The 121,896-nt window shown below is 43.3% G+C and overlaps 2 protein-coding genes and 1 long non-coding RNA gene across 3 annotated transcripts; 1 reads left to right on the top strand and 2 right to left on the bottom strand.

The window, feature by feature from the left end:
* Nucleotides 1-788: 788 nt before the first annotated feature.
* NAT10 (N-acetyltransferase 10) lies at nucleotides 789-41,626 on the bottom strand. The gene is made up of 29 exons (XM_066251254.1): nucleotides 41,460-41,626; nucleotides 39,392-39,514; nucleotides 38,583-38,674; nucleotides 36,124-36,295; nucleotides 34,503-34,625; nucleotides 32,777-32,838; nucleotides 31,275-31,389; nucleotides 31,078-31,185; nucleotides 24,719-24,852; nucleotides 23,488-23,581; nucleotides 23,248-23,346; nucleotides 20,327-20,463; nucleotides 16,433-16,557; nucleotides 15,851-16,001; nucleotides 14,705-14,801; nucleotides 13,755-13,871; nucleotides 12,435-12,536; nucleotides 12,264-12,338; nucleotides 11,348-11,464; nucleotides 10,409-10,542; nucleotides 9,050-9,098; nucleotides 7,013-7,109; nucleotides 6,826-6,936; nucleotides 5,803-5,975; nucleotides 5,214-5,333; nucleotides 4,784-4,882; nucleotides 4,294-4,367; nucleotides 3,218-3,301; nucleotides 789-929 (listed from the first exon to the last, which is right to left on the bottom strand). Exons 2-29 carry the CDS (start codon nucleotides 39,497-39,499, stop codon nucleotides 818-820), a joined length of 3,081 nt encoding a protein of 1,026 aa, XP_066107351.1. The 5' UTR covers nucleotides 39,500-39,514; nucleotides 41,460-41,626; the 3' UTR covers nucleotides 789-817.
* A 1,912-nt stretch (nucleotides 41,627-43,538) lies between these two features.
* Nucleotides 43,539-90,156, bottom strand: CAPRIN1 (cell cycle associated protein 1). Its single transcript, XM_066251253.1, has 19 exons — nucleotides 89,974-90,156; nucleotides 89,190-89,405; nucleotides 72,121-72,183; nucleotides 71,950-72,036; nucleotides 68,977-69,215; nucleotides 68,815-68,897; nucleotides 65,131-65,268; nucleotides 64,706-64,758; nucleotides 64,542-64,628; nucleotides 63,147-63,302; nucleotides 62,954-63,062; nucleotides 59,577-59,638; nucleotides 58,509-58,619; nucleotides 57,811-57,960; nucleotides 56,757-56,907; nucleotides 50,820-51,014; nucleotides 49,977-50,077; nucleotides 49,514-49,577; nucleotides 43,539-47,992 (listed from the first exon to the last, which is right to left on the bottom strand). Exons 2-19 carry the CDS (start codon nucleotides 89,403-89,405, stop codon nucleotides 47,928-47,930), a joined length of 2,130 nt encoding a protein of 709 aa, XP_066107350.1. The 5' UTR covers nucleotides 89,974-90,156; the 3' UTR covers nucleotides 43,539-47,927.
* Nucleotides 90,157-95,746: 5,590 nt separating this feature from the next.
* On the top strand, nucleotides 95,747-102,052 carry LOC136320733 (uncharacterized). Its single transcript, XR_010728368.1, has 3 exons — nucleotides 95,747-96,095; nucleotides 98,110-98,330; nucleotides 101,892-102,052. It is a non-coding gene; the product is annotated as an uncharacterized lncRNA (long non-coding RNA).
* The last annotated feature ends 19,844 nt before the right edge of the window (nucleotides 102,053-121,896 follow it).

The following is a 121,896-nucleotide window of genomic DNA, read 5'->3' as shown; positions in this document are numbered from 1 at the left end:
CCACAGGCCCTGGGTGGGTAAGCCCTGCCCGCCCGCCCAGCCTCAGCCCCAGCCCCAGCCTCCACTCCAGCACCCTCCAGTCACCCTGGCGCCCAAGCTCCACCAGAAAACAGGGCAAGCTGCACCCTCCACCAGTGTGGAGTCAGTGAGTGCCCACAGACAGTTGTCTTTCTAGGATGTTATTTATTAAAAATAGATCCTCTATCCCTCTCTCACCCTTGCTAGCAAAGGGGTCTTTCCCAACATTTTTCCCAAGTGGTTAAGTTTTGAGGACTCAAGTGCCATATCCTTCCTGAAGGAGGAGAGGTCAGGCTTCCTGGGACATAGGGCAGCAGGCCTGCTGAGCCAGGAGCCAAGGGTCACAGCGCACGATCCCAGGGCACTACCACTGCAGGCCCCGGCTGTTTGGACAAGTCCATGATGAGTCCATGCTCTCCCAGAAGCCCTCTGGGCATCGCCAGACAGCGGTGCACTTAGCACCTGAGAAGGGACAAGAGTCAGCGTGGCTTCCACATGGGAAGGAATAAAAAAAGCTGGACCCAACACAAAACACGAACATGTGGGGAAGGAAGGCCAGGACTGGGCGGAGGGCGGCAGACCTTCGGCAGGACCCGAGTTGAGCTCCCAGCAGACCTATTCAGAAGTGACTTTGCTTTAAGCCAAGCGTGGTCCATACACGGAGTTCCAGTCCAGCTTCCGGGGCTGATGGGGGCGCTTGGTGCTTTTAACAGTGCAGGCTGCCACCCCGGCCGGCCGGATAGGCGGAAAGGCAGGGTGTTTCCTTCCGGGTCACTGCCGAGACCGGAGCTCCTCTTCACTACTTCTTCCGCTTCAGCTTCGCATCTTTTTTGTGCTTCATATCTCTGTTTTTCTTCAACTTTTTGTTCTGTTTGGATTCTTGTTTGGCTTCCAATTTCCTTTTCTTGTCACTGGAGGAAAAAGAAAACTATCAGTAGAGAGAGAAAGAATGAAGTATGCACACACCTAACATCTTTCAGACTGCTTTGCTTTGTCTGAAAAAGGGTTTCCATCACCAGAAACGATGTAACACCCGGTCAGACACAAACGTCCTCTGCAAGCCTCCCAGCGTACCAGGCATTGTGTGGAGGCCGGTGCCCCACAGCACCCGGCTTCCGCCTGCCCGAGCTCTTAGTTTGCGCAGGAACAAAGCCACCTCTCAACATCTGCCGTCAGAGGTCTCTTCAGGGTCCGGTACGGGCCCCTCCTCCAAGACCTCAAGGAAGATCCCCTCCCTCCCTCACCACCCAGGGTTGTTCTGGGAACCAGACATACTACCACAGTGACCCTAACCCACAGCATGAGTCCCAGGCAGGCCCTATAGTCCTTCCTGATGTGCTGTTCCTGTTTTATTTTTCCTGAACACGAATACAGCCCTGGAAGTACTGACTCAGGGGACACATCTCAGCTGGCCACTGGACTCCTCTCTGACAGATCAGCATGGGAGTCACTCAGCTACGGCCACCGTCCTGCCCCGCACAGGCTCAAGATTCTCTCCAGGGGCACTTGCCCTGGGTACAAATACCTCCCACTGAGGAGAGACTGAAGAGCTTGATCCAGGGCCATTAACATCACCTGAATGAAGTGACCTCTCTCTCTCACTCTCTCTCTCTGTCTCTCTCTCACTCACACACACACACACACACACACACGAAGAAAAGCAAGGCATCTAAGAACACACTGATAGATACCAGGATTTTTACCTCCACAAGCACGTATCTCACATGTACCCAGAGGCCTCAAGCACACGAGCGACCACACGGCGCGGGTTCCTCACCAGCAGTGACAGCTGATAAGGGCAGGAGGCCTTCTCCACGCCAAGCCGGTTCCCTGGCACTCTGTGCCAGTCAGACCCACCCCTCGGTCAGTCATCATGGGCCACACTGTCCAAACCAGAAGTTAGGACACGCTGACCAGAGCCTTCTGTGGCCCATCAGAGAGCATGTGGCAGATGAGGCCAGCACCAGGGCCAGAACCCTCGAGGTCCCAGCAACGTCTGGAGACTACAGAAGAGAGTCTATGACTTCAGGGATCTGTGGTTCCCAGAGTCACAGGATTTCCTCTTTCCAAATGTTTCCAAAGTAACTCTCCAAGGGACTCGGGGTGACTATGACAATTCCAAGAACAACCCTCCCCACTCGCCCCTACATGGGCTGTGCAGGCCGCAGCACTAGAGGCCCAGGGCCAGAACTCACTCTCTCCCCACAGGGAACTGCCACCAAGGCCCAGCCCAGAAAGTGTGGTTCTCTGCAGGTGCACCCTCTGCAGAGACACCGCCTGGAGCAAAGGTCTTCGGAGTGGGCCAGGGACGCCTGAGGTGCCCAAGACCCTTCTGGGTAATCCCTAAGGTCAGAACTATTTTCATAATAATACTTGTATACATTTTTTGCCTTTTCTATTTTTTCATAACTGTTCAGTTTTCCAGAGACTATAAGACATATTGCACAAAAGACTGAATGCAAGATAGCCAAATAGCAGAGATTTGCAAAAATGCGAATGTAAAACCATGTCACTTTTCTTACTGAAATTTTTACAGAAAAAAAAGAATATTTTTAAAAACAACCAAAAAAAACCCCATGAGTCCCATGTTGCACCTTTAATTCTGAAAAACTTTTGAAAATGTCTTGGCAATTAACTTCTACGAGTGGAAACATGAACAGACAACCCACAAGCCCTTCGGGATCCATCCCTCAATAATTTTTATGAGATAAGGAACTCTAAGACCCCAGAGTTTGAGAAGCGCTGGCTTAGAGGAGACTGCAGCTTACAATGAGTTCGCAACGGACAAATCTGGCCACAAGTCTGGCTCTGCCTCTTACTAGCTGTATGCTCCTTGAGAAGTTACTTCGAGCGTGGTTACTCCATCTTTAAAGCAGTGATGGTAATACAACAGCTGCCTCGTGTTGCTCTGAGGGGGAACGGGACACTGCATTCAGGCCCACAGGACGGGCTCAGTTCCTGCAGCTCTGGGACAGTCCCCTCAGGCCTGTCTCCCTGTCGGGGGATTACGAGGAGTGCTGAGACCTCGGCCTGAGAGATGCCCCAGCCCGAGCTGCAGGAGGTATGCTACCAAAGGAGCAACACTCAAAGGAAAGAACCAGGACTTCTCTCCGAGTTTCTGTTCCAACCTCCCCTTTCCTAGTGAGTTACCAGAGGAGCACAGAGGCCAGACCTCTCCTGTCAGACGCCGGGCCCTCACCTCTTCAGGCTGACGATCGAAGCATTCTGGCCGGCTTTGTTTAGAGCCTCGTTCCACTCTTCATCATCTCCGCGGATTATGTATCTAAATAACAGAGAAATATCAGAGCCTGCTCAAAAGAAGGAGGTGCTTAAAAGAAAAGAAGACCGTGACAACATTCCTATCAGACACGCCCTGCCACAAAGGCCTGGCCGGGCTGGTCAGCGTCTGAGTGGCAGGGAGAACAGGCACGCAGTAGGGCCAGGAGCCTTGGAGCCAGCTCCACGGGACAGGACTTCAGTGGAACGAGGGTCACCCCTGCCAGCAGGAGTCCACGACAGGACGGGCCAGCACAGGGCGCAGCTGCGACTTCTCCCACCTGCCTCTGATGAACCGCCCACCAAAGCAGGCTCCTGTCACCCCACCACCTTCCTGCTCACTCCTCCCTCCGGTTCTACAAGCCCTGGAACTGTGCCTCTCCCCACCCCGGAATCTAGCAAACCTGCCAATCAAAGTTTTAATACCTCAAAGCTAACAGCAGAGCTGGAACCCTGCCCAGGGCCCTGCGGGCCACCTCCCCATCTCCCATGTCCAATAACTACCGTCAGTAATGACCCAGCAGCTAGAAGAATAAAGGTCAGAGAGGCAGAAAGGCCACTAATTCTGGAGTTGTTATTCACATCACTCCACAGGGCAGGGAGTACCCAGCTGCAGCACCAAGGGGACTAGGATTCTTAGTATACAGAGGGTTCCAGGGCAAGGGTTTTGTTGGCAGAATCCTTTCTTCAAACAAATTCCCATGCAGAATTTGAAGACAAAAAACACAGAAGAGTGGCCATTCAAAGTGGACACTCACTGGCCAGCAGCCCCTCCCGAGGGGCCTGAGGGGGGACGGGAAACCCTGGGGCTTTCGGGAGCACGATGTGCAAGTCAGCACGGCAGAGCTGACCTGGGAGCCAAGTCCTCCAGAAGCCTGCACACGGGGAATCAGGCATTAGGAAAGTGGCCCCACGGAGCAGCGCCCAGGGCACCAGGCACCGGGACAGGGAGCCCAGGCAGAGCCCTCGCTGCCCAGGAGCAGCAGTGGGGGAGCTTACTGGGAGAGGTCCATGCTCTTCAGCTTCCCCACGTCTTTCTTGTGCTTCTCCTGGAACTCCTTCGCTGCTTCATCCTGCGGCCAAGGCCCCCCAGACAGAGCAGGTCAGAGGCAAGCGGGGACAAGTGGCAGAAAAAGGTGAGGGGCAGAGGGGCAGAAGATCACTAAACTGAGCAGACATCTGCTCTCAGTTTACCCTCCACTGTGAGCAGTGGCTCCTACTCCAGTGTATATGAATACAGAACAAGCATTTTAAAAAGTATACGAGGACAAACAAGTTCACAACAGCAGCTAGACTGCTTGCACACGCACACACATTCAGTGGGGGCAGAAGGGGACGTGCTCAGGCACATCAGGGCAGGGACACGCAGGGAGTGATGGTCGTCCACACCCACAGAGCATCACCACCACAGAGCTCGATCAGCACAGAGGACGCCGACTAAAGGGGACGGGCCCACGTTCAGTGCTCACAGGCCTTCACAGCAGCATACCAGGTCATCGCTCAGGGTCTTCATCGCGGGCTCCATGACCACATCCTTCACTGCCACCATCTGCTCCTCAATGGCCTTTTCCTGCACTTCGTTAAACAGCTACAAAACAATGGCCAGGAAGCAGATCAGCAGCAGCAGGGACCCAGCCAGTCAGCGCTGAGTGTGCCCCGTTCAGGAGGGTGTGTGATCACGAGAGGAGGGTAAGGACACAGGCTGCAGAGATCAGATTCCCCGCACGGAGCCTCCGGGACAGAACACTAGTCAGCCGACGCCCCCACTCCTTCAGCGGGGTGCGCACGGGGCGGGGGGGGGGGGGGGGGTGGCGAGCTGCAGCATATATGGCTAATTGTTAAAATCTGTTCATTTGGGGGCAGAGTGGGTTGTGACATTAATTGAAACGGACCAACACCCTGAGCTCAGCCATGGTTACCTTCACGACTTTGCGGATGATCCGATTGAAAAGTCCCATCAGCTGGCCCGAGGGCAGCTCAATCTCCTTCTCCAGCTGGTCCACGGACTTGTGCTGCAGGCCAACACCCAGGAGAAGGGCCTGGGGGATGGGAAATCTAAGTGGCCCTTGCCCATTAAAATGACACTGAGAACAGAGTTAGTACTTTCTTTTGACCAAAACTATGGTACAAAATATCAAATGCTACTGTATTTTGGAATCTTCTCTTTTATCCTGTTACTGAAACTACCGAGGAATGCTTCCTCTCCCTACCATCCCCAAACTAACCTATCCTGACAAAGAGCTGCTTCACAGCTACACTAAAAAGTTCAGGGCGCTGCTAGCCCTCTGCTCAGGCAGAGTAGGAATGAAGGCAAGCTGCAGCTCTTCACTGCTAACTGGGTGGCTGAGCGCATGGCTCAATTCAGAGCTCACGTGTCCTCACCCCTTATCAGAACCACAAGGAATTAAATACAGAAAATGACATCAAAACATCCAACCAAACATCCAGCACGTGAATCGCTCCACAACCCCATCTTCCTTCGCAGCCCACGAGCAGCAGGCCACCTACCGACTGGGCAGCAGACAGGGCCAGGTCGCCCAGCTGGTTCAGGAAATACATCCGGGAGATGGCTGGGATCAGGTCCATGATGAGGTGATAGTCAACCATGTTCCGTGAATACATCTCCAGCCTCTTCAGGTCATAGGGGAGAAAAAGTGCTTCCAGCTCCTCCCGGCGTAGGGCTGTACGTGCGACAGAGCCAGACGGGTCAGGGCAGTCCCCGGGGGCACCCAGCAGCTGCTCCTCCACTGGGCCTTCAGCCGGAGCAGAAGCCACTGCAGAGTGCTTGCCCACCATGTAACATACCACCCCACGCTGCCGGACCCTTCTCCTGCAGAGGGGGGCAGCTCTGGTCCACGCAGGGCCAGGGACAACTGGCACGGGACCCTTACTCAGAGTTCCACGCCAACACATCAGATCACGGGAAGGCTCCCAGGCCCCAGGGCTAGAGGACCACACCAACCCCCCTTCCCCACGCTGTCCTTCCCCTCAGGACCCGCTTCGCAGACAGGACACGCGCTCTGTCCAGCTTGAGGGACAGGTTTTTCTAAATACAATCAGCAAAACAAAGTACACGCACACATTCAGCGACAGAAAAAACAAGGGCCTACAGCTGTTAATACAGTGACCCCTACACGTTTTTACATTGTAAATACTCACCCAGAGTTTGTAACACTTTTATGTGTTGGCCACAGAAGGTTGGCAGCGTATTCTTATTACCATTTCACAAATGAGGAAACTGAGCCTCAGAATTGCGCTAGCTACTCTGGGTCACAGGATTTAAATGGCGTTCCTTAATCCACTAGCTGAACAAGCTACCTGACATCCACAAAGTCTTATGCAGATGAGAGCTACGGTGTGTGCCAGCACCTGCGGCAGAGCAGGGCCTGCTAGCGGGAGACGGCAGGGGGCGATGCAGGCCTGGACCCGGCCCCTCCGGTCCTAGCCCTCCCTCTTCCCGGACCACCACATCCACCTCCTACTTCCGCACCCCGGCCGCTGCAGCCCTCCACGCCATCCCGCCCAGCTCACCTGGCCGGGCTGGCTTCCCGATGTTCCTGTTCTGAATGATGTTCAGAGCCAGGGCAGGGGAGAAGGTGCTGAACTGGTAGGACAGCAGAGCCAGGAACCGCCTTCGGAAGTCTGGGGTACAACCACACAGAGTCAGAGGTCTGGGAGCCCCCCCCAAACCCCGCTGTCCCCCTCCACTCAGAGTCACCTTTCCAGAAGGCCGCGAGCCAGGCTCCCTCGTCAGCCTCGTTCTCATCAGCCAGCGTCTTCAGCATGATGCACGAGTGTTCCCCAGTCAGGTCATTCTGGAAAACACACACTCCTGACTGGCACCAAGAACCCCGTTTTATGAACAGTCTGTCGTTGTTTGTAGGAATGCAGGCCATGAGGAGCTGTAGGAACGTGGCGGGAAAGGCCTGCTGCTCCCACGCCCTTCCTGTCCCCCGCTGGGACAGGCATCACTCCTACACCAGGGCTTCACGTTGTCCCACCACTTAGCAGGTGCCGTGGCGAAGGAGCAGACTGCTCAGATCTTCAGAGCACGGACGCTCCTGCTCTGGACCCACGGAAGTGAGCCCTTGCTTGTGTCAGGTAGATTATGAACCCAAACACTTATCACAGCTTCAACTCTGTATGATCCGATCAGCATGTTTTGGTGCCTTACAGCAAAATCTATGTCAAAACCCTTGCTGGTAACCAGTTTGAAAGTGCAGGCTTATGTAGGTGCTAAAACAATGACCACAGGTCTTTAAATTTTTACTACATAACAACAAAGCCCCAAACCATAAAAATATCAGAATGGAGCAGAATGGAACAGATCAGACAGAAGACATTTTCAAAAATACCTACTGGATTTGAACATTCATGTAATAAAACGCCAGCACCAAGTCACAAACGAGCAGCTCGCGGCACCAGACCATCCCGAGGTTACAGTGACCTCAGTGGTCTGCATTCTCCTTAGTCAACGGCCGAACTTGTATCCAGCCTGGACCTCTCAAACGGGCACTATCCTGGGACACTGGCGCTGTGCTCCCCAAGACCAAGCCTCCAGTCCCAACCTCCTCCTTGAACTCCAGACTCCTAGTCAGCTGCCTACTCTGTATTTCCATTTGGATGTCTAATAGGCATCTCACATTACTATGCAAAAAAAAATCCCACTTTTCCCTCCAGTGGGTCTTATCTCAGCAAAATGCACCACCCACACCCAGTTTCTCAAGCCAGACACCTAGGAATTACCCTTCATCTCGTGCTCACTCACCTTCCACCCCAAACCCTCAGTTCTGGTCAGCTTACCCTGCAAAACACACCTTGCCTCTGGCCACTTCTCCCGTCTTCACTAGACCCCAAACCACCCCACCCACCTCTCATCCACTCCTCTTCCTGCCTCTGCTCTGGGGTCCCCACCAGCCAGTCCACAGAGCAGCCAAGGACCCTCCCTCTACTGCCTTCCTCCACCCCAACAGGAGGAAACGCAGTCCTCCCTAGACCCGCCCGCCCCCACGAGCCACCCCCGCTCTTTCACGGACTCCCCACCACACTGGCCTTCCTGTTTCCTTCAAATCACCAGGCTCATGCCCGCCTCGGGCTCTGACGCTCACTGTGCCCTCAGCTTAGAAACGCCTTTCCCATGGCTGCTCCATTTCAATCTTCAGGTTTCAGTCTGAAAGGTCACCTCTCAGAAGCCTGATTGCTCATTATAATCCCAGCATTTGGTTTTCTTCACAGTGCACTTCAATACTGAAAATTTATGCACTTTCTTGTTGCCTGTTTCCACCCCTTAAAAAATAAGTGTCATGGTGTGGCATGTCCACCGCCTGACTCACTGTAGGCTGCTAAACAGTTTTTTTCTTGAGGAACTTAGTCATGAACTCTCCCCTTCCATAATTAATAACTCTCTATGGCTCTGCCATGCACTCCTCTCCTCATACCGCTTTTCTTTAAATTAAAATAACTCACGGAAGCCCCAGGTTACAGGCTTCCTGAACGTGATGAGCAAGTCCACCGGCACCTCAGCTATTCTATAATCAAGCAAAGCCCGGAATGCACTGGAGTAAGCTACACAGCGGGGGATGTGATCACATGGCCTTTCAGGGGACGGCTGTGGGGTGTCCATCGGAACAAACCTCTGGGAGGCACAGGAACACCTGCTCAGAGCATCGCCGGGGCACAAGGCTCTGTGCACCTAGACCTGCCACCAGCGATAACCACAAACCCACAGCCCCCCGCTGCTGGACGCCCCACTCACCGGGGTCTGTCTCAGATAAACAGGAACAAACCCAGCTCGTTTCCAGAACCTGCAAAGGCAGAGAGAGCATTCTGGGAGCAGCCGACAGCTACCGCTGGGAAGGGCTGGGGGGGAGCAGAGAGCAGGTCACTGTGTGTGCATTCTGGGAGCAGGGACAGCTACCGCTGGGAAGGGCTGGGGGGGGAGCAGAGAGCAGGTCACTGTGTGTGCATTCTGGGAGCTGACAGGTACCGCTGGGAAGGGCTGGGGGGGGGAGCAGAGAGCAGGTCACTGTGTGTGCATTCTGGGAGCAGGGACAGCTACCGCTGGGAAGGGCTGGGGGGGGAGCAGAGAGCAGGTCACTGTGTGTGCATTCTGGGAGCTGACAGGTACTGCTGGGAAGGGCTGGGGGGGAGCAGAGAGCAGGTCACTGTGTGTGCATTCTGGGAGCAGGGACAGGTACCGCTGGGAAGGGCTGGGGGGGAGCAGAGAGCAGGTCACTGTGTGTGCATTCTGGGAGCAGGGACAGCTACCGCTGGGAAGGGCTGGGGGGGAGCAGAGAGCAGGTCACTGTGTGTGCATTCTGGGAGCCGACAGGTACCGCTGGGAAGGGCTGGGGGGGAGCAGAGAGCAGGTCACTGTGTGTGCATTCTGGGAGCAGGGACAGGTACCGCTGGGAAGGGCTGGGGGGGGAGCAGAGAGCAGGTCACTGTGTGTGCATTCTGGGAGCTGACAGGTACCGCTGGGAAGGGCTGGGGGGGGAGCAGAGAGCAGGTCACTGTGTGTGCATTCTGGGAGCAGGGACAGCTACCGCTGGGAAGGGCTGGGGGGGGGAGCAGAGAGCAGGTCACTGTGTGTGCATTCTGGGAGCAGGGACAGGTACTGCTGGGAAGGGCTGGGGGGGAGCAGAGAGCAGGTCACTGTGTGTGCATTCTGGGAGCAGGGACAGGTACTGCTGGGAAGGGCTGGGGGGGGAGCAGAGAGCAGGTCACTGTGTGTGCATTCTGGGAGCAGGGACAGGTACTGCTGGGAAGGGCTGGGGGGGGAGCAGAGAGCAGGTCACTGTGTGTGCATTCTGGGAGCAGGGACAGGTACTGCTGGGAAGGGCTGGGGGGGGGGAGCAGAGAGCAGGTCACTGTGTGTGCATTCTGGGAGCAGGGACAGGTACCGCTGGGAAGGGCTGGGGGGGAGCAGAGAGCAGGTCACTGTGTGTGCATTCTGGGAGCCGACAGGTACCGCTGGGAAGGGCTGGGGGAGCAGTGAGTCCGTGACCTCTGACAGACACCCACTGGAAAGGCAGACACACAGCCCACAGAACTCTCATTTTCAGAAACCAAAGACAAGGGGGCGGTTCGCAGAGAAGGACAAGCAAACCCTTACTTGAGGAGCCTGGGGGTCAAGCCATAGGACACACCCAGGTAATCCAGGCGCTCGGCAGGCCTCTCATTCAGTTTGAGGAGCAAGGGAGGCAGTTCCTTCCGGGGAGTGACGACTTCTTCCAACAAGCTGACAGCCTAGGACACCGGGGAGAAAACACAGGCCACACAGCCGAGGGAGAAGGTCAGTGACATTCCCAAGCACTCCGGCCGCGCCGGCTTCTAGACTGAACGCAACAAACACCAGGATACGTTTTTAGGTTTGTTCTCATGGCTTTTAAAATACAGGAACACCAGTAAGTCCAGTGCTCATTTCTGAGTGTACTAAACCCCTAGAAAAGTATGGAATCTATTGCTCAGCACCCAGAATGCAGAAGAGCCACATGGTTTAGAAAGGCCAAACAGATTTACGAAGAGACAAGACAGGGTTCCAAAGATGAGGGCTGAAGACCCAGGTTTGTCACTGGGTGGCTCTGGGACTTGGGAAGTGACAAACCTGAGTCTGACCATAAACATAACTCCCTTCTCCACCCCCCTAGCAGGCACACCGAAACTCCAATGACTGTGTGCAAAGCCCTCCCAGTTCCTGGTGCTAATCGTGCCGACCAGAAAGACGGAACTTCCCGAGTCCGGGCTGGGGACTAAGAGGAGGAGGCTGCAACGTGCACAGCAACACCTGGGAGCCGGTTAGGACGCACGTTACTGGGCCGCACCCAAGCTTCTCATTCAGAGGTCTGGGGCAGGGCTCAAGAATTTGCATTTTTAACAAGTTTCCAGGTGATGCTGACCTAAAGATCTCAAATGCTAGGCTCAAGAAAACAGTGGCTTCTCCAAAACGGAAGAAGTCTGCTGCTACTCAGAGAGCCCGCCCCAGTGTTCGGTGGTGCTCCCGAGTCCCTGGGGGGCCCTCCCAGGAGCCAGGAGTGCAGCGGAAGCGGCTTACCTCACTGCTGACGCTGTGAATTTCTTGCGATGTCGCACCAACCTTCTCCTCGAGACAAGGAAATCTGCCTTCATAGTACATCTGCAGCAGCTGCAGAGCTCGGCTGCCATAGCCCATCTGAGAGCAAGCACGCAGGGAAACAGGCAAAGGAAGAGATCTTCTTGTCTGGCTAACCCACTTCTATGCCTCTCTATTGCTCCCAGAAACCCTTCTCTTTGGGCCAAGCTGCACTTGACAAAGAACCAATAAAATCTCTCAATGAGGCCAGGGCAGAGAGCCTGAGAACTAGCACAGGATGACCCTCACTCCCGCATGGTCTAGCCCAGTGGTCGGCAAACTCAGTCAACAGAGCCAAATATCAACAGTACAACCATTGAAATTTCTTTTGAGAGCCAAATTTTTTAAACTTAAACTATATAGGTAGGCACATTCCTTATCGAGGTAGCGCTCACACATGGTATTTTGTGGAAGAGCCACATTCAAGGGGCCAAAGAGCCGCATGTGGCTTGCAAGCCGCGGTTTACTAACCACTGGTCTAGCCCATCACAAACAGCCCATTTGCAACCTGAGCATGAGGATGGCTGGCTGTGATTTCTGGTCCACAGATCAGCAAGCCCAAACCTGACGTCTCTACAACTAACTCCTGAGAGGGATTTCTAAGAGACAGGAGGTAATTACAAAAAGATCTGGTTCACAAGTCCCCTGTCCTCACAAAGAAAGAACAAGCACACACAACTACCCTGTCCACCCACTACCCCCCAGCCCGGGGCAAACTCCACAGCAGAGGAGTGCCCAGCACCGCCGGCTCCCTGACCAGCTCCCATCACACAGCCACATGCACCTGCCCTCACAAGCCAGCAGCACAGCTGCAGCTGGGAACGGCACACCAGATTTGAGAGGCACGAGGACACGTTACCGCTTGATAATCCGGGTGAACAGCAATGCGTACGACCCTGCCACCTGAGAGGCCCCCGAAGTCTGGATCTTGGAACTGTGTGGGAGACACGAGCCAGCAACTTAGCACCAGCATACATCCGCCGACCCCGCCAGCTTCACCCACACTGACATGCCAGGGAAGGCGCTTCACCTGTTCTGACACTGTCCACGGAATCAGGTCTCCTGAAGCCTTCTTGCCTCGAGACAGGCTGTTCAAGATGGACTGGCGAGAAATCTCCCCCTCAAGGCACACCTGTGGCGGAAGCAGGACCATGCAGACGAGATGGCCGGCCCCAAGAACAGAGCCCGCTCACACAACATCATCAACTCTTTGCTGGTTCTCTGACTACCGGTCAGGCTTACCCCAGTAACTGACCCAGCCATTTACAAAGAAAATTGCATGACTATAGCCCAGGGCTATCCCGACACTGTCACTAACAAGATGGAGCACTGACAGCTTCCTGGCCCAAAGAGCAGACCCACATGGAAGAGGGTCTCCACACAGGGTGCACGTGTGCACCCCACAATCGGGACAGGGTGCTCACGCAGCTCGAACAGAACAGTACAAATCCACGACCCAAGTATCTGATAGCAGAAGGTTAGACACAATACCATACACGTGCATAGAAAGAGATAAAAATTATGCAGATTTAAAAATGCAGCCTTCGGCCTAGCGTGCGGAGGACCCGGGGTTCGATTCCCGGCCAGGGCACATAGGAGAAGCGCCCATTTGCTTCTCCACCCCTCTGCCGCGCCTTCCTCTCTGTCTCTCTCTTCCCCTCCCGCAGCCAAGGCTCCATTGGAGCAAAGATGGCCCGGGCGCTGGGGATGGCTCTGTGGCCTCTGCCCCAGGCGCTAGAGTGGCTCTGGTCGCAACATGGCGACACCCAGGAGGGTCGCAACATGGCGACGCCCAGGATGGGCAGAGCATCGCCCCCTGGTGGGCGTGCCGGGTGGATCCCGGTCGGGCGCATGCGGGAGTCTGTCTGACTGTCTCTCCCTGTTTCCAGCTTCAGAAAAATGCAAAAAAAAAAAAAAAAAAAAAAAAAATGCAGCCTTTAAAAATTATGCAGATTATAAATATTTGACACACTAGGAAAAAAAGGCAGATTATCAAGTACTATGATCCCTTGTTTGTAAAAAGAAAAATGACATAGGAATGCATAAATACATGACAGGCGCTAAAAACATTATTTTTTCCAATCTGTGTCTTCTACTTTTATAAGTACCACATACTGTTTTGTAATAAAGGAGGGTTGAGTGGCCAGTTTCAACATTCACCCACCGCGGGTCCTGTCGGCGGGGCTTCCTCCACGCTGCCCCACGACGTGCCTGGCACACCCGCCTCTCACTACTGCTGCAGAGCAGGAACCAGCACTTCCCCTCCCACACTGCAGTTCCTGAGCCATTAACCCTGGACACCTGGATGGTTCCCAAAATCAATGCCACAGGGCCGCCTCTGCTTCTGTACCTGGACGACAGCAAGCACTTCGGGCAAGGTGTTCTGGGTGGGGGGTACGGGCGGCAGGAGGCAGAAGAGGTGGTGAGCAGGGGCATCGGAGAGCATCTGGAGGTCGTTGGGAGAGTTCTGTGGGCACAGACACGGGGCAGTGAGAACCCCCCTCTTCTTGTCCTTTACTCAAGACGCTACTTGGAACCAAAGGATGACTGGAGTACCGCCCTCCCAAAGCCAAGTGATGAGCCAAAACCCACCGAAGTGCCTTTCTAGTATTGTGGGCAGCCAGCCAAGACTCTCCAAAAAGGCTTATACGGACTTAGCCTCAAATGCTTGCTGTCATCTCGCCACTGGTGCCGGGGCTGCAGGTGGGGGCGGAGACCTGCTTAGTTAGCGCTGCCCACGTCACAGCCGGAAGTGAATGAACTCTGTCCTGACGAGAAAGCCTGTCACCACTCCTGACACCAACTCCAGTCTTCCATGAAAGAGTGTTCATAAAAATGCTACCTAGACACTCCATAAATGTCTTTTACAACATGCCCTAGTTTTCAAGACAAATATTCTAAATTCTCACTCGTTACTTCTTAAAAATAGTCCAGAAGTACAAAGCTGTCTCAGGTCAAATAGCACCTGCAGGTTACAACTGTTGTACCGCGGAAGCCTACCAGCTTTGCAGACAGGCAAGGAACAGAAGTGCCCTGTTTAGAGAGGGCAGCTCTCCACCTCTCCAGTGAGCGGGCACGGGGCTCCCCACAGGCACTGCACAATGCAGGCGAGCTGGAAGCCCCAGACCACCACAGCCACAGTGGGGAACGCAAGCTCCAGCAAGGTCACTGGCCCTTGCCAACATCAGGACATTGAAGTCCCAAAGAATGGTCACCTGAGCCACTGGTAACAGAAGATGTGAGAAGCTAAGTGAAAGGGGACTGCATAGCTGAAGTTCACTCAAGGGCTCGGGCAGTTACCTTGTAGTGAGAAGCCACGTAGAGGGCCATAAGCCGCTGGAGAAAAACTTCGGAGGCCTTGTGGTAGCAGAAGAGGGTGTCTCTGTTAACATAGTAGCTGGGTCTGGTTAAGCAACCAAAACAAACCAAAGAAAGCCCAAACAGAACATGCTACTTCCGAGGGTCCCCTGGCTGAGTGGCCTTCCCTCAGCTTGGAAAGAGGAACCCCGTGTCCCAGCAGAAACACGTTAGGGCAGGAAGGAAGGGAAAGAGAGACGGCCTGGCCCTTCCCTCTCCCTAGAGCAGCAGCCCAGGAAACAGGGCCAGGCCCTCCGTGCACTTCTCCCGTCACCCCCCGGGAGGATACAGTTCACAAAGGGCCAGACCCTCCGTGCACGTCTCCCATCACCCCCCGGGAGGATACAGTTCACAAAGGGCCAGACCCTCCGTGCACGTCTCCCGTCACCCCCCGGGAGGATACAGTTCACAAAGGGCCAGACCCTCCGTGCACTTCTCCCGTCACCCCCCGGGAGGATACAGTTCACAAAGGGCCAGACCCTCCGTGCACTTCTCCCGTCACCCCCCGGGAGGATACAGTTCACAAAGGGCCAGACCCTCCGTGCACTTCTCCCGTCACCCCCCGGGAGGATACAGTTCACAAAGGGCCAGACCCTCCGTGCACTTCTCCCGTCACCCCCCGGGAGGATACAGTTCACAAAGGGCCAGACCCTCCGTGCACTTCTCCCGTCACCCCCCGGGAGGATACAGTTCACAAAGGGCCAGACCCTCCGTGCACTTCTCCCGTCACCCCCCGGGAGGATACAGTTCACAAAGGGCCAGACCCTCCGTGCACTTCTCCCGTCACCCCCCGGGAGGATACAGTTCACAAAGGGCCAGACCCTCCGTGCACTTCTCCCGTCACCCCCCGGGAGGATACAGTTCACAAAGGGCCAGACCCTCCGTGCACTTCTCCCGTCACCCCCCGGGAGGATACAGTTCACAAAGGGCCAGACCCTCCGTGCACTTCTCCCGTCACCCCCTGGGAGGATACAGCTCACAAAGGGCCAGACCCTCCGTGCACGTCTCCCGTCACCCCCCTGGGAGGATACAGCTCACAAAGGGCCAGACCCTCCGTGCACGTCTCCCATCACCCCCCTGGGAGGATACAGCTCGCAGGCTCCAGGCAGGGGGCAGCCTGACACTATCCGGGTAATGTTGAGGCAGTCCAGGCACAGCAAGTCGTTCAGCCACTTCTCCACCGCGTCCCCAGGGGCATATCGGATCGACTCCTGCAGGGAGACCTCGTGCAGCGTCCGCGCTGGTCCCCACAAAACACACATGATGAGAAATAAGGATCAAATACGTTTTGTCTAAATGCGCAAGGCAAAGGTTCTACTTTCTCTTCGTCACAGCATACCCTGTGTCAGTATGGCTCGAGAGGTTCAACTGTTCCTGAGGATGGTCGGCTTGCCCTGACACCAGTCCTAACAGGCTCTGTGAGCTCATGCACCCACGCCCCGACATGGGACCAACGAGGGTCCAGCCCCCAAAAGGCCCAGCCAACCTGCCATCCGGTCACGTGCTAGCTACTCTGGAGAAAAGCAACTTCAGCTCATGGGACTGAACCTTCCTGCCTGACTGTAAGAAGGTTTGGTACCACCCATATGTCACGAGGGGAAGGGCCCAGTGAGAGAGTCTAAAGAGACTTGCTGTGTGCTGCGGGGTCCATTCTGAGCTCCACGATAGTACCTGAGGCCAGTCTGGCTGTGGTCGTGGTCTTGTTCTCAGCGGTGGTGCTGATCTGGCTCTGGGCACTCTGTTGACGGAGCTGCTGAATTAGCTTGAGGGACAGTGACCGCCCAGTGCCCTCGTAGCTATAAGCAAAAGCAAAGGCAATCAGACACAAGGTCTCAAATCCATTCTCCAAGAGGGGAAAGAGAACTTCCTCATCCTGCTGAAACACCAGACTTGCTCCCCAGGGACGGCCCTGCTCATCTCAGAACATTCTGCAGAACGGGGCACGCCCAGAGGAGACGGGGCAGCAGGGGGCCCGCGTGGAGCCAGCCAGGGGCAGTCCTGGCACAATGACTTAGTACCTCTGGGAAGGAACCCCACCTCTTTCAGCCTCACCCTCTCCAGGGGATTACTCTATACACCACAAAGGACTGTGCTATGAATTAAATAAAGGACTGAAAACATTACAAGTAAAGTCTTTAGTATAATAAAACTGAAACACAGTTCAATGGTCAATTAATGAGAAATGCTGTTAGAAGTAACATGTTTGAAGAAATCAACAGAGAACGTTTCCAGATGGGAAAAATCAAGATTAAACAGATCCACCACCCAAGTAATTCTTTTAATTACTACTTTCATTTAAAAGGTAAAATAAAACAACTTGCAAAAGTTTTTTGGGGGAAAAAAATGATCTATAAACTGATCACCGAACCAGTACTTTTCAATTATATTTCTTCCTGGTCTTCTGTTACAAGAAGATGTGACTATAGGGTGCAGACTGCTCGGTGGGCTTTCTTCTTTATTATTACTTCATTTTGTAGTACTCGTCATTATAATATTTAAGACTGTATAAATACTTTTTCTAACTCAAATATTACTTTTACAAAATAATCAAAAAATTGGAATTTTGAAGTATTTTTTCCCCCCTCTAAGCCAAACAGCAAAGTTTTCTTTAAAAAATTCCATTTACTTATTTTAAACTAAAAACAAGAATAAACACAAGCAACCCAATTAAAAACTTTTGTGCTTCAAGGACATTATCAAGAAAGTGAGGAAAAAAAAAACCGTATGAGAGAAAAGTTTTGTAAATTGTATCTATCTGATAAGGGACTTGTATCTAGAATGTATAAGGAACCCTTACGACTCAATTAGCAAAGACAGCCCAATTAGAAAATGAGCAGAGAATATGAATAGCTCATTTTTGGAAGAAGGCATACAAATGGCCAATAAATGCACGAGAGGCCCCACACCATCAGCCATCAGCAAAATGTGAATGAAGACCACACGCAACACCACTGTACACTCATTGGGATGGCTATACTCAAAGATAACTGCTGTGACAAATGCTGGCAAGAATACGGGCAAACTGGAACCTTTGTACACTGCCAGTGAGAATGTAAAATTGTGCAGCCGCTTTAGAAAACAGTTCTTGAAATGGTTCAACAGAATGCTACCATTTTACTCAGTAATTCTACCCCTAGATATATACACCCAAGACTTGAAAACATGTCCACACAAAAACCTGTCCACGAATGTTCACAGCAGCATTATTCCTAATAGCCCAAAGACAGAAACAACCCAAATGTCGGTCAACAGATGAATGAAAAAACAAAATGTTTCCAAACACACAATGGAATATGACGTGGCCATAAAAAGGAAGGGAGTGCTGATACAAACTACATGGATGAACCTTAGACACTATGCTAAGTGAAAGAAGTCAGTCACAAAGATCACACATTGTATGATTCCATTTATAAGCAATGTCCAGAATAGGCAAATAAATCCAGAAAGTAGATTCAGTATTCCCTAGGGTTGGTGGAGGGGGAGGATTGGAGGGTGATAGCCATAGGGAACAAAGTTTCTTTCTGGGCTGATGAAAATGTTCTAATACTGACTGGTGATGATGGCACAACTCAGTGTATACCGGTATACTAAAAACAGTAGAATTACACAGTTTAAGTGAGTAAATTATGGGGTATGTAAATTATATCTCAACAAAGCTGTTAACAAGAAAAAAGTAAAATCCACTTTACTTAAATATTTTCATTGCAAATAAAAGTCACAAAAATAAATCTGTAATAGAATTATCTTTTCAAGATGTGACTTCCATATCAAAATCTTTCCAATATAATAAAGATAACTATTTATTGACCTGGAAATATTTTACAGTATAGTGTTATAGAAAAAATAAAATTAAAGCAATATATAAACTATGTTTATGTTTTTGTTCAAAATGAAAAAGTAAAATAGATGCACAGTAAATGTACACCAAAATTCTAACAGAAGTGATCTCTCTAGATGACTGGATTACCAGTGATTTTTCTTTTTGCTTATTTGATTTTTCTAAATTTTCTATAGCAAACATGAACTATTTCAAAAATTTTAAAAAAGCTCCTGGGCCATTATTAAGCCCACTTTCTTATGCTAATTAGTTACTTTAATACTATATCTTCACATAATTCAAAGACATAAGACATTGATATTGCCATCCATGTATTTTTTTTAACATAGATTTATTGTTCTACTTTATTTATGTATTCATTGGTTGGCTCTTGCATATGTCCTGACTGGGGATCAAACCTGCAACCTTGGCGTATCAGAACGATGCTCTAACCAACTGAGCTATCAGGACAATGCTCTAACCAACTGAGCTATCAGAACGATGCTCTAACCAACTGAGCTATCAGGACGATGCTCTAACCAACTGAGCTATCAGGACGATGCTCTAACCAACTGAGCTATCAGGACAATGCTCTAACCAACTGAGCTATCAGGACAATGCTCTAACCAACTGAGCTATCAGGACGATGCTCTAACCAACTGAGCTATCAGGACAATGCTCTAACCAACTGAGCTATCAGGACAATGCTCTAACCAACTGAGCTATCAGGACGATGCTCTAACCAACTGAGCTATCAGGACGATGCTCTAACCAACTGAGCTATCAGGACGATGCTCTAACCAACTGAGCTATCAGGACAATGCTCTAACCAACTGAGCTATGAGGACGATGCTCTAACCAACTGAGCTATCAGAACGATGCTCTAACCAACTGAGCTATCAGGACGATGCTCTAACCAACTGAGCTATCAGAACGATGCTCTAACCAACTGAGCTATCAGGACGATGCTCTAACCAACTGAGCTATCAGGACGATGCTCTAACCAACTGAGCTATCAGGACGATGCTCTAACCAACTGAGCTATCAGGACGATGCTCTAACCAACTGAGCTATCAGGACGATGCTCTAACCAACTGAGCTATCAGGACGATGCTCTAACCAACTGAGCTATCAGGACAATGCTCTAACCAACTGAGCTATGAGGACGATGCTCTAACCAACTGAGCTATCAGAACGATGCTCTAACCAACTGAGCTATCAGGACGATGCTCTAACCAACTGAGCTATCAGGACGATGCTCTAACCAACTGAGCTATCAGGACGATGCTCTAACCAACTGAGCTATCAGAACGATGCTCTAACCAACTGAGCTATCAGAACGATGCTCTAACCAACTGAGCTATCAGGACAATGCTCTAACCAACTGAGCAATGCTAAAGACAACACGTGATCCCATTCCACACATACACACAACTGATGCTCTAAGGAACCGAGGTAACCACCTGAGCTGTCCATGTACTTCTAAAAACTTGATCAGGCCTTACAGACAAGAGACACTCATCACCTGAGTTATAAAATTCTTCAGTCTTGGGCAGCCCGTTTAATGTTAGACCAGAGGTGAGCTACAGTTGATTATTACATTTGCAAGAGCCCCAGGGAGGCTGAAGCAGCCCCAAAGATTTAGACTTCAGGAATCAGAGCTACCTACCCATGATATATTTGTAACATGCCACCAAATCTGCAAGAACCCACAATGAGAGCAATGACTACACCCCAAGGTGCCTTACCCGTTGATGGTGGATGCCATGAAAACAAGGTAGGGGCCCAGGAGGCTTTTCACCAGGGGGAGGGGGATGGCAGCGGCTTCATCAATCACAACGAGTTCAGCCTGGCCCAGTTTCACAGCATCTGCGGGATGTATATACTATGGAAAAGAAATGTTGGTATTATTAGCTTGGCCACCTAACGTCACAGCGGTGATGCCTCACCAGTGCTGCTACTCTCTGTCCTCTGTCCCCCTTCCCATTTCTTCTTCCTTTTGTTGCTCCTTTCCACTCTTCCTTGGCAGGGCAAAAATGTAACGGGCTTAGAATCAGACACCTGGGTCCAAACAGTGCAGCCACCAATTGTGTGATGCTAGACATGTCACTTAATCACAGAGAGCCTCAGAGTCCTCCCTTTAAAATGGAGGAGATGCCTCTCTGATGGCTGCTTGAGAGAAGAGTCAGATAAAACCATAAAATTCCTTGTCTGGGCCCTAGAGGGTGATGCCTCCCCCAGTCTCTCTTCTGTCTTCTCTTGCTTCCTGCCAGCCCCAATCTGGCCAGCGAGCCAAAGACAAAGCTTGGCCCTAGCAATGTCTACCTGGAGGATGTCAGATTTCTCAAGCACCTACTATGTGCTGGGTACCACGCACCAGGCTTTGATATCATTGTTATTGTTATAAAGGCCAATTCTCCTGCACTAGCGGGGTACTTCTGAGACTTATTCCCTCCTGAATATACCCATATTCGCTCATTTATATTATTAGTGTGGCCACCTAAAGCCACCAATTTTCCATTAGCTTGACATCCTTATGCATACAAACAAACCCTTCTGTCTCTTCAGGGCTTCCTGGTATTTTTAGTTTGCAAAAGCATGCAGAGGTATTTTAGAGGGGAGAAATCTGTGTAACTAATTAACAAAGTTACTCAACCAGACTAGTAATCAGTTCAATGCTAAAGACAACAGGTGATCCCATACCACACACACACAGGTAAAATTTAAATAGCGGTAAAACACCCTGTGTTTGTGAGGGTGTGGGTAAGCAAAAACTCAAAAATAAATAAATAAATAAATAAAATGCTGGCATGAAGGTAAATCTTAAAGAAGAATTTGGCAATATCCAAGAAGGCTGGATGGCTACAGATCCCTTAAAACCCAACAATTCCATTTCTAGAAACATATAAATAAACTGTAGTCTATACATATAGTGCTTAACATCAACCAGATCCATGGGCTTCAATCTGGACAAATCTTAAAAACAAAGTTTAAGTAAAAAAGGCAAGCTGAAAAAGGTCAAGTATAGTATGTTACCATTTATGGGTACATAATTAGGTAGTAAAATATAAACACACACAAGTTGAAAGGAAACACACCAATCTCAGAATAGAGTCCCTAAGGGGAGTGACAGAAGGGAATGGGAGGAGGAGGGGCACAAAAGGGACTTCAACTGTGTCTGTGATGTTTGAGATCTTTAAAACAAAAATATAAAATGACTTTTAAAATATGAAACAAACACAGCAAAGTGTCAACATTCCTTAAGCCCGAGTGCTGGGCATCTTAAGTTATATTGGTCTCTGTGTTTTCCTATATGTTTGAAGTATTCTGTTGTACGTAAGATTTTGTAACTGCTTTGCTAGACGTTGATGGGTCAGGGAAGCAGTGACCCCCCTCAATTCTAATAGCAAGGTACATACCCTCAACAGGGCCCCATGTCCCAGATTCTTATAGGGAAACATGAAACAAGCACCTCGTAAAAGCAGAAAGCAGTCCCGAGGAGGCATGGCAGACTTTAATCTAGTATTTCTCTCTCTTTCTTTCCCAATTTCCAACACAGAGGAGGCCTCAAAGGGACATAAATGGAGCCTCATAAAGTCAGGTCACTGCTTCTGTGTTTAAACTCCAGTCTGGAGACAAAGGGCTCTGGTAATGCAAGAGGGTCTTTGATCAAAAATCCACGGAGCTGCAAAGGCCGAGCGAGGGCATTTCAGGGAAAGGTTTTCCTTCTTTGGTTTGTGTATTTTTCTTCAGTTTTAATGGGTCTTTGCATTCTCATTGCCTGGCCTGCCCCCGACCCCAACATCAGTCTTTCCTCCTTTCAGCCGAGAGAATCAGGCAAAATAGGAAAAAATGTAAGCAATGAGAGAGTCAAGAGACCTAATAAAAAAAAATTAAGATCCTTAGGTAAAAGGTATAAACACCGAACATCATTCATAATCTGAACCCTTTGATAAAAAAGTATACCTCCTTCACAGGCATGGCTTCTTGACAGGCATGAAGGTCAAGGCATAAACTCCAAGTTTACCTGGCCCACTTCCCACCCCACACCAACTCCAAAAATACCAGTGAATGCCCTCTACTAAGGAGCGTGGGTCTCCATCCCTTCTGCAAGCCCGTCACACTAATGCTTCTCTATGATTTAACAAAATTGCCGCCTTTGGACAAGTGCAGGCCGTTCAGGCTTACAGAGCACTGGAGATTTATAGGGCATTCAGGGAAACGCTATTTAAAAAGAAAACTAGGCCACTCACTAAACCACAAAGACCCAGAGTCCATTTCTGCAAAGTTCTTTTTTTTCTCTCTTTTAAATGGTGAGGTTATTGTTATAGTTACTGATGCACCATTTCAAAACCTGCCGTAACTAAGCAAAATTTGAACTGATGTCAGAACAATGATTATATTTCTTCTAGCAGATTAACATACTCTCAATCCCATTTACTCAGTTACTACAATTTTCCAATCTGGTTACATCCATTTGTTAGTTTGCTAGAATGTTTCTCTTCAGAAGAGGCTGAAAATCTGAAACAAGTTTATCCTAAAACAACAACTGTCTAAAAGACATGTAATGTCATAGGACATAAAAAGACTATAAAAGAAGACACTTTAGAGCCATTTAATGACTGCAGGACTCTGGCCCCACACAGCAGGGTTTTAGGACAAGCCTCACCTGAATGGTCTGCCTGTGTTCTCGGAATACATTCACTCTGATCACCGCTTTGTTAAATTCAGGATTTAATGACTGAATAATCTCATAATCCAGATGCTCCTGGGGAGGAAAAGAGTCAAATCAATGGCAAACACTAGAAACGAGCTTTAGAAACTAGTAAGAGAGCAAGCATACATTCTAAAGACTTCCCCCGAATTTAAACTGAGCACGGAATCAAAATAAATTATCCCAATTTCCTACCTGATACTGTAGAGCATCAAATCCTTTAAATACAAATTCAAACAGAGTGTGGAGGTTATCAGGGCTTGGGGAGGTAACAAAGATATTGGAGTACCTATTGAACAAAAAGAAGTAGGTTGGTTTTTTTTTTAAGTAATTAGGAAATTTAATTATTGTGTAGGTAACAAGTAAAAAGAAACCATTTTTGTTTGCCCCAGTCACACAGGTGATAGCCAGAGACAATGGCAGGAAAAATATCAGGACAACTTTTGGGAAGGAAAAGTAAAGCAACTGCAGACCTGAGGATCTCTCTCCTCCCACACTGAGGAAAACACTAACAGCGGGAGGTAGCATGTCCTGACGATTAGCTACCGATGTGTAAAATGCACGCTAAGCGGTGTTGTAGGGACAAGTCCCTCAGTGTCAGGACCAGCATGCTGCCCCCCAATCCTGTGCCCTGGGACGAGAGGGGTAGTTCCACACTGATCACCAGCTGTGCTGAGAAGCTTTTGAACTGTGAAGCCAGAGAGCCACACTGGTACTCAGGCCAAGGCCACAGCAAACCCAGGGCTCTTGTGGGTGTGCAGGATGCCAAGGCCTAAGGGCCGAGTGGGACCGCTGCAGCAGCAGAGGAACGAAGAACGAGGAGCCAGGAGCTAAGTTAGACGCAGCACTACTGGCACTGACTTGCTCAGGAACCTTAGCCAAGTCGCTACACTCCTCAGTCCTAGGTCTGTCCATCTATAAAACGCTCACAGTGACTAGGAGCACCAAGGACGACAAGCATACAGGGGAACATGGCCTCCTAGGCCCATTCCAGGTCCACTGTTTATGTCTGTGAAGTCAGAAGCATGTATTCCACTGGCAGATGCATAAGTCTGCCACTCAGGGCGAAAGACGGAAAGTACATCACCCTCGAGGCAGCTCCTCAGAAGCAAACGAGATCTTCTACTGACCAGTCAGCAAAGCTGCTCATGCATATTCTCATATCCTGAGAATTTTAAAACTTCTTACCAGCATATCTTTGCTTTTGAGTTTGTTCCACTTTAGTGATCACAAAGGCCCTGTTGTGCGTGTCTGTGTTTGACTGCACATGTGTATTTGCACCTCCGGGAGTCGGGAAAACGCATTACTGGAAATCACCCAGGAGCCTGCTCAGACCCAGAACGGCCGCCCAGTCCCAAGTCCGAATCCCACACGCGGCTCCCTCAGAGCCCAGAGTTCCTAAGGACAGGGAATCAGAGCCTCTTACCCAAAAGCCACTGCCCCAGCAATAGCCAGTCCCAGGGCTGCAGACTTCCCCCTGCCTCGGGCAGCGGTGAGCGCAACGGTACTCCTCAGGGTCTTCTCAGAGATGCCCTCAATGAACTTCAGGACAGCTTTCGCCTGTGGAAGAGACACATGGTAGGTGAGCTCTGAGAAAGGCCAAGTTTCAGCCCTCTACCACCATCACTGTGGAGGAGTCAGCTTGATGCCAAGGCCAAATAAAGGGGGACAGTTCTTACAGCCTAGAAAGCAAAGCTCAGCACTTGGACTTCCAGCCTGTAATCACCACCTCTGAGCCTGGAGGCTTTAAATATCACTTAAGATATTGACTACTCCAAATTCACATCTCCAGTGCAACTGCCCCGTATATGTCCACCTGCACATCTAACAGACATGTTGGACTTAAAACCGAACACTCAATGTGCGCCTCAAACCTCCTCCATCTAGAATCTTCTCCATCTCAGTTAAGTGTCCAATTGTTTAGGCTAAAAACCTTCTCCATTTTTTCCCCATACCTGATTTATCAGTGAATCCCATCAATACTATCTTCAAGCCTGACCAGGTGGTGGCGCAGTGGATAGAGCGTCGGACTGGGATGCGGAAGGACCCAGGTTCGAGACCCCGAGGTCGCCAGCTTGAGCGCGGGCTCATCTGGCTTGAGCAAAAGAGCTCACCAGCTTGGACCCTAGGCTCCAGCAAGGGGTTACTCGGTCTGCTGAAGGCCCGCGGTCAAGGCACATGTGAGAAAGCAATCAATGAACAACTAAGAAGTCGCAACGCGCAACGAGAAACTGATGATTGATGCTTCTCATCTCTCTCCGTTCCTGTCTGTCTATCCCTGTCTATCTCTGCCTCTGTAAAAAAAAAAAAAAATACTATCTTCAAAACATACACAAGGCCCTGGCTGGGTAATCAGTGGACAAAGCATTGACCCAGTGCGCCCAAGATCACAGGGTTGACCCCCGGTCAGGGCACATACAAGAAGTCATCAATGAGTACAAAACTAAATGGAACTAAGTGAAACAACGAATTAATGCTTCCCTCTCTCTCTCTTCCCCCCTCTCACTCCCTCCACTCCCCTCAAATCAATGGGAAAAAATACATAAAATCCTACAATTCCTCACCATTATCCTCCCCTACTGCTCTGGTAGAAGACACCATCTTGTCTCACCTCATTACAGTAGCCTCCGAACTAGCCCCTCTGCCCCCACCTTTGTTCCCCTGCAGTCTAGATGCAACACAGCAGCCAGAGGGATCCTTTTAAGACCGAGCCCAGGAACCCCTCTGCTCTGGCAGCTGTGCTGAGAAGAGACCCAAGCCTAGGACCTACCACTGGCCCCCACTTCTCGCGGAGCTAAGTGCCAGAGCCCTTCCAGCGGCCTGCATGGATGTTTGCTGCCCGATCTCCATCAATGCCAACTCCCATCCACTCGCTCTGCTCCAGCCCAGCCAGCCGCCTTGCGAGTCCCCAAGCACACCAGGCAGACTCCTACCCCAGGCCTATGTGCCTGGAGATCCCTCTGCTGGAAGCACTCTCCCCCCAGAGCGCCCCATGACTCATTTTCTCAGCTCCTTCCAGTCTGTCAAATACCACCTTCTACACGAGGCCTTCCCTGACCATCGCATCCAGCACCGCAGCCTCCCACCCTCCTCCTCCTGGCTCTGCCTATCCCTCCTTCCTGCTCGTTACGTTTCTCCAAAGTACACAGCACCTTCTACTACCTATGGGATTTGCTTGTTTCCCTGATTCACTGCCTGTCTCATCCCACCAGAACGCAGACTCCATGAAGCAGGTGTGTCCCTCTTGTTTACTGCTCCCAGGGCCTGGAGGAGTGCCTGGCATCTAGCAGGGTAAGGTGCCAGGTGCACTGAGGAGGGACTACCACACAACACAGGGGCCACGCTGCTGTCCAACTGGCATCTGCCCTGGGAATAGGCCACTGAGACTGGGAAGAAGGCCAAATGCTGCTGCTTCACCTGTCAGGTCCTAAAGAAGTTAGCTTACGTGCCCGGGAAGTGACACAAACACACTGAAGAGATACCGGCCCAGGTAGATGGAAGAGAAGGAAGGAGAGGGGCCACAGGAAGCCAAAGTCTCTCCAGATTGAAACACTCAGGGGGGATCCAGGTCCTAGTCATCCTAACTTGGCTTTTGCTGACCAGGGCATTTTACCCTTTTGTTTTTTACTTTAGAATAGGGAAGTTATAAACACTGATAAAATATAACAGAAAAAATTCATCACTAACATAGTAATATGAGGATACAAAATCGGCACTACAAATGCATTCTAAGACAATTCTCTAGAAAGAAAAACTAATACGAAAAAGTAATCTGTTTTACCAAACAAAAAAACAAAAATAAATGATCGGTAATTATATGAAAAAGTACCTGCTCCTCTCCTAACTTAAATAATACAAATTAAAAGAATGATCCTATGTTCCCATGGGTGTGAAGACCAACAAGTTTAATAGTACCCAGTGTTGACAAGGCTGCAGGGAAAAAGGCATCTTTAACTACTGTTGGCAGTTCCGTAAACTGGTACAACACCCATTCTAATGCACACTTACTATGATCCAGAAAGTCTTCTGAAAATTTATACTAGAGATTTATCTGTAAGAATATCCTAATAGCACTTTGTAACAGCAAAAAAGTGGGAATCACACTCTGTACCCTGCAACTTCTTCGCACATTATAAATATCTGTTTATATGCACAGAAAAAGATCCAAGTAATACACAATTGTTAATAGCAGTTACCTCTGCAGAGTTGAACTGCCAACTGGAAACACTACTTCCTATTTTCTTTCCAGTTTTATTAAGAAATAGCCGACATATATCACTGTGCATGTGCAAGGCATACAACATGATGGTATGGTTTACATAGAGTTAACCTTGAACAATGTGTGGTTAGGGGGACCCACCACCTGCACAGTCAAAAACCCACATATAACTTAAATTGGCCCTCTGCATACACAGACTGCCAATTACCAGGGGACCCTTGAACTGCATGGGTCAAGTAAAAAAAGTCCATATATAAGTGAATCCAGACAGTTTAAATGTGCATTGTTCAAGGGTTACTATGACATAATGAGCACAATATATCCAGCTAATATCCATCTTCTCATACAGCTACAATAAAAAAAAGACAATAACTTTTGTCTTTGTAATGAGAACTGTTAGCATTTATTCTCTTAACTTTCCCACATATCATCACGCTGTATGTTACATCCCTAATACTTACCTTATAACTGAAGTTTGTACCTTTGACCACCTTCCTCCAATTACCCCGACCCCTGCCTCTGATAACCGCAAGTTTGATCTCTTTTTCTGAGTTTTTGGTTTTTTTAAAAGATTTCACATACTAATATCATACGGTATTTGTTATTTCTGTCCGACTTAGTTCACTTAGCATAAAGCCTTCAAGTTCCATCCATGTTGTCACAAATGGTAGGATTCATTCTGTTATGGCTGAATAATATTCCATTGCATATATAAATGACAATTAATTTATTCATCCATCAATAGACACTTAGGTGTTTCCATGTCTTGACTATTGTAAATAATGCTGCAGTGAACATGAGGGTGCAGATATCTTTTCAAATTAGTGTTTTTATTACCTTTGGATATATTCCCAGAAGTAGAAATGGCTGGATCATACAGTAGTTCTATTTTCAATTTTTTTCCGGATCCTCCATACTGTTTTCCAGAATGGCTGCACCAGTTTACATTCCCACCAACGCACACGAGTTCCCTTTTCTCCACATCCATGTTAGCATTGCTTATCTCCGTCTTTTTGATGATAGCCATTCTAACAGGCATGAAATGATACCTCGTTGTGGTTTTAACTTTGCCTTTTTCATGACTAGTAACGTTGAGCATCTTTTCATACATCTGTCGGTCTTTTGTATATTTTCTGTGGAGAAATGTCTATTTAGGTTCTTTGCCCATTTTAAAACTGGGTTGTTTCCTTGCTATTGAGTTGTATGAGTTCTTTATATATCTTGGATACTAACCCTGTATCAGATACATGGGGTACAAATATTATCCCGCATTCTGCAGGCCGTCCTTTCACTATGTGGACGGTTTCATCTGCCGCAGAGCCCTCGGTGTGATGTAGTCCTCCTCACTTTCTATTTTGTCGCCTGTGCTTTAGGCGTCATATCCAAAAAGTCATTACTGAGACCCATGTCAAGGAGCTTTGTTCCTATGTGTTTTTCTAGGAATTTCATGTCTTACATTTAAGTATTTAATTCATTCTGAGTTAATTTTTCTGAGTGGTTAAGACATGAGGCCAGCCTTGGCAGGGTGGCTCAGTAGGATAAAGTGTTGACCCAGTGTGCCAGAGGTCATGGGTCCAACCCCTCATCAGGGTGTGTATGAGAAGCTATCGATGAGTACAAAACTAAATAGAACTAAGTGAAACGAGTGGATGCTTCTCTCTCTCTCTCCCCCCTTCTCCCCTCCCCTCAAGTTAATGGAAAATTAAAACAAAAAAAGACGTGGATTCAGTTTCATTCTTTTACATGTCAATATTATTCCAGCACCATTTATTATAAAGACTGTCTTTCCTCTATTAAGTATTCTTGGCTCCCTGTCAAATATCAGTTGATCGTATATACTTGTGTTTATTTTGGGGATGATCATGTTCCAGTGGTTTGTGTCTGTTTTTTATGACAGTACCATACTGTTTCAACGACTACAGCATTACAGCATAATTGAAATTATGAAGTGCAATACCTCTTCTTTTGTTCTTCTTTCTCAGGGTTTTGTGGGTTTTTGGTTTTTTTTTTAGCTATTTAGCATCTTCTGTGGTTCCACATGAATTTTAGGAATCTTCAATAGAAAATGCCATTAGAATCTTGATAGGGATTGCATTGAATCTGTAGATGATTTTCAGTAGTATTAACACTGTCACAACACAGGGGTGGGCAAAAGTAGGTTTACAGTTGTAATACAAATAAATAACACATTTAATAAATGATAAGAATATACTTCCATATACAACTATAAACCTACTTTTGCCTACCCGTGTTGAATCTTCCAATCCATGAACATGGGTTACCTTTCCACTTATTTGTGTCTTCTTCAATTTCTTTTTATCAATGTCTTATAGTTTCTAGCATAGAGGTCTTTCACCTCCTTAGTTAAAATTCCTGAATTTTTTATTGGTTTTCTTTTTCAGAAATTTCATTGTTAGTGTACCACTCTCTATTTTTAATGCATGCTCTTTTGTACTTCCTAGTTTTTTTCTTTTGGGCTGTAAGCCAGATGTTTTCCTATAATACTACTACTATTATTGTAGTTTTTCCTCTTATGCCCTTTCCTCTATCCTGTCTCATTCCCTCTCTCGGGCGACAAAGGGAGTACTAGGAAATAGTTCAGAGTCTGCAGCCTGGTCTGCACAGATAGCTATGAGCTAGTGATTCCATTTCAAGAATGAAAAGAAAAACCAGCCTGTCTGGACTCCACCCTGAAGAGGAGGAGTCACTGCAGCTGTTTTCCATCATGACAGCACAGTACCAAAAGGCCTGTGCTGTGTCTGTCTCAGGCTAGCCCAGAGCCCTAAACACGTCTGACAGCTTGAAGGCCCCTGGGCCATGCCCAGTCTGCTCCCAGCACAGCACAGGAACCACCAGAGAAGCTGAGTTTATATCCCTGGCCACCTCAGTGAGCAGAGCAATGCATCCCGGCAGCTCCCACCCAGCCACTGTCTGCCCCTAAAGCTCAGGAACACATGCCCCACAGGGCCCTCATCAGGCTCCACACTGGAAGCTCCCACCCAGCCACTGTCTGCCCCTAAAGCCCAGGCACACATGCCCCACGGGGCCCTCATCAGGCTCCACACTGAAAGCTCCCACCCAGCCACTGTCTGCCCCTGAAGCCCAGGTACACATGCCCCACAGGGCCCTCATCAGGCTCCACACCGGAACTGGGTAGGTACAAGCATCCTCCAGCTCTCCTCTCGCTTCCACACAAGGAAAAGCAAAAACCTTTATATCATCAAAACAACCCAAGTGAAAGAACACAGGCATAGCTCCCTCTCTTGGTTAAAGCGCTGAGGGAGTTCCTCTTTAAATTGTATCCAGCACCCCCAAATCCTCGCTCCCTAAACTGTTAATGGGGTGGAGGTAGGGGAGGAGGTAATCCCTGGACTTCTGCTGTGAACTCAGACAAGACAGAACAGCCCCACTGTCACCGCATGAGTTGGAGCAAGAGGAAAGCCCTCTTCCCCAGGGAGGATCGAGACGTGGCTTGTCCTGACTTGGCTTCTGTTGCTTTCTGCATGCTACAGTTTACTCATGTGCTATTTCTCCTGGGCCAGGGAGCTCCCACTTGGCACACTCACCTGGTCCAGGGTCCTGCAGCAGTCCACCAACACACCCACGGGCTGCGTGTCCTGCAGGCTCTCCTTCAGCTCCCTCAGCTCCAGATCAGAAGGACCAAGACTCTCATCCTACCAAAGAGGAGAGGTTGGCCACTGCCACGGCAGAGTCAACACAGAACGCAGCTTCCCCCGGATCCTCAGGCCCCTGGCTGACTCACCAGGGTCTGGGGAGGCAGGGCCTCAATGCTGGCGGCGTGGGAGGAGATGGGCAGGATGTTGAGCTGGTCATCAATGACGAGACATTTCTTGCAGGAGGCCAGAGAAAGAATGAATCTGAGGAACAAAGCCGCCATAATGAGGTGTTGGGGGGAAGGGGCCAATGCCGACAACAAAGGTATGGCTTTTCTTTAGGAAAATCATACGGCCCCAAGTCTCAGAAACCAGAGAAAGTCAAAACCCAGTTGGAGCGCAATGTGAGGAGACAGCGAGCCTCCTGTACAGGGCACCCGAACACGTGTTACCCAGCACAGAAACCCGAGGGCTCTCGGGAGACTGACTGCACACCTTCCCCCTGGGCTCCGGCGCCACTGTTCCCAGCCATCGGGCCTTCCCACATCCTCCTAGACGCACCCTTCAGTGCGGAACTCCAAACCCACCCTGCATGTGCTCACCAGGCACACAGGGAATCAGACACAAATGGATTTCCCTTCTGTCACAAGGAGGAAAAATAAACAAAAGAGAGGAAAGGAAAACTTGCCTAAAGAGATATAACATAAACACTCTTACATGTAGAAAAACATGTGTTTGGCTATGAAACTGAAACTTATCCCATAAATGCAAGAAAAAGGCCTCAAGCACTGCTTTCCCAGGCTTCAGCTCTACCTGGGAGCACATGGTAACTCCCTGGCCTACTCCTACTGAGTTAGTCTCAGACAAGCTCACATTGAAAGGCCCCAGAGTTCATCAAGGCCAGGATTTCCACGCTTCAGCACTACTGACATTTCAGACCAGATCCTTCTTTGTTGAAAGGGCTGTTCTGTGCCTTTTAAGCTGGGGAGCAGCATCCCTGGCCTCTACCCACTAGATACCAGTAGTACCCTGTACCAAATCCCTCTCCCCCACGTCATGAAAATCAAAATGACTCTGGATATTGCAAAGGCCCCTGCGGCCACTGCCCTGGTTCAGAACTGCTGATGTAGTGGCGACAGTTCCTTCAGGTGTTTTACAGGTTGCTAACTGGTATTCCCTAAAACAGGTCCCTGTGGCCAAATTAATTTGGGAAACCATCAGTTAAACAGGTCCCTGCTGCTGCAAGACTTTCAGAGGCTACAACAGGCTAATGGGTAGGAAAAACAGTATCTGCATTTCCCAGACATCCTGAGCTACAAAACCCTTTTGTCATAAGGTCCCTCTTAAAACACTAGGTTTCTACAAAACACATTTTGGGAAACAGTGACCCAGACAAATCACCCCTCTGACAGGAGTACACTAGCAGCCGAGGAGGGAGGGTGGCTTGGGTGGGGCCAGGAGCAAGCCAGTATCCAGGTCTCCTGCCCCCGCTCACTGCTTCCAGTCAACTCCACAAGCGCTGCTGTCAGAAATCTGACCGTTTGGACTCCTGTACCACCTTCCCTGAGACAGAAGCACAGCTCTATTTGGGCCCGAAATAAAAATATTCCTCCCATTGTGGCTCCCCACAATTCAGGAACTACAGACCTACCTCTCATTAAATCTTCCCACCACATCCTGATGGGCCTCAGTCCTGTATCTTGAATGCACGTCCTAAAACAGACAACATCCATCAACAAGGGCATCCACACAGGGCTGAGGGGGAAGTTCTAGCAAGCAACCCTGGGATCAAGGGGGTGCTGGCGGCCTGCTGGAAACAAAAGCCTCCTCTCCAGAGCCGCTGTGCTATACTGGCCTAGTGCGACCTGCTGGAACTGGGGCCCAGCGCCGAACGCAATGTTTCTTACTACAACAAACTTCCCTCACCTCGTCTGTGACTTCTGTCACTTTTTATCCAGCACCATAAAATGTATTCATTCAGTCCATATAACATACAGACCAACAAGCCAGACGTGCTGGGCACACTCTGGTGTTTAACAAAGCATGACCTCGGTCCTCACGGAGCTCAGTCTCATGAATAGAAGGAAACAAATGAGTAAACAGCTGCACGTTTTGGCAAGTCCTACAAATGAAATACAGGGTGCAATGACAGCAAATGGGGGGCTACTTACAGGGGGCAGTGAGGGAAGGACCCGAGGTGATTGGCTGGCATCCAGGAAGAGAGGCAGGGAGAACAAACCAACTGCTTTGGGCAGAGTCATCTGTTCATTCACAAATATTTAATGAGTGTTTACTCAAGACCAGGCACTCTTCCAGGGTCTCAGAATATACCAGGGAAGAAAAGTAAGTCCCTGCTCTTTTGATGTTTAAAGACTAACATGAGCACTATAAAGTGCTTTAAAAAAACAAACAAAGCAGGTGAAAGGAGTGACAGACAAAACCACCTATTCTCAACAGGGTGTAAGAGAAGACCACACTGAGGAGGTGATATCCCAGCAGGGACTTGAATGAAATGAGGAAGTCAGCCATGCAGATACTGGCAAGGGAGTATCAAGCGCAAAGGCCCTGAGGCGAGTGTGCTGTCATGTCTGAGGAATTTCAAGGCCAGAGGGGCTGTAGTGACAAGTGAGGGAGAGTAGTGGGGACAGGAAGCAGGTACTAAATTGGAGAAAAGTCTATTTCACCTGATGAATGCAGCTCACAAAACTCTGAGGCCAATCCTAACACCTTTTCCAGGCAGCTGGGCAGTCAGTGGGCAGGACCCCAAACCTGCTGCTCAGAACACCCACATGGCCTCCGATGAGACAGAGCCCCCCTCCTAACACTGTCCTCAGCTTTGGGAGAAAACTCCTCTCAGAGTTGAAGTTCTTGGAAACGTGGAAGTGGAACTAGCAAATGGGCCTTCGTTATCCTTTAGGATAACCCTGTGCACAGCCCCTCCTAACACTGTCCTAGCTTTGGGAGAAAACTCTCAGAGTTGAAGTTCTTGGAAGCGTGGAAGTGGAACTAGCACATGGGCCTTCACTATCCTTTAGGATAGCCCTGTGCACAGCCCCTTTTTGAAAAACACACATTCAGGCACTGGCATAACTCTACAAATACTATTTCAAAAATTTAACTGCATAACAGCTGCATCACATCTGACTCTCACAGGTGTAGAATTTGTTAGTTGTTTGGTAGCAAATGTGAAATTCAGAGATTACTAGGCACACCCAGGGCCACAAGATTTCTCTGCAGTGACTCTCATTAGCGGCAGGAAAAGAGCTCCCAGCCCAGAGATTGTGCCGACTGCTCACTGGAGTTGCTCAACAGGAAATCTTAAAATTGTCTACAGTAAAAACACAGGTTGATTTGAACCCTCCACAATTAAGACTTACCATGGTCATCGTGTACAACTGCTTAAGTGAATTCATGGTCCGTAAGAGGATAACCACCAGCCCACCACCTTCCACTGTTTCTACAGTCCTGGCCAGCAAGTTTGGAGTCAAAGCTTCAAAATCCTGGAAGATCATAGGAAAGACTGGTCATGCAGGGTACCCCAGGGAAGCTTACCAAAGAGACAGGTGATAAAGTTTAAAAAAAGAAAAAGAGAGCTTCCGAGCACAAACCCAAGACCATACCCCTCACCCAACTCACTGAACACACACACACACAGCCCCCTACTTAGGGGTACCACAGAAGAGAGCCCAGCCCGAGAACAGGTGTACCTAGTTTCATATGTCAAAAGTGTTTCTAATAATCTCTGGTAACATTTATTGGACAAAGTCCTCCAGCCTCCACTGATTCGCACTTGAACTTCAGGGAACATCTCACATTCATTTTCTGATGTTTTCAGATGGAGATTTTTGACAAAACTCAACTGCACCACATGGGGGAGCCACTGCTTAAAAGAGCCATCATCATTGCAACTGCTACAGTGGGGAGCTCCAACTAGGACGGCCAACTGCTCAGCAGTCAGGCGAGAGAGAGGCAAAAATGCCGGTTCTGGGCCTCCAAGGCGGGAGGCAGGCCAGCGGCGGCTGCAACAACCCACTGGAATTCAGAAAAGGACCTAGAACTTCTACTCATGAATTTCTTAATTTATATTTTATAAGGTATGTTTTATAATGTATGTAATCACAGTAGTACAGGTAGATACATACCAAAATGTGAGAATTTGTGTTTAAATGTCTTTTTTGTGAATCAAATAATAAAACAAAGACAACCAGGGCTCCAAACAAAAACGTGAAACTCAGCCACATTTTTAACTATTAACTTGCCAGGCAAAAGAATACACACCAGTGAAGAAATGCACCAGGTAGTTTTCTGAGAGAGAAAAGTGAGGGATTTTAAGGACCAGAAGAGAGGATGTGGAGTGTCGGTGATGAGTATGCCAGTCAAGCACTCTGGACAGGACATGTGTATGAGTGCACAGGTCTGAACCCAGCTGGTTAAAACAAGTCCCACTGTGGCCCTGGCCAGGATTGTTAGAGGAGCGTCGTCCTGCCATGCCAAGGTTGAGGGTTCGATCGGCTCAGGGCACATACAAGAATCAACCAATGACAGCAGGAATAATTGAAACAACAAACTGACGTTTCTCTGTATTGCTGTCTCTCTCCCTTTCTCTCTAAAAATCAATTAAAAAAAAACAACCCAAGTCCTGCTACTTACTTGTCACCAAAGTCTTCAGTTAATTCCAATAAAGATCTGGGGTCCAAGGGTCACTTGAAGTTCACAGTACTCTATCAGCTTTAGCTAGCTAAAACCAGTTGGGACAGAACATCGCTGCCAGTTTTGATATCTCTAGACAAGTGCCACTTTAAGTAGGAAACTTTCTTTTAATATGGGATGGATTATCAAGTTTCCTCTGGAAAGCGGCCCGCTCTTCCGCTGACAGTGCTCGGGGGAGGAGCACGCGTGAATCTTCTCTCCCTACTGTACACCTGTTCTCACGGGCAGCAGGCAGCCCAAGCAGCCCTCAGCGCTGGCCCCAGCCACAGGCTGCAGAACATCACCCACCTGGAGAACACACACGCCAAAGGTATTGCCCAGGATCTTGTGGGTCTCATTGTAGTAGCAGTAGCGGATGTTTGTGGCGGCGACAAAGAGTTCAAAGGGGTCATCTTGCTTTATGTTCAGTGTTCCATTCTTTATTTTTTTCTGCAGCTGACGCATTCTTTTCTTCCGGTGACTGCAATCACCCCCCCACCCCATGAGAGCCAGTTAACCAGAGGGGCTGAAGAGTGGGGCGCAGGAGATAAGTGCAACGATCACCACCGAGACCCTCGGAGACAGGAGGGAACCTGGAAACCGCAGGGCTGACCCCGTCCCCGAGAGGTGAGGAAAACGAGTGCCCTGGCGCAGAGTGGTTCAGGTGGGCTTCGCAGACAGACAGTGGCAAGGCTGTGTGTGACCTCTGCTATTCTGCTGTCACTTCAGCAGAGACTTCACTTTAAGAAGGGTAATGACTGTCCCGAAACCTCTTCTGGCCAGAGCCAGCACTTGAAACCAATCTCAGTGGCCTCACTACCTCAGGCTCACGCCACCGCTTCACCTACACAGCGTGCCCGTCAGAAGACCTGGGAAGGCGTGCTGACGGAGGTTACTTTATTCACCTTTCCTAAATGAGTTCACGCACTTCCTTCCCAGGCCGTGAGATCGAGTCCTCCAGGGCGAGCTAATCTAAGGCAACACTGATGGAGGATGGAAGGCTTGTAATGCAATCTGGGCATCGCTCAGAAATCACCAAGCTTTTCTTTTGTCTTACAAACCCTGAGTGGCCAACTGTCATTTAACTCTGTCTTTTATAGAAGAGAGAGAACAAGGAAGTTCCAGAATTGAGGATCACAGCTGGTCTAATTTTTACTCTGGTTCTCTAACTGAATAGCTAGAACCAAAGTCTTCCCCCTGGGTCTCCCCTCCCTCAGCTGTGAAACCATGCAGTGGGAGGGCTGATTTCCACAGTCCCTGTGACTCATGCCAGAGCCCACGACTTGGAAGACACCATCAGCTTTAGCCTGATGCCTCACAACATCAAGAACAGGCTGGAAGAGCAACAAGAGGCACAGAGAGATTTTTAAAAGTGAAATCGATGGGTTAAGTTCAAAAGGCTAACCTTCCCAGAACATGTGGGCTGCCTAACTCCACTTGACATTTACCAACTGAACAGTGGTGAGAATCAGAAGCCCAGAAACTTACACCACTGCTGACAGGCAGCAGGCCTTATTCTCAATCTGTACTAAAAATATTGACCTGCCCAAGAATGGAAAAATATACACAAGAAAATACCAATTAGCATTTAAAACTCTACACCAGTGGTATACACATCGATGCTGAGGATGCCTAGGTGTTGAGAATATGGGTGCTTTTTACTTTTCACCCATAGTCTGATTTTCATGTGTTTCTTACCATAAAGCTGTTATAATTCTTTTTTAAAGTGCTGTTTCTGCAATGTAGCCAAGAGAAAACAGAAAGCTGAGTTGAAGTGGGGAAAATAGAGCAGACATGCAGAGACGAGGGCAGAGCAAGGCCTGAGAGCATCAGCCCTCTCCTCCCCGTCCCAAAGCAGAGCGGGTCTCATCCCCTGAGGGGTCGCCAGCAATCCCCCCCATACGCCATCCAATAAACTCCCTTCCTGCCTAAGTGTGTTTGTGTTGGAGGTCTGCTATTTACAACGACAGGTCTTAGGTTCACAGCTTCGAAAAAGTAAGATTAGCCAACTGTCAAATACTGCAGTAAGCTAGTGAAGGAAGAGCGCTAAAAAGAAGGAAAAAGAGGAAGAAAAGTTACCACTTTAGGCATCAGGTCATCCATGATTTCCAAGAACGCAGTTTGGTCACGATGGTAGAAGCAGAAGACAGACAGCAAAGACTGTGGCCAGGAAGTACAACAGGCTTGTTTCAAGATGTTTGGCAACAAGAACGAGAGACAAATGCTAACCCAAGAAATAATACTGGGTATGTAGCTCACCATTTTCGGAGAACAGAATGCTGAGCATATTGAACAGGGAAAAGGATCAAGTTTCGAAGGGTATGGAGTGTCTGGTGGAGGAAGGAAGGTAAAGGTCCCGAAAGAGTCTGAGAAGATGCAGAGCAAAGGGTTTGCTTTAACATGAGGCACATCCTCCTCAGAAGCAAAAGGGAAGGAAAAGGGAGAGTAAAAACATGAAGTAAATTTGAGGTAAGAAAAGGCCATAAAGGAGTTTGCATTAAATGGGCTCAGAAAAGTAGTAAGAAAAATCATGTGCTAAGAGTGAGGCATTCCACTGGGGCCTTACAGAACATGAAAATGATTTGAAAGTTATTGTCAGGAATGAAGGAAGGACACCAGCTCTATTATTTTCTCTATCTGGAAATGTCCTCTGAGACAGCACCTCCACTAACCACCCTGGAAAAACTATGTCAAGGAATCATTTCCGGGCATTCAATCAATGAGCAGGAATTGTAAGTAGCATGGGACACTCAAAGGGCCAAGCTTACCTGCTAAACCCCAGCTCTTTCTTATAACACCACAGCACTGAAGGCCGAGCCTTCACAGTTGCTTTGGACAACATGTGATGAAGTATAACCACCTGCCAAAAAAAAGGTCACAGAATCTCAGGGCCAGAGTCCTTTGAGATTGCCAGGCCCAAAGTCAAGACAAGTAGTGCTCAAGTTGGGACTAAAAGCCAAGACACATACGCTTTAACTGTGCTCAATCCTCCACCCCAGGCATCAAAGGCTAATAATTCTAAATACAGAGTATTTATCATTTACAAACACACACACACACACACACAAAAAAAAACACCTGACCAGGCAGTGGCGAACTGGATATAGAGCATCAACCTGGGATGCCCAAGACCCAGGTTCAAAACCCTGAGGTCGCCGGCTTGAGTGTGGGATCATAGACATGACCCCATGGTTGCTGGCTTGAGCCCAAGGTCGCTGGCTTGAGCAGGTGGTTGCTGCCTTGTTTGGAGCACCCCCACCCCCCAACAAGGCACATATGAGAAGCAATCAGTGAACAACTAAGGTGTCACAAATACGAGTTGATGCTTCTCATCTCTCTCCCTTCCTGTCTGTCTCTGTCTCTCTGTCTTTCTCTCACTAAAATATAAAATAATAATAATGATAAAATAAAAAAATTAAGTTAAATTGAAAAGGAAAATTCCCCAGTAGGCATTCTACTTAAAGGAAACCAGTCAAGGGACCTAATGTCATTATGTGCTAAAAGCCAGGCAGACCTGTAACATGTAGACTCTTTGGGACAGGACACAATACATCAGGAAGTATGTACCTGGTCTTACCTGATCTTTTCCTCGATCTCCAACCACAACAAAGAGAGATCTTTGCCGCTCAGCTACCCCATTCTCTATGAGAATCCGGATTCGATTGTCCACTTTCTTCCGATGCATGGTGAAATACTATCACTAAAACAGAAAGAAGGAAACATGCTGGACACGAACACAGATTCTGGGTGAGGAACATTAGCTGCTGCCTCCTGTGGGGCCAGGAACTGTAACAGGCACATTTACAGATATCATCTTAACCCTCAAACAGCTCCCTAGGGAAGACATCACCCTCATTTTTAAAATTAAGAAACTGAGCCTTGGGAGGTGAAGAAAACATTCTCTCAACATGGAAAGTCAACAGGAAAGCTGTAACTCACAGCTCTATGGAAGAGTATTTTATTGATTTCAGCAAGAGCGTGCGAGTGCAGAGAGAGAGAGAGAGAGAGAGAGAGAGAGAGAGAGAGGAACATCAATCTGTTGCTGTATGTGCCCTGATTGGGGATCAAATCCGCAACCTCTATGCTTCCTGATGATGATCCAGCCAAATGACCTATCCAGCCAGGGCTTAGAAGAGTTTTTTTAAAAATCAGAAACAATGTTCAAAAAGTGGAATGATTAAATTACATAATGGTTTATCTATGAAATAATAAGGTAGTTTTCAATAAAACTTTTTCAAAGTCATTTTTAAAGTTATCTACAGATATAGATATAGATGCTTGTGAAAGAATTACATGGCAGGATTAAGTATGATACTTTGTTCTTTTTTTCTTTGGGGGGGGAGTTTTGCTTTTTTTAAATTCACATGTATTACTAAAGTCAGGGAAAAGAAATCAATGACCACTATGATAAAATGTGTCCCTCAAGGGAAGGAAAACCATACTGAAGCCTGTACAGATAGACCTCAAAAGTTATTATAATTACATACAATAAAATATTGTATTTTTACCATATCAATTGCACCAAAGAAACACCAGATATATTAAATACATTACTATAGCATAAAATTTTAAATGTTACTTAGAAACTCCAGTGCCTGCTACAACCATGCCTAAACTGTCCTTTTAATCCCCCAATCCAAATATGGAATTTAGCTGTTCTATTTGACTATAAATACTATGACACAATCAGTGGTTCCTATTTTATAAGGAAAGGAACAAGTACAACTACTCAAGTATCCAAAAAGAAAAGCTATGGAGACAGTACTCACACTAAAGTATGCCTAACTCCAAACCTGAGATCTTCCCAGTTTTTTCCAACTTATACAGTTTGTTGGCTGTGTTGTGGGCCACATAGAGACATAATAATAATCAATTAATAACTAATTATTGGGATTGCTTTTGGCTCTGTGAGACCCAAAGTAGTATCAGACCAAGTCTTGACTTCAAGGAGCTTTCATTCTCCTTGGAGAAGATATTTAAGTGAAAGAGACGAGAAACAATCTGTGTAAAGACAGATAAAATTTGATGTAAAAAATAATCGCTACGGCCAATTATTTGATGAAAATCTGAGATTACTGTGGCTTGAAGTTACCATGGAAGGCTCACTGGATGAGGAAGGCCTTGAAGGATGAAAAGGGTGATTCTTTTTCTTCATTCATCTATTCGTCTAACAAATATACATAGCATCTATGTGCCAGGCACCGCAGTAGGTGTACTGGCAAACAAAACCAAGTCCTGCTGAATGAAGAGGATATATGAATGAGCATGGTGAAGGAGTTGAGTGCGGGAGGATCTGGAAGCCGACTGCCTCACTTCAGTGTCCAGCGCGGCAACCAGGAACTGTGGGCAAGCTCCGCGGAAACAAGTGTTGTCACCCACCAATCACCTCGACACCCCGAGTTAAAGGTTCCTAGAGGGTGGAAATCGAGCCACGCAACCCCACCCAGAGAGAGCTCGAGAAGCACGCCCGAGTGGCTGCCTATTGGGGAAAAGGATCCTGTCATCTAGAAGCGCCCGGACGGGGCGGCAGTCGGCGTGGGCCGGGCAGAGGCAGGGAGGCAGAGCCTTCGTCTCGGAGCGGGTCTCCTCCGGGCCGAAGGACACAGACAACCTCGGCACCCTCCCCGCCATCCCTTGAGGAGTACCTGCGTCCCGAGCGGAGCGGATTCCAAACAGCAGCGAAGCGGAAGCACGTGGGGCTCCGTGCTACTCACGAGGAGAGGACCGCGCGGCACACTGCCCCTAGCGGGCGCCTGGCTCCGCAACGCGCGTCCAGCTCAGGCGATAGTAGGCGGGGCGTGCCCTAGCCGCTAGGGCCTAGCGTACTAATGGTGTAGCGACGGCGAGCGAGCGGGACCTTTCTCAACTCTGTCTCTGTGTGATGACGTCAAGACCCGGGAGGCGGAGCTACTGTCGCCACAGCGGTTGTTTTAACTTCTGTCAGTGGTACCTATTGTGCCGTCTTGTTATGTGCCTCTGTGCCTCTCTTTCATGTTTTCATACCTAGCTAGCAAAGACAGAGTAAGCATCCAGATGTCCGCACCCTCAGCCCCTGCCACAACGCCGGGCACAGCTCGGGTGCCCAGATAGATCCGGGACAGCACACGGTTTAGTAGTCCAGGGTTTTCAGTGTTAGCCTGGGTATGCGAGACTTAAAGAATCTGCGTAATTTTATCGATCCCCCTACTGAAATACCATACCATTATAAACGTAACAGGATGAGTAAACTCCATCAGCAGATCTTGCTCATTCATCTCACTTGACCCTTCTCCACCCACACCCACAGTCGACCTTGTAGCCTGGAATTCGGCAGGTTTTCTACCCATTGCGGCCACTTTGCTTTCTTGACAAGTTCCCTTTAGGTCTGTATCTGGCCGTCGAATACTGGCGCTCTTCTGAAAACCAGCTCCCAGAACTTGCCTGAGCACATAACTGTCAGGCCCATCATACATACTTTTACATCGTCTTTGGGCCAGATCGTTAAGCTTAAGTAAACAAATCCAACTGCTTGACATTTCTCCTGGGACACCTCAAATACAAGTCTGAAGCCGAGCACATTTCCCTTGCTCCTTGAAACTTTCCCCAAATTAAAACACTTCCAAAACTAATGTAATCAGCCCCACCATCCATCTAGTTCAACATTCATCAAATTTTTTAATTTACTCAACAAAATATCAATATACCAGATGCAAGGTAAATAACCACAATGTTCCTGCCCCTTCCAAAACTTACATAATTCTAGTTAAGTGGTATTAAGAATAAAGTATCTAAGGAGTCAAAAGTGACTAAGGTTACTGCTTTAGAGGTGGACATGAAGCAGACTTACTTAGATTGAACTTGAAGAACGTGAGAGAAGGGGGGAAGGGGTTACAAAAATTAATAAATAAAAGCCTTCCCATGCTGAAAACATGTAATGACTCTGAAATGAGAAGTCTTGGCAAAGCAGCCAGTGTGGCCAGAGTGCAGTGAGCAATAAGGAAAATGGAAGAAAATTAGACCAGATAATGAAGGGCACGTGGGCCACAGATTTAGAACTCTAGGTTGATAGAAATCTAGTGTGGTTTGGCAAACAAGGAAGTCAACAAAATCTGATTTGCCCTCTTAAAAGGCTTATTCTGGCCACTGTGTAAGAAATTATACTGCAGTAGAGTAGAAGCAGGGAGAACCACATTAAACTACTGCAGTTAACTGTTCTAAAGCTGGCAAGTACAAGATGACTGAGGATATAATTTCAATATAGAACCATGTGGATTTATTTGCTTAAGGACTAGATAGAGGGCATGAAAAGAAATCAAAGAGGATGTCCAAGATATATTTGCTCTGGGCATATATATACATGAATGAAGGCTAATCAAGGGTCAATTTGGAGAACTCATGACATTCAGTCAAGATACTGAGTGAAAAAATAAAAGATACTGAATGTAAATTGTTTAAGTTTGGAACCTAGAAACATTTAGGCCTAACTAAAATGCTAATTGTGTCAAAATCATGGGATTAGATAAGGTCACCTAGGAAGAATACTAGCTAGAAATGAAGTCTGATAACCAAGGCCAGGAGAACTCAGCAAAGTATAAAGATAAGAAATATGTACAATCCATTCACCACCCTTCACTTTGTGTTCATTTTCTACACGGGCTACTTTAATAGCCATCTCCTGCGCAGTACATTTTGGTCTCAACACTACAGTTTAAATGGTGTTTATTAGATGACGCGCCATTTTTCCCCCCCCCACACACACAATTGAAAAATGTTTAATTCCCAACTATTCTTAAAGGGACAAAACTTAACATGGCATGTAATTATCAAGTTGTCCATAGTAGCTCTTACATTTCTTCAGTCTCTATTAAATCTGTACTCTTTTCACTTGAGCCAGATAACCCTTCACTGGAGACTGGACTTTTGGACATGTTTTTCTCTTTCTTGCCTACTTTATAACTCCTCATCCTTCAAGTCTTAGTTCAATTGCTTCTTTCAATGAAGTCTTACCTGATCATTTTTACCTATTCAGGGGTCCCCAAACTTTTTACACAGGGGGCCAATTCAGTTCCTCAGACCGTTGGAGGGCCGCCACATATAGTGCTCCTCTCACTGACCACCAATGAAAGAGATGCCCCTTCCAGAAGTGCAGTGGGAGGCTAGATAAGTGGCCTCAGGGGGCCGCATGTGGCTCATAGTTTAGGGATGCCTGAAAGTCATATCCTCAGTCATGGCCTTAAAATCTACCTTCAACATGTTGCTCCACCATGGCATTTGCTACACTTTAATGATGCCACCACATCAGAATCTTTAATCAGATTGTTCAGTGAAAACAAGAACCACTGATTTTGTCACCACTGAATGCTCCCTGCTTGGCATGTCTGGCAAAAGCTATCCAAATTTTCTAAATGAAGACTTAGTTCAGTGGCTTAATACAATGGCTCCCTAATATAAACACAGGACTTAAACTATTACTTACAAATACACTAAAATTTGGCTTTAATACAGTAGGTCTGTGTTTTTCATCTGTCAGAAACTTTGCACCAGTCCGCAAGAGTTAACCACCCTAATGTATGAAGATTGCAGACCCAATGATCTTAGTTGCTTATACTCAGTGTGACTTCTGGCTAAGTGGTCCCTGAAATAATTCTCCTATTTTCACCAGTCCCAACTGTGAAAGGTTGAAAACCACTGGATTAGGTGGTCTTTCACTACCTAAACTCAGAGTCAGTCTTATACATGGGATTAGACTTTTGAACAGCTGTTAAAGGTATTAAAAACCTGTTGAGAAATAGTAGTCTAGCCTTCTTAGACAGCAAGGCTGACAAAGAGATTGCTTTAAGCTTTCTCCTGGCCTAAATAGCACACCTTCTCTATAGTTTTGCTGGATGGTATATACAACTAAAGCAGACTTCACTCAAGGACAGTAAGGAATCAGATTTTAATGATTTAATCTAATGCAATTTAAAACATTCACTAGTCTTTTCCAGTATTTTTGTAGAATTCAAAATTGGAAAAGGAATAGAGAAGAGCCTAACAATTTACTTTCATTTTCCTGAAGGTTTTCCTTCTCCGTTACCACTTTAGAAGGGATAAGCTCAAGAGTAATACTGATTCTTTTAAATATAACTTAGTCAACAAAACTTAAGAGTGCTTAACAAGAACTCAAATGAGTTGGGAATTCAGAAGCTTAAAGATTAAATGAAGGGTTTGAACTCAGTGCTTACCTGTATCCAATTCCTCCTAATTTAATAATTATTGAAAATAAAATGGACAATACAAATTTCCTAAAACACAAGGCTGACTACTCAACTACCTTCCACATTTTATGAATTGTCAACAGAGCACCTCAGTTAATGAGCCTTCTTGATAATTAACACACATTCTCATGTCTCCTTTAAGTGGAAAAGTCTTCCATGTAGCATATACAGGAGACAAAAGAACTATAGAAGCTGATTAAAAATATTTAAAGAATATTTGTTTTAGTATCAAGACACAGTGATCAGGAAAATCTCTTCCATATATTCGACAGAGATGTCAGGATCTGGAAATAAAACTGCCCTAACCAAGGTAATCCATGACATTCTACCTTTAAAACTTTCATTATCTATGTGAGATTGACTGATACTGTGCATTTACAAAAGGTCTTCGTGTGTGGAGTCTTGCTATATACCAAGAAACTACACTAACACATGTAACAATCATTTCCTTACAACTGCTAAAATATGCATTTGACCAAACAAAAGGCCTTCTAAGGTAGGACAAGTTATATTATACAGAACACTTAGGACCAAGACTCAGACCTAATGGAACTTTTCAAAAAGTTCTCTGCCCCACAATGAGGCACTTCTTTAAAAAATATAGTCTGAATTGAGGCATAAAAGGTTTACATTTAGACTGCCATGGTAGAATGTCAAAAAAATATATAGTACTTCAAAAAGAAACAATTATTTAAAAAACATACATAGAAATAATCAAACTAACACCTTTACACATTCACAACATCTGCACTAGTGCATAGAATTTTGAAATCTAGAAAGCATTTCTCCCCATCCCATCTCTGAACTGATTCATAGAGATCACTGTTTAAAGAACTTCTTTACTTCAATTTTGATTGTAAATGTCATGAAATTATTTTCTACACAGATGGAAAATTTAGTTGTATATAGAGAATTGTAAGCATATATCTAGGGATTACCCAATAAACCACGAATATTTTACCTAACCCCTCTAAAATATACCTAACATATGGTTGTGGTACATCCAGGCAGACATCATTTAAAGCACACAAGGGGAGGTGCTAACAAAAGAAATACTCATTTACAATTGTAAACAGATAACCCTCCAATATGATGTACCACAACCACACATGAGAAAAGTCAAGAACTTACTTTATTTTAAAATAAACATTGAAGATGTCCCCCCCTTCCCCACCACCCTACAAAATTTTTGAATGTGGAATGTTCAACAGCCTATCCATTTTAGTAGGTTACAAAACCAGCAAAAACTCCAGTTGTCTAATAATGAATGTTTGAGAATAGTTTTATATGTGCGTGTGTTTTAAGTAGCTGAAGCACCTACTGAAAAAAATTCCTTAGCTAAAAAGGCTCAAAATGAAACAATTTCTGCACAGAAAATACCATTAACTTGGTAGCCTTTGCTTAATAGGTGGGCTTAGTTCTCCATGAAGTCAAAGTGGGATGTGACAAGCAGCATTAAGTTCATAGGCACAGACTAGTGCTCAAACTTGCTAGAACATATTCCAACATAGTATATAAATTACTCAACTGTCAATCTCCATCAAATTTGTGCCTCTCCCTATGTATCTAAGGGAAGGACTAACCAAATATAAATACCTCCATGAGAAAAGGATAACTCAATTAGGGTTAGACAAAAGATAAGTGCAAGTACTATAGAAATAGCTGCTGGAGATGACCATAAAATTTCTTACACTAACAAGGCATGGGTTAACCACATAAGCTGCTAGCTGTTTAACACCAGTGTTTCAAGATACAATTTTATAACCATGTTTTATTTGTTTTGCTTATACCATCAGAACTGAAACTACTGACTGTCACTTCCCTAAAATAGGGAAATCAATCTAAAACACATACTGGTGCTTTTTAAAAGATAGCAATTTAAAAGGGTGGTAGCAGCAGGTGTTTGATATCCTTATCTTTTAAAAACCTTCAGTCTGCAGGGAAACACATGACCAAGAGTGTTATGATTATCCATTTTAGGTTTTCATCAGTACCTGTACCAATTTAGGTGACAATATAGCAAGAACCAAGGATTAGCAATAGACAATGAGCATCATAAGGAATGGCATATACCAATCCTTACCAAAGTCATTGTCAAAGAAAATGTTATGTGTTCAAAAGGTATCTAAATACTTCACATTAAGTACAGAAGCAGTCATCCAGATTACATCCCGTATTTGTTGCCTATTTTTCAAAAAGTGCCAATCAAAGCCGAATTTTGCATTTTGGCTTTGTCTTATACAGTATCAGCTGTTAAAAAGCAATTTACATGTGTTTTAACCACAGTCATTTGGCCAGAAGATGAACAGTGCTGTGTCAAAGCTGGAAGCCAGCCTTATATGTGTGATTAAGCACCCATGCGTAATTTGGTATGCATCTAAATGTTCAGTGTTCCAATTTAACTGGAAAAGCTGTGAAATGCAGTTTTTCTGCCAAACCACATTCATCCTTCCATCTTCCTTTCAAGGGAAATATTTTTATAAATTACCATTGAATAATGTTAGGGCTGATTTGTAGATTTTATCCAATGTCAAAAGTCAATCTTGCTTTTTCCAAGCCACTTTGATTAACTATGGACATACTATCACCCTGTAAAGTATGTTATGTTTTACTCCTAAGCAAGGGTGAGGAATCTGAGTATCATGTGCAAGGCTCAAGATGACGCTTAGGACAGAACATGCAGAGTAAAAATAGTTTCCTTCCATATCCAGGTAATATAAAGCTGACAATTGTAGTCCTGTCTTTATGGGATGAAAACAGTCCCTTTACAATAAGTTTCCTGAAAGGGAGAACAAATAGATAATAACTCTTCTGGTAACATATTATGGTACACTGGCCAGTGTGTTTTTGGCGATTAAACATATCCTGTGAATCAGATTAATTCACTTGCTGAGTGTTCATTTGCGGCATCCCTCTGTTGGGTCTTGGGGGCCCTCCACGACCTAGAAGACAAAAATGGCATTTGGTTTTTCTTTCAAATACTATTTGTTTTGCCTTCAAGCAGATTTTCATGTGAAGTCAAGAAGCATGTGGGCCAGCTTCTCACCACATTATTAGGTTTAAGAGGTCAATTCTTCAGTGTTCAAGTTTCACCTGTCCTGGAAGTTGTCATGCGCAAATTTGCTTATGTTCTCTAGCTAAGAGGAGTAGAGCTAATGGAGTATTCCACCAGTACTCATTCATTCATTCATTCAACAAGTATTTATTGAGTGCCTACTATGCCAGGCACTGTCATCAGGCGTTGGAAATAGATACAGCAGTGAAGACAGACAAGGTACCTGCTCTCACGGAGCTTACATTCTAGTGTACACTCTAGCTTACATTTCAGTAGTAGGTAACATCATACTATCAAAATTAATAAAAGCACCAGAATGAAAAACAGACCTTATTACCTAAACTGTTAAGAAACTACATAACATTGAAAATTGTATAATGAGTTGTAACAGATAAAATAACTTTTTACATGCTGTTAAAACAGATTTTTAGGTACCAGTCAACTCAACTTTCATAGAATATGCTACAAGGTGAAAAAGAACATAACCCACATTCACATGCAAATATCCTTTGAAACTTCAAGTCAATAATTTCCCAGTGATCCATTAATTTTTAAAATGCACCTTTTTGCTGGCCAGTTTTGACTAGCATTAAAATCAAAGTACTTTGTAATTCCTCCTTGATATACATTTTATACATGTGATAGCCAATATCTAGAGGAAACCTATTCAATTTACTTCCCTCAAACAAGAGAACCATTTAGAACTTCAGATCATACGAAATGCTACCTAATTCTTACATAGGTTGACTTCCTGCCCAAACAGTATCAAGTAGTTTTCCTACAGTAATAGACAAAACCAAAACCTCTTAAAACCTGTAATCTTTAGGTATAATTCAATTAGGAATTTGGAGATTTTGTTTAAAAGTCAGAAATAATTGGGTATTTATATAATAGTGGTCCAGAAGGCATTGGAATTTCAATTAGTTCTATCACCTCTAAATGGTTCTCTAAATTAAACTATGGCTAATCTGGCCATTAAAGGGGCTCTGGCCCTAAAATATAATATGCATGTTTCAAAAATAAAAGAGGAATAATAAATTTATATAAATGTTCAATCTCATTCCAAAAATGTCTTACAAAAATGTTTCAGTAGGTACTTCCTAAAAACATTTAGCAGGTTTTAGGACCTGAAAAATAATTTGCAGTTGGAAAAACATTTTTTTTTCTGAGGAGGAGAAATGTTCTAGTTTTCAAGACAGTATATAGTAACAGGGCAAGTCATTCAAAAAATTAAATTTGGGTAAGATAAATTTTAGAAACAGAGCATTTCGTTTAAATTCCTAGCAACAAGTCTGGAAATGGTAAATGTATTCCTAACATGTAACCTACATGCAGATTATGAACAGCTCTTCCAAGGCCAGAACAGAAGCTCCACTTGGGAGCTAGGATCACCACCACAAAATATTACCTCGTGGGGCTCCCCGTGGTCCACTCTGCCCAGAGCCTCGCTTGAAATTCTGCTGATATCCATCCTAAAAGACAAGCTAGTTAGTAATGAAGAGAAGAAAAGGTAATTTTTAAATCCTTAGCCATCTACACTCTCAGTGTAATACTTGCAGAATACAGAATTCTTCCTTAAACATTTCAATACTTCATAATTAAATGTTATTCTGTAATTGTTGTACAATTATTCTCAAGAACATTTCGATGAGATCTATTTCTCTGCTCTTAAAAGACATTGTTTTTAACAAGCTATTAAATGAATATCTATCCTGAGTGCTAAGAAAAGCAAAAGTCATCATTCTCTGTAATGAAGTATCTTCTACAAAGGCATAAAATCAGCCCCCAAATTACTTAGGTCCATCAAGAACTACATCTATTGCTTTCATTGGTATATTTCGGTCAGGTTTTGATTTTAAGACTTTACCTACCCGCTGATAGCCAGAGTAGTCCCGGGGAGCACTGAACTGAGACTGTGTGTAACCACTGTTTGGAGTGTTAGAGAATGAAGGGCGGTAACCATCATATCCTCCTAAAATTCAGGACAAGAAAATAATTTTATCTTCAAAAGGAATGTTTACTTTCTTACTGACCAAGGGAAGAAGTAAAAAATTATAAGCCATGCAGTTATTCAAACTAATTTCTAATTTCCTATCCTGACCCATCTGTTTACAGGTTTCTATGAGCATTATTAATTGTGCCAGACCAGGGGTCGGGAACCTATGGCTCACGAGCCAGATGTGGCTCTTTTGATGGCTGCATCTGGCTCGCAGACAAATCTTAAAAAAAAAAAAATGTTAAAAATATAAAACATTCTCATGTATTACAATCCATTCATTTCCTACCGCTCATGTTCATGGTTGCGGGTGGCTGGAGCCAATCACAGCTGTCCTCCGGGACAAACACCAAATTTTTACTGGATAATCCGTAACATACACAGGTCGTTGTATGGCTCTCATGGAATTACATTTTAAAATATGTGGCATTCATGGCTCTCTCAGCCAAAAAGGTTTCCGAACCCTGTGCTAGACGATGAAATTTTTACCCATTATGTACATACACACACAAAAAGAATAATCTCCATAAGCTCTGATGACAAATAGAAAGCAGAGGACAGTGAGACATGGATGTAACACATACCAAGAAACTCATTGCCAATTTAAATGTCTATCAAAATATACTAAAAATGTTTAAATTGTATATAAGAAGCTAATGCAGAGAGACATCTATCTTCCCTAAATCAGAAAAGAATGTGAACTTGGTGTTGTTTTTACCCCTGAATCCATTGGCAGGGCCCCTGTATCCATTCATCAAGCCTCGAGCACCACGAGAGCCTCCACGAGACACACCACGACTGTTGTAATAGGGCTGACTGCTACGGGGAAATCCAGTGTTCTGCTGTGGAGGCTGCTGGTGGTTACCAGTCACTTGATGGGGCTGGTCCTGAGAACCATGGTAGGTGCCAACCACTGGAATAATAAAAAAGAGAAAAAAAATTACACACATATTACACATAGTTCATTAAAATTTGTTCTCCCATGTGCTCTCTGGTTTAAGAAGTATCTTATACAATCTCCTCAAAGTTTATTTCTGCGTTTAAATAAATTTTCATATTAACAATAGGGTTAACTATACATTAGTAAGTCCCTGTTTTTTCCTACCCATTTAAATAAAATAAAATTCTCCAACAATTCCAAACCGTTGAAAGCATGCAATTGTGAGAACACACAATTCTATCCTTCCAAATGATGTGAAAGGCTATTTTATTAAACATCTTCTGAGAGGCATTTGCCTATTAGCACAAAAGACCTAAAATAATTCAAAAGATCTTACATACTGAAACAGTACAATTACCATTTCACATCATTTAATTACTTATTTTCATTATAAATCTCCTTAGTAACTGAAGTTTTCTTTTTCTTTTAAATATCCCACAGTATTTAGTGAAAACAAAAAACCATATTCCCACAGCCAAGCAGCTACATGGTACAGACTGGTGGTCCCCAACCCCCGGGCCGCAGACCGGTACCAGTCCGTGGGCCATTTGGTACCAGTCCGCAAAGAATAAATAACTTACATTATTTCCGTTTTATTTTATATTTAAGTCTGAATGATGTTTTTTTTTAAAAAAATGACCAGATTCCCTCTGTTACATCCATCTAAGACTCACTCTTGACGCTTGTCTTCTAAGTACGACAATTATATTTAAAAATACCGCCTGAGGCCCTGGCTGGTTGGCTCAGCGGTGGAGCGTTGGCCTGGCGTGCGGGGGACCCAGGTTCGATTCCCGGCCAGGGCACATAGAAGAGGCGCCCATTTGCTTCTCCACCCCCCCTTCCTCTCTGTCTCTCTCTTCCCCTCCCGCAGCCGGGGCTCCATTGGAGCAAGGATGGCCCAGGCGCTGGGGATGGCTCCTTGGCCTCTGCCCCAGGCGCTAGAGTGGCTCTGGTCGCGGCAGAGCGACGCCCCGGAGGGGCAGAGCATCGCCCCCTGGTGGGCAGAGCGTCACCCCTGGTGGGCGTGCCAGGTGGATCCCGGTCGGGCGCATGCGGGAGTCTGTCTGACTGTCTCTCCCCGTTTCCAGCTTCAGAAGAATGCCAAAAAAAAAAAAAAAAAAAAAAATACTGCCTGACCAGGCGGTGGCACAGTGGATAGAACGTCAAACTGGGATGCTGAGGACCCAGGTTCGAGACCCCGAGGTCGCCAGCTTGAGCGTGGGCTCATCTGGTCTGAGCAAAAGCTCACCAGCTTGGACCCAAGGTTGCTGGCTCAAGCAAGGGGTTACTTGGTCTGTTGAAGGCCCGTGTGGTCAAGACACATATGAGAAAGCAATCAATGAACAACCAAGGTGTCGCAATGTGCAACGAAAAACTAATGATTGATGCTTCTCATCTCTCCGTTCCTGTCTGTCTGTCCCTGTCTATCTCTCACTATGACTGTCTCTGTAAAAAAATATATAAATAAACAAATAAAATTAAAAAATACCACAGTTTTTACACCGGCCGCATAATTTTATTTTGTGCATTTATCCGTCCTACCCTAAAGGCCGGTCTGTGAAAATATTTTCTGACATTAAACCAGTCTGTGGCCCAAAAAAGGCTGGGGACCACTGGTATAGACTATTCAGTAAATTACCAAGATAAACCAGCAGAGGCCTTCAATTTATATCTCTATAATTCCTGATTCATTTCAAGTACTTTTGAGTATAGCCACTTTGTTGACAGTTAAATGGTACTCACACTAGCATGCAGCCAGCTAAAGTGAAAGGAAGGTCCTAGAAGGCCCACTATCTTGCACCCCACCTTTCTCTCTTCCCTAAAGAGGAAGCCAGAAATTTTCAAGTTAAATACCAAGGTACGTATCTGGTATTATGCCACTGTCCATAATTCACGGCAAGCAAAAAAACAGGGTGCTAACTGTACCTTTGGAAGGTGAGGAAGGTAGAGACCACTGGAACAAAAACAGCAGCCTCTCTAGTCAGTCCATATCTCCCATACTCAGGCAGAGTAAAAGGTGATTTGACTCTAAAGACCTCTACCTAATCTATTTTATATCCTCAAGAAACCCCAAGTACATTAGTACTCAGAATGCTATTTTGCAATTTTAAAAAAGCCTGAGAGTCTGGCCAGTTGGTACAGTGGATGGATATAGCCCAATGTGCAGATGTCCTGAGTTCAATCCTTAGTAAGGGCACACATGAGAAATTACCATTGCTTTTCTCCCCCTTCCTTTCCCCCTTCTCTCTTTCCCTCTCACAGCCTATGGCACAATTGGTTTGAGCATCAGACCCGGGTGCTGAGGATAGCTCAGTTGATTTAAGCATTGCCCCAGACAGGGGATGCCAGGTAGATCCCAGTCGGGGTACGTGCAGGAATCTATCTCCCTTCCTCTCACTTAAAAAAAAAAAAGAAAAAAAGCTAGAGAATGCATAGAAAGAAAAGGGGGTCATGATTTCTTTTTGAACTATGTAATGGACAAAATACACTATGCAATATAATCTTTCTACATAGATTACTTTTTACTACATTTCCAAAATTTAAAATTACAAGCAAATATCACAGTACAAGTAGTATTTTCTATCTAAAAAGACTCATTTGTATGCATGTAGAAAGTAATAAAAAAAAAAAAAGAAAAAAAAAGAAAAACTGGATTTTAAACTCATTTTGTCAGTAAGAATTTTATTAAACTTGGTCAAATCTCACTGCGATATAAATGATCAATGGTGGTACAGTAGATAGAGCATCAACCTGGAGCACTAAGGTCCCAGGTTCAAAAACCCGAGGTCACCATATTTGAGTACAGGCTCATCAACATGAGTCCAAGATCACTGAATTGAGCAAAGGGTCACTGGCTCAGCTGGAGCCTCCAAGTCAAGACACATACGAGAAACAATCAATGAACAACTAAAGAGAAGCAACTACAAGTTGATGCTTCTCATTCATTCTTCTTCCTTCCTGTCTGTCTCTCTAGCTCACAAAATCAATTTAAAAAAAATAACTCACTGCAAGAAAACTCAAAGCAGAACAACTGAATTGTGGGCTTTATTTTAAAATACCAGAATTCCTATTCAAGTGTCTATAAAGCATAAATTCTGTTCCATAAAAAATAGCCGAAGACCCTTGCTAGGCCTTTGTTCCTTTCTAAAAATCAAATTAAAATAAAACTTCTGACCTGACCAGGTGGTGACACAGTGGGTAGAGCATCAACCTGGGACACTGAGGACCCAGGTTCGAAAGCCCAAGGTCACCAGCTTGAACACAGGCTCATCCGGCTTGAGAGCAGGCTCACCAGCTTGAGCATGGGGTCTTAGATATGAACCCATGGTCCCCGGTTTAAGCCCAAAGGTCGCTGGCTTGAAGCCCAAGGTCACTGTTTCAGCCTGACCCCTCCCCCCCAGTCAGGCACACATAAGACGCAATCAATGAACAACTAAAGTGCTGCAACTATGAGTTGATGCTTCTCATCTCTCCCTTCCTGTCTCCCTCTCTCTAAAAAAATAACAAGGTCCTGGCCGGTTGGCTCAGTGGTAGAGCGTCGGCCTGGCATGCGGAAGTCCCGGGTTGGATTCCCGGCAAGGGCACACAGGAGAGGCGCCCATCTGCTTCTCCACCCCTCCCCCTCTCCTTTCTCTCTGTCTCTCTCTTCCCCTCCCACAGCCAGGGCTCCATTGGAGCAAAAAGATGGCCCAGGCACTGGGGATGGCTCCTTGGCCTCTGCCCCAGGCACTAGAGTAGCTCTGGTCGCGACAGAGCATCGCCCCCTGGTGGGCGGGCCGGGTGGATCCCGGTAGGGCGCATGTGGGAGTCTGTCTGACTGCCTCCCTGTTTCCAGCTTCAGAAAAATACAAAAAATAAAAAGAAAAAAATAACAAAAGAAAACTTCTGGAATGAGACACACAGATTTGTTCAACAAATATCAGAGTGCCCTCAACAACCAAACATGTCCTAGACATAAATTACCAACACACAAGCCTTGCCCAATAATTGAGGATAGTAAGTGAATAAAATACATACGAGTAAAAAAAAAAATCTGTATTTTATCAGGTAATAAATGATAAGGACTAAAATATATTGTAGTAGGATAAATGAATGACTAAAGTAAGTGTAATATATTTAAACAGGGTGATGAAGGGAATCTCTATAAGGTAATATTTAAACTCAAACCTAAAAGTCAAGAAACAAAACATATAAACATTAGTGGAAGAAAGTGTAAGAGCCATAAGAGAACAGAGAACTTGCTGTGTTTGAGGCTGGTATGGTACGTGAGGAACAAAACAGGATGTAAAACAGGATCAGGGCAAGGATCATTTCATAAAGAATCTTGTAAACCAAGGTAAGGACTTTAGATTTCTTCTCTAAGTAAAATGGGAAGTCACTGGAAGGTTTTTGAACAAGAGCATTTTAAAATTTAAAGAGCATTTTGAACAATTACATTTTAAAATAACCACTCTGGCTACCATGTGGAGAATAGACTGAACTAAAAACAAGAGTCAAGGGAGACAACTGCAACAGTCCAAATAAGAGGTGATGGCTGCCCATATTAAAATGTTCGTGTAGAGAGGTGTTTAATAATCAAAGTGTATATGAGCTGATTTCTTTTTTTACTGAAAATATCTGTGAATGTTATGAAGTTAATCTTTATAAATCATGCATATCTTAAAATAGTAAGAAAAGATTATCTAGCTCAAGTACTTCATAGTCAACTGGTAAAGTAGAATATAAGAGCAAGACAGTTTGAAATCAACTGGCACAAAGGGCAAAATTAACAAAGTCAAAAGATATATAGTAATTACTTTTACTTTTACCATACTATCTGAAAAAAATGGCTAAACAGCAAGTGTGTCAGCACAATGTCTAAAGGCTCCAAATTTACCTGCTCCACAATGATAAAATTAAAGGGGCCCGAGAGCAAGAAGCTCAATTATCATTCAGAAGCTGAGCATACACAGCATACTTGACAACTTTCTATCAGAATATGACTGATTTAACCTCCCTAATGCTTAGCATTACTGAGTATTACAGAGAGATGTAAGGATTTAGTACTGAGAAATCTACAATATTGATCCAGGCCTATCAAGAAAATTTCATAGTTACTTAAAACAGTCTGATAAAGTACCAACTCCTACGATTTTAGCAGGGCTTGCTAGTTTGTTGTCGGATTTCAATTAAACTCCTAGGAATAAAATAACCAAAGACTTAAAAAAGGGTATTCATATGTTACAAATATAAGACATCTAAAATATCTCTACCTACTTTAATACTGTGGCAGATATGATAACTGGACAAATTATGACCATTCTTTCCAACAAGGACTTCTGTTTCAACCTAGTCCACAAAATGCGGCCATATCAACTTCCTACTGCTCCCTAATGCTGTGTAACTGAGTGCCGACTATCATACCAGCAGGCTTCAATAAATTACCAATAAACTGAGTAACAAGTTTAATTCCACTAAAATCATATAATAAAAAAGGAGAGTATGAAAGTTCACTGACCAAAAGAAAATATGTATAAGGCCAGTAAAAACTGTACATAATTGACATACAGCAAATACAGACTCAATTTCACTCAGGATCAGCAATGCAAGATTTCTAACATCTAGTACTGAAACTAACACTCTTGGATACAGCCATTCGAAAGTCTAACCTGTCCTAACACTGTCAATAATTGCCTCAGAACACAAGAGCCAAGGAAGTGACACTGATTATCCTACCTGTTTGAAGCTGTTCTTGCTGAAGCTCTGTTTGCTCTACTTGGTGAGGCTGACTGGAAAAGCTCTGGTTATAACTGGCCTGGTACTGATTCTGCTGTTTTAAAGTTTCTGGTTCATTAACAGGAGGAACTGGGGCATTCATATTGAACACCTGTAAGTAAATAAATGATTAGTTCATCCTGTTATGCTAATAATTTCCCTACTTTTAACATGGCAGACTTCAATGCTGGTTTTACTTCAAACATAAAAAAGAGCCTTACAGAAGTCTCAAACATTACACAAACACACACACAAAACTCTCCATTAATGCGCTACAATATGGGAAAAACTATGTATGCCATACAGCTTACAGCAGAGTGTACGTGAGGATTAAAAAAATCTAAAGACACATAATCAGCATCTATGGAAAAGCTTATTATAAATGATCAATCTTTATAAAAGATACAAACCTCTGTTAAAATATCACAGAAATTAATTCTAAAACTTGAACTTTGAGTTGAATATTTACTTCAATTATTACTTTATTTTTATTGTTTTAATCAAGTTAGTATTTTAAGAATTTAAACTTTCCTATGAACATTGACTTAACTGTATACCAATGATTATAGTATTTCTATTATTAATTTCTAGAATTTCCATAAATTAGAGGTGCTTATTGAAGAACCAGGGTAGAAGTATCATGTCTGAAATTTACTTTGAAATATACTTCAGTAATATAAAAGATTAAGCAAATATAGCAAAATATAAACAACTGTTAAATCTACATAACAACCTTTATATAGAAATACTACATTGGTCTATTTTTCTGCATGTTTAAAATTTTGTTAATCAAAAGGGTGCAACTGTAAAATAAGGAGACGAGAGCTCGTAACTCCTAAAACTCAAAGCTACCTCTGAAAGCAGAAAAATCAGGTTAGGTTCAATTAAATCTGTAGTTAAAGAGTAGACACAGACTCAAGCACCAAGTTAAAGACTTTTTGTGGATTAAAACTCTAGCATAATGATAATACACACTAGGCACTTAATGTTAATGTTAGTTGAATAATCTGCCTACCGTTTGCATGGATTGGAATGGAGCTGCATTTACATTGATTCCACTGCTATGTAAAGGTTTGCTTGTCCCAGCCTGGAACACTTGGGGTTGCGAAGCAGCAGGAAGGGATGATGATGCTGTAGCCTGGTCTGTATTTAAAGAGATTGTTGCCTAAACACAAAGTGAACAGATGCACTTTAGTGATAAACTAAACTAAGCCAAAACTATGACCATATGTGTATATGGTCAACAAACTCAAGTATTTCATGAAATAAAAATATTGTACTGCAATGCATCCAAAAAGAAGAGTCACGCCTGACCAGGTGGTGGTGCAGTGGACATCAGACTGGGACACAGAGGACCCAGGTTCGAAACCCTGAGGTTGCTGACTTGAGCACAAGCTCACCAGCTTGAGTATGGGGTCTGGTTTGAGACCAAATGTCACTGGCTTGAAGCCCAAGGTTGCTGGCTTGAGCAAGGGGTCACTCGTTCTGCTGTAGCCCCCTGGTCAAAGCACATATGGAAAAGCAATTAATGAACAAGAAGAATGCAATGAAGAATTGATGCTTCTCATCTCCTTTCCTGTCTGTCTGTCCCTCTCTGTCTCTGTCACAAAAAAAAAAAAAAAAAAGAATCGCTATGTTAACAAGTAATTTACCTCTGCCGAATTCATGAATAAGCGCCTCATCAAGTTTCTATGACCTGGTAACAGAACTTGCCTGAATCTGGTCAATTGGTTCCTTTTGTGGTCGTTGCTCTGGAGCATGAGAAGGCTGGTACAAGGGTTGAGATGATGTATACCCCTCACTTGTGGATGAAACCAAAGAAACCTACACAGAAATAAATAAATTAAAACTTCTTTCTGTTGTAAATCAACTCTAGTACGTACAGAACTAAATTGTACCTGTTAAACAGACTATAAAACCTTAGAACTGCAAAAAATGTAGTACTAAAGCTCAAACTTAAATAAACCCTAGTCCAGTTATGTAGTTCCCCACCAACAGTAATTAATAGCTGCACCAAATTTCAGAATTATGATATATAAAAGCTTCTATTTTTTTTTAATTCAGTGAGAGGAGGGGAGGCAGAGACAGACTCCCACACATGCCTCGACCGTGATACTCCCAGAAAGCCCAATAGGGGGCGATGCTCTGCTCATCTGGGGTATTGCTCCGTTGCTCAGCAACTGAGCTCTTCTTAGCACCTGAGGCAGAGGCCATGGAGCCATCCTCAGCGCCCAGGGCCAACTCGCTCCAATCGAACCATGGCTGCAGGAGGGAGGGAGGGAGGGAGGGAAGGAGGGAGAGAGAGAGAGAGAGAGAAGAGAAGCAAGAAGGGGGAAGAGTGAAGCAGATGCGTGCTTCTCCTGTGTGCCCTGACTGGGAATCAAACCCAGGACTTCCACACACTGAGCCAATGCTCTACCACTGAACAAACCAGCCAGGGCCAAGAATATCAAAAAACTTTAAAACATAAGAAAAATCACCCTGACTGCATAGCTCGATTGATTAGAACACTGTCCCGAAGCACAGAAGTTGCCAGTTTGATCCCCAGTCAGGGCACATATAGGAACAGCTTGATGTTCCTGTCTCTCTCTCTCCCTCCCTACCTCAGAGAAATCAAGTTAAAAATAATTTTTTTAAAATAAATAAATAAATGTAAACATGGAAATAAAGCTTCACATGCCAGATTTGGACACTGATCAAATTCATAACTGACTTTCATAAGCTAAGAAAGTGACCCAAGAACTAAAAACAATCCTACAAAAATATTTATATCACTCTTACCTGCGAAGCTTCTGGCTGTACAGGAACTTGATTAGGTTGAGCAAGTCTAGATTCAGAATGAACTGCAAAATTAACCAAAAAATACTGTTACATAAAGCCAAATTTCTTCAGAGATATCTAAATAACTTTTACTTAGTAGCAAAAGCCAAATCCTACATAAACTTTTTAGCGATCATTAAAAGGTCTACCGGAAAGTTCTGTCCGTTTCTATCACAAGTTTCGACACGTAAGCACATGTTTATTTGGCACATGTGTGCCTCTCTATTTTTATCGCTTAATGTATACATACTGACATAGCAAATTAACTAAAACAAAGTTGATTCACGTTAGTCTTATGTGTGAAGCGATAGTGTACCCATGGCTACTGATAAAGTTCATTTACGCCACTGTAATTTTTACGAATTTCAACAAGGAAGAAATGCTACAGAAGCATGTCTGTCGCATCTACCATATTCCCCAGACTTAGCACCCTCCGACTGTCACTTGTTTTTGTCCTTACAAAATTTTTTGAAGGGCAAAAATTCTAAAATGAAGAAGATATCAAACAAGCACTGGTTCAATTTTCCGCATCAAGAGATAAAACATTTTTCAAAAATGGGATATACAAATTGCCCTCACGCTAGCAAGAAATCATTAATAATAATGGCAATTATATTATTTAATAAAGTTTATTGACGGTAAGAAAAATTTGTATTTTGTTTTATTCCCAAAACGAACAGAACTTTCCAGAAGACCTTATACATAGGGAAGGATAGGTAAAATTTTAGCTTTCAAGTGAACAGTTTACCGGTAGTCATTAATCAACTCTAACAATGGCTTTCATTTCGTTTGCAAAGGTATTTAGTGATAAAGTACTAAAAAAGAGGTAGAGAGCAGAACAGCTAAGAATTAATCCCAGTGCTATCCATCAAAACTATAAAGTAGCACTATTACTCAAGGCCCTAGATTTTAGTAACATTTTAATATTATCAAGTTTCAATATACGGATAATTGCAAATGTTTCAATCAATCAATCAATAAAATGTTAATATACTTTTTTTAAGTGAGAGGAGGGAAGACAGTGAGACAGACTCCCGCATGCACCCTGACCAGGATCCACCTGGCAACCCCCGTCTGGGGCCAATGCTCAAATCAAATATTTCTGTTTTTATTGTTTTGACAGAGACAGAGAGAGAGTCAGAGAGAGGGCCGGACAGGAAGGGAGAGAGATGAGAAGCATCAATTCTTCCTTGTGGCATCTTAGTTGTTTGTCAATTGCTTGTTTATTGATTGCTTTCTCATATGTGCCTTGACCAGGGGCTACAGCAGAGCAAGTGACCCTTGCTCAAGCCAGCGACCACGGGGTCATGTCTATGATCCCATGCTCAAGCCAGCAACCCCATGCCCGAGCCAGTGATCCCTTGATCAAGCTGGATGAGCCTGCACTCAAGCCAGTGACCTCGGGGTTTCTAACCTGGGTCCTCCATGTCTTAGTCCAACGCTCTGTCCGCTGCGCCACCACTTGGTCAGGCTCAACTTAGCTATTTTTAGTGTCTGGGGTGAAGTGCTTGGACCAACTGAGCTATCTTCAACACCCTGGACCACCTTAAAACCAATCAAACCACTGGCAGCGGGAGGGGAAGAGGGAAAAGAGGGAGAGAGAAAGGGAAGGGGAGAGGAGATGGTGGCTTCTCCTATGTGCCCTGACTGGGAACTGAACCCAGGACATCCACACGCCAGGCCGAAGCTCTAGCCACTCGGCAAACCAGCCAGGGCCTAAATATACTCTTAAAAAGCCTATATTCAATTCAGTGTACATATTATTGCCAACTCCCATTATCCTTCCACTCCCTTCCCAACCATGGTTAAGTAGATAATCAAAAATAGAAAATCTCTGGCCATTTAGAATTGCCCATTTTCACTAGAGGGTCTAGTGAACTCAGCATTTATTTACCTGAGTTACATCAGTACTGCTGCACGTGTAAAATTTAGCACAACCTACTAAGAAAATTGTCTTTTCTTATTCTGGTAGAGCTCAGAAAATGAACACTAGTAACTCTTACTCCCTTTTAAAAAGTCCTAACCCTGTTTTATAACCTTTCCTGGTAGAGATGGACAAAGATAAGCTCCCTTTATTTTGGAAAAATCCTAACTACCTTACCAGATTAACTCTATCATTAAACATGCCATTACTCAGCAACTCCTTTTATGACATTTAAAATTATACATTAAATGTTACTTCACATAATTCCACTCTTGTGCCCTTAATGCTGACATGTTCTAGGGGAGGGAGGCTCAACACAATCCAAAGGCACCAACTCTACTTAGTGCTGCTACTTCGAATAATGGTGTAAGGCTCGTGTAAGTCCAAAACGTCAACTGGCTTTGTCTCTTTCCTTTTTGCTCTTAACCATACTCTTAACATTTCACTGTTAAATCTAATTTTATTTAAGCAATAAAATGTTCCGAAATTCTCCTAAAAAATTGCAAGCAGGCCCTGGCCGGTTGGCTCAGCGGTAGAGCGTCGGCCTAGCGTGCGGAGGACCCGGGTTCGATTCCCGGCCAGGGCACACAGGAGAAGCGCCCATTTGCTTCTCCACCCCTCCGCCGCGCTTTCCTCTCTGTCTCTCTCTTCCCCTCCCGCAGCCGAGGCTCCATTGGAGCAAAGATGGCCCGGGCGCTGGGGATGGCTCTGTGGCCTCTGCCTCAGGCACTAGAGTGGCTCTGGTCGCAACATGGCGACGCCCAGGATGGGCAGAGCATCGCCCCCTGGTGGGCAGAGCATCGCCCCTGGTGGGCGTGCCGGGTGGATCCCGGTCGGGCGCATGCGGGAGTCTGTCAGACTGTCTCTCCCTGTTTCCAGCTTCAGAAAAATGAAAAATGGGAAAAACAAAAACAAAAAAAAAACCCAAAAAACTGCAAGCATGCTTCAAAGAAAGAACCCTCTATTACTTTTATTCCGAGAATAACTTTGACATTTAAAAAGCCAAGCAAAATTTCATTTAGAATATAATTACAGAAACAGGAAAAACTGGTCTATAGTAATAACCATGGGACTGAAGGAGAAGGTAACTAGTGACCAAAAGAGAACAAAAATAGGGTTCTGAGTACTGATATTGTTCCCTTTCTGGGTGCTGATGTGTTCAGTTTGTGAAAACTCGTTAAAATGTATATTTGCATGTACTTTTCTATGTCTGTATGCCAATAAAAAGTTACAAAAAAATTATGGAACTACAGTTATTCATATTATAGGAAAAAAAACAATATTCCTTATCAAATTAAAAGAAGATCTAAAAGTTAAACAAGCATTTAAAGAAAAATAATTTTTACAAACTTCACACAACCTGAAAGCACTGGCCCTGTATTTATTTCTGACATAAAAATATACCATTACTAACCTGGAGGGCAAACCAGCTGGGGTATGTCCATGTTTTGTGTTGGATTCATAGGCTGTGCAGATACAATGGCAGGATCAAGTGCCTGATTTTCAAAATCCAGCATTGAATCCTACAAGTTAGAGTACAATGGAATTAAGTTAAATAATATAAACTCTTAACCTTCTGTTACGGTGTTTAATTAAACTGCACGTACCTGTATGAAATTATAAGGCCCCTGCATTTGTGCCATAAGGTCCTGAACTCGCTGCCTTCTCACAAGGGGATCTGCTTGAGCCACTGGTGTCAAAGAGTGGGGCTCTGGTACCGAAGGAGATGCAGCCTGAGGTTGCTGCTGGAGTGAATTTACCACCTAGAGTGGGAGAAGGGGAGGGAAAGGATTGGCAGAATGAGAGAGCTCCATTCATTGCCATCATGAGAGGTCCCCCAACTACAAATGCAATCTATACTGTAAACAGAATAGCAGACTTTAATGCAGTTATTCAAACTGACCAGTTATACCAAACATAACATTCTGATCAATGCTATAACTTTTGTCTTTTTAAGATTTTATTGATTTTAGAAAGAGGAAGGTGACGGGGAGGAGAACCGAAGGTATCAACTCACAGTTTGTGCCTTGACCAGGCAAGCAAGGGGTTTCAAACCAGCGACCTCAGCATTCCAGGTCGATGCTTTATCCACTGTGCCACCACAGGTCAAGCAATGCTATAATTCTGAAGTCTTATAAGTTCCACAGGATCACCATGTAGAATTTCAGAATTATTTTATAAATTACTTTCAAAGATTACTATGTTTGCTTCCTAAAATAATATATTTTGCTTAAACTGTTAAGCTTTCTATGTTAAGTAAATCTATGTATCCATATCAAACACATATCTATCTCAGTACCCAATGTGTAGTCAGCACTCAAGAAATGTTTACTATTATCAAGCTTTGAGTTCCTACCAGTCCATCCTCTCTGCCAATACTATACTAAACAGCTACAAAAGCCAAAGCTCACCCCCTACCTTTTTCCTAGCTCTAATAATTTCTCCTGATTAGCATTTTTAATAATTCCCTGCTCTGCTGGGAAAACTCATTAATTTTTATTACATCAAGTTAATAATTACCTGTTTGGCTTTTAAGCCTGGGTAAATCATACCTGTTGAGCCTGAGCAAGTCATAAACATTATTTCCTTTATAAAAAACTTTGAGATAATAGAGCCTGGTTACCAAAAAGCCTTAGGGTAAAGGAGGAATCTAAGATGACACTCCAATATATCCCCTGTAAGTGGGCTTTTTTCTGAAGGCTAAGCATATGTGAGCCAAGATTTTTATAGAGCAACCGGATAACAAATCATATACTTTAATACATTAACCCTAAGTTATACATGGTTATAATGTTTTGGGATTGGATCAGCATAAGTGATTCTATTCAACATCCACAGGGATACACAAATCACCTTTTAAACCTAACAGTCTTGTATAATGAGTTTATTATACTAAATGTACTAATAATGAAAAAGACTAACAATCTTAATTTGTTATTAGGAGACATAAAACTTACTAATTAGACAAAAGACATCAACCTTGTAACACAGAGAACTCTTACCTCGACTGTTTCAACTGTCCACTCATCCACCTGCTCCTTTTCACCACTGCTGAACTGTGTTTCGGCCATAAATTGTCTATTTACATACTGCAAAGCAAAGCAAATGTTTGAGACCTCTGTTTAAAAGGCAGAAAGGGAAAGCCAGCATTAAATAAAAATCATACCTCTGTTGATTCAACTTCACTTTGTTCAGTGTATTCTTCTGCTGGCTCAGGTTCTGAGAGATTAAAAAATGATACAAAAGATTATATGATATCTTTTTTAGAGTTAACAATTCATTTGAACTCCAAAGAAGTAAACAGTTTACCTTACTTATTCTGAATTTATTTACAAAGTTAGTCCTTCTTACAATAATATATTTAGAAAGAGGTTCTCATTTTTGTTTTGTTTTTTACTATTTATTCCAGAATAAATTACTGTAGTTTCGATATAGTTATTCTGGGTCCGGTATAACACCAATCAAGAGCTACTATGTTAAAACTTCTATTTTTAGAAGTAATGTTAGAAAGCAGCATTCCGATTGTGCTGGTGGCAAAGGGAAGTAAAACCAGGGCGCTAACTTAAAAGCTCACACCACAGAAGTACTCACCAGCTTCAGCTACCTGGTCTTCAACAGCAGGCGCCGAGGCTGCCTCTTCCTCCTCACACAGCCCATTCTGGTGGTTGTGAGTGCTATCAAAGTAGTTCGACTGGAAAACACGCTCGACGATTTCCTTCAGAGCTTTATCTAAAAATAGAATATGAATTATTTGGTAGACTATCAGGGGATGTCTGACTTGAGTAGGAGTCAACATTCTACAAAATACTGTTAAGAAAAACATTTCATCAACTGTTACTAAGGCATTAAATACAATTAAGAACAAAAGTTTATTACATAATAGGGAACAAAAAGAACCTATTGGCATGAAACTTTATGTATTTTAAATGTTAGTGCAAAAATACCTGACAATTGTCATTTATTCACTCAGCATAACACCTGATTAAATGTTAGGCAATGTGCTAGGCACTGAGGCCACATAAAGGTATGTCAAAGACACAGCATCTGTCCTTCCTAAGCTCACAGTCCAATAAAGAAGAGTTATCAAATACTCACAGAAACAGTAAAATGACATCTATGAAAAGTACTACACAGAAGTACAATGGATTAGACCTAGCTAGGGAGAGACAAGAGGCTTTCCTGGTGTAAGTGCTGCAAGAGCTGAGATCTGAAAGGTGACTAGTAGAGAGAAGTGTTCCAAGGCAGAGGCAACAGCATTTACAAAGCCCTGTACAAAGAAGGGTGCCAAATCCAAGAAAATGAAAAGCATGCACTGTAGCTGAAGCACAGAGAGTAAGAAAAAGCATAAGGAAATTTGAGGCTGGAGAGACTGGTAAGAGGCAGATCATTCAAGGTCTTGAAATTAAGGACAATAATATATATATAATTAATTAAAATAAAGGGATTAAAAGATTTTAATGAGGGATGGGGTGGATTCAGTTAGAAGACTGCATCAGACAAGATAAAGGCAGAAAAGTAGAAGACAAAGAGAAGTAGACAGATTCAAGATATTTAGTATATGTGCTGCCGAAGCGAGCACCAGATTCAAGATATTTAAAAGGCAAATAAACTTATCTGAATTTGGAACACTAGGCTAGTGGTCGGCAAACTCAGTCAACAGAGCAAAATATCAACAGTACAATTGAAATTTCTTTTGAGAACTAAATTTTTTAAACTATATAGGTAGGTACACTCCTTATTGAGGTAGCGCCCGCATGTGGTACTTTGTGGAAGAGCCACATGTGGCTCGCGAACCGCAGTTTGCCGACCAAGGAACTAGGCTATAAGGAGGACGGGGCAGCAGGCAAAGGTGTGTGTGAAGAATTAAAATCTCAATTTCCTGGCCTTGTATATAGTAAATGTAGAATAAGGCTATTCCCTAATAGGTCACTCCATAAAAATACAAAATTTCAGGGACCAAATCATATCAAAGCATAATAAAATCAACCCTATTAAAAAAATTATTAACAACTTATTGAATTTTTGCTTCACTTACACTTCAAAGACCCATGACTCAGAACTACTGGGAAAGAAAACACCTTAATGAATGCATATAAACACACTAATGCTGAGAACGTTAGTAGCTTTCCATTAGCTATAGATAAAGATGTGGCATTCCTAAGATGCAGGAACAAGAGTAGGTAGAAACCACCACCAAAACAAGCTAAAAGGATAAGACGTTTAACCCTTTTTACTCAATAATGCTCATGAAAAGTTGATCAGGCTTGACCTAAAACTATTTTTTTTTTTGACAGAGACAGAGAGAGGGACAGATAGGGACAGACAGGAAAGGAGAGAAATGAGAAGCATCAATTCTTTGTTACAGCTCCTTAGTTGTTCAGTGATTGCTTTCTCATACATGCCTTGACCTGGGGGCTACAGCAGAGCAAGTGACCCTTTGCTCAATCAAGCCAGCGACCTTGGGCTCAAGCCAGTGACCTCTGGGCTCAAGCCAGCGACCATGGGGTCATGTCTATGATCCCATGCTCAAGGCAGTGACCCCGTGCTCAAACAACATGAGCCTGCGGCTCAAGCTGGCGACCTCGGGCCTAGGTCCTCCACTTCAGTCTAACGCCCTATCCACTGTGCCACTGCCTGGTCAGGCCTAAAACTACTTTTGTAAGCTAACCAGTTTGTGCACATTTGGCAATGTGCACAACTCTCCAAACTTCCAGTGGTAAATTTAGTACCTACATATAGAGCAGAACTAAAAACAAAAGCCAAAAAGATTTTTTTATGAAGAAATAGAGACAAGTTAACAAGCCAAGAAAACTACTTCTTACCGGAAAAGATATAAAACAACTGGTTACTCACATATTTCATTAAAGCAAATTGTATCATACTGCTTTGCCAACTAAAACTTATAATCTAATTTCTTTTCAACCAAAGAATTTTTTTTTTATTCATTCTAGAGAGGAGAGGGAGAGACAGAGAGAGAGAAGGGGGGGAGGAGCTGGAAGCATCAACTCCCATATGTGCCTTGACCAGGCAAGCCCAGGGTTTTGAACAGGCGACCTCAGCATTTCCAGGTCAACGCTTTATCCACTGCGCCACCACAGGTCAGGCCCAAAGAATTTTTTAAAAAGGTATAAACAGACAGTTTTACCTGGTTGTGTTAAAATAACTACTTGGTTAAATCAACTTAATAGTCAAGACAAGGAGCTATCCCCTGATTTACTAAGGAGTTAAAAACCTAAAATTCCTAACTTATTTAAATGTACTTTAAAAAAAAATCAACATACAATTGCGAATTTCAGGTTAAGGAGTTCACATATAGAAAACTAGACTAGATACCAACACCGTTTTTAAGATACAGAAAAAAAGTTCATGTCCCGAATTAGCAAGTGTAACGAAAACTAAAGACAGACTAAGGCAATGACCAAGCAAGGTTCAATAAATGCTTTTCCACAAAATTTCAGCTATAAGGAAAGTTCAGTCCCCAACTAATAACTGAAAACGAGTCAATTTGGTGTTAAATCTGTCCACTTCAATCACAGTAGGTTATAAACAAAACCATGTTAACGAGTCAATTTGGTGTTAAATCTGTCCACTTCAATCACAGTAGGTTATAAACAAAACCATGTTAACGAGTCAATTTGGTGTTAAATCTGTCCACTTCAATCACAGTAGGTTATAAACAAAACCATGTTAAGTTAGAACTTCCATCTTCACTGATTTTTGGTTGGTTGTTGCTGGTGCTTTGACTTACACACAGGCACCAAAATTGCAAAATAGATATAAAAACAAAAGAAAAGAAAAAGTAAACAGTGCATGTTACTTATACAGTTCTAAAATCTCTGCCTGACCAGGCAGTGGCACAGTGGATAGAGCGTCGGACTGAGATGTGGAAGGACCCAGGTTCGAGACCCCGAGGTTGTCAGATTGAGCGCGGGCTCATCTGGTTTGAGCAAAAGCTCACCACCTTGGACCCAAGGTCACACTGGCTCAAGCAAGGGGTTACTCCGTCTGCTGAAGGCCCACAGTCAAGACCCATATAAGAAAGCAATCAATGAACAACTAAGGTGTTGCAACGAAAAACTGATGATTGATGCTTCTCATCTCTCTCCATTCCTGTCTGTCTGTCCCTATCTATCCCTCTCTCTGACTCACTGTCTCTGTAAAAAAAATAAAAATTAAAAATAAATAAATAAAATGTCTTCAATTAACATTACTCTTTAGTAGAAAACTAATTTTTAAAGATTTAGTTCCAGATCATCAAGTATTAGTAATACTTACACGTTGTCCCACATACAGCTTTTTCTTTGCCTTCCAGCAAGTCCCACAGGTGAACAGAGGCATGTTCATACTGCTCATTCAACCTACAATAAATAGCTAATTAATTACCTCTCAATTGTCAAGGCAGCATTTAGAAGTTTCTATTATCAAATACCACTCTACCTCAAGCTCATGTCCCGCTCCGGGTCTACTAACTTGTAGAACTCATCCAACAACGACAATTCCTCTTCAGACAGTATTGGCACACCGTTCACACCTTGTTTCAGGTCAGTTCGCACTTCTTCATCTCCCAATTTGTCCAAAACATACTGCAACTCAAGTACAGTTTTTAAACGTTTTTGTTCAGCTTCTTCTCGCATAAGCTGTTCCCGTCGTGCCGTTTTTTTAATTGTTTTCTGAATCTATATAAGAATATAAACATACAACATCAAAATAAGTTTTAAAAACTCTTTTAGTTTCATGTCAGGTCCAATGTAAATAAGTCATATATTTCACTCAATGAGTTAGATGTGACCCCAATACACAAAAAGATGATTCCCAACTTACAAAGAATTTAACACAGGATCTATTTAAGCAGTTGTTAGAACTTCAGAACACATTTTTCCCTAGAAGGTATTATACTACTGAAATGCTACCAATGAAATAATGTTTTGAATTTGATTCATAATAATCCAGCAGACAGGAAACAGGGAAGTAGGTATGGGTATACTATATGAAACATGACTACCCACGAGATAAGTGTAGAAGAGAAATATGGAACCCCCAAATATGGGGGTTCATTAGATCCTTTAGTTCTGAAATTTCCCATAAAAAGTATAAAAATTAGGCCCTGGCCGGTTGGCTCAGTGGTAGAGCGTTGGCCTGGTGTGCAGGGGACCCGGGTTCGATTCCCGGCCAGGGCACATAGGAGAAGCGCCCATTTGCTTCTCCACCCCCACCCCCTCCTTCCACTCTGTCTCTCTCTTCCCCTCCCGCAGCCGAGGCTCCATTGGAGCAAAGATGGTCCGGGCGCTAGGGACGGCTCCTTGGCCTCTGCCCCAGGCGCTAGAGTGGCTCTGGCAGAGCTTCGCCCCTGGTGGGCGTGCCAGGTGGATCCCGGTTGGGCGCATGCGGGAGTCTGTCTGACTGTCTCTCCCCATTTCCAGCTTCAGAAAAATACCAAAAAAAAAAAAAAAAGTATAAAAATTAAAATTTTAATTAAGGCCCTAAGTTAATTTAAAAAAGAATCCTAACCACAACAATTTAAAAACCTTAATTATATCTATCTTCTCTATGAAAACAACGATCCAAAGTTCTACATACATATTACTGATTCACAAAGAAATGATAAAACCCACCAATGAAGTGAAAGGCCTGGTAAAAGGTCCCAAAAACCAGTGTTAAAATAGAAGCAAAGGAGAATACAAGTATTTTCATTTACACAGTGAAAGTAGCTTCAGAAATCAATTCTTATTAAACTGTACAGCATCAGAAAAAGAAATTGGGACAGGAGTCATCAAGCCTGGACTCTACCTAGGCTACAAGGAATAAATCTCTACTTGGGTATAAATTAAATTTCTTTTACTTTCGAGAGATATCAATACTTTCCACCTTTAATCAAATTTAGTAAGTAATATTAAGTGCATGAAACATATTAGTTATGTATTAAATACTGTTCTAAGCACAACCCTCTGAGATAAGGTAGTTACTATTATCGCCATTTTACAGATTAGAAAACAGAAGCAGAGTGATAGCATCTCCCCTCTCCTTCCCCTTGACTCATTCTTCTCTTTCTAGACTACTGGTTCTATTATGCTGGAAAATCCCGACTGATAAGTGAATAGAGATGTTAAGTAACTCATTCAAAGTCATAGAACGACCCTGTTTGCCGAAAATAAGACCTAGTGTAATTGTTTTCAAGCTTAGAAATATAAGGCCTCCCCTGAAAATAAGACCTAGCGCTTCTTTAGGAGCAACAATGAATATGAGACGCTGTCTTATTTTCAGGGAAACAGGGTAGATTGTTGTACATGGAAATAAAGTCATAAGAAATTCTTGATGGAATTCAGAGTTTGGCTGGTTATGCTGATGTTTGTGATGACATGACTACAGTATGTTAGTAAATGTTGATTTTTTGTTCAATAAATGTGAATTCTTGTTCATTGAAAAATAAGACATCCCCTAAAAATAAGACCTAGAGCATCTTTAGGAGCAAAAATTAATATAAGACATTGTCTTATTTTGGGGGAAACACAGTATTAAGTAAAAATGGCAGAATCAGCCTGACCAGGCAGTGGCGCAGTGGTACAGTGGATAGAGCATCAGACTGGGATGCAGAGGACCCAGGTTAAAGGCCCTGAGGTTATCGGCTTGAGCACGGGCTCATCCAGCTCAAGCACGCGGGCTCACCAGCTTGAGCATGAGGTCGCTGGCTTGAGCCAAAGGTCACTGGCTTAAGCAAGGGGTCACTCAGTCTGCTGTATCTCCCTGGTCAAGGCACATATGAGAAAGCAATCAGTGAATAACTAAGGTGTCACAACAAAGAATCAATGCTTCTCATCGCTCTCCCTTCCTGTCTGTCTTCTGTCCCTATCTGTCCCTCTTTCTGTCTCTCCATCTCTGTCACACATACAAAAAAAGGCAAAATCAGTATTCAAACCAGGCAGAGTCTGGTTCCAGAATCAGAATTTATAATCTCTGTACTGTACGATCAAGAGCAATGTACCAGTCTGCCATATTCCTTAAGACCCCTAATGTAAAGAATAATTACTGGCTATATAAAAAAGCCAATTTTCTGATACTTAATGGAATTTTAAGATGGTCATTAAGCATAAAGGAAGATATAAAAAGTAAATTCTTAACATGTTTATATATATATATATATATATATATATATATATATATATATATTTAAACCAATGAGAACTTTAGGGTTACTACACATTTGTCATATCTCAAACTCGGTCCTTTTAAATGAGCACCCTTCAGATGTTAAACTTCACCTAATTGGGAAGTACACCTTAGAAATAATTGGATCCAAGCCTCTCCCCTTACAGAGTGCTTTATCAATAGTAATGCAAGGACTTAAAACCAGAGAATAAAATTTTCTGTTCCTTATTTTTAATATTTCATAAATATATATACCACCTTACTTACATCTTGACTTAATGCCATGAAACTCCTCTGTAATTCTTTTGCAAACTCCAAGTTATTTGTGACTTCCTGGTACTTAGACACAGCATCCTAAAATAACAAAGACAAAACAACTTTATTGGAAACACAAACACAAAATTAATTTTCTTATTAAATAAATTGCAGTATCTTTACCAGCTGATCTTGATTAAGCCTTTCCCCTTTGTTCATTCGCTCCTGGTAATCATCAAGCTTGCCCTATAGATAAAAAGAAAATAAATAAATTCCATCTTGAAAGTATATACACTAGCTTAAAATAACAAAACCCAAAAATGAATTTAAATACTCTAGCCACTGCTAAATGATTCCAAATTATTATATTATAAGCCAAAGACATATCATTGCTTATCTTTAGGTTTCTAAAAAGAAGGCGTGTATCAAATGACCAGGCACATGGTTCCTTCTATACACATGAGTGAGAGCCAAAATTTGGTTAGGCTCCTGCTTATACTCACATGAACCTACCAGACATTTTACAGCGTTAATGTAAAGAATTACATTACTCACTCGCTCTGCCAAAGAATTCACGTGAGTAAGTGTGTATTTTCCTGCACAAGCCCATGTGCATATCGTCTTTGATGTGCCTCATCCTTTTCTACTGAACATGGGTACTTTAAGCTATCACATCAACTGTGGGCAGTACACTAGTCAACAGCTTTCCTTTGTTATTTTCTCAAAACTGGAATTAAATGTACAAGAGTGGGGACAGAAAATTAACCTTTAGTCATCCCCCCCTTTTTGCTAAGATGAAAAACTCTGGAGGTTTTCCAGGCTACTACTATGAGATAAGAACCCAAAGAAAAGATATTCAGGTAATGTAACCCAGTCAAAAATTCAATTACAGGCCCTGGCCGGTTGGCTCAGCGGTAGAGCGTCGGCCTGGTGTGCGGGGGACCCGGGTTCGATTCCCGGCCAGGGCACACAGGAGAAGCACCCATTTGCTTCTCCACCCCCCACCCCCTCCTTCCTCTCTGTCTCTCTCTTCCCCTCCCGCAGCCAAGGCTCCAAGGCTCCGTTGGAGCAAAGATGGCCCGGGCTCTGGGGATGGCTCCTTGGCCTCTGCCCCAGGCGCTAGAGTGGCTCTGGTCGCCGCAGAGCAGAGCGACGCCCCGGAGGGGCAGAGCATCGCCCCCTGGTGGGCAGAGCGTCGCCCCTGGTGGGCGTGCCGGGTGGATCCCGGTCGGGCGCATGCGGGAGTCTGTCTGACTGTCTCTCCCCGTTTCCAGCTTCAGAAGAAAAAATAAAATAAAATAAAATAAAAAAATAAAAAATAAAAAATTCAATTACAGTTTTATGGGTCAAAGGGAATAAGAAGAAATCTAAATTAAGGTGAGAAAATTTATAAATAATCAGAGTAAATTATGAACATATGCAGTTCCTTACCCTTAGCAATAATAAAATTAACCAAGAAACAAAATACAAAGAAATGTTCTGATAAGATGCATTTAGAGGTACAGAAGTTTAAAAACAACTCTAGCCTGATCAGTAGTGGTGCAGTGGATAGAGCATGGAGCTGGGATGCTGAGGCTCAGGTTTAAAACCCCGAGGCTGTCCACTTCAGCACAGGCTCACCTGGCTTCAGACCATGCTCACAAGATTGAGCACGGGATTATCGACATAATTCCATGGTTGCTGGTTTGAGCCAATGTCGGCTTGAGCAAGGGGTCATTGCCTCAGCTGGAGCCCACCCCTCCCCACCCCCCGGGTCAAGGCAGGTATGAGAAGCAATCAATGAACAACTGAAGTGCCACAACTATGCCCTGGCTGATGGCTCAGTAGATAAAGCATTGGCCTAGCACGTGGACATTCTGGGTTCAATTCGCAGTCCAGGCACACAGGAGAAGGGACCATCCGCTTCTCCTTCCTTCCCCTCCCCCAGCAAGTGACTGGACTGGTTCGAGCATGGCCCTAGGCGCTGAAGATAGCTAGTCAGCCTCAGGTGCTAAAAATAGCTTGGTACTTGAGCACTGACCCCATGAGTGGATCCTGGTCGGAGCACATGCAGGAGCCTGCCTCACTATCTCCCCTCCTCTCACCTAAAAAAAAATTAACAACAAAAAAAGTAAAATAAATAAAAAAATAAAGTGCCTCAACTTCAAGTTGATACTTCTCATCTATCTTTTCCTGTCTCTCTCTCACTCACACACACACACACACACAAATTCTATTAAGTTGTTTTATATCAAACAATACATTTTCTTTGCCCAGAAATATCAGTCAACTTGCATTACCATTCTACCCCAAATTAAAAAGCCTATTACAATTCTTTCGTTATACTGGAAGTAAATAAAACCAAGATAATCATCAAAGGCTGGTGAAAGTATCCAATTTTATTTATTCTTCTGTGAACTTTTTCACACAATCAATAGGCCACCAGCTAAACAGGTATAAAATTCAAGTCTACTGGTTAAAAAATCAATTTTTACACTGATCTGACAGGCCTAATTCTAAGTGCAAAAGATATGTTCAATTACCTCAGAACACTCTAAAGCAATTTAAGTAAAAATAATTTAAATAGAAATAATTTAAATCCTCCCTTTAATTCAGGTGTCTACTTATACCCTCCCCTCTGACTCCTAAACTATATTTGTTCATTTATTTTTTCAATAGGGTAGGTGATGTTTCTCTTAAGAAAGAAAAACCTAGCCTGACCTGCTAGCAGTGGCGCAGTGGATGGAGCACTGACCCAAAATGCCGAGGTCCCTGGTTCGAAATCCTGAGGTCACCAGCTTGAGCACGAGATCATCTACACAATCCCAAGGTCTCTGGCTTAAAGCCCAAGGTTCCTGGCATGAGCCCAAGGTTGCTGACTTGAGCAAGGGGTCACTGGCTTGGTTTGACTGTCCCCCACCCACATGTATGAGAAGCAATCAATGAACAACTAAAGTGAAGCAACTACAAGTTGATACTTCTCATCTCTCTCCTCCCCCACTTCCTAACACTCTCTCTTTCACAAAACAAAGAACTAAAAAGGTTAAGATTTGCTTTTAATTACAACTTAGGATATAATAGTATTATAGTTAGAATTCTTCTATTTCAAAAATATATAAGAAGATACGTCAATAGAAAGAGTCCCTGAAATTTAATGCTAGTACATTTAAAATTCTCAACTAGATTAAAAAGAAAAAGAAAAAAAAAAAGCTGTGCCTGACCAGGCGGTAGTGCAGTGGATAGAGCATCAGACTGGGAAACAGAGCAGCCAGGTTTGAAACCTCGAGGTCACCGGCTTGACTGCAGGTTCACCAGCTTGAGCACGGGGTTGCTGGCTTGAGCAAGGGGTCACTCACTTTGCTGTTGCCCCCTGGCACACAGGAGAAAGCAGTTAATGAACAGCTAAGGAGCCGCAGCAAAGAACTGATGCTTCTCATCTCTCTCCCTTCCTGTCTGTCTGTCCCTATCTGTCCCTCTGTCTCTGTCAAACAAAAAAAGCTGCTATTAGCTTATACCTGGTATTTATTACAGTGCCTTTTCATGGTATTGTACATTTTTCATGGAAACTGTTGCTAAATCTAGAATTTAATACACAGTGAGCACACTATATATCCCTCACAGGGTAGTTTTATATATCCACCTTAACTTCATCATTTAATGTCTTGAAAACTAAACCATATATACCAATCAAAATGTATGTCAAATCAAATTCCTAAAAATATGCTTATATACATATAAAAATAAATATAAAAAGTTTTTTTTAATGTTAAGAATGATACCTGAATGGTAGAATTATAGCTGGACTATTTTTCATTTTTCTTTGTTTTATACACTTAGCTGTTCTGCAATGAATGTACATAGATTGTATAATAAAAATTTTAATTTCATGCTACATAAAATATATTAAGTTTAACACATTTCAGAATAGTGTCAGAACTTTCACCTATAAAAATCTTGAAATATGACTCTATATTAACAAGCTATCCTGTAATAGAAAAGCTCCAATTTTCTACACAATAGCAAATTTAGTATTTTTTAAGTTTTTACTGTTTTATTTTTAAAATTTATTAATTCATTTTTATTAGAGGGGAGGAGCAGGAAGCATCAGCTCCCATATGTGCCTTGACCAGGCAAGCCCGGGGTTTCAAACTGGGGACCTCAGCATTCTGGGTCGACGCTTTATCCACTGCGCCACCACAGGTCAGGCCTACAAATTTAGTATTCATGCAACCCAGAGGTCTATAGCAGATTACATTTTCCAAAGACGGCTACCATATCTGTAGTTCTACATACTTTTCTACAATGCGACTTTGGCACTTCTCCATTAAGAACTAGTCCAATTCCCTTCACATTGTACTAAGTGGGCTTCATTCAACCAATAGACTACAGTAAAAGTGATCCTGTATGATTTCGAAGAATGAGTCATAAAAGCAATGTATCTCTCCTCCGTTAGCTGGTCATTAAAAACACTTGGGTTCGGAACCCAAGCCATCATGTAAGAAGCTCAACAACCCTGAGGTTGCCATGCTTTTAAAGGAAGCCAAGCCACGAAGAAAGGTCTTACATAAGAATCTGGTCAGCAATGCTAGTGTTAAGGGTCATCCTAGACCAGGAATCAGACATATGAGAAAACAAGCCTTAGTCTACCCAGCTGAAGCTTCTATGTTTAAAAATCATGGCTCTTAAATGAGAAACTAGAAACATGTTACAGTAATATAAAACCACAGTAAGTTGATGTATGAGCTTCAATAAAACCACAGATCTTTATTTTGGCTACACAGAGGTCTTTTTACATATTTTCTGGTGATGGTATTCCATGAAGATTTATACTGAAGCTAAGTTTCACATAGTAGTTCCTTTTCCTTTTCATTTCCTTGTTCCCAGTTACTGCTGTGTGACAGATTGCTTCAAAATTTACATCATTTTATCATGCATATAGCTTCTACCTGTCAGGAATTCAGACAGGGCACACAGTGGGGCTGGGGCTGGTCAAAGCTCCCAATAAATAAATCTCAGTTAAGAAAACAGCAATGCTGCCCTGGCCGGTTGGCTCAGCGGCAGAGCGTTGGCCTGGCGTGCGGGGGACCCGGGTTCGATTCCTGGCCAGGGCACACAGGAGAAGCGCCCATCTGCTTCTCCACTCCTTCCCCTCTCCTTCCTCTCTCTCTCTTCTTCTCCCGCAGCCCAGGCTCCATTGGAGCAAAGATGGCCCGGGCGCTAGGGATGGCTCCTTGGCCTCTGCCCCAGTCGCTAGAGTGGCTCTGGTCACGGCAGAGCGACACCCCGGAGGGGCAGAGCATCGCCCCCCAGAGGGGCAGAGCGTCGCCCCCTGGTGGGCGTGCCGGGTGGATCCCGGTCGGGCGCATGCGGGAGTCTGTCTGTCTCTCCCCGTTTCTAGCTTCAGAAAAATACAAAAAAAAACCCAGCAATGCTTACTAACAAACTGACTGCAGAATGACAATTTAAAAAAAACAAAATCACTTCTACAGGTTTGATGTCTTGTCAAGGCACCTATGAGAAGCAACCAATGAATGCACAACTAAATGGAACTAACTGGAACAAGTTCAAGCAACTCTTTATCCCAACCTCCCTCCTTGCCATCCCCCATCATTTCCTCTCTCTTATATTAATGAAAGAATTTTTTAAATGAAAGGGCATTGGTTTTTGTGGGGGGTTTTTAGCAGTATAACACAGGATCTCCTGACTCCTTAAGTGTACAGGACTTCTATTTCCATAGAATCTGAACAGAAAGCACCTCTGCCCACTACTGCATATAATTAGATCCCTATATGTATAGTAGAGACCCTATATGCTAGTCTAAGTCACTGATTTTCAAAGTGTGACTACCCAAACCAACAATATAAGCCATCTAGGAACCTGTTAGAAATGCAAACTCTATAGCCCTAGCCGGACAGCTATAGAGCATCAACCCAAAGCTCAGAGGTTGCCAGTTCAACCCCCCAGTCATGACACATACGGGAACAGATTGATGTTCCTGTCTGTCTCCACCCCACCTTCCTCTCTCTTGCTACAATAAAATAATTAATTAATTTTAAAAAAGCAAACTCTCAGGCACCACCGTAGAGCTACGAAATCAGAAACTGGGGTAGCAAATACATAATTCTCTTGTAATAGTGAGTCCAGTAGAATGTAGAAATATGATACATTATTCTGAATCAAACATGATATGAATTGTGATCCTAGAAACAATTATATAGCAGCAATTTGGAAATAGCTTGCTTACAAGTTCAACTTTAAACATAGAAAACATGTTGAATGGTGGTGTTTTTAAACCAGCTTATAAATCTATTTAACCTATTAATTATTTGCATAAGAAAAGATACATTTATGATCTGAATACTAAAGGGATACCACCACCTTCTATTCGTTAGTACTTTTATTAATTATTGCAGTGAGCCAAAGCCCCAAAAGTTTAAAGTATATATTACAATTAAACTCAGTAGTGAATGCCAAATATTGCACTAGGAAGAACCTCTTAGGACAATAAATTGGTCTAATTTTCTACATTTCAAAATACAGGCAGCTTGCAATCCTAGCTCCCTCCTAACCTAAGTAGCTTTAAGATAAGAAAAAAGCCTGGCCTTAGGTGGCACAGTGGGTCAAGTGTCAATCTGGAATACTAAAGCCTCTGGTTCAAAACTCTAGGCTTGCTGGGTCAATGACAGCACAAACGACAAGTAATCAATGAACAACTAAAGTGAAGCAACTATGAGTTGATTATTTCTCTTTCCCACCACCAGAATCCATGCATAATCAATAAATAAAATCTAAAAGAAAGAGAGAGAGAGAAAATTTTCAGTGTAAACTAAATCAATATGTCTTACTTTTCACACTGGCTGATCCAATATTAACTCCAACAAAAACAGAGGGGCAAGGATAAAAATAAGGTATTCCAGACAAACACAGCTTTTTCTCTTCCCTAAGCTAGCAGTTACCTAACACACAGTAATGTTGGACAAACTGGTCAATTACTCATATCATACACATAAAATAAATAATAAACATTCTTTCTGGAGAGTGGAGCTATTTTTATATCATAAAAAAGATAACTTCATTAGAAATCCTACCATGATATTAATAACAAAAACCTGCCCTAATATATTCTCTTGAAATATGTTAAAATTTAATTTAGGGTTCCTTTTTCAACTACTAAGTGTCCAGAATGTATTAAAAATTCATTTATAGCACCACATACAAGCAAGATAAAAATAAGGTCATTTCTCAGATTAACCAGAAACTCTGAAGGGGAACCATGGGATAGGGTTGTGACTCTACTCAGTAAATGTTAAAACACTACACAGTCATGTGGAACTAAGAAATAATTACCCCAACAAGGGCTGTCCAGCTGGACTATATCTTCTGTTTCTTTGTTACTTATTACTACTAGTTGACACTAAGTGACAGACATTCAAATTTAAAGCGCTGGTAGCTAAGCCTATCAAGGAAGCACTATTATCAATCATATTTCATCTAATTGGAAGCTGAAAGACAAAGCAATTAAATAGCTTGCCTCAGGTCATAAATCCCAGAAAAATCCTGAGAGCTGCCACACTTCCCCCCTTTATTATGCCACTCTGGATTCCAGCCGTTGCTACATTTCATTTGGGCCCTGCTGCTGTTTTCCTCCTTTCCTTTCTCCAGAGGATAATTATGTTGCTGAATCACAGTACACCTAAATCTTTCATTCTTCCCAAAGTTTTCATCACCACTGAAGTCACTTAACTGAAATGTTTTTCAAAAATTCAATACAGTACTATGAGGGTGACAAAAGATGAATATCCAAAATAGCTGTCCTCCTCCTGAGCTTTCCTTCCTATTATATCCAACAAATCCCATAAACGAATAAAGTACAAACACATTTTCTAAACTACACAAATAAAGCCCTGTCCAGGTAGCTCAGTTGGTCAGAGCATCATCCAGATACAGCAAGGTTCCAAGTTCGATCCCTTATTTGGTTAGAGCATCATCCAGATATGGCAAGGTTGTATGGGCACACACAAGAATCAACCAATGAGCTTGACCAGGTGGTGGCGCAGTGGATAGAGCGTCGGACTGGGACACGGAGGACCCAGGTTCGAGACCCCGAGGTCACCAGCTTGAGCATGGGCTCATTGGGGTTGAGCAAGGCTCACCAGCTTGAGCCCAGGTTGCTGGCTCGAGCAAGGGGTCATTCAGTCTGCTGTAGCCCCCCCCCCCCCCCCCGTCAAGGCACATATGACAAATCAATCAATGAACAACTAAAGAACGGCAACGAAGAAATGATGTTTCTCATCTCTCTCCCTTCCTTTCTCTCTGTCCCTCTCTGACTCTGTCTCTGCTACACACAAAAAAGAATCAACCAATGAATGTATAAAGTGGAGCAACAAATCAACGTTTCTCTCTCACCCTTCCTCTAACATCAACAAATAAAATATGAAATAATACAAATAAAAAATACTAGAGAAGAGATTCCAAAAAAGAACCCAACATTCTTTAACTAGACAACTGTTAACAGTCATAACAAAAAAGATAAGGAGACATCTTCCTATTTGGCTATCCAGGAAACTATGCAAATCCTGTTCTCCAAATTAAGGAGATTCTCTCCAAATTGGGACAGAACACATACTTTCAGAATGAGCCTAAAATAACAAGTTATAGTAAGAGCACCTAGCCATACTTTAAATTGTCTTCAAATAAATCCCTTCTACAGTACTGAAACAACACAGAAAGACAAGCACAAAAACAAAAGATAAAGATTCCTGATGAACAAAGACGTGACCTGGGGTGGTGAAAACACAATACAGTGTATATAGATCATGTGCTGTAGACCAGGGGTAGTCAACCTTTTCATACCTACCGCCCACTTTTGTATCTCTGTTAGTAGTACAATTTTCTAACCACCCACCAGTTCCACAGTAATGGTGATTTATAAGGTAGGGAAGTAACTTTACTTTATAAAATTTATAAAGCAGTTACAGCAAGTTAAAGCATATAATAATAATTACTTACCAAGTACTTTATGTCAGATTTTTGCTAAGTTTGGCAGAATAAATCTTTATGAAACAACTACTATAGTTAAATCTATCTTTTTATTTATACTTTGGTTGCTCCGCTACCGCCCACCATGAAAGCTGGAATGCCCACTAGTGGGCGGTAGGGACCAGGCTGACTACCACTGTTGTAGACTTCTGCACCTGAAACCTGTATACAGTAATTTTGTTAATCAGTGTCACCTCAATAAATTCAATGAAAGGGAAAAAAGCGTCAAGATTTTTTTTTCCCACACCTTTCCATAATGTCCAGTGGCCTTTCTAAATGTTTCAAGTCCCCACTATTGACATTTTGTTCTTCGCCTAGAAACATTAATTCTGACTTTGCCCCCATAGTGGTACGCAGCTGATTCTGCCTCTTGTTCACAGTCCACCAATTCAACTGAGAACTAGTTTCTAGTAAAATTCACAGAAGTCAGGAAAGATAACAAGAAACAAATGTTTCCTCAATTTTTAAAAGGAAGGTAGAGACAGCATATAGTACAATCCACAGATGATCCAATAACAGCTATCTTCAAATGCTGGAGCCTTTTCATGTAGAAGTCTGAATTGTTCCAGGAAACAAAGTATCTATTAAACAGCTGTGCTGTAACTCAAACAGTAAGAACTTGTCCAAAAATGAAAGATTTTGATTGAGAAATGAGCATTCTACCAGGTTCTAGAAGACTGATTAATGCAGAAGCTGAATGAACACCTACCTATCCAGAATGCAGAATTACTGAACACTAAAAACAGTAAAATGATACTAAATTAGATGTTATCTAAGGTCCCACTATAAGATAATTTTTCAAGCAGACAAGTAACCAGGAGTTTAATCTGACTAAAAAGGGGGGGAAATCCTGTAAAAACCCTTATTCCTTTGTCCATGCCTGTAACTGTGCAGTTAAGTCTGAAGAATGGAAGCAGCTGACCCTAGAGAAACAACAAAAAGTAAAATGTTCAAGTTCCAGCATCACCTACTTGGAATTATGTTTTTAAAGTCTAAACCTTGTGCATCTGAAAAATAAATGATCATTTATAATCTTAACACTGTCTTTTGAATTATTAGTTGCTTTAACAAAAGCTACTCATTAGGGTAAGCCAGTACAACTGAATGATTTATACATTCTTGGGAGTTCAATGTCAAAGGGTGTAAATTGGAATTCACTTAAAAAGGAAATCAAAAGGTTTTATCCTAATGAATAAAGAGTATTTAAGTTATTTGTTTGGTTAACAGCAATAAGGGGACTGCAATGAAATTTCTAATAATTTATAATTGTGCAAATTGTGTCCTCCTTCCTGATTATTCACAAATCCTGCTTACACTACCTAGATTTTAAAATAAGTGTTCTACTTATCTACTCATTAACTCTACTCACTTAAAAAAAATAAAAACACATATACACACAAGTAAACAGCTCTATACAAAAAGCATTTCCCCTTGCTAATTAATCCATTTTAACGGGGTTTTGCTGGTGAAGCTATAAATATTTCTACACAATGATTAAATCAAATTAGCAAGTATTTATTTAGTATATATACCATGCAGAAGGCATGGCATATAAATAAGTCTCCGCCTTGGAGAAGCTCAATATCTATTTTGAGAAACACATAAGACAATATAGAAATGCCAAAGACATATACAGACAATAGGTAGCACAGAAAGTTAGGGAAACAGACTACTTTAATTGAGCATGGTCAAGAAGCAACACCCGGCCTGACCTGTGGTGGCGCAGTGGATAAAGCGTCGACCTGGAAATGCTGAGGTTGCCAGTTCGAAACCCTGGGCTTGCCTGGTCAAGGCACATATGGGAGTTGATGCTTCCAGCTCCTCCCCCCTTCTCTCTCTCTGTTTCTCTCTCTCCCTCTCTCTCTCCTCTCTGAAAAAAAATGAATAAATAAAATTTTTTAAAAAATGAAAAAAAAAAAAAAAAAAAAGAAGCAACACCTTCTCCTTTCCCCAAGAAATATGAAATTTTGCCTGACCAGGCGGTGGCGCAGTGGATAGAGCGTCAGACTGGGATGCGGAGGACCGAGGTTCGAAACCCAGAGATCACCAGCTTGAGCACGGGCTCATCTGGTTTGAGCAAAAAAGCTCACCAGCTTGAACCCAAAGTCACTGGCTTGAGCAAGGGGTTACTGGGTCTGCTGTAGCCCCACCATCAAGGTACGTATGAGAAAGCAATCAATGAACAACTGAGGTGTCAGAACAAAAAACTGATAATTGATTGATGCTTCTCATCTCTCTTCGATCCTGTCTGTCCCTATCTATCCCTCTCTCTGTCTCTGTTAAAAAAAAAAGAGAAAGTATATGAAATTTTGAACTCTGTCCAATAAAGTCTCTTTCATCTTTGTTTTTACATATTCAACCCAACAAAGCACTGATAAAACTAGTGAAAAAACACAAACAAACATGCAGAAGCCAAGCAACTTACAATTCCAACTCTGGCTAAGTTTCTTTTCAGCTACTCCTTGCCTTCTTCTCTACAACATATATACTGTTTACTCCCCCCACCCCAAAAGGAACCAATTACCAAAAATCCCAAAAGCTTGGGATACAAAAATTAAGGTAGGCTGACCCACCTCCTACTCCTTTCTACTGTTTACACTTTTCCCAAATTTTCTGTTCTACAACATACCAATCTTGAGATGAAACGTAAATGTGCATTTGGGGGCTACCTATGCATAAAGAGTTTTATAAAGTTCACTTTATTACAACACCAATGTCCCAACAATATGGGATGTTACCTGTAATGCTAGTCTGAGGACCCCATTACCTGGATAGCCTAAAAATTTAATGATGAAGTGTTAATAAAGGCCTAATGAAGCAATGAGGAGCTTTTTCTTTTGCTTCCAGCTTTTAAAACAAAAGACCTCTAAAATGAAAGGATTTGAAGTAAAAGGGTTAATTTACTTGGTTCCACAGGATCAGCTTAAACATAAAAAAATTACTTATGTTGCAGAGCATTATAAATTCTAATTACCCCCCATAAAATATTACAAGAGACCTTGGGATTCATCCATTTCAAGCCAGGTCATTTCACACAAGCATCTCAATTTCCTTTTCTGTTAAATGAATTGGATTAAATTGTCAGATGGCTTTAAGCTCTTAAAATGTTGTAGGTTCTATAATAGTATGGTAATAAAATCAAGGCCATGTAGCTTTAGTTTAACCTTTTGCAAGTACTTATTAATTTTTTAAAGATGAAACAGTACAGCCCTGGCCAGGTTGCTCACTGAATGGATGGAGCATCATCTCAGAACAATGAGGTCGCAGGTTCAGTCCTTGGTTAGGGCTCATAGAAGCAACCAATGAGTGCACAACTAAATGAAACCGCAGTTGATGCGTGCGTGTGTGTGTGTCTCTCTCTCTCAAGTCAATGGGAAAAAAATTTTAAGAAAAGTACTAATCTTCCTTCATCTAGTTCTAAATGTAAACTAATTACATAAAATTATGACAAACTGTATGCTTAATTTCTAAGTCACACAAAATATACTCATCCAAATATTTGTCACATGGAAATTATCCTAAAATAAAACAATGTGGCCAAGTTAAAACAATCCATTCTCATTGTAATACTTAGGATTCTACCCTCATCCCAAAAAGATACCCCTAATATCACGTGAGGGAAGTCACATCTTTTCCTTTTAACATTCAAATTTAAATACTTCCCTATGGCACACAAACACAGCACACCCAGGCAGGCAGAGGGAAACAAATTAAGCGTTATAAATGTTTTTCTTCTGTGACGAGGTGAAGCAAAACCATGTTATCTTGTCCTCTGCATTGCAGAGGAATAGTTAATGCAATCAATAGCGAATATAACACATCAGAGAATTTAACTATCAAAATAACCCTCAGACTTTAGCCAAGAAATAATTTTACTTATAAAAGAATTAAGAATGTCTTTACTTCAAATACTCAGAGAAAATCTGTACAACAGCTGCACTGAAAATTCTATGTAGAGGTACCCTGCAATGCTCTGGAAAGAAATGTTATCCTAACAACTAAAGCATCCTTTTTCTGAATTAATTAACAGCAAGTATATAAAGATCAAGAAGACTTCAGAGAGCAGTATGGAAAACAGTATACTTTGGCTAATACATCTGGGTCACATATTTTTTACAAAGATGTCAGGTTGTCTCGCAAGCTAACACTGGTTAACCTTTCACCTACCCAAGTCCCTAATGTCTAAACCAGTGGTAGTCAACCTGGTCCCTACTGCCCACTAGTGGGCATTCCAGCTTTCATGGTGGGCAGTAGCAGAGCAACCAAAGTATAAATAAAAAGATAGATTTAACTATAGTAAGTTGTTTTATAAAGATTTATTCTGCCAAACTTGGCGAAAATCCGACATAAAGTACTTGGTAAGTAATTATTATTATATGCTTTAACTTGCTGTAACTCTGCTTTATAAATTTTATAAAGTAAGTTATTTCCCTACTTTATAAATCACCATTACTGTGGAACCGGTGGGTGGTTAGAAAATTGTACTACTAACAGAGATACAAAAGTGGGCGGTAGGTATAAAAAGGTTGACTACCCCTGGTCTAAACCCATTATATTTACAAAAGTGTGTAACAATTGTAAATGTCATCTATTAAAACATCCTTTATTCTGCATCAAATCTGATTACATGTTACCATATAAATAAGCTTTCTTCAGTTAAAATTAAGACTTGATTTCAAAATATCGTCTTGCGTAGCCTAGGGCTCAGTTTTATACAAATAAAACTGTAAAAACTCAGTTGATCACTCAATTCATTATTATACTTTAATCAGTTAAAAAGATTTGTATATGAAGTTTTACACTAAATTTCTATTATAGCTGCATTTCTTCTCTCTGCTAAACAATCATGTACTCTTTATAAGCCCAATTTCAAAAACTACCAGGCCATTTAGTTGCATTACATAATAGCATCATATTTCATCAATGTTAAGCATGCATTCTCACTGAACAGATGCTTAGCTTTCCTCTGACTAGACTTACTAGAAAATTAACAACTTTTTAAAATAAAGTGAAATAAAATTATTGCCAACACTGTTTTAATATAAGTGATACTACATATCTAGTAATAATTTTTATCAAGATGCTTGATTTTAAAACCCACTGCAAAAGACATTTTATCCAGAAGACTGAAGTACAGCTCAAATATTTAACTGAAGTAAAAAAAAAGTACCCAGTTATACACAGTATCTTACTTTATCCCATAACAGTTCTAAACTCGTATTTTATGTATATTAGAAATACTCACTATTTAAAAATCAATCAGTTAAGTCCTGTCATACAACAAATCATCTAGATAATAGAAAAAAAAAAGCTTTGAGATTCTCAAAAAGTAGAACTTCTAGTTTTAATAGTAATTAACTCACATCATACTACTAAATTAACCATTTAACAAACATGTAGCTCAGTCTGGGTTATCAAAAAGCCTCACTTAGGGCCCTGGCCGGTTGGCTCAGTGGTAGAGCGTTGGCCTGGCATGCAGGAGTCCCCGGTTCTATTCCCGGCCAGGGCACACAGGAGAAGCGCCCATCTGCTTCTCCACCCCTCCCCCTCTCCTTCCTCTCTGTCTCTCTCTTCCCTCCCGCAGCCAAGGCTCCAGTGGAGCAAAGTTGGCCCGGGCAACTGAGGATGGCTCTGTGGCCTCTGCCTCAGGCGCTAGAATGGCTTTGGTTGCAACAGGATGATGCCCCAGATGGGCAGAGCATCGCCCCCTGGTGGGTGTGCCGTTGGATCCTGGTCGGGTGCATACGGGAGTCTAACTGCCTCCCCATCTCCAACTTCAGAAAAATAAAAAAAAATAAAAGCTTCACTTAACTGTAATTTGTTCCACTATCCAGCACCCAAAACACTTAAGAGGAAAAGATATGAAATACATGTTACTTTGTGTACTTTGTTAAATTTCCATTATTTAAGGGAATTTTTCAGTACTTACTAGCCTAGTCTATAATCTCTGTAATATATATTTTTTCCTTTATAACTTAGGGGTGAGGGCAGGGCAGGGAGGTAGGCAATGTACAGTATATAGTAATGCAAACCTATGTAGGATGACCTGTCATGGTTCAGGTACTCCTAAGGCTTATCAACTAGATTTCTATTTTTTTCCAAAACACTGGACCACTATAACAGTCACTTCACAACTAACCCAGCTGCTCATCTGTACCCAACTTTATATTAACACACCTTTGAAGAATTGTTTTTCAGTCATTAAAATGTGTCTATATATTACACCATTAATATTTATCTTGATTCCTATCCTAAAAGAAAAGAGATTTCCTAGGAATTCTGAAAATTAAATCAATTCAAGCATCCACCAGATTGACAGAATTGTTTACTAAGAGATTTTAAAAAGGTACCTATGTCTCAATTTCAAATAGAGTAACAAAAACTACATCAGATGGCAGACTCAGACCTCTACTGGCCTTGGCCATGTTTATTCTATTACATATCTGAATGTAGCTACATTACAATTAAAATACTTTTGTTGCCTTGTTGATATTGATCAATCTAGTATTTCAATCATTTATAACAAACCATGCTTGTTGATCAAAATAAAGGACAAGAAAACAAGGTAGAAATCCACAATTAGCATCTATCTATTTCAAATAAAGTCCAAGAAACTCAAAAGTAAAACTCCCAATATAGATGAGAAGTATCAAATCTAAAAATGTTTGTTTTAAAACTCAAAAAAGTAAAATGCATCATTAAATGAGCTGTTAAATACTTAAAACCTAAATATTACTACTTTTCTTCATTTCCCACAGCCCACATTTAAGTCAGAGTTACTATCTCAATCTTGTAAGGAACATTATTGAGTGACTAGCTAAATGTTTTTAAATGAGTTCCTCAAAATTCAACATGTTATAATATTTTACTAGAGGCAAACAAGCAGAAACTATCAAGTGAAAGTTACCGTTTTTCTTTTTAAAGTAAAAGACAAAAGTCTGCATAATAGACACAGATTGTAATCACCCTTTTTGTATGACTAACTTGTTTCTCCCTTTTCACCTCCAATCTTACCAAGGTTGAATTATTCACTCTGCCTAGACCTTTCCTCTACACACACAAACACACTTCACTCCGCCTAGACCTATCCTCTATACATATAAACACATACACTCACTTCTAAACTGAGCTGATACAGGGCGCGCGCACACACGTGTGGCTAAAACAGAGTTGATACACTAGGCTGAAAGCATACAACAAAAGGCCGACTTGAAGATAAACCTCATGGTGTGGCCTAGAATGGCTAAATACTGATTCCAAAATATTGTGCGTATGGCTCGATTTTGGTTTTTTGGAAGGGGGCTAGGGAGGGCCAGTCGGGGCGGCTGCCTGGTCTCTGCCCTCCCGCTCTGCTTTCGCTTTGTGCTCACAATGCAGCTCCTGTAAAGCGCTTCCCTCTCCCCGCAGCCGCCGCCATGTTAGTCGCTCTCTCCATGTGCCCAGGGATCTAATGATCCCCATGGCGTTACCCAGACCCACCCCCCAACGAATCTCAATCGGTGCAGTCTCCCTCCCGTCCCTCTTTAGGGTCCCCGAGGGACAAAAAGGCCGCTGATGAAAAATCCTCTCGGGATCAAGTTGAGCGTGAGGCTCAGGGGGCCCCTAGACAATCGAAACAAAGAAGGAAACATAGGGGAGCCCATCAGATGGGGGAGGGGAAGCAAAGCGACAACCCACTCAGAAGGGGCTTGATAGAAAGCAGTTCTAGCTTGACAATCTAAATACATTCCTCCCCCAAGGGAGAAGAGAAGAGGGGACACTGAACAGGCCTCAAGCACACATTAACGGAGCGGACAAATCTCCCGGCTAGAGGACTGAGGCCGCCCGACTCCACGAGGCAGTCGGTTGAGCCTTCAGCCCCCACACCGGGATCTCCTTTCTCCCCGCTGGCCCTATGCAAAGAATTGAGGCCTCGGTAACGGGGAGAAGGGCATCACAGAGTTAAATCTGGCGACAGGACAGGTCCCCACCCTTACACTTCCCACTCCCAGACTCAAAGGCCTGACCCCACAGCAGGGGGACAGTCATCTAGAGTCCAGGGGGCAGCGCTGCGTTCGGGTCAGGTGACAAGCACCTCCCCCAGGAGCCCGTTTTCTGGACACAAGGCTCCGGTTTACTGTGCACATCGGGCGTGGTGGGGGTAGGAGGGGGAAACGCCGCAGACGGAAAGAGTGAAGGATACAGCAGTCAGGGTCGGAGCATCACACCCTCCCTGCCCCGCCAACTCTCTGCACCTTTTTCTTCTCCAGGTTCCGAAGTTTCTTGTCGATCACCCCGAGAATCTGTTTCATGGCCTCGGTCTGGACAGCGCCGGTGCCGGTGACGGGGTGCTGAGAAGCCGGTGCAGCGGCCCCGGCCCCCGACGCCACCTCATTCCCAGAGGATCCCGACGGGGGTGGAGGTCCGGACGACTTGCTGCCGCTTCCGCTGTGGCTGGTGGCCGAGGGCATCTTTAGACCGTAAAGGGAGAGAAGAAAAAGCGGGAGGAAAGATAAGAGCGGCGAGACAGGCGGCGGACGGGGCGAGACGCGGGACAAAACGCGCAGCGGGCGGGAGCCGGCGCGAGCGAGTGGGGGTGGGGATGAGGTCGCGCGCGCCGCGAGGGCAGGAAGGAACGGCCGGCGCGCGCGCGACCCGCCAGCGGGGCACCCGGCCCGGTCTCGCGCCGCCCCCGCCCCGCCCCTCCCCCGCGCGGGCCGCCGGCTCGGCCTACCCGCCCGGGGGCACCGAGGCTCGCGCAGGGGGCGGGGCCTGGCAGCGCCGGCCAACGGCCTGTGCAACGGTCTCCACGGGGGAGGGCCCGCCGGCACTGTCGTCTTCCGAGGAAGGGAGGGAGCGAGATCGGGGCTAGGAGGCCGAGAAGGATGGAGAAGGGCACTGGGAATGACCCGGGGAGAAGGGGTGCGGGGAGACTTGAGGATCAAGCTCCTTGCGACGGTCCAGCCGATCCGGAGATATAGGACACTCGGGGCAGCAGCCCTCTTCCCCTTCAGCGCCTCGGTCCGGGGTGGCGCTCACCGTGCGCGCGCAGAGGCCGCTGGAGATCCCGACTGGGCGGCTGAGGGGGCAAGGGTAGCGGTGCGTTCCGGGCAGTATCGTGCGCTTCGTGGGCGCAGGCCGCTTCGCCCTGTCCCCGCTGCACCGAGAGCCGCTGCTAGTGAGGCGGAGAGCTGGGAGCGGGAGGGACTTAGCCAGCCAGCCCTCCGGGACCAAGGGGGCGGAGGAAGCAGCGGGCGGGGTCCTTCGCTACCGCTCGGGCTGCCCAGCGCGAATGCCTGTGGGGAAGCCCCACCTCGTCCCCCCTTCGCCAGCCCACCAGCCCTGCCCAAGTCCCAGCTCTGGGGGCGGCATCTCCGCGCTGGTCAAGACCTCCCCGTGGGAGGGTGCAAGGGCGGTACCTTGGGTTTTGAACGAAATCGAAGTTAAGGTCCTTCAGGCGAAATCGCTTGACGTCCAAAGGGGGACAATAGGTGTCAAGCAGCTGGGTCTGAAGCTGGCTACCGCCGTGTGTAGAGCTCTTGTTTGGTGGGGGTGGGGTGCCAAAGGATCTGCAAGTAAGGGGTGCGTGGGGTGGGTGGTGCAATCTCAGCTCCTAGAATTCCTTCTGTATTCAGAGCAAGCAAACTCCCACATCCGAAAAGGTCTTGAAAAAAGACAACTTCCCCCACAAAACAATCACCCAGTGACCTAGGAATTCTCTGTAGAACGAGTTGAAAATGAGCAACATGGGTGGCTTTTTAAGTCTTAAAACTCATTAAAAATTATCTTCAGCTACCTTAAGATGACATTTATCCAGTAGGCCTGAGTACTGCAATGTAGACCTTTTTCCTTGTTTTAGATGAGATGTACTTGCAACTTCTTTTTTTTTTTTTTTTTTTTTTTATTGATTTTTTTAGAGAGAGAGGAGTGAGAGAGAGAGACAGAGAGAGAGAGAAGGGGGGGAGCAGGAAGCATCAACTCCCGTATGTGCCTTGACCAGGCAAGCCCAAGGTTTTGAACCGGCGACCTCAGTGTTCCAGGTCGACGCTTTATCCCACTGCGCCACCACAGGTCAGGCATACTTGCAACTTCTAAGAGAATGTTTAATGGAAAAAAATTTTTTATTTTCTCTAAGAGATTATTGCAGTCTTGTAATTAACCTAGGAGCAGAGTGGTGTACAGTGAACAGAGAATAAGAAGCCAGATGCTGGAAGGAAATGTATCGAGGAATATAAACAGTGGAAAATTCAACATAATATTGTATGAGAACAATAAATGACAGCTTAAATTCCATGAAAAAGGGATTTAGAATTCTACCAAACTCAGTTCACTGGAGATTAAAATGAGTAATGCTAGCAACAGTATATCCTGAGGGTGCTTAGAGAAAACACTGTAGCCTCCGGGCTCAAGATATTTCAGATAACTGAAGTCTGTTACCCATTCAAATATTTATTGAGCACCTTACTATGTGTTAAGAACTCTTTAGTGCTAGGGATTGTGAACAAAACAAAAATATTTTCATGGAACTTTCCTAGAGAGAGAAGATAACAAAATACATGTCAGATGGTGAAGTAGTATCGATAGAAAAAATGAGAGAGTGGTCAGGAAAAGCCTTACTGACACTTAAGCTAAGACTGAAGGAAGAAGGCTAAGTCATCTTGGAGGAAGAATTTTCAGGTAAAGGAGAAACCAAATGTGTTTGGTGGGTTCAAGGAACAGCAAGGAGGCAACAGTGTCTAGAACAGAGTAGGAGATTAGGTCAAAGACGTTAGAGAGGGCCAGTCTTGTCAAGCCTCATAGGCCAATGTAAGAACTTCAGCTTTGGCTGAGAGAAATGGGAGTCACTGCATGAATAGTTTTAAGAGGGGGAATAACATGATCAACCTGTGTTTTAAAGAAATCCTCTTGCTACTGTATAAAGAATTTATAGTAAGTGTATTAGAGGTGAGAGGGAACAAGAGTAGACATCGGGAGCCCAATTTGAAGGTTGTTGAAATAATACAGCCCAGGGATAATGGTGGTCAATGTCAGTGTGTTATAGTAAAGGTGATGACAGGTGGCTGGACGCTTTATATATTGTGATTGTAGAGCCAACAGGCTTCACTAACCAGTTGTATGTTAAGTGTGAGAGGAGTCAAAGTTGACCCAGGTTATTCAAGATTTAAGCACCTGAACTATGCTAAATATATGCAAGCCTAGAGGCTAGAAAAGATCAGAATTCTGAAACTGCATTTTTACAAGATCCCCAGCTGATTTATAGGTACACTAAAGTTTTGGGAAGGAAATCCCTCTTTTTTTTTCCTTAGAGCTTGACCAGTATCTTTTAGATCAGGCATGAAATACTCTAGCAGGCTGATTCCCCCCAGACCTACAGAATCAAATTCTCAGATGTGGAGCCCCACAATCTTAATTAATAAGCCCAGCAGGTGGCTGATGCATACTAATGTATGAGAACCCTTGACTTGGAGACCTCTAACGATTCAAGTTTGAGCTGAGGACTTGTGATAAGGTGTAAGAAAGAAAGCTCTCTTCTGCCTTTCCTTGGCACATTGCGACACAGTAGCAGTTACAAAGCATAAAGATTTGTAGTCAACTAACCCGGGCTTTTCAAGAAAAAGGAAAGTAGATTGTTGAGAGGGAACAGAATACAGGACAACACAGATAACCAAGAATCCTATTTGGGGGTCCATCTCACAGCCCAGTATATCAAGGTAGGCTAGGTTATACTGCAGTAATTATCTTGAAAGCTCTGTTTCTGTAAATAAAGTTTTGGGGGACACAGCCATATCCATTTATGTACATATTATGACTGTTTTTATGCCACAGGAGAGCAGAGTTGAGTAGTGATAGAGACAGTTTGATGTGCAAAACCTAAAATACTGTCTCGTTTTTTTATAGATGTGTAACAACACCTGGCTGAAAACAAGTGATACATATCATGGTTCAGCAGAGGACTCTGCTCATAGTGGTCACTCAGTATATTCAGGCTGATGGAGACACCATATCCCAAGTGTTACTGATTACTATGCCATAAGAGAAAAGAACTCAGGAGTATCTGGGGTGTCATGTATTCCAGACAGACTTGCCTTGTATGTGCTCACACCACATTGGACTGGAAGGGTCACATGACCCTATTAAAAAAAAAAGATGCTATTTTAATCAGATGCCCAGTAGGAAGTCAGCTGAACCAGAAATATTTGGTGAATGTACATACCTGTTTTATTCTCCCTATAATATGGCATTTCAATCCCTTCTTTGGCTTTTCTGACACTCATACAATTCAGGTCAAGTCCAGGAAAACCAATAAACTTAAGGCAAAGCAATGTTATGCCCAGCCCAATGCCATGGTCCCAGCAAACCAAATTTGTCTATTTTCTACCTGATGGAAATGGGCCTAAAGCTATGTTTATGTAAATTTTTAGTACTTAACTATTTTACCTTTATTTTTTTCTAATTCAAAGTCATATGGTACTTGGGTCTTTTCCAATTTCGTATGGCTGAAGAAATAAAAAATAGGTTTTCCCAGAAAACAAGTGTGAGCACAGAATATGTCTATAAACAAAAAAACACTTTCTCCAAAAACCTTGGTACTAAAGTTATAAGCAATATTACTATAATTTGCCTGACCAGGCGGTGGCGCAGTTGATAGAGCATCGGACTGGGATGCAGAGGACCCAGATTCAAGACCCCGAGGACCCCAGCTTGAGTGCAGACTCATCTGGTTTGAGCAAAGTTCACCAGCTTGGACCCAAGGTCGCTGGCTCGAGCAAGGGGTTACTCGGTCTGCTGAAGGCCCGCGGTCAAGGCACATATGAGAAAGCAATCAATGAACAACTAAGGTGTTGCAACGAAAAACTAATGATCGATGCTTCTCATCTCTCCGTTCCTGTCTGTCTGTCACTATCTATCCCTCTCTCTGTCTCTGTAAAAAAAAAAAAAAAAATTAAAAAAATATTACTATAATTTTAATAAATTTTCCAAGCTGACATTCACTTGTTTAATTCATTAGACAACAGCAATCTGAAGTCTCCACAGTCAAGTGAAGTGAATAATTGAATGACTTTTCCTGATCATTTTGGCAGAATAATTCAGCTGCTTCAACTTGAATCACCCAATGAACCAATGCCAAGGTTATTAGTAGCAGACGAGGGGAACTTTTCTCAGAATTACATTAACTGCCTTGCATCGGATTGACAGAAACCTAGCCTAGGTGTGAACTGTGCTGTTCAGACAGCTAAGGCTCTTGCTTTCCATCACTTAACAACTCAGCAGTAGACATTTATTTCATAATTTTTCCAGTGCAGTCTTTTTATGATAAATGTCATAATTATTTGTGTTCATGAGCCACCATTAGATTGATTTTCTCAAGGGAAGAAAGTTGTTTTCACCTCTGTATCATCAGAAGCAATAATATGCCTGACACAAATGTTTTGTCAGTAAATGCTGCCTATATTAACATAGCAGTGTGGTATTATTATTATTAGTCCATACTGCTTCTTTCCCTTGTTGCATTGTGGTTATTGGCTGAGGTAACATTCTTTTCTGCTTGCATTTCCTTATAATTTGTTTAGAAGTAACATTTTATATTTTGGAGAGGTACAAGATGTTCAGAATAGTATTTTCAGATTTCACAAAATATTGTTTCTACTGAACGCTCTTAGAAACTATGCACTATTTTCAACATAAAAGCAAAACTAGCATTAAAATGGTTCATGTGTTATGGGAATTGTACATTCTCTTAACTGGATGTTTCCAGTTCAGTGGTTGTCACCTGTGGTGATTTTGCCCATCCCTTGCCCAAAGACATTTGGCAATGTCTGGAGATAATTTTTAAGTGGTTACAACTGGGTTGGGGTGGAGTTGCTATTGACATCTAGTGGGTAGAGGTGAAGGATGCTTGTAAATATCTAGTAATGCACAGGGCAGCACAGAATAATCCAGGTCAAAATGCCAATAATGCTTAAGTTGGGCAACTCTATTTTAGGAGACCAAAAACGTAATTCATTTGTTCCCCGCTTTACAAGTAAAAATATTGAGATAACACAATTTTTTTAGAATGAGAAAGAAGAAAGGAGAAAGAGAAACATGGATTTGTTGTTCCATTTATATATGCATTCATTGGTTGATTCTTGTATGTGCCCTGATTGGGGATCGAGCTCACAGCTTCGGTGTATAGGGAAGATGTGCTACCAATTCAGCTACCCAGCTAGAGCCAAAAAAACTTTTTTAGAAAGTATGCAACACAACTATAAGCATATAATCACCTTGCATCTTGGCAACTGATGCATAATCATGGTCTTTTAAAGGCAATATATAGCATATAAATTTATTTCCCACTAATACATACAGCCCACTGTGAACAATAATCTAAGAAAAAGAATTTCTTTCAAAGTGATAACTGCTCCACAAATTTTAGAAGTAATAAAACTTGATGTATCTCAAAGTTACATACTAAGAGAATATAAGTATAAAGGTAACTGGCTTTTTCAGAATTTTTTTTCTACACCTATTCAGGATATGTATTATTTCAAGAGTAAGTTTTACACCTACCAGCAACTCCCCCTACATTAATGATTTACCCTTCAGGTGTTAATACCTTTTATCTTTAATCTTGAGTCTAAGGACTTGATTTAAAAGTCTCCTAAACATTAAATTGCTAAATTAGACACATGAAAAATGTTACAGAAATATGTAGCTCCTTTGCTACCTATTGTTTTCTTTTCCAGTATAGACTTTCAAAATCACCAGGGGGTACTTGGGAGAACGAAGATTTCTGGATTCCACCCCAGACATTGTATCTACATCCCAGACTCTGAGACCTAGGAATAGGCATTTTAAAAATCATTCTTTTCTTTGCACAGTCAAGTTTGTGATTCTCTAAGGCTCCATTGAAGTAGTGTGCTCATTTTCACAAAAATAAGTACCGCAAATGTTCAAACAATAATTCCTCTTTTCATGGTATCCTCTTTTCTTTCTCCCCAGGAAGTGCTGTGAGGATCTCAGGAGGGCATGTTGACAATCACCAGATAGATGGAAAAGGACCGCTAACTTAGTTGCTGATTCAGTAAGGAGCAACCAGATTCCCAACTCTTGAGAGAAATATGCTGAGGGAAGAATCCAAGCAGAGTGGTGAATGGAATGCTAGCAAAAGAGAAAGGAAGGTGACTCAGCAAATCTGTTGCACCTTCTAATGTACATTACACTTGAAAAGCTGATGGCTAAGAAAAAGCAGCAGGAATTAGAGCCGTGGCGCTGAAACCTGAGTGCGCTTCAGAGTCACCGGGAGGGTGTGTTAAGGCACCGCAGCTGGGACTTAACCCCAGAGTGTCGGGTTGTGTGCATCTGAAGCTGCCGATAGTTTACGTTTCTAACAAGTCCTCTAGCAGTGTGGATGCTGCTAGTCTGGCACCATATTCCGAGAAGCCCAGAAACAGAGAGAGGAGTTTTGTTTGTTTTTGTTTTTTTAATCTTTTTAAACAGTTGGAACAAAAACAAACAAACAAAAAAAACTAAGAAGGAGAAGGAATTATAAAATGTAACCAAAGGTGCCATTAGAATAATATTGTTCGTTCTATGCTGCTAGTTTTTGTTTTGTATTTTCCTCTTAAAGAGGCCAGAAGAGAAAAAATATGATATTGGACAGGCTGGTGTTACTCCAGTAAGACCATTGCTTCCAGAGAACAATGACAGAAGGGATGAGCAGCTTTTTCTCTAGACTCTTCTTGTCTAAACCAAATGGCAGCCTTGTCACCCTGCAATATTATATTCCTTGGCATTCTTTGGAGTTAAAGCAGGTGACCACACTTCTGTCGTGATTGCTGTGCTAACATCTACCTAAAGAAGAAAGCAGACAGTTCTTTAGGACGCGGCAAGCTGATTTGTTGAGAAACTGTAACAAGAAATATATATATATATATTTTTTTAAGAAATATATTTTTATTACCTTTTCACAGGAAAAAATATAAGCTATAATTAAGCATATTTTTCAAACCTCTTTTTTTGAAATTGCAAGTGTTATAAGCTTATTGCAAAATAGTTCAGATAAAAAGTAAATTACTTTAAAAAGTAAATTTAACGTTTCTATTTGTTGAATAACAGCTTTCTTAAGATATAATTTACATACCGTAAATTCAGCTTTTTATTTATTTATTTTTAATATTTATTTCATTGATTTCAGAGAGAGAGGAAAGGGGAGAAAGGGAGAGAGACAGGAACATCAATCGGGCTCCTGTATGTGCCCTAATTGAGGTTCAAACCAGCAACCTCTGTGCTTCTGGTTGATGCTCTAACCAACCAAGCTATCTGGCCCATGCAAATCCAGCCTTTTTAAATGTACCAATCAGTGGTTTTTAGTATATTCACAAAGTAACGCAACCATCATCATTGTCTAATTTTAGTACATTCTTATCACTCCCAAAATTAATATGTACCCATGTAATCACTTCCCATTTATCTCTTTTCTCAGCCCCTGGATACCACTAATCTAATTTCTTTATTTATGAATTTGCCTATTCTAGACATTTTAAATAGATAGTGTTGTAAGGTACCAAAAAGCTGAAAATTGATATTGATATTCTGGGAGGAAAAGTCAGGCTTTAGGGAGGGGAGGGAGAAGAATGTAGACGTTTCTGGCTTGCAAGAACAATGGGTCATTCCATTTTAAATCTAAAATAAAGGTTAACCTAGAAAATTCTTCTCTTTCAATGGGAAACAGAATTTACATACCACCTTGCATTGATTGTAGTTCCTCCCCCTTCCTGGAATCTTGAGAGTAAAATACCTCTAGCCTGACCTGTGGTGGCACAATGGATAAAGCGTGGACCTGGAAATGCTGAGGTCGCCAGTTCGAAACACTGGGCTTGCCTGGTCAAGGCACATATGGGAGTTGATGCTTCCAGCTCCTCCTCCCTTCCCTCTGTCTCTCTCTCCTCTCTCTCCCTCTCTGTCTCTCTCTCTCTCCTCTCTAAAAATGAATAAATAAAATAAAATAAAAAATTTAAAGTAGATTAAATGATTTATTGACTACCCATAAGTGTTGGAATAAAAAAAACAATAGTTTAAAAAAAATTAAAGTACCTCTAGGCTAGTGAGGGAAGATGAACCCTGAAAGATTTGTAAACAACTTTGATTGTGTTACCTTGAAAGTTTTAATGTTTCTGTGTATCCCCTAAACAGATGTTGCCAGCTCATACTGTGATATCATGCTCTCCCCCTGCCCATGTGTGATCAAGGGTATATAAGCAGCCCCTGAACTATTTTTGGGACTGCACGATTTGGGCTTGCAGATGCCCCATGTCAGCCATATGCGGCTGGCATATTAATAAATCTCCTCCTCTAATAAAACTCTTCAAAATTCATCTGGACTGGGTGTCTCTATGTGAACTCGATGAAATGAGGTACAGTGCCTTTCAGGATCTGGGGTGTGGTACTTTATAACAACAGGACTATATAATATGTGGTCTTTATCTGGCTTATTTCATTTAACATAATATTTTCAAGATTCATCCATGTTGTAGCATGTATTTTATTTCTTTTTATGGCTGAATAATCCATTGTATGGCTATACAACAGTTTGTTCATCCATTTATCAGCTGATGGACATTTGGGTGGTTTCCACTTTTTCATTATTATGAATAATGCTGCTGTGAACATCCATGTACAAGTTTTTGTGTGAACATGTTTTCAGTTCTCTGGGTATATATGCCAATGCAGAATTTCTGGGTCATATAGTAACTCTATGTTTAACTTTTTGAGCAACTGCCAAACTGTTTTCCAAAGCAGCTATACCATTTTACGCTCCTATCAGGTATGTGTGAGGCTTCCAATTTCTTCACATCCTCACCAACACTTATTATTTGTCTTTTTGACTGTATCTCAGTGAGGAGTAATATCTTATTGTGAGTTTGATTTGCATTTCTGGGTATCTTTAAACAAGGGTGAACTTCTTACCTGCTTTGGGTGGCTTAGATGTGATTTTGCCAGCAAGTGGGGAAAATATCATTATATTTCAAGGTCTCAATTTTAACTTTCTGCCTAGAATGATCACAGCTCTGGTATTTATATTCCTAGTCAATGCTATAAAGTACCTAGCTTGTGAGTTCTTAAGAAAATATCAGAAGCAGCAGGCAGACCCCCAAACATGTTTGATGATTAGGACTTCACTTAAACTTAAGTGAGGTATATAAACTTACCTAAAACACTTAATGTTGGCATTAGGGAGACTTCTCAGCCCCTCTCCAACAGTCTGTTCACTCTATAAACAATTCCTTAGCATCCTGTGTGTGCCAAGCACTGTACATGTTGATAGGCAATGCTGAATAAGACCTAACTATAGCTCTATGCAGGGGTCAGGAACCTATGGCTCGCGAGCCAGATGTGGCTCTTTTGATAGCTGCATCTGGCTCGCAGACAAATCTTTAATAAAAAAAATAATAATCTTAAAAATATAAAACATTTTCAGCCTGACCTGTGGTGGCGCAGTGGATAAAGCGTCGACCTGGAAATGCTGAGGTCACCGGTTCAAAACCCTGGGCTTGCCTGGTCAAGGCACATATGGGAGTTGATGCTTCCTGCTCCTCCCCCTTCTCTTTCTCTCTCCTTTCTAAAATGAATAAAAAAAATTAAAAAAATAAAATAAAACATTTTCATGTATTACAATCCATTCATTTCCTACTGCTCATGTTCATGGTTGCGGGTGGCTGAAGCCAATCACAGCTGTCCTCCAGGACAACACCAAATTTTTATTGGATAATGCGTAACGTACATGGGTCGTTGTATGGCTCTCACAGAATTACATTTTAAAATATGTGGCATTCATGGCTCTCTCAGCCAAAAACTTTCCCGACCCCTGCTCTATGGCCTCAAGGAAATCAGTGTTCAGAAGGGTAGACAGATAGATAAAGAAATAAAATTCAGTGTCTTTTACCTCCATGAGGTACTATGACACAATCACCAAAGTAGCTAAAACTTAAAAATGGAAATGGACAAGTAATGGTAACAAGGTGGACCAACAGGAGCTGTCATACACTATTAATGAGAGCATTAAGTGGCCTATTTAATTTATAACAGCATTTGGCAATGTTCCCCAAAATAGAATATTCACCTGCCCTATAACCCAGAAATTCTGCTTTTAGATGTATACCTAATAGAAATGCATATGTATGGTAACTAAAAAAAAAATGGACAAGACTGTTCATAGCAACATTGTTCTTGGTAGCCAAAAATGGAAACAATTCAAAAGTCTACCAGTAGTAGAAAGGGATAAATAAATGGTGTATTCATACAAGGGAATACTATACAGTAGTGAAAATTAACAAACACTGTTCCTGGTAACAACCTGGATAAGTCTAAAATGGAGAATGTTAAAGAAGCTAGATACAAGAATACAAGACTTTTAAAAATTAGCAAGCTTAATTTATGGTAAAAATTAGAACAGTGGTTACATTTGAGTTTTGGTAACGACTGGGGTGAAGTACAAGAGAGACTTTGGGGGTCCTGGCAATATTCTGTTTCTCAATTGGAGTGGTAGCTATTTATTTTGTAAAAATCAGGCATATTTATTTTGTAAAAGTTATTGAGCTGCTGCATGCTTACATTCTGCACACTTCTTTTGGTATGCTATACTTCAACTTTAAAAATGTCTCCTTAAAACATGGTGGTTTTTATGAGCAAAACCAGAAGCCCGTACATGAAAACTAAATGTGTGAGTGGTCAATTCTTCGTGGGAGGAAATCAGGGAAGGCTTTCTGGAAATGTTGCCAGACCTGGAATTTTAAAGGTAATTTTTATAAGCAGACAAAAGTGGGTAATAGCATGCCCGCAGAGGGAGCAGTATGCTCAAAAGCACATGGAGGCATAAAACATATGGTACGTTTTAAGAATCATAAGTAGTTCTGTGTTGTTGGTGTGTTAATGGGGGAGGGGAGCCAGGGAGGAAGATGCAGATGATGACTGGCCAAGTAGGCAATAACCAGGTCATGAAAACCCCTTTCATCCCAGCTTGAGCTTGAACTATAGACTTTAGCCTTTCTATGGAAATGTATTCCCCTGAAATTCTGACTTTAATCATGGGCCATCTTGCTGGAAACCTGCACATATAAAATTCTACATCTAATTCACAATTCCTCGTATGCCCGTCTCTTGACTCCTTCCTGAGTCTTAGATGCAGAATCCTATCCTTGCAGTAGACAATGGGTTTAATGACAGAGCTTTAAGCAGAACAGAAAGAGGAGCAGATTGATATTTTAGATCAGTGAATGCAGTATGGAGGCTGGATTGGAACTTGAGCCAGGGAGACCTGTAGGAACTAGATAAAACAGGAAAAGAGCAAGTAGGGCTTGAACTAAAACAATGTCAGAGTCGAATGCTAAGGCTATTCATAAATAGTCATCAGGATTGGTGGCTGATTGGTTGTGAGGGTTGAGGAGAAGGTAGCTTCTAGGATTCTCCTGTGTTTCTAGCTTGAGTTAGTGGTCAGACCACCTATCAAAGATGGGAACTAGAAAGTGTCAGGGACATTTTGGTTTAAATAATGAACTTTTTTCTCAGAAAGAAGTAGACTATACCCTAACTCCTTAGGTTTTCAGTGCATCCTGATATGTGTTTGGGCCCAGGCTCCTGGCCTCGGGTGACATCCTTTGCATTTGGGCCTCTGTGCTGCAGGAGTAGTCTTGGGCAGGAAGAAATCAATTTGTATGCACTAATTCACAAGGGCAGTAAGGTCTTGCCTTGGGAAATGGAAGCAGATTCTGACACTTACCAGCTCTCCTTATCCATATGTATGAACTAGAAGAGCTGTGTAAGGGAAGAGCTTTAACATTCGTGCCCTAGACCTACTACCATGGCACTGAGCCACCATAGCTAAATAGAACAGTTGGAAAGTAAGATTTTCCCCCCTACTTCCAGAACTGAAACACTGTTGCGTCTAAATAATCAAAACACTTTTTTTTTTTTCACAGAATAAGGATTACCTTGGGCTATTTGGTGGACATTGATGCCCAGTCACCGCAGATCATAAAACAGAGACAGACTACCCGGATGATCATACAATGCAATATGCAGATGATGTACTGTAGAATCGTACACTTGAAACTTATATAATTTTATTAACCAATGCCAATATATTTAATAAAATTTAAAAAAGATAAGGACTATCCAAAAACAGAGGACCAGTGGAGTCTGGTGTTTTACTGACTAAGTCACAGCAGCCAAAAGATTATGAGCAGATTTTCCACTTTCATTTATTAAGAAAATCTGAACCTTTGGAATCTGAAGTTATCACAGGAAGGAGACAAGTAGAAGGCTCCAAGTCATCTGATTTGAACATTAAGAGGAATGTGACCTCATTTTGAACCTCACGGGAGTGAAACAAGATATACTGTAATCAGATTTGCATTTTTAAAAGACCATTTTGGCTGCTTTATAGAAAATAGATCAGAGGGAGGCAAATATGGACACAGGAATACAAGAGGCCACTGTTATCAGTGATGGTGGCTTGAACCAGAAACTTGCAGGAGATATGAAGGGAATTGAATGGTTTAATATATATTCCATGTATGTTAGAGGGACAATAAATAGAATGTGGTAATTGATGGATGATGATGAGAGGGTGGTGAGGGAGGAAGAGGAGTCACATGTGACCTCTAGGTGTCTGATTTGTGCATCTCAGTGGAGGGTACAACCTTCCCTGCAGAGGACCAGATGGGGAGCTAGGAGATGAAAAGTTCAGTTTTCTACATGTTACATTTGTAGACAGTATGAGACATCCATATAATTTGCTAAGAAGCTATTTGAGACAGGTCTAGAGTCTAGAGGAGAGGTCTTGGTTAAACATTTAATGTGGGATTCATTCCTGTATATATAGTAATTGAAGTCACAAGGTGAAAATAAGTGAAATCTACTGAGATATTAAAGTAAAGAGAAGATGACCCAGGACAACACCAACATTCAAAGGTTATGTCAATGGGGAAAGTGTGCATAGGAAACTGAGAAGTGCAGGAAGAAAACCAGGAAAGTGCGTCATCACAAAAATCAGAAGAAGAGAACATTTCAAATAGTCAACTGTGTTAAAAGGTTCTGGTAAATCTGATTTTAGCTAAGATGGCTTATACTAAAAATATTTAACAACTGGTATGGGTTGGGCACAAACCGATCAGAATGTATGTGAGCCTGATATGGGAGCTGGGTGAGAGAGAGTGAATGTAAATAGCTCTCCCGAGGTGTTTGGCTTTGAGACAGGCAGAGTAATGGCTAGAGGTAGAGGAGGGGAGATGGATTTTAACGTCCTGGCAGAGACTTGAGCACACCTGAATGGCCAGCACAGAGAGAGGGAGAGGCCACAGTTAGCATGAATAGCCTGGAAGGAAAGAATTTTATAGATATGGCAGCCAGAACTGGAAGGAATTCTTGCGTGACATTTTCTTTCCCTGGTGAGGTAGGAAGTGAGAGTTATTTGGTGGGAATGAAGGGAGATGTAAGGGGTCAGAAGTTGAATAATACAGGTAGATGAGTGGGGTGGGGTCTGGAAATTTACATTAGAAGTTTCCAGGTAATTTGGATGATGCTGGTTCAGAGGCTACACCTTCACAGAAAAGTAAAGAGAAAGTGTATGGTTGCCTCCCCACTGGAACACCTTCGTCTCCCAGCTAGACCACAACAGAATTCCCCTCATTGTGTCCCAGCTCCATCTATGCCTCCCTCACAGTATAATTTCTATACAGTACCCAGAATTCTTTTTCTTTTTTTTTTTTTACAGAGACAGAGAGTCAGAGAGAGGGATAGACAGGGACAGACAGACAGGAACGGAGAGAGATGAGAAGCATCAATCATTAGTTTTTCGTTGCGCATTGCGACACCTTAGTTCATTGATTGTACCTTTCTCATATGTACCTTAACTGTGGGCCTTCAGCAGACCAAGTAACCCCTTGCTTGAGCCAGCGACCTTGGGTCCAAGCTGGTGAGCTTTTGCTCAAACCAGATGAGCCCGCGCTCAAGCTGGTGACCTCGGGGTCTCGAACCTGGGTTCTCGGCATCCCAATCCAACGCTCTATCCACTGCGCCACTGCCTGGTCAGGCCAGAATTCTTTTTTAAAAGAAAATTAGACTGTTTCAAACAGCTGCTTATACCTCTTCAATGGCTTCTTTGAAACATACAAAGTCCCAAGTCCTCGTTTGGATCTATAAGACCTCCGTGATGTGGCCTCTGGATATCTTCCCAACTTCATCACCTACCACTCTGTGTATTCTAGTCATGCCAACACCTTGCTCCTCTTCAAAGCACAGACCCACCCCAAATCTTTGCACCGACTGTTCTCTGGAGTGTCCTCTCATGCCTTGGTTCTCTGCTCATTTGGATCTCTGCTAAGAAGTCACCTTCTCAGTAGTGCCTTCCTAAATTATTGCACCTAAAATAGCACTGCCCTTCTCTCCCCACCCCCCTGCTCCCATTACTTTCAGTCCCCTTTCCTGGCACTTATTTTTCCTCAAAGCACTTATGACTTGACATATATTAGATAACTGCTGATTTTCTGCCAACCCCACCAATCTCCCTGACAGCCTATAAACTCCACAAAGCAGGGCCATGATCTGACTTGTCCATTTTGCATCTTCATCTTCAATGTCTATAAAAGCACCTGTCACGAAGTTGATGCTTATGCAATATCTGATTTATTGATGGTTGATGTCAACCATGATTGGGTTTTGCCAGAATAGTAAGAAAAAGTGAGAAGAACAAAGTGAATAAAGGTATTTGCAAGATTAATTGAAATGATAGACCATCCAATCAAGCTGGATAAGGAACCAAGGAGATGACTATATGAAGAGAGTTAAAGGGTATTTTTTGGAACTAGATCTACCGAAGAGGTTGGAGAATGACCATAATGGGAATAGCTAGTCAAAGAAACTCTAATGCAAGAATTTGTGCTCAAGAATGGGATGTTTATATTTATGACTTCGGAGGTAAAGCAGTTTCAAGGGGCAGAGGTTCTGTTTGTAACCATAGAAGTCAATGGTAGTGGACAAAAGAGAAGGCCATTGGAATAAGGTGGTCAGGAAATTGAGAGGTTCAGGTGTTTGCCATCACCATGGCCTTTGAAGTAACTCTGGATGAGCCTGATATAAAAGATTTGAATAAGGATAAAGGGGAGAGGATGGTATAACCACAGGGCGTGAGCCTCAAAGGAGGAGGAGTTTTTACAAGAGCGTGGGAGAGAAGTAATGGTCTAGAAATACTGGTGGAGAGAAATGAGGGCAAGGAGTAAATAGTAAATAGATGTGAGTACAGATCTCCCACCACAGAAAGCTGCTTTATAAGATTTTTTTTTAATTTTAATTTTATTTTTTTACAGAGACAGAGAGAAAGTCAGAGTGAAGGATAGACAGGGACAGACAGACAGGAACGGAGAGATGAGAAGCATCAATCATTAGTTTTTTGTTGCGCATTGTGACACCTTAGTTGTTTATTGTTTGCTTTCTCATATGTGTCTTGACCGTGGGCCTTCAGCAGACCGAGTAACCCCTTGCTTGAGCCAGCGACCTTGGGTACAAGCTGGTGAATTTTTGCTCAAACCAGATGAGCCCACGCTCAAGCTGGCGACCTCAGGGTCTCGAACCTGGGTCCTCCACATCCCAGTCTGATGCTCTATCCACTGGGTCAGGCTAGAAGATGTTTTAATTAATGCAAGAGGCATGGATAACATGCATGGAAGATGTGTAGGATAAAGGGGAATATTTGCTTATCACAGAGCAGCTGCTGTATTGGCTACATTGGGGAGCAGAGGGTAAGGCTGGGGAACGCTGCGTTAGAACAGTGAAGAACTGATTCAGGAACAAGGAAATATGGAGTATCATGGAGCTAATACTCTAGTGCCGTCATTCTCAAACTACAATGTGCATTGGAGTCAGGGGAAGAGCTTGTTAAAACAAATTGCTGGACCCTAATCCCAGAGTTTATGATTTAATAGATTTAGAGTGGGGCCTGAGAATTTTCATTACAAATTCCCAAGTGATGTGGATACTCTGACCCAAGGACCACACTTGAGACCATGAATGTAATAGAAGACTTGTGACTGGCATGGCAATGAAAACAGGAATGAGAGTGCAGAATGAATTAGGCCCAACCATCTCCTGGAGGATGTCAGATTCTGGGCTAATGGACAGAGGGCTTGGTGCTGTTCACTCTAGGTCGGGTCGGGAACCTATGGCTCGTGAGCCAGATGTGGCTCTTTTGATGGCTGCATCTGGCTCACAGACAAATCTTTTTTTTTATTATTCATTTTAGAAAGGAGAGAGAGAGGGGGAGAGAGAGAAGGGGGGGAGGAGCAGGAAGCATCAACTCCCATATGTGCCTTGACCAGGCAAGCCCAGGGCTTCGAACCGGTGACCTCAGCATTTCCAGGTCGACGCTTTATCCACTGCGCCACCACAGGTCAGGCGGACAAATCTTTAATAAAAAAAATAATGTTGCCCTGGCTGGTTGGCTCAGTAGTAGAGCGTCGGCCTGGCGTGCGGGAGTCCCAGGTTCGATTCCCGGCCAGGGCACATAGGAGAAGCGCCCATCTGCTTCTCCACTCCTCCCTCTCTCCTTCCTCTCTGTCTCTCTCTTCCCCTCCCGCAGCCAAGGCTCCATTGGAGCAAGGTTGGCCCGGGCACTGAGGATGGCTCTGTGGCCTCTGCCTCAGGCGCTAGAATGGCTCTGGTTGCGGCAGAGGGACACCCCGGATGGGCAGAGCATTGCCCCCTGGTGGGCATGCCGGGTGGATCCCGGTCAGGCGCATATGGGAGTCTGTCTGACTGCCTCCCCATTTCCAGCTTCAGAAAAACACAAAAAGGAAAAAAAAATGTTAAAAATATAAAATTCTCATGTATTACAATCCATTCATTTCCTACCGCTCATGTTCATGGTTGTGGGTGGCTGGAGCCAATCACAGCTGTCCTCTGGGACAACACCAAATTTTTATTGGATAATGCTTAACATACATGGGTTATTGTGAGGTCAGGAAGTAAACATCCCTCTTTTTAATCAAGTAGTTAGCTAATTGCAGAAACCCTTCTGATGAAGAAGATGGCTAAAAGAAAAAAAGATGAGTATCGTACTTTTCAGCAGGAATGGACAGAGGAATTTGCCTTTGTGAAGACAGTAGGTTCTGCAGTGTGTCATTGCATCAATGAAACGGTCAAATATAAAGCGGCACTTCGACACACGCCATACTACATTTGCATAGAAATCTCTAGCGGGGGACAGCAGGAAGAAAGCATGTCAAGAGCTACTGTGCAGAGTGCAAGCTAGTCAGCAGCAACTTTGTGTTTGGACCCAACAAGGTGACTGGAATTCGGCTAGCTTTGCTGGTGCTTTAGCAATTGTGAGAAATGGAAAGCCATTCACAGATGGGGAGTATGCCAAAACATTCATGCTTGATGTTGCCAATGAACTTTTTGACCACTTTTCAGATAAAGGCAAGGTAATCAAATGAATAAAAGACATGCCTCTGTAGGCAAGAACTGTTCACAATCATACCATCATGATGGCAAATCAAATTGAGGCAACACAGCACTGGCAGGTTGGCTCAGTGGTAGAGCATTGGCCTAACGTGCAGGAGTCCCGGGTTCGATTCCCAGCCAGGGCACACAAGAGAAGCGCCCATCTGCTTCTCCACCCCTCCCCCTCTCCTTCCTCTGTCTCTCTCTTCCCCTCCCGCAGCCAAGGCTCCATTGGAGCAAAGTTGGCCCAGGCGCTGAGGATGGCTCTGTGACCTTTGCCTCAGGTGCTAGAATGGCTCTGGTTGCAACAGAGCGACGCCCAAGATGGGCAGAGCACCGCCCCCTGGTGGGCATGCTGGGTGGATCCCGGTCAGGCTCATGCAGGAGTCTGTCTGACTGCCTCCCCGTTTACAACTTCAGAAAAATTCAAAAAATAAAAATTGAGGCAACACAAGTGAAGGACATAAATGCAGCACCATTTTTTTCTCTTGCTTTGGATGAGTCAACAGATGTAAGCCATTTATCCCAGGTCAGCGTGATTGCAAGGTATGCTGTCAGTGACACACTATGTGAGGAAAGTCTTGCTGTTTTGCCTATGAAAGAGACAACAAGAGGGGAGGATTTATTCAAGTCTTTCACTGAGTTTTCTAAAGAAAAAAATCTACCAATGAATAAACTTATTTCGGTGTGTACTGATGGTGCTCTGTGCATGGTGGGGAAAAACAGAGGATTCGTAGCGCTTCTTCGTGAACATGAAAAGAGACCCATCCTAAGATTTCACTGCATCCTACATCAGAAGGCACATTGTGCTCAGATGTGTGGCAAGCAGCTTGGTGAGGTGATGTCTTTGGTCATTTGGGTGGTCAACTTTATTGTTGCCTGAGCTTTAAATGATCACCAGTTTAAAACACTGCTGGATGAAGTTGGGAATAATTATCCTGATCTGCCTCTGCACAGCAATGTGTATTGGTTGTCGAGAGGGAAGGTGCTCAGCAGTTTCGTGACTTGTCTGAGCGAAATCTGGACTTTTCTTGAAATGAAAAACATCGAGCATCCTGAGTTAGCTAACACTGAGTGGCTCCTGAAGTTCTACTATCTCGTGAACATGACTGAACATCTGAACCAGCTCAATGTGAAAATGCAAGGCATTGGAAATACAGTCTTATCCCTTCAACAAGCAGTGTTTACATTTGAAAACAAGCTGGAACTCTTCATCGCAGACATTGAAACAGGTCATTTACTACACTTTGAAAAACTGGGAGAGTTTAAAGATGCATGCACAGCAAGTGACCCTGCTCAACATCTTGATCTCCAGCAGCTAGCAAGCTTCGCATCTAATCTCCTGCCGTCATTCAAAGCGCGCTTTGGAGAATTTTGGAGAATTTCGTGAGTGCACTCGTCTTTTTAAGTTTATCATCCATCCACACGAGTGTGCAATGGACAGCGCTGACCTGAGTTTTATCCCCGTTGTCTCTGTCAGAGATTTTGAACTACCAGCTGCTGACCTAAAGGCCTCAGACATGTGGGTGAATAAGTTCAAGTCACTGAATGAAGATTTGGAAATACTTGCATGACAGCAAGCAGAGTTGGCGAGCAAACACAAGTGGGGAGAAATGAAAAAACTTCAACTTCAACCTGCGGACCAGCTGATTGTCAAAACTTGGAATGTGCTTCCCGTCACATACCACACACTGCAGCATGTGAGTATTGCTGTACTGACTATGTTTGGCTCTATGTATACATGTGAGCATTCTTTCTCACATCTAAAGAACGTTAAGACCAACCTACGATCATGTTTAACGGATGGAAGTCTCAATGCCTGCATGAAGCTTAACCTCACCATGTATCAACCAGACCACAAAGCCACCAGCAAAACCATGCAGCACCAGAAGTTGCATTAATGGTAAGAAGTACTTTATTCATCATTGGTTAGCAACAGCATAACAACGTTATTAAAAAGAATTCAGAGACTTATTGTACTTTAAAAGTGTTGGTCTTACATAAAATGCACATATTTACTTGTATTTAATAGTGTTAAACATATTGTATGGCTCTCATGGAATTACATTTTAAAATATGTGGTGTTCATGGCTCTCTCAGCCAAAAAGGTTCCCGGCCCCAGTTCTAGGTACTATCAGCTTGACACCAGTGGCCTTAGTACTTTCAACCTGGGGGCAGTGTGAGAATCTGGTCTTAATCTAAATGATGTCAATTTAGTCCCAAAGTATATACCACTGAGTCCAGAAATGTTTATTATGGGATCTCCCATAGAGCTTGTAAATGGAAGGATATTTATACTAAGGCCAGTGGAATTAGAGGCTGGCCTGAAACTGCATCCCAGTCGGAACTGTTGAGGTTTGGGTGATGAAGTCTCAGCAGTGATATAGCCAGGTGTCTGGCTCCACTAAACAAGTAATAATAATAGTGCCTGAAATAACCAAGGACTGCTAGGTATGGACAACTTGATCAGAACAAAACAACAGAGATCTGTCAATAAATCTTAGGTCGCAGACTTTACAAGCTGTGTGGTAAAAATAAAGCCACAATACCCCCATATGACTACTCCTCATATACCAATAACCCCTCATCTTGATGCCCCAATATCTTACCTGATTGACTAGCAGGAATTCAAATTGCTTCTAGCACTTTCCCTGAAAATATTTAGGAGGGGCTGGAGAACTGAAATGTGAGATATTCATACAAGAGTAACCTCATGGAAACTTGGCTTAAATTCCAGGAATGTTTTTGAACCTTAAATCCAAAATTTTAAATCTTCAAGCCCAAACTCAGTTGACTGGAAGGTGATACAGTATCTCTCAGATTTCTCTCTCTCCTAACATTTGTGGAGTTCCTAGGGCAAATTACACATGCCCATAAATCATTGCTGGCCATCATTTGAGGCTAGCCTGCTGATAGAGGGAGAAGTCACGTGTATCCTTTCAGGCAGAAATACTAGCACTTGAATCAGAATAAAGCTTGAAGTTCAGTCTGAATAGAATGCAGAAACTCAATAGAAAAAGGAGTGGCATTTTTAGTTAGAGCCCAGCCAACACTTTGGAGATTGCGGCTGGAACTCCCCGTCTGGCACCAGTGATAAAGGGGTACGAAGATTTCCGTAGGGTCTTCAGAGGAGGCTAACGACCAAAGTTACACTTAGCCTGTTAGTTCCCATGAAAAAGAGCAAAACTAATTTCACTTCTGTTACTTCTCAGGATGAGACTGGATTGGTTTTGAGTCTCTTCCTTTAATTGTCTCTGGGAACAGAGCATGGCCACCCATAAACACCTGTGTGTACTCTGGCTCAGTGCAAGCCTTTACAGAGCCGGGGACCCAGCAAGCCATAAAATATCTGTCTGGAAAGTCCTTATGAGCTCTGAAAGTATTGTGCTATGTGCCCTCTGGGTATGCTAAAGTTAACTGGAAATTAGGGCAAGTAAGCACAGCTTGGCAACAAAACTTGAACATACTCCCAGAGGTTCTCCACAGTGGAGTTTAGGGGATTAAAAATCCATTCATTCAAATAAATATTTATGACACCACAGCAGAATCACCAGGGGTACTCCCCCAACCCCCACAATACACACATGTCTGTAAAAGTTTGCTTTGCACAGTCCTTTGGAGGCTATTTCTTTCTTTCCTTACATTATGCCTGAAATATCAGTAACATTTAAAAAAATAAATGATAAAAAATATTTTTTAATAAAATAAAAGAGAAAGCCTGACCAGGCGGTGGCGCAGTGAATAGAGCGTCAGACTGGGACGCGGAGGACCCAGGTTTGAAATCCCGAGGTCGCCAGCTTGAGCATAGGCTCTTCTGGTTTGAGCAAGGCTCAGCAGCTTGAGCCCAAGGTCGCTTGCTTGAGCAAGGGGTCACTCGGTCTGCTGTAGCCCTGGTTAAGGCACATATGAGAAAGCAATCGATGAACAACTGAGGTGTTGCAACAAAGAATTGATGTTTCTCATCTCTCTCTGTTCTTGTCTGTCTGTTCCTATCTGTCCCTCTCTCTGTCTCTGTCACAAAAAAAATAAAAAAAGATAAATAAATAAAAAGATGATTGACGGCACCTATAAAGGACTACATGTCGGCCCTGGCCGGTTAGCTCAGTGGTAGAACGTCAGCCTGGCGTGCGGGAGTCCCGGGTTCGATTCCCGGCCAGGGCACACAGGAGAAGCACCCATCTGTTTCTCCACCCCTCCCCCTCTCCTTCCTCTCTGTCTCTCTCTTCCCCTCCCGCAGCTGAGGCTCCATTGGAGCAAAGATGGCCCGGCACTGAGGATGGCTCTGTGGCCTCTGCCTCAGGTGCTAGAATGGCTCTGGATGCAACAGAGCGACCCCCCAGAGGGGCAGAGCATCGCCCCCTGGTGGGCATGCTGGGTGGATCCCGGTTGGGCGCATGCGGGAGTCTGCCTGACTGCCTCCCCGTTTCCAGCTTCAGAAAAATGCAAAAAAAAAAAAAAAGGACTACATGTCAAACCGGGTTGTTTTTCCCAAGACCCAGTTAACCTACTCTAATCAGATATCCTCAATAACTCTTCTGTAGAAATCATTAATGAAGCAACTACTAATTTAGAGAAAATTAAATAAACTCTAAGTAAAGTTGAGTGCTTTCTTAGACTTAAAAAATCTAGTATGAAGCACTGCTGGTCTAATTGTAAGTAGAAATAATTATGGTTGCCATTTATTTACTTACTTATTTAAATTTTTTTTTTTTTTTGTATTTTTCTGAAGCTGGAAACGGGGACAATCAGACAGACTCCCACATGCACCCGATCGGGATCTACCCGGCAGGCCCACCAGGGGGCGATGCTCTGCCCCTCCGGGGCATCGCTCTGTTGCGACCAGAGCCACTCTAGCGCCTGGGGCAGAGGCCAAGGAGCCATCCCCAGCACCCGGGCCATCTTTGCTCCAATGGAGCCTTGGCTGCGGGAGGGGAAGAGAGAGACAGAGAGGAAGGAGAGGGGGAGGGGTGGAGAAGCAGATGGGCGCCTCTCCTGTGTGCCCTGGCTGGGAATCGAACCCGGAACTTCTGCATGCCAGGCCGACGCTCTACCACTGAGCCAACTGGCCAGGGCCACTTATTTAAGTTTTAAAAATTTATTGATCTTGGAAAGAGAGGAAGGGGGAGAGAGAGATAGAGAGAGAGAGAGAGTGACACAAACATCGATCTATTTCTGTATGTGCCCTGACCAGGGATCAAACTGGCAACATCTGCATATCAGGACAATGCTCTAAGTCTAACCAACCAAGTTGTCCGGTTCGTGTGTGTTCTCATTTGATCTGCGCAGTAATCCAGGGAGATGGGTCTTATCTTACCAATAAGAGAGAATGGAGACTCAGAGAGTTTAGATGACTTAGTTAAGATCTAGACCTACAATTTTGGTCAGAGTAACTGAGGCTTTCTCTGATGTTGGACCTAAAATTTAGAGGACAAGAAAACAGTTTTAAAAGATTTTTTTAAGTCCCTTCTAACTTTTGGAAACATTTTTTACCTTTATCTCCCTAGCTCTGGCTTTGGTGCCAAGCTCTCTTGTATGCTGGGGCATTACCCTTTGGCAACCTAGCAAGATTTGTACACGTGAGAACCCTCACTCCCCTTCAAGAATGAATGCCATATCCATTGCCATGGTACTAGATTTAAAACCAACTTAATGTTGGTCTTTAAAGCCCAGGGAAATTATCTTCTTTCTTCTCCTCCCCTTTTTCCTCTTTCCCTCTCCCCTCTTCCTTTCTAAAATTAAGCTTCTGCTACCTCTCTAGAAAACAATTCTCATATGATGTTAAAATCTTACTAGAGCTTGGCTTCTGAAGCTTTGGAGCTGAACGTCAGACTGACCTGCTCGAACCTGCAGTTTGCTACATCTGCTCCTGGATGCTGCCTGCTCGCTCTGCTGAAACCTGTGCCCTGTGAAGAGAAGTTTCTGCTTCACACTGTCACCTAAGTCACACTGCCCACTGAGACCCTGGCAGGCCGGACTGGGGACTGCAGCTGGTGGTCTGGACCCCACGGTACTCTAAGCAAGATCTCCCCCAAGTCCACATGGCACAGAACTCCACCTCCTCAACACTCATTCTCTCAAGCCTGCCTTCGAGGAGGCTGAGCCAGAGCTTTTCATAGATCAGGACTTTGATTTTCCTCTGCATGAGAAGAAGGAAGCCCACTGACACATGTTCTTTCTAGCCTTGTGGGGAGTTTTTTGTTTTGTTTTTATCACAGTGATATATTTTTTTTATATTTCCAATCACAAGCACCCAAGGATCAATCAAGGTGAACCTGGCAGATTTTAGTAACTTCCAATTTCAGAGTAAAAGGTTTGAGGACTTCATCTTCTACAAAAGATTGCAACTCCAGGAAGATCTGCTTACATGAAGTAAGCCCAAGGGTTCCAATGAGTGTAGAACAGCTGGCCCTGAGGGAAATGTATGTGAATGCATGTATATATATGTGTGTGTATGTTATATACACTCACACATCTATACATGTATAAATGTGTGTGTTTATTGTGCACATCATTGCTATAAAAGATGAATAGCACATGACATACAAATAAAATATACCATACTTTTAATTTTAAGTTCTGTGTAGCAACTGATTGTCACAAAATGCTTTTGTTGATTTTTTTTTTCTTTTTTCTTTTTGTACTTTTCTGAAGCTGGAAACAGGGAGAGACAGTCAGACAGACTCCCGCATGCACCCGACCGGGATCTACCTGGCACGCCCACCAGGGGCGACGCTCTGCCCACCAGGGGGCGATGCTCTGCCCCTCCGGGGTGTCGCTCTGCTGCGACCAGAGCCACTCTAGCGCTTGGGGCAGAGGCCAAGGAGCCATCCCCAGAGCCCGGGCCATCTTTGCTCCAATGGAGCCTTGGCTGTGGGAGGGGAAGAGAGAGACAGAGAGGAAGGAGGGGGAGGGGGTGGAGAAGCAAATGGGCGCTTCTCCTATGTGCCCTGGCCGGGAATCGAACCCGGGTCCCCCGCACGCCAGGCCGACGCTCTACCGCTGAGCCAACCGGCCAGGGCCTTTGTTGATTTTTAAATCTTACATCTACAGCCAGCCAATGGTTGCAATTGACAAACAAGGGTAGTTCCGACATGAATGTTGGTTAATACTTTCCTTTTCATTTACTGGGAAGACAAAAGTGAAACAGTTAAGATGCATGTTGGGACTTCACTTATTTATTCATGACATGATTGATTTCTTAACTGAATGAGATAATTTTTAAATCCTGGATGAATATGTCTTTAATTTTTTTGTGTTATTTACAATGTAATAGTTATAGAAACAACATACTTTTAAGTTTAAGCTGCATTATGAGCCTCTCTATCAGTTTCTTAAATCCAGACAATCAACAAAACCATAAATCAAACCCTGATTTGTAGAGCTTGCTGATTTTCATCACGTGGCTATTCCCACCATAGCCAATTGTAAGCTAACAATAAGATGTCACTGAACACAGAGTTAAGAAGAGATGCACATAGAACATCATAAAATACCATTATAAATACAATATATGTAAATAACCCAACCACATAGGTAACAGTAGAATGCAGTAAAATAATTAAAAAATAATTCCTGACCTGTGATGGCGCAGTGGATAAAGCGTCGACCTAGAACACTGAGGTTGCCAGTTCTAAACCCTGGGTTTGCCTGGTCAAAGCACATATGGGGGTTCATGCTTCCTGCTTTTCTCCTTTCTTTCACTCCCACCCCTCTCTCTTCACTCTCTAAAATGAATAAATAAAAAATCTTTTTAAAAAAGAAAATAATGAGTTTTGAGTATTTATTACCTTTATTTTAAATAGTGTTTAAATTTGATTTTTAAATTAAACTCATCAAATATATTTAGTTTATATAATTTAATTTTAAATAATGACTGTTTATCCACTGGTTTGCAAATTTCCTGAAAACTTAACAGTCATCTCTAGCAAGTCAGTACCAGCTGGCTTCTTCAACACACCAATAGCTAAGTTAAACCAGTGACAATAAATTTAGTATTGTGTTTGCAATCAGGATTATATTTTCTATTTATAAAGTATGTGATGGCCATTAGTTCTATTCTTAGGAAGTACTATAGTTCTAGCTCTTTGCTTCATGAACAGAGGAATATGGTAAAGATTATACTTTCCTGCCTCCCTGAGAGGCCAAGTAACTTGTGTAGCCCCGTCTATGCGAGCAGAAATAACACAGGTCACTCTGGCGTGAGAGCTTTAAGAACTAGTACACAAGTTGCCACTTTCTTTTCCTCTGCCACCAGCAGTGTTCCAGTCAGTGGCTTCTCCATCAGCCTGGGTCGCATAGTGAATCAGGCCTTTAGAGGACTCCCTAGCTAACACAGAGTGAACCTGGAGTATGAATGAGAAATCGAATAGTTGTGGATTTTTGGAGTTGTTTGTTACTGCAGTGTGACCTGCAGAGTATCCTGACTGATACAGTACACACTATTTAAGAGGATCTGGCATATTAGAAAATCAGACAAATTAGTTGATTCTAGCCTAACTGGTGTTGACTCAGTGGATAGAGCATTGACCTGTGACACTGAGGTCCCAGGTTCAAAACCCCAAGGTTGCTGGCTTGAAGCCCAAGGTCTTTGGCTTGAGCCCAAGGTCACTGGCTTAAGCAAAGAGTCACTGGTGCAGCTTGAGCCCCCCAGTCAAGGCACATATGAAAAACAATCAATGAACAACTAAAGTGCTGCAATGATGAGTTGATACTTCTCATCTCTCTCCCTTCCTGTCAGTCTCTCTCAACAATGACAACAGCAACAACAACAACAACAAAAGCTTATTTTAAAATTATTATTATTATTATTATTATTATTATTAGAGAGAGAGAGAGAGCCAGAGAGAGGGATAGATAGGGACTGACAGACAGGAACGGAGAGAGATGAGAAGCATCAATCATCAGTTTCTCACTGCGACACCTTAGTTATTCATTGATTGCTTTCTCATATGTGCCCTGACCATAGGCCTTCAGCAGACCGAGTGACCCCTCGCTCAAGCAAGCGACCTTGGGTCCAAGCTGGTGAGCTTTTTGCTCAAACTGGCAACCTCGGGGTCTCGAACCTGGGTCCTCCACATCCCAGTCTGACGCTCTATCCACTGTGTCACCGCCTGGTCAGGCTATTATTATTATTTTTTTACAGGGACAGAGAGAGAGAGTCAGAGAGAGGGATGGATAGGGACAGACAGGAAGGGAGAGAGATGAGAAGCATCAATCATCAGATTTTCGTTGTGACACCTTAGTTGTTCATTGATTGCTTTCTCATATGTGCCTTGACCGTGGGCCTTCAGCAGACGGGCCTTCAGCAGACGGAGTAACCCCTTGCTCGAGCCAGCGACCTTGGGTCCAAGCTAGTGAGCTTTTTGCTCAAGCCAGATGAGCCTGCACTCAAGCTGGCGACCTCGGGGTCTTGAACCTGGGTCCTCGGCATCCCAGTCCAATGCTCTATCCACTGCGCCACCACCTGGTCAGGCAACAAAAGCTTATTTTAGCTGAAATATGCAATTTATTATTTAGACTTGAAATTTTAGGCTGAAAGAGGTAAGATAATTTTTTTTTTTTTTAATTTTATTTTTTTAATGGGGTGACATCAATAAATCAGGATACATATATTCAAAGATGACAAGTCCAGGTTATCTTGTCGTTCAATTATGTTGCATACCCACCACCCAAAGTCAGATTGTCCTCTGTCACCCTCTATCTTGTTTTCTTTGTGCCCCTCCCACCCCCTATCCCTCTCCCATTCCCCCCTCCCCCCCGTAACCACCACACTCTTATCAATGTCTCTTAGCTTCACTATTATGTCCCAAGGTAAGATAATTTTTAACAGAATTAGACTCTATAAGAGAAACTGATTCATTACATTAAAAATTTGATTTATTACATTTACAAGAATTATGAAGGGAAGTGAATAATGGTTGTAAGTCTCAGAAATTATTTGAAGTCTTTGGGAGGTGGGAAGGGATATTATGTAAATGTAGTTTAAAAAACTTAAATGGATTTAATTACTACATTTGTAAATTTGAGACTAGTTATTTGGGAGAATTTAATATTAAACTTTAAGAAATTGAATACCAAATAATATTATTTTTTAGCTAAAATAACAAGACTTATAAATTAAACTTTGTTTTATTTATTTATTTTTTAAGATTTTATTTATTGGTTTTACAGAGAGAAGAAGGTGGGGGAACAAGAAATAGCTACTTCATTGTAGCTGTTCACTGGTTGCCCATCATACGTGCCTTGACCGGGCAAGCCCAGGGTCTCAAACCAGCGACCTCAGCATTTCAGGTCAACGCTCCATCCACTGCACCACCACAGACCAAGTTATAAGTTAAACTTTAAAATCTAAGAAAATGTTTTTAATATGCAATTGCAATAAACTGAATATTAATTTGAAGCCTAAGAAACTACTAATGGTCCTTTTCAAGCAAAACTACCCTCCTTGATTATTATTATTTTAATTAAGAGGCAGGGAGGCAAAGACAGACTCCCATATGAGCCCCTACTGGGATCCACCTGGCAAGCCCCCTACCAGGCGATGCTCTGCCCATCTGAGTCGCTGCTCCATTGCTCAGAAATGAGCTATTTTAGCGCCTGAGGTGAAGACATGTAGCCATCCTCAGCGTCCGGAGCCAACTTTGTCAAGCCATTCAAGCCATGGCTACAAGAGGAGAAGAGAGATGTGGGAAGAGGTGGAGAAGCAGATGGGCACTTCTTCTGTGTGCCCTGACTGGAAATCGAAACCCGGGACTTCCACATGCCAGGCCAATGCTCTACTGCTGGGCCAATGGGCCAGGGGTCCTCCTTGATTATTTTTAAAAACTCAGTTAATGGCCATTCTTCATACTGTAGGATTTAATAGAAAGAATATTCAACTAACACTTGAGACCAGAATTGTTTTTCTGGCCCAGTCAAAAATAATTACTGCCTCTGAAGAAGCCAAATGAGAAGTTTTGACTGGGTGATCTCTCTGATTAGATCATTTTTTATGATGCCTTCTCTTTTGGTTATCTATTGTTGCATAACAAACAATCACAAAATTTAATAGCTTAGAACAACAAAAAAATTTTTTAATCTGTCGCGATCTGTGGGTTGGCCTGGCTCAGTTGGGTGATTTTATCAGCTACTGTAACCGTGGTCTTCTGGGGGCTCAACTCAGTCAGAGTGTCCAACATAGTTCACTCACATGACCGGCAGCCTAGTGAGGAGGGCTGGACGGTGGGGCTCAGCTGGAATTTTGGGAAGGCTGGTCCTCTTTTTCTCTCCACAAAGTCTCAGGGCTTCTGTACCTCTATATGGTCTCTCCAGCAGAATACACAGACTTCTTTTTATGGTTATGCAGGGCTTTTCTATGTGCAGTGCAGAAGCTGACAGACTTTCTCAAGGGTAGACTTAGAACTGGCTCCCTAGCTCTTACTTCTGTGGCATTCTATTGTTAAAGCAAGTAGCAGGGTCAGCACAGATTCTTTGTGGGAAGGGACTATACCAGGATGTGGCTACAGGAGGAGTGGTCCATTGGGGCCATTTCAGAGACCAGCTGCCATTCCCTCTAATGCTCACATTCTAGGACTTATTTCCACCCAGCCTCTCCTCTTGTCTGTACTCCCTCCTCACTCTAGCACACAGGGCATTTCACTTGTCACCTAGAGTATGATTTTCACACCTTACATGGTGATTGCATTAAAGTGAAAAATATGTGTGCATTTGTGTGTGTTTACATGCATCAAAAGGACAGTGGAAAGAGAAACTCTTAAATTTTAATTTTGCTTATTTGTGATTTTGTGTTTATAATAGATCTATTTTATTATCTTGTGGGGTACTAGAAAAAAAAAGAACTAAAAAAATAATATTAAAAGTAAGAAAAAGCTAAGAAAATATATAAGTGGCCCTGGCTGGTAGGATCAGTGGTAGAACATGGGCCCAGTGTGTGGATGTCCTGGATCGATTTCTGGCCAGGGCACACAGGAGAAGTGACCCTCTGCTCTTCACCCCTCTCCTTCCCACTTCTCTCTCTTCCCCTCCCACAGCCATGGCTTGATTGGCTAGAGCGAGTTGGCCCCTGGCTCTGTAGATGGCTCCATGGAGCCTCACCTCAAGCGCTAAAATTTGCTTGGTTGCTGAGCAACAACCCTAGATGAGCAGAGCATTACCAGTAGAGAGCTTGCTGGGTGGATCTGGGTTGGGGTTCATACAGAGTCTGACTCTCTGTCTCCCTTCCACTCACTTAAAAAAAAGTAAGTGTATGAGCTCATGTGTGTGTGCACATTGTGTGTGTGTTTGCATGTTGTGTGTGTGTATAATGAATGTAAAGTTTTTCTCTCAAGGAAGTTGTCATTTGTTTTAGTTTCTGGAGTTGCCTATGGAACTGACTCCTTGGTTTCAGAGAAACTCACCATAATGAGCTCTTTATTTATTTATATGTAACACATATATTCACCCACTGATCTCCAAGAAAACTATGCAGCTCACCTTGCATGCCAATGCCACAGACTGAGATTTTGTGTTCTGCTTAGTAATGGAAATTGAGCCAGCTTGTGACTTTGAAGGAGAAGAAAATGACTTTCTAACATTTTAGTGATTTCAATAGGACTGTTCAGAGAGTAAGGTGGAGTGCTGAAGACTACTGTGATTGCCTCATCTGCATGGTGGGGTCTGCCTTTTAGCTTCAGAGAACTTACGGGTGACAACTATGTCCTTGCTTGGAGCCAATACTTCAGGTTGAGTTAGTGGTGGATTCTAGAATGTTTCCTGACCAAGCTCTCCAAGTAATTATCAAGGAAGTAGTGATGGCAGCAGTGAATCAGCATTGACCAGGGCTGCCAGGCAGCCTGAGTTTCCAGAACAGGCCCCATGGCATCTCAGAGAACGGGCCTTTGGAAGGATAAATCTCAGGAGAAGTGTCTTCCTTTGAGTCCAAATCCTTCATAGTCGACTATTAAGAGAAGTGACCTACATTATACTTCAAACTGGTAAAGTGGAATATTTCAGATCTATTTTAGACTTACTTTTTTTTTCATTATAATTTTTGTATTTTAATTAAGCATCAGCAGAATTCCATTTGCAATGGCACACTGAATAACTTTGTAATTAATAATACCAACTTAGATAGATAGGCTTCCTTCACATTAAAAAGAAAAAGAAACACCCATTTATTTTGAAATAATTATTCATAGGAAGTTGCAAAAACAAAGAGGTTCCATGTACCCTTTGCTCAGTTTACCTCATGGTATCATCTTCTATGACTATATATGTATTTCACAATTTTTCTATAATGTGTTGTACTTATAATTAGAAAAAAGTCTTTTTCCAGTTCTTGAAAGTGTTTTGTTTATCCTTTTGTTCTCAATTAGGTGAGTGCCTGGCACATAGTAGGGCATCAGTAAATGTTTGCTGAATTAATCAATTTGTCTGCACATGATGCAAGAGATGGAAAATTTCAAAGCCATTATCATTTCTGATAATTGGCTATGATACAGCTCATCAATTCCTTTCTGAGCAAATTATGAAAATTACGGCTGCTCACAGAATCAATTCTGCATTTGCAATTATCAGGACCTCCAGAGTCTGACTTACTCCGTGTCCCAGTAGAGCCCAAGCTCTATGTTGATCAGAGGTCCCTGATTCGACTTCCCCATGCAGCGGGACACTCCTGCTTATCAGCAGGGCTGGCAGCCTCTTCGAGACTACTCTTGAGAAGACTATGAGGATTCTACTTATCAGTACTGGCAACTGCCACCGGAGAAAAGACACGACCAACACACAAGTTAGTTGCAAGAATCACATGGGCAGTTTATTACTCACAAATCCTTTTGGCGTGCCTGGGTACAGTTTAAGGGGGTCCCGTTGGCGTGCTCCTCTCGGCTGTCCTTTGGTCAGAGCAGCGTAGAGACAGTCCACGTCAATGGTTGGAGTCTGGGCGACTACTGCAGTATGGGGCCCCTCAGTTTTAGTGCCTTTTCTGGCCTAAATCTTCTAACAAGTGTCAATCTGCAAGATTATCATCTCCACTCACCTTCTAATAGGTGTCAATTTTCAGGATTATCACCTCGGTCCACCTTTTTGGGAATTTCTCACAGGGATCCCTTTTTATGTTGACCTACTGAAATGTTACATCCAGCCACTTTTAAGGTGTTCCTAGGAAAGCTTCTTGTTTATGTTAACTTACAGAGTTATGACATCAAGCCACTTCTTATCTATGTATAACTTCACACGCACTAACTGGGCCTTGCTCGAAAGTCAGAGTCTGTTTATCATATTTGTACACACTATATTAATTCCTATTCAGATAGCACAACTTTATTTAATTTCCTTAATTGATTTTAATACAGCTAGTGCTTGACTTATGACCATGATTGGTTCCGACAGGCCAGTTGTAACACTATTTGGTCGTAAGTTGAGTAAGCTATATGTACAGTACTGTGAAATGATGTTATAAAAATCTTTGTCATATTTTATCATAATTTTCATTCATTATTGTTATATATT

Source organism: Saccopteryx bilineata, chromosome 1, assembly GCF_036850765.1.
Source record: "Saccopteryx bilineata isolate mSacBil1 chromosome 1, mSacBil1_pri_phased_curated, whole genome shotgun sequence".
Lineage (NCBI taxonomy): Eukaryota > Metazoa > Chordata > Mammalia > Chiroptera > Emballonuridae > Saccopteryx > Saccopteryx bilineata.
The sequence above is the reverse complement of the archived record's forward strand: the minus strand, read 5'-3'. Positions and strand labels throughout refer to the sequence as shown.

Bases quoted from the DNA above. Each gene is read 5' to 3' on its own strand.
- NAT10 (XM_066251254.1), bottom strand. From the start codon at position 39,499: ATGCATCGGAAGAAAGTGGACAATCGAATCCGGATTCTCATAGAGAAT. The intron at 23,347-23,487 runs GTAGGAAATTGG...TTTCCTCCCCAG, and splicing joins TTGATGCTCTACAGTATCAG to GAGCATCTGGATTATGAGAT. The intron at 11,465-12,263 runs GTAACGTGTCCT...GCTTGCTCTCAG, and splicing joins TTCACCCGGATTATCAAGCG to ATGGGCTATGGCAGCCGAGC.
- CAPRIN1 (XM_066251253.1), bottom strand. From the start codon at position 89,405: ATGCCCTCGGCCACCAGCCACAGCGGAAGCGGCAGCAAGTCGTCCGGA. The intron at 69,216-71,949 runs GTAAGTAAGGTG...ATTCTTATATAG, and splicing joins TCATGGCATTAAGTCAAGAT to ATTCAGAAAACAATTAAAAA. The intron at 63,303-64,541 runs GTAAGAGTTCTC...CTCCCACTCTAG, and splicing joins GGACAGTTGAAACAGTCGAG to GTGGTAAATTCACTCCAGCA.